The sequence below is a fragment of the Podarcis filfolensis genome, assembly GCF_964270895.1.
Source record: "Podarcis filfolensis genome assembly, chromosome: 3".
In the NCBI taxonomy this organism is placed as follows: Eukaryota; Metazoa; Chordata; class Lepidosauria; order Squamata; family Lacertidae; genus Podarcis; species Podarcis filfolensis.
Window position 1 is genome coordinate 93,170,360 of NC_139606.1, and position 102,459 is coordinate 93,272,818.

Here is a 102,459-nt window from a genome sequence, read left to right on the forward strand (position 1 = left end):
CATGCATGTGAAGTGCCAGGCATATAAACAGAAATCCATTGTTCAACCAATCACTGCAAGTAGTTTTTAAAAAACATAGCACTTAACGGAGTAGCTAAAGGTATGGGGGCATTTTTAGCTCTAGCATTCACTGGAACCGGGTGGGATGTGGGGTGGAGATCCTGAACAAAGGAGGTGCCAAACTTTAGGTAACATACTGAATCACATTACAACTTGACAGCTAAAGGTTGTTGGCTCTCTGTGTGACAGCCCTTCAGAAATGTGAAGTACTATCATCTCTCACCAAGGTCACCGGCACCTTAGTGTATTTTTCGGCTTGCTAATTATACCCTGCTGCTCCTTCACCCTTCCCTCATAGGACTGGTTTTCCATACTGCTAGTCATTTTGGTCTCCATCCTCTGACCCTGTTCCAAGTTGTCTATACAGTGGCACCTTGGGTTACAAACACTTTGGGTTACAGACTCCACTAACCCAGAAGTTGTACCTCGAGTTAAGAACTTTACCTCAGGATGAGAACAGAAATTGTGTGGTGGCGGCAGTGGGAAGCCCCATTAACTAAAGTACCTCAGGTTAAGAACAGTTTCAGGTTAAGAATGGACCTCTGGAACGAATTAAGTTCATAACCAGGGGTACCACTGTATCCTATTTTATGTAAAAATTGTCTATATCCTCTGAAGTGTTTGAAGTATTCCAGAAGAGGTCAAACCAGTGCAAGATAAAAGCGGGACTATAACTTCTCATGATTTGGGCTAGGAATGCAGCCCCAAACTGTATTCACTTTTCCCCCGCAGCTGCATCACTGTACTCACTCACATTCAGCTTGCGATTGACTGCAATCCTGAGCTTCTTTTCACATGTGCTGTCTTGGTTCCAAGCCAGCTCTTCCCCATCCTATGCCAAATCAAAGCCCCAGTCAGCAAACAATAATCTCCAGGGCCTTCAGCTGTGGCTGCTGGGAGAGTATGCAGACTTCTACTTTCAATACTTATTAGCTACCCTGAATTTATGGAAACCCAGAAAATAAATATTAATTAAAAAATAAAAACCTCAGCTAAATTGGAATCTGTTTTCCAACCCATTCAAGCACTGAATTGGTATTATTTAAAAATTAATAATAATTAAAGATTTTCTTAGTTCACAAAAGTACTTTTTTTCAGGTTGTAGAGTCTTTTCTGTAAATCAGTTACATTTGATATGAGACATTCATTTTGTATTCAGTATGGGGTGGGGGAAGAAGAGGGAGAAATGGGGAAACATATTCTTTTTATATAGTGTACATGTGGGGTGGTTTTTTTTGTCAGCATCAACTGGGCAGGTTCTCTTTCTACTTGCTTATTACCTTTCCTTGGTAGTGAGAGGGATTGGGGAGGGGCAAGGTGTGGTTGGTTATCTGTAGTTGGCTGCAGTGGGGTTTGTTTGCATTTGTGAGGGGGTGGGTGGATTGATTCATATGCTGTCAGTGGGTTCTTGTTGTTGACTTGTTAAGCTGTGTATGTGATAAAGGGGAGCCATACTGAGGTGAAGGTGTCCTATTTGTCCCCAGGTCAGTTTCAGTCTGTTGGCTAGCTTTTCCAGTAAGGCTGTTTCCCATACGATTTGGTACCAGTGGTCCATGTTCACACCTGACAGGTCTTTCCAGTGTCTGGCTATGGTGTTAAGCACTGAATTGTAGTGCCTCAAAAGTTCTGGTCTAACTCTGTTGACACTTGCAATACTATATTCACCATGAACAGAGCAGCAACAGGAAGAGATAAACCAAAACAAGAATAACAACAAGTGCTTTAAAGAAGGTGTTTCGCTCTCACAGACTAGCATGTAGTGCACTATGGATGCATGCAGTGTAGCCACTGATTCTGTAGCACATGGTAGAGCCCTAAGCAATTATAGGATTCCTTTGAAATGCAAAAATCACCACCACAGCAATATCCAAGTGTTAATTGTGGATGCAGTCAAATCCCTAACTCTTAAGGGCATCAATTAAATCAAACATTTCTAGGTGGAAGTTTTGCTTTTTGTAATTAACGTTTGCTCAGATGTTTCCTCCAGCAGGATATTGATCACTTTTGAAGCATCTTAACTTTTTAGCTTGAGAAGTCTCCTGCTGGAGAAGACAGGACAGTATTTCTTTTATGTTTCTAAGAATTTAAGAACCCTCCTGGACCAGGCCAAAGGCCCAACTAGTCCAGCATCCTTGTCTAAGATTCATGGAAGATAAGGCTATCAATGACTACTATATCAATGATGGCTGTATGTGTCTCTGAATACCAGTTCCTGGGGTTATAAACAGGTGAGTCCTGTTGTGCTCCTGTTTGTGGGCTTCTCATGGGCATCTGGTTGGCAACTGTGAATATTTGGTTCTGGGTCTCAGCCAGAGTCCAGTTAGCATAAAGGTGATTCTGCCAAGCTCAAAACCACAGGAGAGCAGAACAGAAAGATTCCTAATTGCCATATTTATTGGTGTAGGCATAGCAAATTCCTACCTTCTGCTTGCAGTATACAAGCCTTTTGGTTCATCTGCTGTTGACCTTCAGTTTGTCTTGGCTAAATGCCTTTTGAAATCTCAAAAAATAATAAAAAAAAAACCTTAAAAAGGAGTAGTACACAGCTAGAGTGCATTCCTTTTATTTGCCTGAGATACAAATCTATTGAAGCAATGAGTCTCTAGTTAAATCTCAGATTTAGAAATGTAATTCTTAAGAGTTCAACTTAATAATGCTCATGGTGAAAACCTTAACAGTTAACACACCACAAGATAAGATGGGGTTGGTGACAATTCTATGTTAATAATAGCCGTCCTTTTGACAGGGAGCTATATTTTTAGAAGGTTTTTGTTCTGTTTTGTTTGGGGGCCTGTGGCAGGAAATTAAAGAAAATAACAATGAACATAAACATATATTTTTTTCCCAAACAGGAGGGGGGTTGATGAAAACATCTACTCTACCATTTATAGCCTCCAGGGGGAAAGCTTGGTGAGTCATGCACTTTAAGTGATTGCAATGTAGCTAAAGGAGAGGACGGAATTATCCTAGCAAATAACTAGCCAATGATAGGCTTAAAAATAGAGGCATTCATAATAAATGCCTGAAAGAAAAGAGCTATTCTGCAAAGCAGCAAGATAATGGGTCTCGTCTGCAGTTGTCTCTCTCAGTAAGAAATCGCTTTCCAGGTACACCTATTTTCAAGAATGCATAATTAGTAGTACAAAAATTGCAGAGAGACCAATAAGCAGCACCTTTTACTGGCTGCATTTGCACTGAAGGAGAACCTATTCACATCAAGATCAACCTCTTTGTGACTGTGCCATGCGTCAAGTTCTAACCCAAGGTGTGGGATGGTGTCACTTCATTGTGTACTACCCTGCAAAGATGGTAGATCAGGATCTCCTGGTGAATTTCAGCAAAGATTCCTGACTCCCACTTGTTCAGAAATGGCAATGACAAAATAACTCCCCCATCACCATAAAAAATACATTGTGGAAATTTTAAAAAGTTATGTGGAAAGATTGTGCACTCAGTTCAGTTCTGATCCTCCAAGCAAATTATGGGGCTCCAATTTCTTTCATGTTAAATGTATGTCTTTTGCACCTGAATCATCAGGGATGGGGAACCTGTTCCCTCCAAATGTTGTCAGACTCCATTTCCCCTTCAGCCCCGGCCAGCATGGCCTGTGGTCAGGGATGATAGGAGTTGTAATCCAACAATGTTTGAAAAGCCATAGATTCCCCATTCCAGCTGCAGAATATGAGTTTACATTGTTCAGTCTTTAGAAGTCTAAACAACTGACCCAGAACATCCCTGAGAAATAAAGTCTAGAACTTGTTTACAATTATGTGTCTCACCCTGGCTTCCGTTTTCTTTTTAAAACAAGAAACCTGGTTCATTTTTTAAAAAAATGTTTATATCCTGCCTTTCTTCTGTCATGGAACGCCAAGTTGGTGCAAATGTACAGTTGTACCTTGGTTTTCAAACAGCTTAATTTTCAAACATTTTGGCTCCCGAACACCACAAACCCGGAAGTAACTGTTCTGGTTTGCGAACTATTTTTGGAAGTCGAACGTCCAACAGGGCTTCCACGATTTCCGATTGGCTGCAGGAGCTTCTACAATGTAGTTCCCAGGCCATCACCCATCCAAATCTTTCTTCTCTCACCTTCTCTTTCGGCATACCTGGTTACCGGCCAAACTCTACCCACTTAACCGTCTTGGAATTATGACAGAGCAATCTGCTGAGTCACATTATAAATGACTATGTACATTCCTGGAACATGGTGATAGAAGTTACTGTTTTGAAGCCAATGTTTAATACAGCTTTCTTTCTTTTGTGATCTATGCTTAGTCTCTGTCTCTGTATTTCTGCCTACAACCTTAAAATAAGATGTAATTTCTTTACATAACTCCTGTAATTTGTAGTGCTCCTGATGTTTAGCCTGGGAATCCCAAAGAGGCACTGCTACACCCTCTAAGGTTTAAAGTACCTTGGTTTTACATTACAAGTAGTGTAATCCAATTCATGTTTATGCAGAAGTATCCTACATTGTGTCTAACAGAGTCTAATCCTAGTACAGTAGATGTGTTTAAGGTTATAGCCTAAGTGGCTCAGTAAGTAATAAGGGTTGCAATCCGGAATATTACTTAATAGGGTAAACTTGCATAGAATTGCACTGTTGGACATGGTCTGAGGCTGAGCACACATCATAAAGCATAAGACTTCTCCCAGAGAATCCTGGAAATTGTAGTTTACCCCTCGCAGAGGTACATTTCCCACCAGCCTTAACAAACTACAGTTCCCATGATTCTTTGGGGGGAAGCCACCTGCTTTAAATGTATGGTGCCCATGCAGAAACTAGTCACTTCAATTTCTTGGTTTTGCTAGCATTCTAGCCCAGTTCCTGTGGACACAAATGTACTTTCCCACTGATCAGTGGAGCAATGATACTAATGTTTGAGCTTACATAATGGTTTGTCTGCTACCTTCTATCAGGTATAAAATCAGCAGCAGCAGTTCTTATGCTGTTCTTCATTATCAAAACTACATCAGGGTAGTGTACAAAACATATCAAACCAACAAGACACACTTGCAATTCTATGCAAGTTTACCCTAGTAAGTAATATCTAGGATTGCAACCCTTATTACTTACTGAGAGCCAGTGTGGTGTAGTGGTTAAGAGCGGTGGACTTGTAATCTGGTGAACCGGGTTCGCTTCCCTGCTCCTCCACGTGCAACTGCTGGGTGACCTTGGGCTAGTCACACTTCTCTGAAGTCTCTCAGCCTCACTCACCTCACAGAGTGTTTGTTGTGGGGGAGGAAGGGAAAGGAGATTGGTAGCCGCTTTGAGACTCCTTAGGGTAGTGATAAAGCAGGATATCAAATCCAAACTCCTCTTCTTCTACTACTAAAGTACAAAACAAATACATTAAAATGCAGACATAAAAGAAGTACAATAAACCTCAGTAAAAATTATCAGAACAAGGCTGGCAATAAAATCAGCAGAATGCTTAAATGAACAAAGCAGCCTTTAACAGATGCTGAAACAACGTCACAGGTGGTAACTGCCTTACACACATGTGTGCGTGTGTGTGTGTGTGTGTGACAGAGAGAAAGAGACAGAGAGATTTCAGAGGTTGGGTGCCACTGCAAAAAAGGTTCATCGCCTGGTTGCCTTGAGATCTAAAATGGGTTAGATGCACCAAGGCAAAATTAAACTTAATGGAGAGGACCATTAAATATGGGCTGGCCTGAGACATTTGGCTGCCTGAGCCAGAATAGCAAACGGCAAACACATCAAGTAAAGATGCATAGTACCTAAGGAGATTTTGGCACAAAAGGCAGAACAGCCTATAAGCACTCCCCCCCCCCCCGGTGGCAAAAGGACTGTACAACGATAATAAAGTCACTAACAGTTTGCTACCCTTTCACAATATCCCAACCAGCTCCTGATGCAGCTGCCTCACTCTGTCTCATGGTAGCTCCAAAGTGTGTGCTTCCTTTTTAATGCCTTGTTGAAAAACAACTTTTCCTTATTCTCAGGAGAATTTGAATTCTTCACAGTAGAGGGCACTAAAGAACAGTCTTACAACAGAGGAATCCTAGTTTTCATAGGAATGCCTGTGCCTCTGTGACCAAGCATGCAAGCTGGACACGGTTGTTATGTGTAACATATGTTTCCAGTTAGGTGGAATTATGAGTCCAAATAGCTCAGAGATTGCTTTCTAAGTGTTGCTTTTTAAATGTGCATTTTAGGTTCCTCAATTCTCCCATGCAGAAACTGGACTAACACAGCATGACTAAGGGAAGCCTTTCCAAATAGTGGGCTTGCTGCATGTTTCTTATGGGACAAGACTCTTCATTTTGTGTAAGGGAAACAGAATAAACATTGGGCAAACAAACAGAGAATTTCTTCACCCTTTACAATAGTGCAGTTGAATGCCTTAACCCACCATCTGTCCCACCTTCCTTTCGCTGAATTAAGGATGGCTTGCATGGGATTCCCAGGCAGTCTCTCTCTTTCCCATCCAGACACTGACCAAATCAAGACCTTCTTAACTTTAGCAAAGTTGCTGCATCTTGTGCCTTTGGACCCGAGCCTATAGATTTTATATAGCATGAAATTTGATGATGACGATGACGCAGAGAAACTTACAAGGCACTGGTGTTCTGCAAAATGTGATCTAACAGGTAAAGATTATGAAGGAATTTATATATTAAAGTATAAGTTATAAAGAACAAAAAAAATTGCTGTGTTCTCTTTGGTGTAAACACTGGTGTTGAAGCTCTTAATTTAGTGCAGCTGGATGGTGATCCTTAAAACCTTTCTCATTCTCAAAGCAGACTTTGGACTTTGACTAGCAAAGGATTAGTACTGGCTGATATGACTACACATTAGATCATGCCTTTTTTTGCAGGCACATTTTAAAGCAGGCACATCAAGGAAAGTATTCACTGCAATTATAGTTTTTTTTCTCACCAGGAAAGAACTCCAGGAAACCAAACTATTCCCACTATATCTACAAACTTTAAATACCGTATTTTTTGCTCTATAAGACTCACTTTTTCCCTCCTAAAAAATAATGGGAAATGTGTGTGCACCTTATGGAGCAAATGCAGGCAGCGCAGCTATCCCAGAAACCAGAACAGCAAGAGGGATTGCTGCTTTCACTGCGCAGCGATCCCTCTTGCTATTCTGGCTTCTGAGATTCAGAATATTTTTTTTCTTGTTTTCCTCCTCCAAAAACTAGGTGCGTCTTGTGGTCTGGTGCATCTTATAGAGCGAAAAATATGGTAAATAAATAAAAGCGTTATAGTGTCAACAGTTCCCCCCCCCCCTTAACACGTTACTTTAATCGATTCCCTATAGGATTTTTGACAGCCTGCCATTTATTCCTATCAACATATTTCAGTGTGACAGCTGCCCACTGGCTATAATGTAATGCTGGAGCCCCACATACAAACAGTAATGGGGGAACTTAGATGGACTACGAAGGTGCCAAGAGTTCTGATAAAAATGCCCTGGGATACTGTCCACCTTGCAGAAATCAGCAGGGGATAGAGAACACAATAACTATAAAATAAGCAGTGCCATGTCATTGGCGTATCTACATCCATAGGCTTAATAGCTAACTTTGGAAAATGCAGTTCTGTGAAGGGGTCTAGGGATCTACAACACAAGATTCTCAATACCCTTACCAAGCAAAAGCTGCTTGTCTCTTTGGGACTAAGCCATGATATTAAATGGTACAGATGTTCTGGATCATGGGTATACCATCTATTCATACATAGACACTTACAGCATGTTTTCTAATATATCCTTAGCATCATGCGGGGGGAGGATACATTCTTTAATTCTGACCCGCCATAAGTCGCTGGACTCCAATTCCCATGGAGTTCACAGAAGGTGATCGAGTTGTAGTCCAATAATACCTGGAGGGCCACAGGTTCGCCATCCCTGCTTTATTTAAAAACGATGGAAGACTAGATTTTTCTGGAGCAAAAATCAGGCAACTATGCAACCTTATCTGTGTAAAGGATCTCCTTCTTCCTCACTTTTGTCCAGTACCCAGGATTTTAGGTGCTTTATATAAATCATGAACTGCGTATACTAATTAGTCCAGAACTGTACTAATGGAAGTCACAGCTGGAGGCAGTAATGCTTCTTGATACCAGGGGGTGAAGGTGGGTGGGGATGCTCTTCCCCCTAGGCCCTGCTTGTGGGTTTCCTATAGCTGGCCACTGTGGGAACAGGATGCTGGACTAGATGGTCCATTGGCCTGACCCAGCGGTCTCTATTTACGTTCTTGACTGTCATCCAGCAACAGCAGAGAGGGAAGCAAAGTCTCTCCATCAACTCTACTAAGAGACTCCTTGCTTCCTCAGAACTGTTTCCATTCACCTGATCATTGTATGAATCTTGCTTGTAACTTCTAGAATTGGTATCTGAGTTTGCTTGCTTTCCTCTTCCTCCCCCATCCCCTTTTTTAGCTGGAGAACTGGGTGAAAATGCTCTAAATTAATGAACAAATAATTGTGATTCACAGAAGACAACCCACTTTATAGGAAGTTGTTACAGAGATCTTACCTTATGGGCTATTCGCACACCAGTTCTGAATTAATAGTACGTAAGGTAAAGGTAAAGGACCCCTGGAAGGTTAAGTCCAGGCTTGTCCACAAGACAAGATTAATAGTAGAGAATGTTTGGAAAATCAAAAGCAGATTACACACAAATTGCACTCTGGTTAAATCTATTTAATTTATCTTAGTACATCAGCTTACTTGTTAGTAGGTTCATTAATATTAAGTAAAACAAAATAACAACCAGCTTTAAAGCATATTTCTTTAAAAAAGCAAGTATTCTTGAATGAATTCTGTAAAGCTCAGAAGGTATATATAAAACGTATCAAAATTAACTATTATCAAGGTAGAAAGATATCATTTCAGGAATGCAAATACTTGATTCTTCTGTCAACACTGGACAAGATAATTCTTTAAATGGCAGCTTTCAGAGATTTCCATCCATAAGGTTAAACCCAGCAAGCCAGCTTAATGCTTTTTCCAGTGAGATATTCATCTGATCTCTTACTCTTGGTGCCTAGGGCATTCCAGGAAGATGAGTTTTATTAAACACCATGACAGATACTTCTGCCCTATACACACAGGCTGCTTGATTGTCTACAGCTGCTTTGACTGGAGCAGGATAATCAGAGAGCTGTGCCAAGGCAACATCTAGTACCCAACAAATGGGGCAAAATTTTGCGTGCCATACAGATGTCTTACACACCTCCCACCAGCTTTGTAATCCTAGGTGTAGCATTCTAGCTGCAAAGCAAGATTGCTGGGGCTACTTTCTATTCCTGCCCTGATTTCTCTGCCAAAAATGCCATTGAGTGCCACATGAACTGCCCTAGACTAGTGAGGCTGTAAAGTGGCCCTCTGCACCACCAATAGAACAGGAATTGTCATTTGCAATGCTGTCAGAAGCCACATGGTCCCAGGACAATCAGATCATAAGGAGCCACCTTATACTGAGATGGACCAATTGCTCATCCAGCTTGGTATTATTTATTTACACTGACTAGTGGTGGCTCTCCAAAGTTTCAGTCTTTCCCAGCCTCACCTGGAGATGCTGGAGAGTGAACCTAGGAGCTTCTGCAGACAGACAGGTGGGAGACACTCACTTATGAATCACCTGACATCATGGCACCAGATGGCCCATTTTTGCCTGCAGGGCTCTTCAGGAGCATTTTGCGAGGTGCTTTACAAGACCCAAGTAGGACTTTGCAAGCACCACCCATCCGTGGTACCTGTAAACCCCCTTTCAGCTGAGCCAGGTCTTCATCTGCCCCACAATTGATGACATATATGAAGTCAAGGGTAGGGGCAGGTGGGTGTGGCTTGGCCAAAATGGCCTTGGGGGCCATGAGAGGAGGCCTAACTAGGTCTAAGTAGGCATGTGGGCTGAAGATTCCTCACCCCTGACCTACAGTCACAGGTCAAGCAGGTGATACAGAAGAAGAATTAAAGTCTACTGAAGAGTAGTGGCGGGGAAATTACATAATAGAGCAGGTGTGGAGAACCTCTTTTATAATGCTAGAATTCATGGACATACAATGAAGCTGAATGTTGGAAAATTCAGGACATATTTTAAAAAACAAACACATAAACTATGGCACTCGCTCACAGTGATGGCCACCAATTTAGATGGGTTTGAAAGAGGATTAGATTCTTAATTCTGTGAAAGGGCTATAGATGCATACTAGCTATGGCAGCTGTGCTCTGCCTCCAGAGCTGAAGGCACTAATGCTTCCAAATATCAGTGCTGGAGACCACAGGAGACGAGAATACTCTTGGGCTCAGGTCTTGCTTGAGAGCTTCTCAGAAGCAGCTTGGCTGGGCACTGTGACAACCGGATGTCTTGATCCTGCAGGATCATCATATGGTCTCACATTCTAACCTGATGCTGCTGAACTACAGCTCCCATAAACTCTTAGCTATTGAGACATGCTTGCTGAGGCTGATGGGAGTCATAGTTCTGCCACATCTGAAGGGCCAAAGGTTTCCCACATCTTTAATAGAGGTTTATAAAAGCACGCATGGTGTGAAATTAGCACAGTGGTGGGGAACATTCTTCAGCCTGAGGACAGCAGTCTCTTCTGGGCAGCCTTCTAGGGGCTGCATGGTAGGCAGGGCCAGAGGCAAAAGCAGGCAGAGCAATGAATGCAAATGTTACCTTTGTACCATAGGCTAGTTTATACACACACCCCTGCCTTTATCCTCTATCCAAGCAAATGGAACTACGTAATTATTTGCCCTCAAAAACACATTTCAGCCACTGAAGGCGGGCATGAGGCAAGGCTGGTGAAAGTGGGCGTGGTTTGCATAAATGTTCCCTTCCCTTAAGAGAGATAAAAGCACTACCAGGGCCTGGCAACCCTACCCACAGGGGTCTCACAATTCTCCAGGTGAGAACCAGGACTCCCAAGGTATCTGGAACTGATCGCAAGATGCTTGGCTACGTGACGGAGCCCATGCAATAATGTCCTCAAGTTCTCATTTTGTCAAATAATTTCTCTTCCCAATTCCCCCTTTTCGTCCATCTTTTCTGGTCTTTGCCTGCTTCTGCTGTTGCTCCTGCTCCTGCGTGCTCTAACATGTAGACCAGGGATGGGTAACCTGTGGCTCTGCAGATGCTGTTGGACTCCAATTCCCATCCGCCCCAGCCAGCATGGCCAGTGGTCAGGGATGATGGGAGTTGTAGTCCAACAACATCCAGAAGTTCCCAATCTCGGATACAGACATTCCACAGATGCAGCTTTTCTTGCCTCTGTGGAACACCAGGCCACCATGCAGCATTACTAAGGCCTGACCAGAATTATGAAAACATCCTCTCTTTGTTTTCCTTTTATGTGTCTCATTTACCTGTCACTCTACCTCCATTTCCTCCTACATGCTGTCCTTTTCTTTGCCCACAGATTTTGCTTTTGTCAAGGCCAGCCCAACTAATAGGCAGTAGTACAGTCTGGTCCACTGGGTTGAATGGGGCACTACCGCACCAACTTCAGTTTACCCTCAGTCAACCTCCATCTCCCTGCCTTTTTTCAATTATAATTGGTCCAAAAGATGTAACTGGCTTTCAGCTTCCTCCTCCTTAGCTTCAGTGTTTCCTGTGCAGAACTCAGCAAGGAGGAGTTTAGGGACAAAATTAGAATTAATTGACTTTGCCTATCATTGACCGTGGTTGTGCCTGTCATTGGCTCTGGCTCCACCTACTGTTGGCCTCCTGCCTTACACGCCAGCAGTCCCAGTGGAGACCAGTCACCACTGTTAGGCAAAGGTGGCTGCCTCAAGGGGTGAGGAATGGAGGTGAGGTGCTGAAGGACAGAGTTGTGCATGTCGCACAGTCTACCCTATACCTCTCAGGCCTCATGTGTGGCGGGGGCCACTGTCCTGCCACCAGTGTTCATTCAGCTGACAATCCAGTAGGATTTTGCACATGGAATGGGAGGTGGGGAGCCATCCTTGCCTCAGGCGGCCAAATGTCTTGGACCAATCCTGCTGGTGAGTGGTTGACACACAGTTACTATATTTCTAAAGCTAGCCCAGCTAATCAACGTTTTGTTCTTTTGGCCTTACTCATTCTTTTGATCAAAGCACTTGTCAGAGAACTACTCAAGTCCAGAGCAGCAAATGAGCCATTCTGAATGTTCAATCTTTTCTATTTTTTCTTTCTTGGTGCTGAGTTGGGAGACATTTCTGAAGACGAAGTTTCGGCGAAAGGGAAATTTGGCCAGGTGCTTCAGCGACCGTTCCTTCCGTCTTCAACCCAAATGTGGCAGGCTGCAAGTCTTAACGAAACGCCGTAGCTATTGAAACAGCCACTCCAAGAGGAGATGAGTAGGCATTAGCTAATCCCTGCAGACCGAGTACCAGATAACGGCATCCTTTTTGCAGTGCTTTGCCCACATTCTAGAAGAAAAGAACAGAGAACACTACTGAAGAGCAGGACATACTCAAGAAAGTGACAACATATACCCCATGTTTCCTCAAGGTGGCATACATGGGTCTCCCAACCTCTCCATTTTAATCTCACAACAACCCTGTAAGGTAGTTTAGGCTGAGAGATTGTGACTGGCCCAAGGTCACCCAGTGAACTTCATATCTGAGTTGAAATTTGAACCCCTGTCTTCCAGGTCCTGGTCCAACACTAACCATTACACCACACATATTTTTACATTTATTTTCAGCTGCAAAAAAAATATTATTTGAGTGAGGCTCTGTTCTCACAATGCTTTCTGGTCACAAGGTATAGGAAAGCCAGTGCAGTGTACAGTGGTACCTCGGGTTACATATGCTTCAGGTTACATATGTTTCAGGTTACAGACGCCACTAACCCAGAAATAGTACCTCGGGTTAAGAACTTTGCTTCAGAATGAGAACAGAAATCGTGCTCCGGTGGCGTGGCAGCAGCAGGAGGCCCCATTAGCTAAAGTGGTGCTTCAGGTTAAGAACAGTTTCAGGTTAAGAATGGACCTCCGGAACGAATTAAGTACTTAACCCAAGGTACCACTGTACTAGAAAGAGTGGTGTACTCAGATCTGGGAGACCGGGGTTTGAATCCCTACTTAGCCATGAGGCTCACCGTGGAGCTGGCCACCATCTCTTAGCCTACACTACCACACAGAGTTACTGGTTAATGGTATGGGGTGCAGCCCCTTAGTTCCTTGGGGCGGGGAGCAGGATACATTTGTAACAAGGGCCAGCTCACGCGTGAGACAAGGTGAGGCGATCATCTCGGGTGCAGGGATCCACAGGAGCAGCAGGTTCTGATATAGATTTTTATCCCCCTCTCCCTTGTTTCCGATGCAGATCTCCATTCACCTATTCTACTCTGCTGGGGAGCGGGGCACTATTTTGTGGTTTGCCTCAGGTGTCAAAATGTCTTGGGCTGGTCCTGGATACCATGTTGATTTCACCTGAATGTGACTTTTGAAGGCGGTCAGAGTCAGCATTTATCACAATCATGCAAGGCTTTGTTTTCCATGGAATTCCTCTATATGATATCACTTTCGTTGACCAACCTACGTACATATATATGCACACATACGGACATTCCTTTCCTGCCTTATACCTCAAAGGGTTCTCAAGACAGCTTACAAATAATGTAAAGACAGAAAATATACAATGCAACCAACACCTACCCCCATTTCCTTCTCACCAAAACCACTTCCTTTACACTGCCTGCACCTCTTTAGGAAGGCACATCAAGTGCCTCAGAACTCCATTAAAATCTGAGAAGAGGAAGAACTGTGAGGGAAGAGCGAGGCCATGTTTGCCATCAGGGAATGAGTGTTTCCACCTGCCTTGCACCACTCTTCAGCAAGAGTGCTAGATTGGCTCCACTGGTGCGTTTGCACTATGCCATCATCCCTACCTTCCTCCCCTTCTCCTGACAACTCATGGGGTCAGGTGAGTACCACCACTCTACCATGGCATCTGCTACTGCCTACGGAAGCTGCTTCCAAAATAAATCAATGGGGACTTTCTGGTCTTTGGTTTGTTTGGTTTTGCTAGGAGCTGTCATCAGCTTTGCAATATTCAATATTTTTGAATATTGGTGACCTTTGTGTTCACTTAAATTTTGTTGATTTTTTATAGTAATTTGTTGTAATGGTGTTCTACTTTTTATTAGGTATCATTGTTGCACTGCTCTCTTTAGACTCTTTCTTTTTATGTGAATCTATGACTATCACCTTTTTGAAAAAGCCTTTATTTATTTATATAGGTAAGGTTGTTGCCTCTATTTTATAACATAATAAGAAACAAGCCTTAAGGAATAGAGGGTTGAAAAGACATTAAAAAGAACAAAAGGCAGTTCCCCCAGATTCATGCTGCGACAAATGAAACAAAACCTCACTGGAAGCTGCTATGCTGTTTTTGCAGCAAATACTTGGTGCTGGAGGAGTGTATGAGACTCCCTGGAATTCAAGCTATTTCCTTTAGACTGAGATTGCCTCAAGTACTAGATTACACAACACCAGCTATCTATCACCATGGGCTCATTCATCAGTTCATACTCAGGAAAAACTTAGTTGTGGATTGTTGACTGAGTCTGAATAAAGACTTGGTCATATCCACACTATACATTCAAAACACTAGGATACCACAATAATTATCAAAAGCTAATGCTATTCTAGGCTGCATAAACAGAACTATAGGGACGTAATAGTTCTGCTCCATTTCGCCTTGAGCATACCATTCCTGGGGAACTATGTCCAGTTCTGGGCACCACAATTTAAGAAGGATATTGACAAGCTGGAATGTGTGCAGAGGAGGGCTACCAAGATTATCAAGGTCACCTTATGAGGAATTGCAGTTGGATATGTTTAGCCTGGATAGGAGGAGACTGAGAGGAGATATAATAGCTATCTTCAAATATCTAAATGGCTGTCACATGCAAGATGGAGCAAGCTTGCTTTCTCTTTCTCTGGAGGGTTGGACCCAAACCAATGGCTTCAAGTTATAAACAATGAGATTCCAACTAAACGTTGGGAAGAACTTTCTGATGGTAAGAGCTGTTTGGCAGTGGAATGGACTCCCTTGGAAGGTGGTGGATTTTCCTTCATTGGAGGTTTTTAAGAAGAGGTTGGATGGCCATCTGTCATGGATGTTTTAGCTGAGATTCCTGTATTGCAGGCGATTGAAATAGTTGACCCTCAGGGTCCTTTCCAACTCTTCACTTCTATGAAGTGGCTAAATTTTGGCCCTTTGGTCCAAACTACAGTGGTACCTCGGGTTACATACGCTTCAGGTTACAGACTCCGCTAACCCAGAAATAGTGCTTCAGGTTAAGAACTTTGCTTCAGGATGAGAACAGAAATTGTACTCTGGTGGCGCGGCAGCAGCAGGAGGCCCCATTAGCTAAAGTGGTGCTTCAGGTTAAGAACAGTTTCAGGTTAAGTACGGACCTCTGGAACGAATTAAGTACTTAACCTGAGGTACCACTGTAATTCTAAAACTTGCTGCAGCAGCAAACTTAAGGCAGGGCAGTGATTGAACTTGTGACCCTCTAGTTGTTGGACTATAAATTCCATCATCCCTGACCACAGGCCATGTTGGCTGGGCTGATGGGAGTTGTAATCCAACATTATCTGGAAGGTTCAGAGTTCCCCATCTCTGTGATAGGGCCTACAAATAGTTGCACAATCACCTCTTTAAAATGCACTGGTGCAGCCAACTCCCTATCAAATGCTTAGAATTGTGTGAAGTCATTGGTGCAAGATCAGAATAAATTCCTGTTTGAGGAGGAGAAAGATGAAGCTGGAAAGCCACCAACAGAGGTGGTCACATAGAGGACATCATTGTCTCATCCTCTATCTAGCCTTGGCCAAATTACTTCACCTCTTTTGTTTCATTGGGCCTGGCAGAGATTGTGTCATAAAATGCTTGGACCTTGGCCAAAACAATGGAGCCCTGATTTCAACAGGGTTCAAGGTACTTTCCAACACAAACATACAGCATGACCTTTGTGTTCATTTCCTATACACGATGAAGCAATATTTAAGAGGCGGGATGTGAAAGTCTCACCGAAACCTGTAGCGAATGACACAGACAACAAATCATGGCCATCAAACTCCCTGTGTACACACATTATACCTTTAAATCACATTTGAAGCACATTTGCCCCCTCAAAGAATTATGGGCACTGCACTTTGTTAAGGGTTACTGGAATTGTAACTCTTTGAGGGGTAAACTACAATGCCCATAATTCTTTGAGGAAAAGAATGTGTTTCAAATGTGCTTTAAAGCTGACATGACTGCTGCATGTTGGATCTTATATACAAGACTATCAGCACCAACACGTGAGCTAATCATCCTTTCAGTTGACCCATACAATATATGAAATTTCCACAGACAACCTGATGCTTACTATTTTGTCCAGGGATAGGGAACCTATGGCCATTGTCCCTGACTGAATGACCTTGAACCAGTCACTTGGGCCAGAGTAACCTACTTCACAGGGTTGTTGTAAGGATAAAAGGGGGAAAGGGTCATTTATATCCCAATGACTTCAAGGTGGCATACATGGCTCTCCCCACCTCTCCATTTTCTCCTCACAACTACCCTGTGAGGTAAATTAGGCTGGGAGACAGTGACTGGCCAAAGGTCACTCAGTGAGCTTCCTGGCTGAGTGGGGATTTGAACCCTGGTTTCACAGGTCCTAGTCCAACATTCTAACCACTACACCACACTGGCCACCTTGACCTCCTTGCAGAAAAGGGTTGGTACGAGGGAAAGACTGGTAATTCCAATGGCAGAGCATGTAGAAGTTCGCAGGTTCAATCCCCAGGTAGTGCTGAAACCCTGGAGAGCCCCTGATAGTCATTGTAGACTGAGCAAGACGGACCAATGGTTTGATTCAGTATAAGGCAGCTTCCTATGTCCTTAAAAGGACAGGTATACGTATAATGAATAAATAAATAAATAAACAGCAAGAGTAGTATTTTCAGTGGTAAAACTCTTGCAGCAAACCAGCAGCAAAGTGTTAATGCTGATGCAGTCGGACACAGAACGGAAGGGAGGTCTATTATTTTATCTCTTTGTCTCTGTTGCAGAGGGTGGGAAACGAAGCTCACACTTCTTGCTAATTGGAACATTGTCAAAGTAAGGATGCCAAGCGGCACAAAGAGATGCAAAGCATCTGTCACGTGGATTAGCTTAGAGTATTTTACAGACTGAAATGGCAGGTTCTCTTTTGATCTACAGGAATGCTGGCTTCAGCTCAGATAGGACTGGTTTCTTCTTAAAAGGGAAAGGGGAAAAGGGGGGAGGTGAAATCCAACAGGCTCCTTCACTGGATTTAACTTGTTATTTGTTTTTTCAAAGACAATTCTGTTTGTGCTGCAAGAGCAGCCTTCAGCCACAAGAATTATCCAAAGAAGATTGCATGAACATAAAGTTGTTATTACATACTTATAAGTGGAGCCTGCAACAAAATGCTGCACTCTTTTTTTTCCAGGATTCCATCCACTCAATTTCCCCTTGTCCCCTCCCAATAGTCAACAGTCAACCAACCAGCATTCTGTAGCCACTGAGCAGCACTCTCAGTCCTCACTAGGTTCTTTGCAGGGAGGAGTGTCCTTCACCTTTTATCCAAGGATATATAGATATTTAATTCTCAAACCTGGTTATGAACTCCCTCAAACCTGCTAAGAGGGTAAGAGGCCTCTTCTGGATCAGGCCAGTGGCCCACGCCCACCTAGTGCAGCATCCTGCTCTCACAACCAGATGCCCATAGGAAGCCCAAAAGGAGCAGCTGGGCACAACAACACTATCCGTCTTCTGCTGTTTCCCTGCTGCCAGCATTCAGAAGTATGCTGCCTCCACCAGTGAAGGTTAATAGCACAGCCATCAGAGTTAGTAGCCAGTGCTGATACTCCTTGTTTTCTGTGTGTTGTTTTGCCTACAGAAACAACAGCATTCACATCCGGGGCACTGTAAACAGAGGAATGTATTACGCCTCACCTACCAGTCTACATGAAGTTCCATAAGGGGGGAAAAATCAGATCCCTTTTACCAAGTAATTTGCAATCTAAATAGGCAACAGGGGAGATAAAATGGGGTTTGAGAGAGAAGCAAATGTGTGAGCAAAAGCAGGTTAAGGCACTTAATACTTCGCTACAGGAAGATGGATTAAGAGGTTTTTAAGCCTTGTAGAAAGACTTGGATTTTGAGGAGGGTGTTGAAGGGGTGGGGCAGACAGACAGACAGACAGACAGACAAGAGAGAGAGAGAGAGAGAGAGAGAGAGAGAGAGAGAGAGATTGAGAGAGAGAGATTGAGAGAGAGAGAGAGAGAGAGAGAGAGAGAGAGAAGAGATGGTACCACGTACATGGTCAGGGAGCAAGGAGAAAATTTCACCCATACTGGGCAGCATAGGAGAATGTGCAGCAGGAGACTCACTTGAAGGTGGCAAAGCTGAAGCTGTGGTCATAACAAGCAAACCAGGACTGGTGTGCTCTAGGGCAGTTAAGATCCTCAGCACTATCCTAAACAAAGTAATCCATGCTCTGGTAACCTCCAGGCTAGATTACAGCAATGCACTCAATGTGTCTTTGAAGATGGTTTGGAGGCAGCAGCTGGTGCAAAATGCTTCAGTTGTTTGGAATCATGCAATGCCGCTTCTGAAGAGTATGCAGCGGCAACCCACATGCTACACAGCCCAAATCAAGGTTTTAATGCTTCCCTGAATGAGTTAGGACCCAGTTATCTAAAGAAGCACCTCCCTTGGCATTGTCCTGCCTGGGCATTTAAGATTTGTCAGGAAGGTCCTTCTTGTCACTCTATCACTAAGCAAAACCTTAGGTGCTTTAGCTTGAGACAGGGCCTCATCAATGATGGCACCTTGAATGTGACATCTTCTTCCCTTGAGGCATGATTGGCACCAGCATGGTTCAACTATTGGCACCAGCTGAACAAATACATCAGAAGGGTTTTGAGATATTGAGCCACCTGGTACAGATACAGAATGAGCTTACCTGATGGATCCCCTTACCCCATATATGCCCATTCAACCACTTTGAGAAACTAGCGCTTTTACAAGTACCACAAAATATTTGTCCTGCACTGGCAGGGAACTGAATTTTCAGCAGCACTTGCATTTTTGAACTCCTTACCCATTGATACTAGGCAGGTGCCTTCATTGTATTGTTTTTAGTGCCTGCTGAATTATTTGTTGCTTAGGCAAACCTACCCACATATGTAAGGTTGTCATGCATTTTAATAGGCTTTTTTTTTAAAGGTATGCTTCAAACCACTGATTATATGTATACTTCGATTGTTTAGGCCAGCTTGTCTTTAACTTCTGCTTTTATTGATAATTATAACGTAATTATCTAATCACGCCCTTCCTCCAAAAGGAAGTAAACCAATTAGAGGTTTTGACAATAGGCGTACATATTTTATAATTAAATAAATAAATATTACTATTCAGGCTTGAGATAGTTTTATTGACTAGTTTTGTATTTTTATCTGAATGTGACCCTACTTGAGTTTGCTTTTTAGTAAAGGAAGTGATACAAAATTTTCTAAATAACTAAAACAAAATGGAATTTAAAACAATAAACTTTCAGTGTACAAATTTAAACAACTGATTGCATTCAGGATAGCACAGTTACAAGGAAAATGAACATTCTTGTCTCCTACCACTTTGTCACCTGATACATATAGGATCCACCCTTTTATTTTTATTGTAATTTGTTTTAACGGATTTTAATATTGTGTTTTTATATTGTTGTGACCCACACTGGGACCATTTGATGAAGGGCAAGTAAGGAATCAAATTACTACTATTAATTTGATTATCATAAGAATTTTGGTTTCGGCATTTATTAGACCCTTTTCTTCTTTAAAGAGATTCCCCTCCCCCACGACTGTTTTAAACAGTGTTGCTGTCAACTATCTAAGACCAGCTGCTGCATTAATTATAACAAAATTAACTGTTATTAATTATGAGGACAAGAATTCAGCTTTATTAATCAGGCATCTGAAAACTAAGCAGCTAAGCTTTTAATGATCAAAACTTGAAATAAAATAAGCTAAATGATTTTTTATAAAAAATAATAAATCCATATTTTTAGAGAACATTGAAAATGGCTCATATGCAGGATGCCACCGTGTCATACATCCTGCCAGATTTTCACTGGAGCACCAACAAAGAGAAATTATGGCTATCTTTCATTGATACACAATTGCTACACCATTGCATTTTTTATTATCTCTTTTGTACATACAACCACCCAATTCAGATTTGTAACCAGGTCTCATCACAGTGACTTGCCAAAGGCAATTTTATATAGTTCACTTGATTCAATAATTTCCACAGCATGTACTTTGCAGGTTTTCTTTTTCATCCTGAAAGGAAGTGTGCAAAATAGAGCATTTATTTTATCTGCCAAGCCATTGAAAATCTACCATAGTGTTTTTGCCAGTTGAATAAGTTTCTGGTTTATTTCTTCATATGTTTTTATTTTTAGCCTCAGTTTTTATTGTTTGGTTTAATATTGAATGGCTATTTGTATTTTTGTATACAACACGATGAAATCTATATATGGATGAAGATTTGCCTCTTTCAATACTTTTAACCATTATGGGATTCTTAACCTAATCCTCATCCAACTCCAATGTGGAGTGCTGGTTTTAACTTACAAAGCCCTAAGAGATGGGTAGGGAACCAGTGGCTCTGCTGATATGGTTGGGTTACAACTGCTTTCATCCCTGACCACTGGCCACGCTGGGGCTGATGAGAATTGCAATCCAATAACAACTGGAGAGCAACGAAGTACCTCAAGAATCCCCTCTCGCTCATGACCTTGCTCTTAGATGAGCATCAGGGACCCTCCTCCATCCATGGAAGTATAACAGAAAAGACGGTCTTTTCCACTGAGGTACATAGTTCATGAAACACCCTCCCCTGACCACCCTCATTATTGTCTTTTTGACTTCAGGTCAAAATATTTTTTTATTTGCACAGGCTGGCTGTTGTGCTGGAACCTTAACATGACAAGGGAATAAATTTCACTTCACTTTATGATAGCGAATGTAGAGAGTGGCTGTTATTTTGCACAACTTAATCTGGGAAATCTTTTAGCCACAAACAAACACCTGGCCTCTCTGTGTGTGCATTTTAACACAAAAAGTCTCCGTATCTTCATGGTCCATTCTTTTATTTCCTATTATAAAACCAGTGTTCCACAGCTACTACAAGATTATCTTTCCTAATTAGAGCAATAGACAGCAAAACCGACCCAGATCCCTTTTTGTCTCTGGAAAGCCCCACTCTGACCATGTGGTTTCTTGAATGATTCTTCCCCAAAGCCATAGCTGTCAACCTTCCCTTTTTTTTGTGGGAAATTCCCTTATTCCAGCACCGTTTCCCGCTGCTATCCCGGATTGTTAGATATCCCGTAGACTGTCCCCGGGACAAGTGAAGCTGCTGCTCCCTTATTTTCAAATCTGAAAGTTGACAGCTATGCCCAAATCCCTGAACTGAGCAAACTAGATGACCTCCAAGATCACATCCATCTTCAACATCCTACAGTCCTTCAAAAGCAGGTGGCTTCAGACTTGCAATGAACATGCACACAAGCATGTCAACAACTGGGATTGTTGCTACGACCTCTGAAAGCGAGAAAGGGCAGTCTTGGGTCACTGTACAGAAGACCTTACGAATGCTGAGAGAACTGAACTGAGCACCATCCTGGACCCTCTACATGTTCTCTAGGAGTCATCTGAACAGAAAGGTTAAGCATATACCCTTGCGCACAAGGCCAGCCCAAGACATTTTGGCACCTGAGGAAAATGATACAATAATCTTTATTATCATTGTCCCATACAGAACAACGAAATTGAAAAAAAAATCTACATCAGACACTCAAAAACCCACAAGCCTGCTATCCCAGCCTGGTTAGCCCCTCAAAACACCCCGCTTTCACACCCAAGCCCACCAGGGAAGAAGGGGTGAGTGAAGATCTGCATCAGGAACGAAGGAGGAATAGAGATCTACATCCGGATCTGCTGCCCCCGTGGAGCCTGCCACCTGAGGCCAGGGGTACCAACTTGAATAAAATATTGGGAGAGACCAGGTAAGTCCGGCCCCATATAATTGATCGCATGACATGGCACATGAACACCATGTGAATGGCAATGCCCATCAACTTAGGGGACCCTGGCACCCTCAAATATATATATTTTTGGGGGGCGTAAGGGACCTCCACCCCCTAGGAGTTGGCTGCTGTGCCTGAGGCGGTTGCCTCACTTAGCCAGCCTCCTGGATGGGTCGGCTCTGCATGAACGCCACTCAGACCAAATATCCCACATTCCCGCAACATAACCAGGTGCTAGTGAAGTGTGGTGAAGGCATTTCAACAATCCGATGCGTCCAGAAATCCCCCAGCAATTTTTAAATATTTGTTTTATTATATAATATGACCGAAGTCTGCCCTCATCCTATCCGATAGCCGGGGCGCTGAGGCTGGGCAAGACACTCGCCTAGCGAGGCTGACCCCCGAATAACGGACCTGCGCGCCATGATCCGCCGAGCGCGCAGGGCCTCGGGGCGCCCGAAACGGCTGAGGCGCCCCTTGTCCCGCCGCCCTCGCCGCCTACCTTGCCGTATTTCTTGAGCTTCCTCCTGCGCTTCTTGCTCTTGCGCTCGGCTTTGGGCTGCTGCTCGTCCCCCGCGCCGCCGAGAGGCTCGTACCTGTCCGGGAGGACGGCGAAGGCGACTTTCTTGGAGGCGCAGCCGGACTCCCCCTCCTCAGCGTGGCCGCTTGGGGCTGTCTGCCTCCTCTCCTCCTCCTCCTCTTCTTCTTCCTCCTTTTCCAGGATAGAGATTTCGTCCTCCGCAGGCCCCCTGGCTCTCCAGGTCCCCCCGACGGTCATGGCGCCCGCAGGTGGCCCCGCGGAGAATGCGCAGGCGGCGCTGGGGAAGAGCCTGAGGCACCTTTGCTGCCTTCCCTCAGCCGAGCGCGCAGGAGGAGATCCGCGCGCCGGGCCGGCGGGAGAGAAGTAACAGGTGGCGCTCAAGGGACACTTTCGCATAGGCGGCGCCAGCGCCAAGGCCGCAGCCTGCCCTCCCTGTGTCCCCACAAAAGGGCAGCGGGCGGGGAGAGTCCGCTTCCCGAGGCTTGGCAGCTGATCCAAGAAGTCCAACATCCTGTGCCAAACGGCGCTGTTGACAACACACACACCCACCCATTTCCAGGGCTTCCTGTTGCACCAGGCACTTCACATACCGACGCACAATAGCCGTGATCGGTAGGGAAAACAATGGCGTTGTGTGCGACTGAACTCTTAAAACAAGAGAAAAAAGTGCTGCCTCAGGAGAAGGGCAATTTCCTCCCCGGGATATTTGATCCATTGGCATCTTCGGAAATTTATAAAGCTGATGGGACAGTTGATTTGGAAACGTTTTCCTTGTCATCTTCTGCTTTCCCTCTTCCGCTTCCAGACCCAATAAAGTGTGAGGCCTTGAGATGAAAAAGATGTTGAAATATACATTTTTTAAAAAAACCAGAAGCATTTTTATTTGGTATTATAGGTCAGGACATTAATAGGCAAGATGTTAAATTGTTTTTATATGCAACAACTGCAGCAAGAGTATTGTTAGCCCAGAAATGGAAACAAGAAGAAATTCAGACGAAAGAAGAACGGCAGACAAAATTAATGGACTATGCAGAATTGGACAAAATGACAGGAAGGATTCAAAACCTGTGGGACTAGAGATTTACAGAAGATTGGAAGAAGTATATGAATTACTTGAAGAGCAACTGCAATCAACAAATTACGCTAGTAGGACTACAAGAAGCTTTGTAAGGAGAAATATACAAAGTGTTACAAAGTAGAAAAAGATAGAGATATTGGTTATGAGTTTGAAATGTAATAGGGAAGATAAGGAATGCATACTGAAAGATTAGATTGGAAAATTTTCAGACAGGATTGATGGAAGTCAAAAAAATTGAATAAGATGTAAAAGTAAGTTTAATTACTGTTGAAAATTATATGTTAAAAAACTAATAAAATTTTATATATATATATATATATATATATATATATATATATATATATATATATATGTTTTTTAACATATCATTTTCAACAGTAATTATATATATATAGTTGTTATTTAGTCGTTTAGTTGTGTCCGACTCTTCGTGACCCCATGGACCAGAGCACACCAGGCACTCCTGTCTTCCACTGCCTCCCGCAGTTTAGTCAAACTCATGCTGGTAGCTTCGAGAACACTGTCCAACCATCTCGTCCTCTGTCGTCCCCTTCTCCTTGTGCCCTCCATCTTTCCCAACATCAGGGTCTTTTCCAGGGAGTCTTCTCTTCTCATGAGGTGGCCAAAGTATTGGAGCCTCAGCTTCACGATCTGTCCTTCCAGTGAGCACTCAGGGCTGATTTCCTTCAGAATGGAGAGGTTTGATCTTCTTCCAGTCCATGGGACTCTCAAGAGTCTCCTCCAGCACCATAATTCAAAAGCATCAATTCTTCGGCAATCAGCCTTCTTTATGGTCCAGCTCTCACTTCCATACATCACTACTGGGAAAACCATAGCTTTTACTATACGGACCTTTGTTGGCAAGGTGGTGTCTCTACTTTTTAAGATGCTGTCTAGGTTTGTCATTGCTTTTCTCCCAAGAAGCAGGCGTCTTTTAATTTTGTGGCTGCTCGCCGCAGCTCAGTGGGACAGGATCTGGTCCCAGGTTCAATCAGTGACCTCTCTAGGTAGGGCTGGAGTGTCCGTCCCCACCCCACCCCACCCTAAATCCTGGACAGCGGCTGCCAGTCAGTGTAGACAGACTGAATATGGTTGCTAGGAATCACAAGTGAGGCAAGTGATGTGGTGGTGAGGTCCTGCTTTCAGGCTGCCCATAAGCATGTTCTTGGCCACTGTGAGATGCTTGACTAGATGTGCTATTGGCCTGATCCAGGAGACTCTTCTTATGCTCATATGATTCATAAGCCGTATGCAAGCATTATTTGAAATCAAGTTGACATAATGCATGTGGTGGCCTGGCCCCCATGTCTCCATTGTTAGCCCTGATCTTGTTTCATTCACCAGGACAGCCAGAAGTAGGTTCTGAGCATATTCAGGTCCAGAAATTGATCAGAATTCTAAACTCCAAAGTGAGTCCAGGTTTGCAGGCATATTGCCTCTGCAAGAGAAGTGAGATCATTTTTTTTGTTTAATGATATAAACCCTCCAGTACTTAATCTTCGCTAAACACTTCACTACACATCCATAAACCAGTTATATGAAATGATCACTTCCTCCTCCTATTTTATGCTATTTCATCTTTAGTTCAGTAGCTCTTTGGTCGGAATTCATTAATAAGCTTATCTTGTTTTCATTTGATGTCGCTACTAAAGTAATTCCCCAAGTAATTAAGAATTTTACCATGCCTCACTGTCCGAGCTCTGTACTAGAAGTGTTCTTTTGATTACTAAGATATTGGGAATTATATACATTTTCCTCCAGCAGTAGCTGTCATAAAGAATCTAATCTTTCTCCCCCACCCCCAAAATCCCATTTTATTCTGCATTACTGGTTTCTAATACTCTATGTGAGAAAAAAAGTAGATTAATCCTGAGGCTGAATTTGGTTTAGCAACATGGGTTTTTGGGGGTGGGGGGTGGGAAGGGAATCTATCATTGTAAATATATTATAATTAAAGGGCACAGCTGGCCAGCAGAGTCCCTAGAGGAAAATCACCAAACCTGTGAATCAAATTCATAGATAGATCATCTAGCACTCAACAAATCTCTTCACAGCTGTACCACCTCATGGAAGAATGTAGCCAAGGCAGAATCAGATAGACCCTTTAGACCAGGCATGGCCAAACTTGGCCCTCCAGTTGTTTTGGGACTACAGTTCCCATCATCCCTGACCACTGGTCCTGTTAGCTAGGATGATGGGAGTTGTAGTCCCAAAACAGCTGGAGAGCCAAGTTTGGCCATGCCTGCTTTAGACTATAGGCTTCCTGTAAGGCACTGGGTTGAATCCCCACATTCCCATCTGCAGCTCATTACAACACTGGAAACTGCCTTATACTGAATCAGAATATGGGTTCATCGACCTCAGAAAAACAGTTGATACATTTAAAACAAAACACTACAGAATATACACTTGTAGCAAAGACCCATTTATTCAGCTAGGAAAGCCCATAAGAAAAATATTTTCATTTAGTCCCTGGAAAACACAGATAGTAGGTACCTGTCATATCTTGACAGGAATACTATTCCACAGAACGGGGCAGCGACAATGAAAGTCTTTTTCCGAGTTACTGTGGAGCGGGCTTGTGAGATCATCAGAATTTGCAGAAGAAAATCTCCCACAAACTGCAATGATCTACAGGGTATATAAGGGCTAAGGCGGTTTCTCAAGTAGCTAATTAACTTACACTTTAGTACAAACACCTTGGACTTGGCTGAGTAGCAGATTGTTAGCCACACACCAGGTGCAGCCTCTGAACCAAGCCCAAAGGTAGTCCTCACGATGCAGTAATCCAACCTTGAGCTCACCTATGCATGGGCGATTTGTGGTCAATCTATCACCATCCATGAATGACCACAACTTGCCTATGAACCAACTTTAGTGTGTAAGCTTTTATGTAAAAGCAGAGTATGCTTACAATTCTTGTTACTTCAGAGGAAAACGGAAAATGTAAATTGCACTGAATAAAAAACTTTTAGGGGAAAATTCTCAACCATTTATGGCAAAGTCCTTCTAAGCCACTGGGTGCTCTTAGTTCAGGGATGGGGAACCTCAGGCCTATGTGACCCTCTTGACACTCCACAGCCACACTCCTCAGCTGCCCTACTTGACACCTCAAGTGTTTTTTTGCCAGTCTGGAATGTGCCCTTGAACTCTGGGATGATGCTTCTTGTTTGCCTAGATTGATAGAGAGGGGTGCATGAGTGTGTGTAGAACCTGGCCTACAGTAACATTTGCTACTTTACCCACTATTGCCTCTTGTCTCACTCACCACTGCCATGTGGCCCCCAAATGGTTGCCCAGGAGGGAATGTGGCCCTCAAGCTTAAAATGCTTCCCAGTTCCTGCTCTAGACCCTTTGTTGTTGTTGTTTAGTTGTTTAGTCGTGTCCGACTCTTCGTGATCCCATGGACCAGAGCACGCCAGGCACTCCTGTCTTCCACGGCCTCCCGCAGTTTAGTCAAACTCATGCTGGAAGCTTCGAGAACACTGTCCAACCATCTCGTCCTCTGTCGTCCCCTTCTCCTTGTGCCCTCCATCTTTCCCAACATCAGGGTCCTTTCCAGGGAGCTCTAGACCCTAGCCCAGCCCTATTTCACAGTCACTGTGCTGATAAAATGGAATCATGTATGCTACCCTAAACCCTTTGGCGGAAGATGCACATAATAAAAATTCTTTGGCAAGGCTGACATTAAATGGTATGGCTAAACTGCTTGTGAGTGATTAAGATAATTTGTTTAGTGTTTTGAGAATTCATCAATTTTACTTGATTTTTAGATGATTAAAATGTTTACATTCTTAAGTTTCATAACCTATCCAGATCCTTAGGAATTGGGCACACTAAGGAAAATCTCAACAACAACAAAAACAGTCCCAAGTTCATATCTGGGATGAATTCACGCTAGGACCTGGGGTCCTCTAAAACTGAACCATGCCCCCTCAAAAAAAAAAGAAACAAGGCCAAGGTTGGGGAGGGGAGGCACTTGGGTTGGTTTTAAGAAACTATTTGGAAATAAAAGAAACACACAAATCTAAACGCTTTTATAAACCTGCAACCACCAACTCACCACCTCCCCCCCTTGCAACCCTTCCTCAATGGAGCCTCAAACCATCCAACCGGCACAATTAGCGACAAAGAGCAAAAGACAAGAGAAGGTAGTATGAGAACCGTTCAAGTAAGTTTTTAATAGAGTGCACCAGTGAATGTGAATTAGGATGACTTGCATCAAAAAAAATATTATTATTATTATTTTAAAAAGGAACACCAGATAAAAAGGGGTACAGTTCTTTCTTGCCAAAACACCATCCTTTTTTCTTCTTCTAAGGCAACAATACACGTTCATTTCAGAACAGAACTGTTACAGGAGAGCTACATCACAGTACAGTACAGCATGTCAAGTCCATCTGTCAGAAATCCATTCTCAAATGGCACATTTAGCTACACTTACAGCCTTCTAACTTCGGGTTACAGAGTTTACCACAGCTTCTTTTTTTCATTTTTGTTTTTTAAATAAAGTGACAATTTTGAATGACTTTTCTAATCTTTACAGGGGTGTGCGGATGGGGCCCGTATGTTGAAATTACAGTAATTACGACATTAAATAACATTGCACAACCAACCGCTATGATTAATTCAGTACAAAATAACAAATATTAAAATGTACCAAGTACTAGTGGTTTTACATAGTTTATATATCACCAATTATGAAGGAGTTTTCTTTACTTCCGTAGGCAAATGCCTACTCACAGCTGCACATTACAGGCATAATGATGTGGAATAAATACAAGAAAGTGGGCAAAATATTAGAAACACAAACAAGATATATGAGAACAAAATTTGTACAATCATGTAAGTAATAATCTATAGTTATAAACCATGTTTGCTCAGCTGTAAAGTATATGAAACTGCACGTACTGGAGCGTGGGGTGGGGTGGGGAATATTCCAAAAACCAGTTAATTCCTGAGGTGTCATTTATTAGCTCTTACAATTGGGCAACATTTCAGAATACCTTGTGCTATGAAACAATGTATTTTCATAAAGTGGGATTTGTGAAGGCAGAGAACAATAGTATTTCACTCCATGATGAATGAATATGAACTGTACTTCTATTCTGTTGCTACATTTGACCATATATCACAAGAGCAATTATTTCAGTCTTCCCAAAAACTTTTTTTAAAAAAATGTTATCAAGACATGATTTCTGTTCCCCAACAAGTTTCAAGGGGCCAGAGGCCAACATACTCAGAACCCCCTTTTCTTCACTGTAAGTGCCAACACTGTAAACATGGTTGCATTTTTTATTCTGCCAAATAAACACTGTTCTATAAAGGAGGCTAAGAGTGAAAGGGAAGCAGGAAAAATCTTGTATACAACAAAAGCCAATCTGTCCTTGACTAATTCAATTTTTATATGCAATTTGTTTTAAAGTAACTAAAATTGTTCATGCTACAGTTGTGAAAACATTATTTTTTTTGTGTGCATTTCTACTATGGACGTAGTTTTTAAAAAACGCATGGTAAGAGGTAAGAATTATAAAAACCACAAAAAATGTAAATAATGACCAGGAAGAACTTCTTAACTCAAAGCAAACACACTTCTGTGCTGATATCTAGACAACTATACAAGATCTGCATTTAAGCCTTCTTTTTTTATTATACAACTCTATGAACATAAAATGAACAAAATGCTCTATATACTTACCTGTACATGTGAACATAACTTCTTCAGCTACAGTTTTTTTTTCTTTTAATATAGGTCATACTGAATTTAATTTTACAATTCAGAATAACTATGTATAACCTTATTGCAATGGGGCAATTTCTACATGGGGAGTTTCACAAGCCAATCATGTTAGGCATAACCAGTACATTCAGAATGTAAGCTAGACTCTTCCCTGATCCCAGAAACGTTGTTGCTCTTTACAGCTTAAGCTCATTCGCTATTTTGGATGCAATGTTTTTAAAGGCAATAGAAGTCCCGGATATTCGCTTGAAGCGGACTCCATTGAGCGACAGGCGTGGCAATTTACAAACTTCCATCTCCCACTGGACGAGGCTGTCTTGTCGTGCATCGCCATGGACACAGAAGAGCAGGAACCTCTCTTTTTGTTCATAGTCACAATTGTTAGCGTCTAACACTTTTCGAATCTCTCTCATCATATCATTTGGGTCCATGGAGCTTGTGGTCTTCATGCTCCACGTGAACCTCAAAGACCGTGGCTTAGAATCTTTACCATCTTCTTTTTCTCTGTCTTTTGGTTCTCCAGAAGTGCTCCTGAAAAGGGAAACATCATTTATATACAAAAGACAAACTAGGGAATTACACTTAAGCACCAAACAATTTAAAAATGCTCTTGATCAAAATTACCCTCGCTTAGTAGAGCAACAAAAAGAGGTTTCTCAACTATCAACTTGGTTAGGCTCTCTTTAGGTCTCATCTTTAGAAGATCACCGAAACATTGAAAGGCCACACAAAACAGAAGGCAAGGAATGCTGACAAAAGCAGGGAAGAAAGGAAGTCACCTTTCATTCATTAGTACCGTATTTTTCGCTCTATAAGACGCACCAGACCACAAGACGCACCTAGTTTTTGGAGGAGGAAAACAAGAAAAAAAATATTCTGAACCTCAGAAGCCAGAACAGCAAGAGGGATCGCTGTGCAGTGAAAGCAGCAATCCCTCTTGCTGTTCTGGCTTCTGGGATAGCTGCGCAGCCTGCATTCGCTCCATAAGATGCACACACATTTCCCCTTACTTTTTAGGAGGGAAAAAGTGAGTCTTATAGAGCAAAAAATACGGTAATTAAAAAATGTTACCCTCCTTTACAATAACAGCTTATTTTGCAAATTTAAAGTTGGAAATTGAGAAAGTAAGGGAAATAATTTTGGGTGATTCTTGCCTAGAATGCCTCCTCCAAGCAATAATATCTCAGCCTACAGAATTAATAATATGAGCATCTCTTCAACAACTGGGTTGTTTCCTTCCACTGTCCAATTTTATAAATAATTATAACTGGTTTATCTTTAAAAGTTGGCACTCAAGGGACACAAATCCATAAAGAATGTTTCCTCTCCATTCAACCCCAAAGATGCACAATGATAGGATGACAGTGACAGAAATGCACTGTCATATGCAGCATGGCTCTCCATCATATCTGCCATTACCTTCTGTGCAATACAGAACATTTATGAACTCAAACCAATCATTGACAGGGAATACACTGCTTCCTATTATAAAGTATTTCATAATGTTTTGGCAGCATCTTCTGCAAATTGTTTTGTGATGTAATGGGGAAGAAAACAATTGGGTAGTTCTATCATATGCATGTTTACCAAGTACTAGCGTCAACTGAGTTCAACAGGACTTACTCCCAAATAAGAGTGCACAGAGTAATAGCCCTAGCAAAGTATGTTTATTATTATTATTATTATTATTATTATTATTATTTATTCTTTCAGCTAAAACTTCATCACACACTGTCTGCCTTCAAGGGTCCCATGCTTGCTGAGAATTATTCAATGTCTGTTTAGACATCATTTAGTATCTTAAAGTCCTATGATCATTCCAATATCATGTGAGGAAATAAGCTGTGGAGCAAGGAGCAGTGCCGTGGCTTCAGCCTATCAACTGGAATGTGACAGGAGAACGGAAATATTTTATCACTGCAAAATGTTTATGTGGTCCATAGTTAGTTACCCTCTGCAGAGCTTCTAAGTCCACTGGCCACCCTACATCTGAAAAGTCACTCCCTAACCAGAAGCATTTCAGGGAAGGATATTTGGCTAGGAGCTGCCCTAAGAAGAAAAATCAGAAACAAATTCCAATCCTTGTGTGCATTCCAGAAGCATTTTGTAGCCTGCAATGAATGACTAAAGGGCAGCAAAATGATCAACCATTGGAACTTAACTTTAGTTTTCTATCAAGTAGATTTTTCAGCATCTAAGAAGTTAGGAACTTTCTTGCCAGTGATAGTGGGTGGTGGTGGTGGTGCACACACATGAATGTGTGTGCTCACATACGCCCTGGGGACTAGGCAATGCTATTTTAATCTTTAACACCTGCAAAAGTTAAGCAGGATGACACACTCCTTTTCACCAGCAAGTGGAAAATGTGACTGCTAGCAAGCACTAACACCACAAGCAGCACTTTCAACAACGATACATACATGTGCATAATGAAAATGTAATGTGGTCTTCCAGTAACAACATCTTTTAGGGAAGCTTACTACACAAGTTGATAGGATGGTGGGATCAGTTACTAAAACTATAAAAATGAGGGTTCATGGTCTTTCCAGCATACAATACTGGGAAGAATATGGACCACAGCATTTCAAAGGAGTGGTCAGCAAAAGGAGATTTACGTATTCAATGTATAAAATGCCAATTGAATACTAGGCACAATAGCATTCATGTAGATCATCCCTTCCTGATATGTAAACCACTTTCAAGAGGAACCCCCCCCCACTAAGTTTGCTCAGATTGTTAAAGAGAAGCTTCACACACAAGCTCTGTGCTGAGGATCAAGCTTTGGGTTTGCATGCCAGGCAGCACATTGCCCATGGAATAAAAGCCAACACACACAACCATTCCTAGGAGACACCCCTTGTTGTGAAGCAGATGAATGGGGGCAACTTATTTATGACTCTCGGTGTGTGTTTGTGTGTGTAGTGTCCTTGGTTCAAACTAAGCAGCCTGCAAGCAGGATTCGAGTAAGGCATCAGTCCAAGGCTAACTCCCACATCTCCAGAGTGTGTTATATAGCAATCTTTAAAAATAACATCCGTCTGTTTTTGTTTTATATATACCATGACTGGGCAAGCTTTATCAGCCCAAAGGCTACATTCCCTTCTGAGCAACCTTCCAAGGGCCACACGACATTCAGGAGCAGGACCAGAGGCCAAAGTGGACAGCGATAGGAAAGTAAATTTCACTTTTTGTAAAGTAGGCTAAGTTCCTGACCCTCTATCCTCCATCTAGGGAAGCAAGAGGTGTCATCAGAGTTCAAGGAATTTGAGGACACACTGCAGCCAAGCAAACACACTCAAAAAGAGTGCGAAGCAGGGCCAGGAGGAGGTGTAGCCTGGGGAGAGTTTAGAGGGCCAAATAATTAGTTATTGAGGGCCGCATTCAGTCCCTGGGCCTGAGGTTCTCTGATGCATATACTCTTATTAACCCCAAAGGATTTGCCAACACATTTTTTATGGCAGAAGTGCATATTAGGCATTTGGCAAAGTTCTCAGAATGGCAATGTATGATTTTACTACGCAATGAAAGATAATGCTTGAATAGTCAAATATGCATAGTGCTGTTGTTTTTAAGCTGTGACCTTGCAAACACTTAGAAGGTAGCAGTTTCCCAAAGTGGACTGGCTGAAGTCTAAGAACTTGCAGAATCATAGCTTGTTTTTTTAAAGTTATTTAAACTTAATAGTATTTAAAAGAGAAATGGGGAATTTAACTCATACATAGTATTTTTTTAAAAGACAAGTTATTTAGAGACTCCTCCGTTTTACATATTAGTTTAAAGGCTTTCAGAATCATAAAGCTTTGAACACAAAGGGACCCAGCAGCGAAGTATTAATTGTGGCTCCTCACCTTGAGGTGTCAGTTCTGCCACTGGCTTCGCCTTCACTTGGATCCCTCAAAACAAAGTTAAGGTCAAGATTTTAATAAATGGTTAAAAAAAATGAGTCAAGAAAACCGGTTATCCAGAACAAAGTTAAAATTACTTTTGAGCAAATAGCACGAAACCATCATTTACTAGTATTTTTTTTAAATAGTGTTTTTCCAAAGCTGCAGTTTACTTTCTCCCTATGAAACTTCAGTTTATTTTTACCCTGGCTGGGTAACTTCAGATTGCCCCTCCCCTCCCCCCCTTACACCGTGAGCTTAAAATAGCCACGCTCAAAAGCCAGAAGCCATACGGCGAGTATGCTCCATTCTTTCATTTCCCCACCCGACTGTGTATGAATGGCGAGAGACCACCACTGCAGTCAGCAAGGAACTTATCCAGACAGGGGTTCTTACTCACGAAGATGCCTCAAACAGATTGCTATTAACATTTAGCCGTGCGCTTTGCCATGCCCTTAAGTCATAACACAGCAGCACATTTGCCAATTGTGTTAGTTATTTGCAAATTAAGGCCTATTAGATACCACCTAAAAAACATACTAAAAATTTATCTCCCAACTTTAACAGATCTTATTTAAGGGCTCAAAGACACCACTTCTTGCAACATCTGCAGAGTGTTGTATAGCCCGTCCCACACAATAGTCCATCGTAATATTTAAAATGACATTAAATATACAAGTATATCAGACCTGTGTAGCATGTGACCCACCTAACCAATATGCAGCCCATCTGCTATGTACTAGGCCACCAATAACAAGTGAGCTCTACCCTTTTCACAATGGATAAGCATGCTCATCTCTAAGCCAATTTGAATTTAGACTTTACAAAACCCCATGAGCTTTCACACCATTCTCCTCCCGACTGCAAAGTCAACAGACCTATGGGAAAACTGCACATCCCACAGGCTACTTGTGCTTGGCTCACTGTATACCAGCTTGCCAGGCTCCCTTCTGCTTGCTGCTGCTGACCAGCACAGGCAACAGCCAGTTTAAGTAGAGTGCAAGGAAGACGGTTCTTCTCCAGCACCGCTTAAAATCTAAGCTGGAGAAGAACTAGTATACGTGCATCATAATTCTCACCTTGAATTTGACAGGACCATTCTGAACCAGTAAACCCTGTATTTCTAAGTCAGAAAATAGAAGTCTTGGCACATCATTTTTGACAACTATCATCTTTTGCAATCCCAGGTAGGCACTAAAAAGAGGGTTTTATCATGCTTCTTGTGGGCTGCTTTCAGCTTGGTGGGTCACAAATTGTGCAGGGCTGATCTACACAGAACATTTCATAAACTCACCAGAACACTTTGAGAACAAGCAGCAAATAATTCTTTCTAAGGTATCAATCATATGCTAGATTGCACGTTTATAAAATATGCTTTATTACAGTATTTTTTTTTAAAAAGTACTTCTGATTCCAGCACATATTTGTACACTACTGAACACTTTAAGTTGTAAGTGAAATGTATTTCTAAATATATTCAATTAAAAAGGGACAATATTAATGCAAGCTGTGAACATAACTTAAAATTAGATGTAGCTGTTAAAGAACACAAAGATGACATGACTTTTTCCAAGTATCTGCACATGTGGCGCCACAATGTGTGAAATCTGATGAGCTGTCAAGTGAGTTCTCTATTTAACAGAACCATGGAAAGAATTTCAGAACTGGAAACTGCCTTATTGTCAAATGCCACTGATAAGGTTCACGGGGCAACAAAGTGACTAGCAAAACTCCTACTGATTTTAGTGAACCTCACCATTACCATACAAAATTTTAAAGCAAGTTACAGGGCTCTGGATTCAGAAAATGCCATTTCAAAATGACAATTAAATTTAAGATGCTAGCTAATTGTTTTAAGTTAACATTATGGGGCCCAATGTACCCCCAACAGGTTACATGTTAGGCTGTGTTTTTGGATTATAATAGCAATAAATATTTAAATGTTAAATTAGAGTCCTTTTGAAATCAGTAATATCTTTAGTTCTAACAGCAGATGGATACCGTCAAAACAAATGGTGTTGAATGGGTCAAGATGAATGGGGTAATTAGTTTTTTTAAAAAAAAATACTTGGGGCTGCTCCAGGCAATATGAATTTCCTACACCATTTCCTTGTAGGAAATTGTCCCATTAAAGAGAGAGCACATGTGTATTTTGCTACGTTTGTGCATAGTGAGAAATCCAGAATTGCAGCATGTTCTCAGAATTCAGTCACCGCATGTCATGAAGAATATTCATCCATTCATTCATGTTCAGGGAAGTTTTTAATGTATGACATATTAGTGTATTTTTGGTCTTTGTGGAAGCCGCCCAGAGTGGCTGGGGAAACCCAGCCAGATGGGCAGGGTACAAATAATAAATTTATTATTATTATTATTATTATTATTATTATTATTATTATTATTATTATATTGCAGAGTTGCAAAAGGTTCAGAAAAAGGCAATCAAATTTATGACGAGGCTGTAAAACATCCCAAGAGAAAGGTTGCAACTTTCTAGTTTAGAAAAGAAGTTGAGTGAGGCGGGACATGATAGATAGGGAAAGAGGTTTTTTTTCTCTCTCTCTCTTATAATACTGGAACCCAGAGTCAGTCAATGTAGTGGAATGTTGGAAGACCCAGGAGAGACAAAAGAAAGCACGTCCTCACATAGCACATAAGCAAACATAGGAGTTTGCAAGTTGAAGATGCAGTGAACGGCCATCAACTTGACAGCTTTTAAAGGGAATTAGACAGATTTGTGGAGGAAAAAGCTATCAATAGCCACTAGTCATGAGAGCAATAGAGGCGGTATGTTTCTAAATACTAGTTGTGAGGTAATCCAAATGGAGAGTGTGCAGCTTGTGTCCTGCTTGTGGGCTGTGAGACTAGGTGGGTCTTTGGTCTGGTCAAACAGGGCTCTTCTTATGTTAAAGTGTCCACATGCCAAAAATGATGCTCACTGCACATGATGGTGCACATACCATTTTTTCCACACAAGTGAAAACCCACGTATGAAATTAGTGACATTAGAACCAGCCTTTAAGCGCTAGGATGCTTATCAATGTTTTCAGGGACACTAGCCAAAGAACCAAGTTTTTCATACCTATTGGATTTGAACAGTATAATTTATTCAGGAAGTTTTTGATTTTTTAAAAAATGACATGAATACAGAAAGCTGTCATCATTACTGTATCCTATTAATTTGATTTTACACTGGCTTAAATGAGGGGGTTCCAAGCAGTTGCTCATCCAGGCGCTTACAAGGCTTGCTTCTGACAATGTAACGTCCCATTGCACCTTTCATGTTACCTGGAAATGGAAATGACGGAGGGTACTAACCTGCGGACAAATTTGGAAGTTATTTTGCTTATAATGCCAGTTGACGTCCCCCTTCTAGTTTGAGCAAACGTGCCTGTTTCGTGTGATGGTGAGGCAGGTGGCCCATTGTAAGTGGCGTTGCGTCGCTCCCGTAGCTGCTCCCCATGGAAAGTGCTTCGGCTCGAACTCCCTCGAGGAAAACGGGTTCGGTCTGGAGTGCTAGTACTAATACTGTGAGCGGATGGGGAAGCAGCAGGTGCCCTTTGAGTTGCACTGCTGGAAAGCCAGAAGTACGTTTGAAAAGCAAGGGAGATAGAAAGAGCCAAGTCATGAGAAACCTTCAATATGACTAGCACATCTCAACATGCACTATCTTGGGATAACATGAGCCGTATGTTTTTATGTACAAAAAGTCTCTAAAGAGATGAAGAACAGTAGAATATTTTAATTCAAAATAGTCTGTAGAAAGAGTAAAAGCTTGGGAAAGAGAAAATGCATCCTCTACAACAGATATACCAGGTCTTGCTGCTACTTCAGAGGTTACATGGGATTTCTCATTCCAGTGGGAAGAGCCCAAATGGAAGTAGAAGAAAAAGCAAGAAAGAGAAAAGGGTTTAGTGGTCTTTGATATTGGTGAGTAAAATTTTTGTCATGATAAAGTGGTGCACTTAAATACACACACACACACACACACACACACACACACACACACACACACGAGTGTTGGTTTTATATGCATGAGATAGATAGGATTTGGGGCTAAAACTAGAAAATACAATTCCTACCTCCATAGTCTTATTTAGTGGCTAGAGCAGGCTTCCTCAAACTTGCCCCTCCATATGTTTTTGGCCTACAACTCCCATGGTCCCTAACTAGCAGGACCAGTGGTCAGGGATGATGGGAATTGTAGTCTCAAAAAAATCTGGAGGGCTGAGTTTGAGGAAGCCTGGGTTAGAGCTTAGACAAAGACTTGGGAGACCCAAGTTCATGTTCCCACTCAGCCTTTAAGAGGATCTAGGACCGGTCACTATCTCACAGCTTGATCTATCTCAAGGGACCGTTGGAAGGGTAAAATGTGGAAAGAACTCAATGTATTGCTGTTGTCCTAAAACTGGGAGTGGGGGACTCCTGAGCTCCTTGCAGAAAGGATGAGACAAAATGCAACAACCACCTTTCTTTCGCCTACCCATTCCTTAGCTTCTTGTTTCTCAAGGGCTCCTTTGCATCCTTACTTCAGCTGCCTTGCCTTGCCTCTGACTTCCTGCTTCTTCACTTACCTGCCTCACAGGGCCATTTTTCAGTCTGATTTTAGAAAGTTACTCCTGTCTCTTAGGCAACTATGAACCATCAACCCCAGACAAACTGTCGATTTGCCCTTCGCCCACACCGACAGCCAGATGTTGTAGGCTACAACTCATATCGACCTAAGTCAGGCATGATCATTTGTCAAGGAACATGAGTAGCAGTCCACACGAGGTGGGGAGGGCACAATGCTGGCTTCTGGTGAGCTAGAACGATCATAGTTTCGTTCACCAAAGCAGTCAGAATGTTTGTGAATATTCCAACACCATCACGTAAGCTCAACTGATTGATGCTAAAGGCTTCAGTATCACAATACACAGTAGATTGGCAGAGCCTAACACTACTGATGTTGTGCCTAAACACCTATGTTATGCACATTTGTAGAACATCTGACCATGCAAAGTACCACACAAATGCTACATATTGAAAAATACCTTGGTCGATAAGCTTCAGTGCCATCTTTGATAGTTGGGAGTGTAACTTTTATAGGGTGGCCAGAGGCAGACATGGACTTCTGGTGTCGAGGTCGTGCTGATATTGCCGAAGAGACAGCGGATCCAGTAGAGGAGGTACTGCTTGCAGACATTTCTGTTAGGCTTTCATCATAAAAACGAAAGCAGGAAAAGGAATATCTTGAGATAAAATGGTCTAGTAAAGTAGTTGCATGTGGAACCTTTGAACTACTGTTGGATACTTAAGAAAAAACTGATTTAGCCAAGACATGGTCAACAACAGATTCTACTGAAAAATGTCTTAAGATTGCTTTTCCTTGGCTCCATTCAGGTAATGGACAGACACTTTTAGGATTCCTAACCCAAATTAAAACCTATGAAAGGAACTTGCTCACTGGTGCTACCCTTTCTGTACTTGCTGGGAACAAATGCAGAAGAAAATAGAAATTAATAGTATTTATCAATATTCAAGGGAAAATAGGTGGCAGCAAAAGAATTTTGAACTTTTGGCCACTCATCAAAATAGCACAGAATGCCTCAATAAAAAGTAATTAATCTCTCACCAAGTCCTATCAATTTGCATAAATAAAGAAAAGCAACTGCAACTGGTTTTCCTAATCAATCACAGTAAATGTTTTGTACTCATCTGCATAGCTAGTCTTGATGAATTATCTCTACCATTGTATCCGATTAAAAGGCTACTGGTAGCACTTTAAATGAATCCTCTAGTAATTTCAAAGTGCAGAGAGAAGAACAAGCCACAGCATGTATTTCAATACAAATATAATCAACTCGGGAAGAGCACAGAAAGCAACTATTTAACAAGAGGGACAATACGGTCAAATGGAATTATATAATTTCAGTATTCAATCATTTTTCTTGCTGCTGCTTCCCAGCATCTCCTTCATGATACCAATGTAGATTTTTAGGTATGTGCAAAATTAACAAGTCTAAAAACCTCAGAAACAGTTTTGCCTGAGTTCCGTGCAATTGCCATAAAACTTAGGGATCAAGCTGCGCCATCATAATGATTAAGGATTTAAATGATAATTTTAGGTTATATGTTAGTGACTAAGCTTTAATTTATATATTTTTTAACTGTTGCTATATCCGTATTGTCCCTGTTATACCTAATTGCAAATTCAAATGTATCCCTATCGTGCTTTATGACTTCCTTGATATTGTATGTGAGCTGGAACTGGTCTGTGACCGAAATAATAAAATTCATTCAGTTTTGCCTGAGGCAGGAGAAAGGGGCACAATGACAGCTGACACTCAGGGAAGAATGAAACAGGCTACAACTCTACTGAATTTCGCTTGACATCTTATCATTCTGGCCAATCCAGGTCAGGGACCAGAACACAGCAGCCTAAACAAGATAGATGCCTGCCCAAGTCTAAACATATCCAACTTTTCTGAAGGCATTTAATAGCAGAAGACTGTTATAGGTTGGTCAGCGATACCCTAAACTCTGGGGGCTTCCTTTTCCCTCTCTAGCTGCAAGGCCTGCTTAGGCTGAGTTTCTGTTTCCGAGGCTTGCAAAACTATGTTAAACGTGTACATGAAATGTTCCTTTAAGTACCAGAGCAACATGAAATCTTAATTTTCACATAAAACAGGTTCAGTACCTGTTGTCTTTCCCATTCTGAATGGCAGAATAGCGATCTGTAGAGCGTTCACAGACATAAGTATTTCTTCGTGTCATGCCAGTCCCAGAAAACACATTATTCTAGAAAAGACAGGGAAATACAATTATTATTAAAAATACATGACAGAGTAAGAATGCCTAAATATATAGCACATTAGCGTATGTATACATTCTTTGATGCATTTGGGCATCCCATGTTATTTAGTCATGCATTTTCTAATTTACGTTGACGGGTAAAAATGTTGCTTTCTTTTCTGTTCTAATAGGCTAAGAGACACAATATAAAAACACAGAATATTCTGATGTGCCACAATTTTAGCAAACAATAGGCTAGAGACACAATCCATTTTTCTGAAGAAGAAAACATAGCAGCTGTCACACACAGGTGAGCCCTGAAATTGCTATTCTACTGCCCCATTAATTCAAAAACAGTTTGAAGATTTGTTAAAACAGCATTTTAAATGAAAAGTAGTACTTTCCCCCACCTTTAACAGCTCTCTCGGGGTGGTGGGGGGGCAGGTGTGGAGACAAAACAAGAAAGTATAAGCAACCCAGATCTTCTCCTTTTAAAATGGTCTTGTGCAAAATCCTCAAAGTGCATTTTCAGTTCATGGGAATCTGGAGAGCATCTTGGTGCTTTTGAGCTGGTATTGCCTTCTGAAAATAATCAAGGTGCACTTTGAACTGTGACCTTAAGCCACAAAGCACAAACCTGGTCCATGAACTTAGATCAGGCATAGGCAAACTCGGCCCTCCAGATGTTTTGTGACTACAACTCCCATCACCCCTGACCACTGGTCCTGTTAGCTAGGGATCATGGGAGTTGTAGTCCCAAAACATCTCGAGGGCCGAGTTTGCCTATGCCTGACTTATATAAACAGATGGGCAAGTGTGAAAGAGGAAGCACTTCTACCATGCCTACAATGTAGTGTGCAATGTGACTTTTTGCACAGACAACTTGCACAATTCTCTCCCTCATTTAAAAAAAGGGGGTGGGAGGAAGCTGTGCATCATCTATGCATACAACTGTATCACACACAATGCACTGTAACTGTGGTGGTAGCAAGAACTATTCTTGTTTTCTCACCTCTACTACAAAGAGGCTGCTTAACAGAGTGTATGAACTATGAGATTGTTTCTGTTCTCATCCATCCTATTTCCCTGACCATAGAGAACTATGCACAAGAGCAATATCATCTAGTGATACTGAGTCAAGCGTATGTGAGCAAGGCCAAGAGAAGAGATCTCTGTTACAGACTCAAATGCTTAGGTATTATTTGAGAAGAACAGGTTTTCAAGCATTGGGAACTTTCAGAGCCGAACTAGCAGCTACAATGAATATAGTGTCCTGAAGGGAAATGCAAATTTGTATAGCCCCTGGCAAACAGCTTGTAGTATTATTTCCCAATTGCCTTGGATCAACTTTCCTCACAGGGAAGAACACCAATTTCGATAGTCAAACATTCACATATTAAACAGTTAAGCTGCTGTTTCTTTATATAAGTGGGTGTTTTTTTAAAAAATGAAGAAGCAGGCCTGCAGTGGTGACAATGAGTTCAGAGAGTGAAGCAACCAGGGCAGTGAGAGGCAATGAGCACAGTGAAGGAACAACCCACAGGGCACTCCAGCTGAAAAATGCCAGGATGCAACATTACCTGCAAGTTCCTTCCTTCAGCAACCCAGGAGCCAATTGTCACACTCAACTATTCACCCCCACTCCTGTTTTTTAAAAAAGTATTTAAATGCTGGACTGGATTTCTGAGCCCATTTCTATTAGTGTATGCCAGCATTTAATCCATTTGCAGAAGAGAATCATGTAGTTAATACAATAGCAACAACTGTTATCGTGGTACAGAAAACATTTGACCCCGTCAGTGAGCAAAGATCTTTCTTACACTTGGAATAGTAGTCGCTTTTTTCCTTTCAGGACCCACCAGTGGACTTGCGGCCATTTCACCTTTGGACCCCACTGTAGTGCTACTCAGTTTACGTGACACATCTTTGTCCCATTCCTCTTTGTGTTCACTCTCCACACTGTTTGCCTGAGCTCTTTTTGAATACGAGACAGCAGGAGGAATCGATGGGCCAACTGTCAAACAAAGGTAACATCAATGAGATGGTGCTCTCTGTATCACCTTCAATCAGTCTGCGCTGGTACTAAAAATAACATCCAAGGAACTAATTCAAATAAGATGCTGGTGCCACTTTACGAAACTGAGATATTGTGCAAAGAATATGCCTGAATACAAATGAGTCATCAGTGCCTTCATTGCATAACTTCACACACCTTTAAGCTTAATATTTACTATTTGTTCCCCGTTAATTTGCTAATATGCCATCCACATTGAAAACAACACAGAGGCATACTTTAAGGTTACTCAACTGGCTTCCGTTCAGAAGCCTTCAATGATACAGCGGGCTGCCACCTCATTTGTGGATCCATAATACAATAATTTGTCAATTACAACCAACCAATTTCCCAGCGAAAGTGGAATCATTACCATCAAATACAGTTGCAAAATCAAGGCAGATGGAGGCAGAGTTTTGCATAACCAGCTGGCAATGAATGACATCCCTTTCTAATCATATCTAACCCATTTTCAGAAATTGCTAAATTATTTGCCACACAGTTTTCCTTGTGGCAAAGAGTTCCATAGCTCAGCCTTTCCTTAAACAAAAGACACACATTTGCACCTTCACTCAGACTGCAAGGTGTTGCTGGTTCTGGCATTAGTGCAAACCAAAGGTTATGACATGGCTGGGAAGTCTCAGCTGCTAGATAAGAGTAAAGCAGAGGATGCCCGGATTCCATTCAAACATTTCTCCTTCCACTGGGCAGTTGATCGGTGTATGATACACTTCACTAAGGAATTCCTTTTAGCATCAGTCAGCTATGGAAGGTAAGTGAAGAGAGAAGGGGTTTCTGGCTGCTCCCAGTTCACCTGCTCCCAGTTCACCAGTTTCTGGCTTCCTACATCATTCATGGTTCTCTATACTGGGACACTGTCTCCATCGTTTAAAGCAAATCAGATTTATTTTTTTTGTCCAGTGTTGTTGAGACTGCAGTACATAAGTCACAACCCAGAATATCAGAAGCAAATAGTCATCTCCATTACCGAAAAGCAACGTTCGACAAGCACAAAGGATTAAGAGATTGTTTGCTTTCCATACAAAAAGCAGGAAAGCCTCAAGTTGCCCACAGGGAACCAATCTTCTGGGCTGTAGACAATGGTTTGCAATTTTATTCAGGCATATGGCTGTTCTCTCTATGGAAATAAACCCATCCATATCTTCTAATTAACCTTTCTTGAAAAAATTACTGCACTGCAGATATCCAAGCTCACGTTTTAGATTCAAAGCAATGATGACAAATACAGAGCAGTTTCCATTATGCAAACAGTTAAAATAGCTACAGACACCAGAATAAATGCAAATGATAATTAACACATCTGTCAACTAACCCAAACTATATTTACCATGGAAGGATCACATGATAAAAGCACCATGGTGTGATATGAAGCAGCGCACAACTAATGCATGAAGAGGTGGCACTGCTAAGCCCAGAAAACATGGCACACAGCTTAAAATTGTATTTTGCTACTTTACTTGGTTGAATGCCATCCCCACCATGTTCACTGAAGCGACGTTGCTTCTGATTGGCTGATATGCTCCGCTGGACCTTCAGGTGAGCAGGAGATTGCATAGAACTGTTGTTGAGGTCACTGCTGGGTCGAGATCTTTGACTCAGGTTACTGCTGGACAGGGACTCGCTCCCCTCAAACTACAAGGATAAGTGACAATTTAGAAAGCAAAGCCATTTGCATCTCGATTTTTGAGACAAGAGTTATTTCCAATGTCACAAAACTCAATACAACATTTGCTATCACAGGGATGCAGACTGGGCACTCTCTGCAGTCACTTTGGCACCAATCCTTTTTTCCGTTTTCCTTTTTTACACTGTAAAGCAAACCCAGAGCTTGCCATTAGCAGCAGGAATGCAGTTGGCAGAGAGGAAGAAGACACTTTCCTCATTATGGACAGAAGAATTTTAAGTGGGTAAATGCCAGAGAGGCAGCCTCTCCTTCCACTTTTTATGGCATCCTCCTCCAAGGCTACTTTTTCGTAACAGAAGGAGGGGAAAAAGCATCAAGGGAAAGAAAGATGCAGCTACATTTCCTCAAACTACATGCTAACAGATGTAAGGATACACAATCACTTATCATGATTTTATGTCGTGAACCCCCCTGAAATCTACAGGTATAGGGTGGTATACAATTATTATTATTATTATTAAAATAAAAATCCTTATTTATGCATCATACAGATATAACCAGTCCCAGAATTAACTGACATTTGTGAAAGATTTGACCCAGTTGACAATTGTTGCTGTAATTCACAGGTTGTCAATCTATGCCACCATGGCAGGCCACACCCAAGTGTTTGGTGGAACCTCAAGCTCACTGGCAGAGATGGAGTGTAGGGGTGGGTGGGGAGAAAGCACAGATTGGAACAGGAAGACAAGCGACAAAACCAGCACCGCAAACAAATGCTGTCACTACCATCTTAATCATGCTCCCCACCTCAATTATTATTACTAACGTTTAGTAGGATTTATGAACCACTTAATCAAAGAATTCCAAAGCAAAACAATTATTTGTTTTTGGATGGAATGGCTTTGCTGGTTTATTTGGTTTTATAATTAACTGTTTGGCTCATTTTTATAGGCATACAGAATTGCTGCAAACATATAGATTAACTCAGCAAAATATACAAATGGATATACACAACTTGTTCATGTGTCTGGGTAGGCTTGTCAAAATGGAAATGTATTTAGCTGGAGTGCTCGCTTCGGCAGCACATATACTAAAATTGAAATGTATTTAGCTGGCATCTGTAACAGCACAAGGGTGATGCCAGCCCAGAGCACAGGGGCTTCCACACTGGCCCTATGTTGGCATGCATACAGTGGGAGAGGCACCAGCATAAGTAACACAGTGGAGTCATGTTTGTCTGTGTGCCCAATGTCTTGGATCAACCTTGCTCTCCCCAGTCCCTGCTGACCACTGCCACAGGCATGCAAGAACCAGTGGTGGGCCCTGCCTGGGCCCCCCCACTTTTCTTAGTTCAGGTGACTTTCAATGTATGCAGGGATTACGTTCCAGGGACCCCACACATACGTGAAATGCATGCTTATGAGTCCATGCTAGCAAAAATGATTGATGCATAAACTCCATAAACTCAGCAACCCAAAGAGTACATATGCTTGTCAATAAGCATGTCTCAGCATTGTGTTCAATTCCAATCCAACTTCAAAACTAGCAGATAAATAAAAAAAGCAACTATAAATTACCTCAGGTGGTTTTCTGCCTAGGAGCAGATAAGTAGCCATGACTTCGTCATATTTTTGGTTTACTAAAGAGTCGTGAATTTCATCTCTTGCAAAACCCATAGTGACCATTATATCTATCAAAAACAAGACAGCTCAATTTTATTATTGACAAGACATATTTAAAATGTGTCATTAGACAACTTCTGATATTTTTTTTCATCCACAAAACTTCTACTTAAGTAATCACAGTAGAATAAAGTAGGAACCTAGAATACTGTTCACAAATTTTCTCTAAAATATAAAAAATTCACCCGACAGACCAGTTTCACAATGCTTGCCATGTTCCATTACCCTCTACTAGTTAACATTTATGTAATGGCAACAGAGTCTGTACCCTAAACATATACAGTCAAACCTTGGTTCTCGAACTGCTTAGTTGCCGAACAAATCAGCTCCCAAACACCGCAAACCCAGAAGTAAGTGTTCCAGTTTGTCAACATTTTTCGGAAGCTGAACATCCAACATGGCTTCCGCTGGAGTGCAGGAAGCTCCTGCAGGCAACTGGAAGCCACGCCTTGGTTTTCGAACGGTTTCGGGAGTCGAATGGAGTCCCGGAATGGATTAAGTACGAGAACCAAGGTACCACTGTATAGAATTGAGATCAACATAAGATAGGAAATAAGAGATTGGATTACATAAACATTCCAATCCTCCAAGAATGGTCCAGATAATTAGGAATGTGACATGGGCTAGCAGATTCAGGTTCAATTCATTTTCTTTTTAGCACCAAACATAGTTTCTCATTACCAATGGATTAAATAACCCACCAAACCATGACTGAAAATTATTATAAAGTGTGTTTTATCCCCAATTCTGGTTAGGAGGGCAAATGCAAACCATTGTTTCCTACTGGAAGTGAGAGGAAGAGGAGGATAAGACTATGAGCTTCCTGGATGTTGTTGATCCTCCATACCATAGCATGTGAACTGGAACTAATGACGTGGCAGTGAGAAAAACAGGTAAACTGAGACTAGGCTAATTCAGGAAGATATATCGGAACTGTTCAACATTCACTATATAAAAAAACCTTGGGTACATGGCAAACTAATCCACAGAATTAGCAAAACATTGACAAGCATTTTTCCCTACTGTTAACCATGAATCTGCAGTGCACAGCGAAAGAGATGAAGAACTGGACTAGGGGACTAGGGAGAATACAATACAGCTATAGATTGGAACAATTGGGGTAACCTATTCTTACCTATTCTTTTGGTGTCATTAAAATCTGGTTCAGGCTCAGTGTATGGCTTTAATTCTTCCTCTTCATGACCAACATTCATCCATCGGTCCTTCATTATTTGCTAGAAAACAGAGCAAAACTGAATCATTGGATTTTTTTTTTTTATCGTCCCCCAAATCAATACCCAGTTAGTGGGGAAATCAGCATGTTTATTTATTTAAAATATAAAAACTGCTTTGAAGCATAAGTGAAAAATAATCAGTGGGGACCAATCAGTGTGCAAAAGACATCTTCAACTGCTGGTTAAATAAAAATGGGTGCTGGACAAATGGACAGGGAGTTACATAAAGGAGGCCCTATTAACAAGAAGGCTCTATACTTTGATGCTTCCCATCTCACCCATCTTACTCTTGAGCAGCAACCCTGCAGAAGATTTTAATAGTTGGACAGGATAATACAGGACCGAGTTACTTGTTGAAGCACATTCTCCCATACCAACCACCCTATCTGTACCCTGTGATCAGCTGGTGAGAGGAAGGAACTTCTCACTTCCCTGCTGGTATGCACAGTTGGTGGAAGCTCCGCAGCGTTTGTGCTGTCAAGTGAACACTTTCTTATTTTCCCAGGCATTTTGGGTAAATCAGCGATTTCCACTTGTTGAGTTTTTTATTTTCTTGCACTGCTGTATTTTACTGTTCATTTTTTTTAACGATTATTTTTAATGAACGTATATTCCCATGGTTGTCTGTATATTTTGTTAACATGTTGGAAACTGCTTTTGGATCAGTATGATGTGATGAAGGGTGATCTTTAAATTTTGCAAATAAAACAAAACATGGGGAAAGTTCTCCTGACCCTAAGTGGTTTAGGATTTTATAGGTTAAAGCACTTGAAAATGTGCCTAGAAATAAAATGGTAGCCAGGTTAAGATCTTGGAATACTGAAAAAACATTTTCCCTACTATCAGTACAAATCTGTCCCTGGGTTCTGAAGTAACGAAGTTTCCAAACAGTCTTTAGAAAGGCCCTCTTAAAAACGCATTATAGTACTTCAATCTGGATGTTGGGAGAGCACAGATAACCATGGCCAAATCTTGTTTTCCAAGAATAGCCACAGTTGGAGTACCATCCAAATTTGGTTGAAGGCATATGACTTCTACTGCCAAAATTAAATTGGACCCTTCAACCCCAATGCACAAAGCAAAGAACAACTCAGGTCCAAGGTTACAGATAGGTAGCCGTGTTGGTCTGCCATAGTCAAAACAAAAAAAAAAAATTTTTTCTCCTTCCAGTAGCACCTTAAAGACCAACTAAGTTAGTTCTTGGTATGAGCTTTCGTGTGCATGCACACTTCTTCAGATACACCGAAACAGAAGTTGCCAGATCCTTCTATATAGTGAGAAGGTGGGGAGGGGTATTACTCAGAAGGGTGGTGGAAATGGGTGGTTGGCAGATAGCTGAGATGAGCCTGTTGACGGCTCTTAACGACTGCAATAGGTCTTACAGGAAAAAGCAAGGGGTGAGAAGGTGAAAAATGGCTTTGTCATGTATAATGAGATAAGAATCCAATGTCTTTGTTCAGACCAGGTCTCTCCAGGTCCAAGGGTTAGTGTTAGCCATGTATTATGAACAGAAATAAATTTGGGGAAGACCAGTAGTTCAGTGATAGTGTGGATGCTTTGCAAGCAGAAGATCCCCAGTTCATTCTCCAGCATCTTTACACAGAAAGTAGCCAGTTCTGAATGAGATGGACCCAGTTTGACTTGGAACAAAACAGCTTTCTATACTCATGATTAATTCACCACAAACAAGTCAATAGTACCATTTTTGCAGCCTACAGACTATTTTAGGTTGTCCATTCTCTCAACTGAAAATATATTTTAAAATTATCCATAAAAATATTAACAATATGGAAGACAAACTACCATCTAAAGTACGTTGAACTACTTTATTAGCTTCTATCTGTATCTACAAATGTTGACTTAATAATAAACATATGTTTTTGGGCTTTCATGCTGAATCCATAAAAGGACCAAACATATATAACAGCTTAATTTTCCTTAAAGGAGAATTGTCCCCTGCAATTTACCTTTCCTTCACATTCAAATGAATGAGCGAAAGCTGCTGATATTTCGGCTACAGGAAAGAAAGACTTATTTTGGGAACTGCTTCACTTCTCAGGAGACAGCTCCTATTTTGAAAGGATTTTTACAACAAGCCATTGTTCTTTCATGCCCAAGCAAAAAGCAGAAGTGCTGCGACACCTTACGGATGAGCTGTTCAGAGGTTTTGCAGACTGTGACCTTTGAGTGCACACACCCGCTCCCCCATGACCAATTTCCCTTTGAAGCACTGAAGCACTTTTTGTTCTCCTGCTTTTGGCTAATGTCTATGCTTCAGGATTTTGTTTTAGTGGGTCGCACAGAAGCCATCAGCTTGCAATGCTTGAGTACATTAAAACATATGCTTTCCTTGCTCAAGTTTCTGAGGAAGCATTATTGAAAATTCTATGTCCATAATAGATTCTCTACAACAGCAAAAAAAGGTGTCCTTATCAAACTTCATGTTCAAGATTATGGGTGAAATTCAATGCTTATCTTATTCTTTGAATGCTGCTGTTCTATTTCTGGAATGGCTTTTAATCCACTGGCGGTTAAACAAGACAGCATAAGAAGGGCCTGCTGGAACATGCCAATGGTACAGCACCCTGTTCTCACAGTGGCAAAATGGGATTCCTCTGAGTAGCCCGCTACCAAGGCCTGATTGTAAGAACGCTCTTCCCAGCAACCAGTATTCAAAGGCATGCTGCCTCTCAGATTGGAGGGACAAGATAGCCACAAATTTGTCAGATCCTATTTTAAAGCTATCAAAGTTTTTGGCCATCACTACTGTATTTTCCACGCCATAAGACACACCTGACCATAAGACGCTCCTAGTTTTTTAGAGGAGGAAAGCACACACAAAAATATTCTGAATCAAATGTTGTGCTAAACTATTTAAAGCAGCAAAGCAGGTGGCTCCTGTCCGCTTTGCTGCTTTAAAACGAGCGATGGAGGAGGGAAGGAAGGGGAGCCATGGCTCCCGTCCATCCCCCCTCCTCAGCTTGCTTTAAAGCAGCAAATTTAAAGCAGCAAAGCTGGTGGCCCCTGTCTGCCTTGTTGCTTTAAAGTGAGCCAAGGAGGGGGGAAGGACGGAGAGCCGCCTGCTTTAAAGTGAGCTGCAAAGGAGGGACGGACAGGAGCCACGGCTCCCCTTCCTTCCCTCCTCTGTGGCTTGCTTTAAGGCAGCAAAGCGGACAGGAGCCGCTTACTCGTCCCTCCTCCATGCAGCATTCGCTTCAGAAGACACAGACATTTCCCCTTACTATTTAGGAGGAAAAAGTGCGTCTTATGGAGCGAAAAATATGGAACTTCATTTGGGAGCGAGTTTCATAGCTTAAGAAAAGGAATTGATCTTCTCCAGTTTCCCCTTCCCTCTGGGGTCCCCTGTTCAAGAGGGTTGAGAGACCCTCCAAAACAGCATGGACACTACTAGTGAAGGAGGAACCAGAGAAAGTAACTTCTCTTCTTACATTGGACGACAAATCAGACAGATCAAAAGGATTTCACCCTGTGCTATTAGAATACAGTTTTGAGTTTTGGAACACAAGGAAGCCAGACATATTTTTTGCCTTTTTAAAGAAGAATGACATCTGGACAATTTAAATATAATGAACCCATGTTCTGTCTGACCACATATGTAGCAGTATTCCAAACTCCATCTGAAAAAGTGCACAGCTGAAGAATTCAGACCTAACTGAAAGCAAAGTGTGAAATCTTTTCAAATATTATGCTCTCAAAAATCGCTCAGGAGTATTTTAATTCTCCTCTTAAATGTATAAAGTAAAATGCATATGAAGTGCATGGTAACTTAATGCTCCTTAGGCAACGTATGAATTAAGCATACAGTGCTGTCTCTTCAACTTTAGTTTGGCAAAGGTTGCTAGTGAAAGACATACTGCAGAAACTGTATATTGCTACAAAATGGTCCTAAATAGTTTCACTGTGCAAACATCAAAACACTGATAAAGCCTATAACTAAATGTATTAAATTTCATTAGGACATGAAACTTAACATTCTAGTGCTATTTTAGATGAGCAGATGCCAGTCAAAATCACATCTTAAGAAGATCAGACAAAGGCTCAGATAGAATCATTTATCTGACACAATACCCATATATAACACAGCACTTCACACAATTACTGAACAGTGGTTCTGCAATGGCCTTTTACCCCCTGAGACAATTGCCCTGTGTTTCACAGGAAGACAGAGACAGTTCCTCTCTTCTATAGCATTCATGCACTCTGCTTTGAACACAATGTCCTGGCAAGAACCCATTTTTGAACCAGCAACATAAAATTCTTCTAAGGCTGTTAATAGTGAGACAGTATTAACCCGGGCAGGAGGGAACTAACACAGCATTACTGGGCATAACAGGGCCAAGTTCCCAAAACTGTATCTAGGAGGATTATCAGTAGAAAACACTATTTAAAAATGAAAATGAACACAACCTATTTATAAATACTGGTGAAAAGTCAGCACAGTGCACTGAGATCTCACCACACACTGGCCATACAATTTAAACCTATAAAAGTAAGAAACTTGTTGAAATCTGCACACCCTTAAATCTGGCATTCTCAGATTCTGTGCACTGTTCTTCTGCCAAGTTTTGTGCCTGTGCTAGGCTGTTACAAAATACAGCAAAACTACAGAGACCTGAACATTAGTATTACATTTTTAGTCAGCAGTATCCTTTGGACTCAACCATTTTGAAGTTTGTTAAGTGAATATTAACATCCTTGAGCTGACCTCCTGTGATCCTAATTACACCATCCTATATAGACAGGAGCCTAACAATGACTGCTACACATCAGTGAAGCAGAAATTACTCATACCCACATTCCACTGGCAAGCTACCAGACACAGAATTATTCAGTACAGAGTCACAGCTGATCAGGGGTATATCTCCCAGCTTGTGCTCAAGTGATCTATGTCAGAAAGTGATTATATGAGATTAATTTGGTGGAACACCATCTTCAGCTGCAAACGCAAACCTATGAAGATGAAAGAAAGGTCAACCGATGACTAATACACATTGTACTTCTCAAGCCATTTTATCATCTGCTGTACTTTTATTGGGCATTAACAAGCAGTAAATCTTCCATGGATGCAAAGCCCAGAGGCCTAGGTGACTGGCTGCTTCAACTTGCTGGAATTAATACATAACCAAAATATTTTTTTTTCCAAATGCAGCTCATCAACTATCATAGCAAATGGGAAACAGGTACTCATATGGAAACTGCTTCTTTTAAAACTCAGCTGTCTTTACTATAAAAACAAGATTACTTATGAATCATTGGTTTTTGAAGAACAATTAATCTTTCTTACACTAAATGCACTAGCTTTATCTGTTAAATTAGTACAACGGACAAGGACACTGTTTTCAGCAGAAGCACAATTAACTTAGCATTCATTTCATTTTTTGTGGAAAGGAGTGATACAACTACATGGCTACAAACACCAGCATTTCATAGTTTGAGACAATAAACAGGATATTGTATCTTTGTGTGCATAACAATAAATATCTGAGAATATTTTATAATTCACATTTCAGACAGTTTAACATGATCTTTGTTATTTGTGCTTTGCTCCAATCCCAAATTTAGCTGTTTAATCATATGCTGTTCATTTTGTCGGACCATTATTATGTCAAGTTACTGAAATTCTAAGACTTTTATAAGAGCTTTCACCAGATCAAAGAAATCTTAGTCAAACAATTACACAAATTTGTAGTTAATTGCAACCTCCCAAATTTGCATGTATAAAAAGGATTACTACAGAAAACAGCTCTTTTTTTAAAGATAATGCACACACTTTTCTAGCAGGCTCCATATTGGAAGAGGCATTCTCTTCTACGAAAGGGAGAAGGGGAAATTGATATTCTAAGAAGGTGCATGCTACCTATAGCTTTCCTAAGTTCTTGCATTAAAATGAGTTAATTAAAAAAAAAAATCTGCCCAATCAGAAGCATCAGTTTTGGTTGATCAAAAAGCTTCTTTTTTCACACGTTGACTACAGCCATACTGCTGACCAAAGGACTGGAGCAACTCTCTTGTGTGGAAAAGTTTTCACATTTGGGGCTCCTTAGTTTTCAAAAAGGCAGGCAAGAGGGGACATGACAGAGGTATCTAGAAACAGAAACAGTGGATAGACAGAAGTTTCTCTCTCTCTCCTACTCTCCGACACATATCACTAGAATCCAGGGTCATCCAATGATGAATTTCATGAACCTCACCTGACAAGTCTACTGCACATGTTATAACATTCCCACACAGAAGACTGTTAATTGGTAGAACTAACTAACCAACCAACCTGCATTTAGACTGGTATTATTTGCAAAAACTGGCTACTATGTCCCATAAGCTCAGGATGAAACCTTACATGTTTAATCATCACACATGATATACACCAACTTGTATTTATTTCCTCCAGAAAAACAGCTTTCATTGGGAAGTTTTTTTAAAAGAAATAAAAGCTTTAATTTAACAACGTACTAGGATCCATAAAAAGCCATTTTACCAAGAAAAACGATATTAAAAAAACCAAAACAGTGAAGCAGCCTGTGGTAGCATATTTGGAGAAATGTAGGAGTAGTCTATTCCTTATAGGTTTTGAGTTATTCCAATGAAATACAAAAGAGAGGGGAATGGGGGAAGATCACAATACTTACTTCCAAGCTCCCTCTCTTGATTGGATTCAATACAAGTAGTTTTTTCAGTAGATTTTCACAGTCTGTGGACATATAGAATGGTATCCGGTACTTCCCCCGTAATACTCGTTCTCTCAGTTCCTTTAGAAAAACCAAACAAAGAAGAACATCTACTATTGAGACAGAAAAATTGAAGACTAGACTTAGCCATTTCAAATCTCAACTGTACCTTTAAATTCTGACCATCAAATGGCAACGATCCACTGACTAGAGTGTAAAGAATGACTCCGAGACTCCAGACATCCACTTCTGGCCCATCATATTTCTTTCCTTGGAAAAGTTCAGGGGCAGCATATGGAGGGCTTCCACAAAAAGTGTCCAGTTTGTTGCCTATAGTAAATTCATTGCTAAAACCAAAATCTGCAATTTTAATGTTCATATCTCCATCGAGAAGAAGGTTTTCTGCCTGAAAAAATGAGAATAGAATTTTAAAGGTAAGTATCAACATAACAGTATGCCATAACTTCATTACGAGAAGAACTAGTCATTCTACAGAGCTTTGTGTTTTGCTATACGTTACAGCATAACAGGCAATCACCAGTACTGAGAATGCAGAATGTTCTGGAACGGCAATTTTATATAAGATGGGATCTAATATATATCCTTTCATGATGAGAAGAGGGCAGGAATTTTTAAAATCCTGTATAGATTTTGTACGATTTAGCCGACAGTACACCTGCTGCCATCAATGGGACATATGTACACATATCAGACACAGTGCAATCCTATGCATGTCTGCTCAAAATAAGTTTCCTTGAGCTTAATGAGCCTCACTCCCAAATACGTGTGTATAGGATTGTAACCTAAACAGCTACAGAGATAATGTTGCCCTGGATCTTTGGAGAATGGAAAAATCTAAAAGAGAAATTAAAATAATGACTGGACTGTTTAGGAATTAAAAAGACACAGGCAAAACAAATGAAAACTCATACAGTGATTCCTATATGAAACAGAACCAGGTTTTTCTTTTGTCTTTCCCTCTTTCCTGCCCCTTAGCCAGCTGACTCCATAAAATGAATCAGGTCTAATGCCGTCTTCTTTAACAATTATACCTTAAGATTGCTGTTGGCTCCAAAGGTTTGCTTCTTCAATGTTAAGAATGTGCACTCCTCTAGATTCAGATTGTCTCACTTAACGCTCTTTCAGCGAATCTCACTGTTCCTTAATCATTAAAAGCATTTGCGCTCAGGATAACTCACAGTGACTTCTATCTCTAAAGGATCACATAGATGGGCCCATAGTCAAAGGCAGATTGATGAGCAGCTTTCAAAGCACTGAGAGCTTGAAGCAGAAGCTGAGCATGACACAGAGCCTGTGCTTAAGGTTCACTTTGAGGGAAGAGTAAAATGAATTTGGCAGTGACTTTCTGGGATAAACTGAAGAAGGGAAGATACAGCAGAACAGAGGGCCAAGAAGCCAGATGCTCTATGATGGTACAATGAGAGATGAAAACAGCCAAGACAGTGGTTTTCGAATTGGAAATAAAGATTGTGGAGAGTTAAAAAGCAGAAGACGCTTCATTGCTGAACTTTTTACAAAGAAACACATACAGATGTGCCTTCACATGCACGCACGCTTGGTCATCAAGATAGGGCTCTCAATGGAGCTTCTATTTTATAGCTGCAAACCATTATCCACAATCATGAGTAGAATCAGATTTGCTGACATGGTTAGCAAAAACGTGTGCAAATGTAATACTAGTGAAAATTAGCTCTAAAATTTAAAGGGGGGGGGGACTTATATCCAGAGGGAAGGACTGCATGGTAATTCTAAAGCAGGCATGGCCAAACTTGGCCCTCCATCTGTTTTGGCACTACAACTCCCATCATCCCTAGCTAACAGGACCAGTGGTCAGGGATGAAGGGAACTGTAGTCCCAAAACAGCTGAAGGGCCAGGTTTGGCCAGGCCTGCTCTAAAGGAATTGTTATGGCTTAGAATAAGAGAAAGGAACAGCATAAAGCTGCAAGGCAGCATTCCCAATCTCCTAGGCAGTCAGGAGAAGAGGCAGTATGATGACTGCACTGAATCATAACAGGGTGGGATTAAAGTTTCCCTGGACTGGAGACTAGGAAGATTTGGGCAGTGAGTCCCACTTTTCTTCAGGGGAAGAAAGGACTCATGACTTACATGCCTGACAAACATGGGGAGAGACTAAGCAGCAATTTATTATATATTTTACAAACTTACAAAGTGGGCAGAAAGAGCACATAAATTGTTCTGCTTCCATGCAGTTTGAGTTCTTAAAGGATGGGAAAAGGCGCATACCTTGAGATCACGATGAACGATGCACTTTTGATGACAGTACTGCACAGCAGACACAATCTGAAATAAGAAATCTGGTTAATAAGCGAACATTTAAGAACGACTCCAAGAAGAATGCTTAACATTTATATAGTGAAGCAGATCAAACCCTACACTTCTATTATCTTCTTGTAACCTCTGCAGGAATCTTATGAGGTTGCTACACTATTGTCCCTTATTGCAAGTGGAACACTGACAGGGAGAAAGAATGGCTTGCCTAAAGCCACCAAATGAGTTATATGCAAAGGAAAGATTCCAGCCAGCGAATCCCTGCTTCATAGTGGTTCAGCCTGTTCATCGCTACACCACAATAGCCCCCACCAGCTCCAGAAAATGTATTGGAAACATGGCATCAGGTCAGAATACATGCAACGTTTATTCCTTTGTCAGCCCTTGAGTGCAAGCTTACTTTCCACACAGTGGTAACTACGCAAAAAATCAAAACCCAGAAAGCCATTATTAGTTAATTCGGGGGCGGGCGGGGGGGGGGCGTAACTGCCTTGTGCTAGAACAGTTCTGCAAGTACTCCCCTAAATTTTGCAAGCAAGTGGACTGGGGTGAATATGTCAATCAAAATGAAGGAGTCTTTTGTTTACGACAAAAAAGTCCAACTTAATCACATTTTTAAGATTCCTATTTACTGTAAGCGATATTAACAAAATATGCTGAGTTGCTGCAAACTCATTATGTGCTTCTGAATGCTCTCCTTGGTGCTGAACAAGTTGCCCAGGTTCCCCAAGAGTAAATTATGGCACACACACAAGCATTAAAAGGCATTTTGTTTTCAAAGATCTGAAAAAAACTTGCAATACAATCAAACTTGCCTGAAAGTCAAAAGAATGACCTTTGGATCCAACCCACTGAGAATATTCCTAAAGCATGCTCTAATACTTAAAATACTTAGGAACTAAAGCAACGGGCCTTTCCGCACTAGAGCTCTTTAATCCCGCTGAAGTGCTGCTGTTGCACAATAAAGTGGACTTTTCCATACAGCACATAAAACAGTATTATTTCCCCATTTAAACCATCCACATGGCAAAGGGAGGACTGTAGAAGGTAGAGAAAAGAGAAGAGACTAATTTCTGAAGGATTTAATTTTTATTTTTAAATGCACCCGCAGGTATGCACCCGCACAAAATAATTAAAATGAATAATTAAAATGAATAAATTAAAATGAATAATTAAAATAATTAAAATGAATAAAGCAGGTGGAGGAAGGCAGAATAAGGCACCAGTGATAGGTAAAAGGTAAGGTAAAGGGCCCCTGGACAATTAAGTCCAGATGACTATGGGGTGCAGCACTCATCTCGCTTCAGGCAGAGGGAGCTGGCGTTTGTCCACATGACTAAACCACTACTGGCGCACGAATGCCAGTACGCACGGAAACACCATTTACCTTCCCGCCGCAGCGGTACCTATTTATCTACTTGTACTGGTATGCTTTCAAACTGCTAGGTTGGTGGAAGTTGTGACAACACAGCAGGAGCTCACCCCGTTGCGTGGATTCGAACTGCTGACCTTCTGATTGGCAAGCCCAAGAGGCTTAGGGGTTCAGACCACAGCACCAACTGCATCCTGCACCAGATACAGATCTTCCTTGTTCTACTTCTTGGAGGCTAAATTCTTTCCTGCCAGTGGCTGAATATCCTTCCTTGTCATTTTTCTCCATTGAAAATTGTGCTGCCTCTGTTTCTGTCTTTTTCCTCTCTCCTCCCAGCCAAACTGTCCTTTGCTCCAGGAAGAGCAGAGGACTTGGTGCTAGTCAGTCTCTCTTGATCAGGGGTCAGCAAACATTTTCAGCAGGGGGCCAGTCCACTGTCCCTCAGACCTTGTGGGGGGCCGGACTACACTTTTTTTGGGGGGTGGGAATGAACGAATTACTATGCCCCACAAATAACCCTGAGATGCATTTTAAATAAAAAGGCACCTTCTACTCATGTAAAAACATGCTGGTTCCTGGACCGTCTACGGGCTGGATTTAGAAGGCGATTGGGCTGGATCCGGCCCCCGGGCCTTAGTTTGTCTACCCATGCTCTTGATAATCAGTGGTGTGCTAGTAGAAGTATCTCCATCAGTGACCCGGTCTAATTTTCAGTAGCATTCCCCTTCCTATCCCCATATAGCCTTTATACTGTAACTTTCTCTGTGCCTCATGGTTGGCTATACAGTGCTACCTTGGGTTAAGAACTTAATTCGTTCTGGAGGTCCGTTCTTAATCTGAAACTGTTCTTAACCTGAAGCACCACTTTAGCTTATGGGGCCTCCCGCTGCCGCCGCGTGATTTCTGTTCTTATCCTGAAGCAAAGTTCTTAATCCGAGGTACTATTTCTGGACCTGAAGTGTCTGTAACCTGAGGTACCACTGTATCTCTAATGGCCAGTGTTGTGACTGACTTGGTCTGCCCCCCTTCTCCTTCAAGACATTTTTATTGCTCAGTCCTACTGCATATTTGCTCAGGGTCGTCTTACTCCCACATAACTGTGTGCTGAGGAGAGTGACCAAGCTGATAATGGATCTGGAAAACAAGCCTTATGAGGAACGGTTGAGGGAGTTGGGTCTAGCTGTTAACCAAAAGGTTGATAGTTTGAGCCCACCCAGGGATGTCTGTGGGCAGGATGCCTGCATTATAAAGGGTTGGACTAGATTCCCTTCCAACTCTACAATTCTATGACTGCAACCTTCCTTAAAGCAATTTCAACCTGTCCTAGCCTTCCTACCATCAAGCTCTTTTTTATGACTTAATGTTTTTGAAGATTTGGTAAAGAAGAATTATGGGGAGAGGAGACCCAAATCATTCATGGCTGTAAGTTCCCTAAGCAAAATTCCACAGAAAAGTACAGAAGTTGGGAGGGCTGATGCAGGACTGCAGCATCCCTGTACATGTCAAAGAGCAGGCATCTGCAAAAAGATAAAAGAGCTGTACTAAAGAGATCTACATCTGTAGGCACTGTGTTCCTGTTCTGTTCCTTTGTAAAAAAAATAAAATATTTTTTTGATGTCCCCAAATAGATGAAAGAAGCACAGGGAAAATACTAGAGGGCCACTGCTGGATAATAAGAGATTATGTCGAGAAAAAATATGAGCGAACCAAGTCAGCCATTTCACACTTAATACCTAGTGTGAACAGGATCTACATTTCCTGCGCTTAGTTCACAACACTAAAACGTATTTTTTATTGAAGCCAGTATTTCAGGTTCACTTTATAAGACCTTTTTTCTTACCTGTCTAAATTTTGCACGTGCCTCTTTCTCTTTCATTCTTCCATGTGCCACCAAGTAGTCAAACACTTCTCCTAAAGCAGAATGGAACAGAATTATATTGCACAGGTTTCCCTGGTGACAAATCAAAGGGCTTGTCAGTCAACTAACTCGTTCCTTTAGCAGATGCCAGCACAAGGACTCTAATGCAAGAGGGCTTTCCCCCTTCAGCTTCCCCGCACCCTCCCAAGCTGCTTTCTGACTTATACTACCACCCAACCTATAACTGAAGCTTTAGGCTTCCCAACAACACCAAATTTATGGACATGGATCTGTTTCCTGAGATGTGTTCAAGAAATATCTTAAGCAACTCATAAAAATAGTATTTGGATTATTCCTTGTTGGAAGGAAAGGCCGGGCACATAGGTCTTATCAATAAGCAGTACAATAACCGAAGAAAATTAAACTGGTCAAATCTTAACACAAACTGGATTTATTTTAATCAGATTCATAGTTTTATTATAAAAGAACATGTAAAAACACAAGCTCTGACACTTTAACACAATTTGAAAATTTATTAAGCACAATGGATAAAGGAGAAAAATGATTAGTTTCTAAATTGTACTCTATATTGCTTAATGTAACTTACAGCTCTATGGAACTGGTTAAAAAGATATGGGAACTAATAGAAATTTCCCCAACCATATAATCAGGAAATCACTAATGAGAGTATGGGAGAGATACAAAGACTTATTGGAACAAAAGACCCCGTGGTGGCTTTCACCACATGAAGCATTATTGCTCAAACCACTTGGAAAGAAAGGAAAATGGCTCACATATGTTGATTTATTAAAGGACCATGATGGAAAATGGAAATTAAGAGATTATGATGAGATCAAAGACCACTTTAAGAGTTGGTTGCATTATCGACAACTATATGAAACACAGAAAGAAGACAGAAAGAAAGGATTCAGTTATACAAGATCTAGGTTTCAAACGGAAGTGATCGAAGGGAAAGTGAAATTACTGAAGGCCGCATACAGCATACTATTAGAATGGGAGACGAAAGATGAAGAGGTAAAATCAGTTATGATTAAATGGGTTCAAGATAGGTCACAACATTATGATGGAAGTTTGGGAAAAGTAATGGAAAACCTATTTTGGGTTTGGGAAAAATAATGGAAAACCTATTTTGAAATTTGGGAAAAATAATGGAAAACCTATTTAAAATTTACAGATTGTTCCCTACTGAAGGAGAATTACATGAAGATGATGTACAGATGGTACACGACATCAGTGCAGTTAGGGAAAATGTACAAAACTAGTTCAAATATATATTGGAAGTGTAAGGAAAAGGAGGGGACATTTTATCATATGTGATGGGATTGTAATGTAATTTAAAAAATTTGGGAAATGATATACAACGAATTGAAGAAAATGTTCCATTTAACATTTGTTAAAAAACCTGAAGCATTTTTGTTAGGGATTGTAGGGAAAGATCTGCCAAAAAAGCTGAAAAACATCTTCATGTATGCGACAACAGCCGTGAGAGTTCTAATAGCACAAGGATGGAAGACTGAAGAAACCCCAACTAGAGAATCATGGCAAGAAAAATTGATGGACTATGCAGAACTGGCAAAACTGGCATATAAGCTACATGACAAGGATAACTGTGACTTTAAAGATGAATGGGAACTATTTTAACTAGACTGACCACCCACAAATAAATAAACAAAGTGCTCCTCATCCAACCCTTTGATTATTGGAGAAACACAATCCAAACTGTGTGCAGATTAATAACTCAGTTTCTCATCCAGTGTAGGACATCAGCCTTGTCTTTCCTGAGCATGAAGAATTCATTCTTAGCAGAACTTCTACCACTTGAACTTCAAAATATGGGCTCCCAGGAAGAGTTTCTTTTCTATCAGCACCAAACTTCGACACCAAACCTATTATGCTTAACTGCTTTATTTAAACTTAACTCATGTGCTGCTGTGCATGCTGACTTCTCACACAACAGAAAATTAGGCAGTAAACCTGTGTGGACTATACTACTTCACACTGCAGAAAATAAGTCACATGCTGAAATATTCCTCCATGAAAAACATTCCCATACATAGAAATCCAGCATGTCAGGGAGTAGGTTAGGCTAGAACTCTTCTTCATTACATGCTAGGAATACTTTCTGGTTGTTGTTGTGTGTGTGTTTTTTTGGGGGGGGGGGTCGTGTAAGTCTCCAGATGCACTCTGAAGTATTTTTGTCCAGTCAAAGACCTACCAACTCATCTGCTGTAGGTGAGAACTAGGCTGTCCTTTTCAAGGACACAGACTATAAAGCAGCCTACATCAACGAAAGAGATAACTATGTCCTATGGAAACTATGGCTCTTATGCAGCTGAGTGTCATGCAATAGATACCAAAAGTATATCACAGCTCTGAGGTGTTATGCCAGCCCCACTTCCATCTTCAAATTCCTACATTTCAAATCGGCCCATAAAAGTAGAATGGAATGTTTGCTTACCTCCACTGGCATATTCCATAACTAAGTATAATGTTTTCTCTGTTTCAATAACTTCAAATAATTTAACTGCAAGATAAAAAGTTGATAACAAATTGCCTTAGCACAAACAGTAAAGAACATTTTAAAACAGGTAAAATGTTATTTCTTATCTACGTCAAAATTTAATGGATATCCAAGTCAAAGTTTGGCTCTAGAGATGAAATTTGTAGAAGTAAAACCACCCACTTCTCTAGAATCAGTTAGAAAATGGCCATATTTTGTTTTTGCTGAAGTTAAATGCTAGATGCGAAAGTAGAACAACTAAGAACCAGGACACTGCCTATAAAATATATTAACAAAATTATTGTTGTTCAATAGTTTAAGAATAAGTGAACAAAAGCTAAGCATATTGGAAAGGCCGCACACTCAGCTGGAAGGAGTAAAAAAGGGCATACCCTGTATGCAGCAATGTGTATACCTTGTATGCAACAAGCCCTCTGGCCGATTCAGCAACAATAACTGTCTCTGGAACAAAACTGTTCTGCCTTCCTCAGCCAGAAGAATTGTCATCACAAAGTGGGGCTCTAAAGGTGGGGAAAACTAAAGCAGAAAGGGAAAGTTACACACTTTGCAAACCTGCTCTTATTCACAGGCCTCAATTTTTCTTATCAAAGTGGTATCGATTTAACAAAGAGCAATGTTAAAAATCCATATTGATAAAAATCAGTGCTCCATTTTCACAAAACACTACAACCAAATTAAGTCAGACCATAGCTTGAAAACACAGGATAAACAATCACTTAAGGGCATCCCTAAGAGTGTGTTAACAGGACTTCTTGAAAGGCTAAAGAACTAATCTGATGAGTCACTGGCCCTGCAGAAAGTTATCAGAGAATGATGCAAGCCACAGGCCCTACTTGGTGAGAATTTACATAGTTCCAATAAACTAGCTTATTTCCTAGAAGTAAAACATTGTGAGTCAACAGTGTGATGCAGCAGCAAAAAAAAGGTAATGCTATTCTAGGCTGCATCAACAGAAGTATATTGTCCCAGTTAAGGGAAGAAATAGTCCCACTTGATTCTGCCTTGAGCAGACCACACTGGGAGACCGTGTCCAGTTCTGGGCACCACAATTTAAGGAGGATACTGATAAGCTGGAATGGGTGCAGAGGAGGGTGACCAAGATACTCAAGGGTCTGGAAAGCAAGCCTTATGAGGAACACTTGAGGGAGTTGGATATGTTTAGCCTGGAAAAGAGGAGTCTGAGAGGAGATAGGACGAGGTTTTTTTAAGCAGAGGCTGGAAAGTTCTATGCAGTTTTGTGACAAGTCCACTTGACTACAGACAATCTGCTTTGTTTTGGAGAATGTCTGAATACCTCTGAAGCAGCCCACTTCATTTCAGTACTGATGTGTCATCTGAAGTGGGGGCACATAGGGTCCTGAAAGCAAGTGATCCCAAAACCTCTGAAGCGGCCTGCTTTGTATTTAGGCTTCCTCTAATGTGGATGTGGATGTCTTTTTAATATGCATTAGGGCCTTGATCACAAATCTAAAAGTCACCTAGTGAGATTCTTCAAAGTTAGAAGTAAAGGCAAACACAGGAAAAAATTAATATGATTCAGCAAAACAAATGTCAAATCCCTACCAATATTAGGGTGGTTCAAAATCTTCATTATTCGTACTTCTCGGAACAACTGTAAAAAATAGAGAACTATTTTACTTAGGGTGTTTTTTACACATTCTAAGGATAACTGCAGAATGCAAAATTCAAAAATGTTTAAGATGTAGTTTCACACTTAGATAAGTGTCTATGAAATACCAGTGGTAAGTTGCTTGTATAGAGATACTGGATTAGAACCAGACTAGGTTAATTGCACTAAGATCCCATTGGAATAAAGGGGGTCTGCTTCAGGTGATGACTAACGTTTCACTGAAAACTAATTTAGTCAGGATCTAGCCTGTTGTAAGTAATCTTTAGACTCTCTGGGCTTTAACTAATTTGAACCTGCCCAAACTTAAAAAAAAAAAAAACTACACCCAAAACCTTACTGCAAATTCTACCACTATTTGAAGTCTGGCAGGGAATTGTTCTTAACCAGTTTCTCAAACCAGTGACAATGTTCAAAATTGCAGTAAGGAGATCCAGAGAAAGAGATCTGAAGAACTGCTTTATTTCTCAGGAAAGGTTAAAACGAACATACTTCACAAAATGCTTAAACATATAACATACTTTTCTTCAACCTACAGGACACTTTTCTTCAAGAAAGTGACATCACTCCAAATCTACAGAAGTATAACTACCAATATTTTAGAGTTCTAGATCTCAGTGGGACTTAATTCTCCTTTTCAACATACAATACTGCCCAAATCCATTATGAGATCTTGGTTGGCTAAAGAAGTAAGAAATGTAACTTATTTATTTCAGGAATTTCAGTTCACTTATGCCAAGAAAATATGTACCAGCATCACCTCAGGCAGTTCCTACATGGGCCTAGAGGTGAGTGACTTGATTAAAGCTGAATATGGGAGCTACTTTGGAGGCTGCTTAAAATTGTATGTGTTTTATGGCTGCTCCACACAGAAAGCTTTTGGGTGCACCAACTGAACATATGGATCAGCTCCACTACATAGGACATCCTTCAAATATTTCAGAAGGAAGATCATGTTAGTATGGCCCCCTCCTCACATCTGGAACGGAAAGCATCTCTCTATCTCAATGTAAACTGACCAAGGATTCAGGGCATAAAAACTTCAGAGCAATTCAATTGTCCTGTAAAGGCAAAAACAGTAGTATTTCTTTATGAGGAAGAATAAAAATATTTTTATTTTTAAATCACATGGGCCAATTTATTGAAGTGACAACATATTTAACCTTTTCAAAGAAGCATCTTACCTTTTGTAGGCTGGTAGGATTTAGTTGGGTTTTGTCTATTATTTTCACAGCAACCTAGGGATATAAAGAAATCACTCTTTTGAAGGTACCAACAGGTGAGTATTTTTAGGCAGACATTGGCTTTCTTTGGACACAGCACTAAACTATAGTTTAGTGACACATTTACTTTCTGTTCCGATCTTGTGCTGTTTCAAGGAGATGAGAAACTTTAGCTTGTTTTTAGCTAACTGCAGCTTAGTGTTACTTCTGAACCAAGACAAACTGTGATTAATCTTAACTATGGTTTACTGAAATAAGCCAGTGGCCTGGTTTGCAGGTTATAAGTAGGCAAACTACTGGGACTGCATGAATGCATTGGCTACCAGAGAGGAGTTTACATCCACTTTGATCCTGCCTGGTCCTTCAGCAGGTGGGAACTTAATCCACAAGTTCTGCGTTCAAGGAACACACTAAGCTAAATTCTAAAAGGACCAAGAAGGATAAAGAGTGGCTGCAACCTCTTCCCTGAGAGTTCAGCTGTTTTCACTAAGTTATAGTTTGGCTTAGTGTTACATGCAAACGCAGCAAACCTCAAACTGTGGCTTAGAAAGCTGGCTTGTTTAAAGAAACCAGTTAAATACAATTTAGGGTTCAGATGCTGCTCTAAACTGTGGTTAACTAATCACATGCAACTGTGGATAATTGCAAATGAAAGCAAAAGCAATTGAAACAGAGGAGGGGTGAGCGTAAGCGTGAATCTTGTTCACATAACTCTAAATCACAACTTAGCATTACAAACAAATGAAGTCAATGTAGAGGTTTACAGTTTTAAAAGTTTAAAATATAAGCAGTATTTTACATAGAACACTAGCAAATAGTCAGACAAAAACAATGAAATTAAGCTCCTTGAAACACTGACAATTCCAAGAAAATAGTGGGCCTATGAACATGTTTAGGGGGCTTCACGGTGTCAGGCGATGTTTGGTATTTCTGTATTTTTCGCTCCATAAGACACACTTTTTTCTTCCTAAAACGTAAGGGGAAATGTCTGTGCATCTTATGGAGCGAATATGTGGTCCCTGGCAGTGGCAGAGCTGGGGACTTTGGTTCCCAGAGCGGCAGGGGCGTGGCACGTTGCCCGTGCAAGCGTCCTAATGGCGGCGCCCGCACGAAGGGGTGGGGAGAGGCGAGGTGGGGGAAGAGAGCTTTAGAACACTTATCCGAGGGGCTCTGTGACTTGAATGAGAGCAGCCAGGAGCCAGCACGGAGGGGGATCTTTCTCCCTCGCACGCTCTGTCTTTTTTTTCTTCTTCTTCTTATGGAGCGAAAAATACAGTATTTGGAAGAAGTCAGCCTGATTATACTGCATACACAGGCCCATCCACATTAAATGTTCTCAGAGCAATTTGTTCTATCCACTCTGTCTAATACAATCTATTTACAGAGGTTTCTTGTGCTGGCAATGTCAGTAATCTGCAATCAGTGTTGTATTCCAGCCAGCAGCAGAGGAGTGGGGCAGGGAAGCATCGCTTCCTATGGCCACAGGTGGTGATTTCCCTTTTTCTATTATTAGCGTTTGGAAGCAGGGAAATTAAGAGATTTCAGAATATTTTGAATTTCAACGTGTTCATTTCTATAAGTAAAGTTAGAGCTTTCAGAGAAGATCTCCACTCCAAACCCTTGTCCACTCTTGTCTCCACACAAATATGGTTTACCTTTTGATCAGGGCACAACTAGATGGTATAGGAACAGTATCCAACCCTAGGACCTTCTGATCTCCTATAAAATAGGGGGGTTCAAGGCAGCATGGATGGGGAAGAGAAGTTTTTTTTAAAAGCATTTATAAAACTTTTTCCTTTTTGTGGGGTTTACTTCCGATCTTACCACCCCACCGCAAGAAAGACAGCTGTTTCGGGGGAATCCTACTCTTCAAATGCTCTTGTTGTATCTTAAAATATCTCAATTCCAAGCCTGCCTCTTCAAAGAGATTTAGTAGTACACGTAATTCTGCCCACTCGTCTGCTGCCCTGATGTCTCATTTGGCTCTAAAAAAAGCCTGTTACATATTCAATCACAGAACTAGAGAATAAGCATATTCATTGCAGAAAGACAAGTGTGAATAAGGCAACACAGGCTACTGTTACCATGCAAAAAAAGACAAACAGCTTACCTCTCTACCAGTAAGAACATGTCTAGCCAGCTTCACTTTAGCAAAATTTCCTTTTCCTATTGTTTTTAGTAAGCGGTAATTCCCAATGTGAGGATGGTCTTCATTTGTAGACGTGATTGAGTTTCTGCAACGGGGTATGTTTTGTCTGCTACTTGATTTTGTGGGCTGGACATGGGGCTCAGTATATCCGTCAACAGATGTGTGCTATAAGAGTAAACAACAGAGCAATGTTAATCTATTTAGGATTAATGAATTATAAAACAAATGTTAAATGGGAATAGGAAGACCCACCTCACAATATAGTTGTGAGTGTTAACAATCAATCAAAAATGCTCTATAGATGATTTCAATCACAAAAATTTCAAACTTAGAGTGGTGTGCAATGCTAGTTCTACGCTGACTAGACTCACTGAAGTAAGTGGAAATGACTAACATAGGTTAATTAAGTTCAATGGTTCTGTTCTAAGTAGTTCTTAGTTGACTACAACCCTAAGTTTTCTATCTGCTTTCATACTTGGCCTATATTTGAAATGTACAAAACTGAACAGTGCAATCAATTCAAGTAAATTCTTTCTTTTTAAATAACAATTTATTAATTTTCCAAAGATAACAAAAAATAAAAATAACAACAACAATACAAAAACAAAACAAATTGACTTCCCTCTAGTCCCTTCCTTGGTTCCATTATATATCAATGTACTGCATGTCCATTGATAATTCAAGTAAATAATTTTACTCATTAACTTTTGCTTTATTTAAAATTTGACCTTTGTTCTTTCAATTGCAGCTGGGAAGTGAGGCACTTTCTTCATTTCAATGTAATACTCCTTGAACCCTTTTTGCAAACTCAGGAAGTCACAGACTGGCCCAATGACGGGGAAAACAAGCAAGCAAGCAAGCAAACAAACAGCAAAACAGCTGAACATTAGCAAGCATTTTTCACAAGCCCCTACCTATAAATATATTAGGGCTTTTAAATATTTTAGCAATCCTTAAAAGTTATAAAATCAGTTGTATTTTCCCCTAATCTTTTTTCCAACAAAATAGACATAAATACAACTATCAGTGGTAACCATACAGTATAACAAATGCACTGGAAAAGGACACGTAATTTAAGGTACCAGATGTCCCCTGTTTCCCGGGGGCAGTCCCCGGATTTACAAATCAGTCCCCATACAAAATCCTATCATTCCTACTGAAGTTGAAAAGTGTCCCTGGATTCATTGAAAAAAATCTGGTAACCTTAAAGTAATTGCAAAGTACATGCAGGAGCTACATCAGTTACAAGGTATTTTCCAAGGCCATGCTGTGGTTAACAACAGCCTGCCTACAGCCCCAAGTGAGTAAAAATAAATTTCCTAAAGCTTCATCGCTTAAGAAAAAAAAGTAATGCAACTTTTTTTTAGTATAAGAATTTTATATCACTAATCATATTCCCAGAGTGATTTAGAAAAATAATGTAAATACAAAAAAATAAAAATGCCACCAACTTAAGAAGATAGGTGGTCTTTTTAAGTACTTTGGAACTAGTGATATCAGGACAGGATGATTTGTGAATGTGTGCACCAGCTTTCAAGAGAATCATAGACTGGGAAGATTTCCTAAAGGATGGGAGGGAAATTGTTCTCATTTCCCATTTACGCAACTCTCCCCGCCCCCCCAGGGAGAGTTGCCTGGTATCCACTTTGGTATCATTTTGGTGGTAGACAAAGACCTTTCAGTTCTCACAGACTTAACAACGGTGGTAGTCTAATCAGCTTTTTCATTCTGCAATGTTCTTGTAGGTTTTATTTGTTCTGTTTTACTGACACAAACTACCCTGAAAATGTTTATAATGAAGGATAGCATGCAAATTTGTTAAATAAATGAATAAACAAGTGACAGAATTCTGTACAATTATACACGGTGAATTATTATCCACCACCGCCTTGGCATGGCCAATGTTCCTCCCTCAGTTATATGAGGGAGTTATATATCCCTCAGTTATATATCCCTCAGTTATATATCCAGAGCGTGATGGAGGTTTCACCTGGGGGTATATTGTGAGTGAAATTGCCACTCCTCCCGAGTCCCTCTGTCACCAGCGCCTAGCTGCAGCTTGTTTCTCCTTCAGCGCACTGGGCTCTGGTGGCAGAGTGACGCTTTGGCCCCGATACCGGTCCTCGGTGATGTATCGACACATTGCCCAGGCCTACAGTACAGGATGCTGTTGTAAACCATTGTGAAATAATTTTATGATACAGCGGTATATACATATTTTTATAAATAAATAAAATAAATATAAGAACTTGAGGGTAGCCAGTTCTCTCTCGTAAGGCTTTCTTATATTCTGAGCTGCAGAAATGTGCACTCAGCATCTGAAGTACTTGTCCACAGAGATAGAAGCAGGAAAGCAGAAGAACTGAAGTAGCTAAACAGACCTCTTTTGCATATTATGGCTTTCTGAAGTCCGGTTCACTTAACATAACTTTCTGGATTGATTTCCCTCCCACCCATCACCGCCCCCATTTGATTTCCCTCCCACCTCCCAAAATACATGCATCATTGCCTAAACCATACCGGAATGCCATATCCTCTACTTCACCCTAGTAGAGGAAAACAGCTGCTCAAAAGAAAGGCACGGGGAAGAGAGACAAGCTTTGTTTCAAGCGATGGGATACAAATTTCACAAATGTGGCTTATTTGTCATTATATCTCTAGCTCTCACTGTCATGCCTTCAGGAAATATTTTACAGCTTTTATCTGCAATGCCATTGGCCATATGAAACGGGGGTTCAAATATTTTGTATTTATGGGCAAAGGTAAATGGAGGATGTTATCCATACCTGTTACGTTACCAACTAGATAAATGTATGAGGCACATTCCCCCCCCCAATATCTTACAACCCTTTAGTGCTGTGTGACTGTTCTTTCAGGAAATGGACAGTTTATACTGAGCTTGGCTTTGACAGCAACGAAAATTTAAGTCCAGCATAAAAAGGGTTGCCCTGAGCTCTTGGTCATTTTATTTTATACTTAATCTTTTGGAGGCATTCAAGTATTGTGTTAACTCTAGAAAAGATTTAATTTGCTTTAGCCTACAGAAGAGGTGTTGCTGATGTTGTAATTCATTCATCAGTTTTATGTTCGTGTGTGTGTGTGTGTGTGTGTGTGTGTGTGTGTATGTGTGTGTTTTAATTCTTGGATTGTGAAAGGCACACAATAATTATCTAAGCTTGCATTTGAACAAGAAATGTTAGATAAAGAAAAGTCAAAGGGGGTCAGATTACAATCTCCAGTTGTAGCCCTATGGAGAAATTAGTAATTTACTGTTATGTATTGAGATAGATACTCAAATAAGTTTTAAAATGTACCAGTAAAAAGAATTATGACTGGTAATGTTTGAGGATGGGAAACCTAATCTTTGCAAGCACTTACATCTCTGGGCTTAATGTACTGATTCACCTTGAGGTTCATCTTGAAGGACAGCAAGAGCTTGAAACATTATAGGGTATCAAATCCATTACTTTGTACCAGTAACTAACAGCCACTTATTTTGTTGGACTTCTGTTGGTCGTTTCTCCTACCCAGGGATGTGAATTCCACATTTATCCTTCACAATCAAAACCTGAGAAAGAAAACTGTACTTACCAACCCAGTCCAATAATTCAGGTTTTGCAAACGGAATACTATGAGGACACGTATATTTTACAAAACATATTTCATGTTTAAAAGCTTGTACTCTGGCCAGAGGTGGATTTAGGGAAATGCAAGGCGCAGAATTTTGGCTTTGCACAGGGTACCAGTGAAAATTGAAAGACCAAAGTCTGCCCCTCCTCTGGCCTTCAACTCACATCTTTCCTGTGTGGATATTGAAACAGAGGACCTGCCATTACATGGATTATGAGAGCATAAAATGCCCATTATAGAAGAACCAATTCCTTCAGCATTTTTTTGAGGTTATGTGTTACTATCTTCACATCAGTAACTAAAAGTATACTACAATGCTCCAGTATTTCCTTTTTAGCAAGTACCGTATTTTTCGCTCTACAGCACTCACCCGGCCATAACACGCACGTAGTTTTTAGAGGAGGAAAATCCGTAGGCATGCCACCTGTAGGCATTTCCTCCATAACACGCACAGACATTTCCCCTTAATTTCTAGGAGGAAAAAGGTGAGTGTTATGGTGCAAAACATACGGTACTGCATAGTTTTGAGCATTATAAGTTAAACCCCCCCCCCCAAAAAAAGGTGTAGAAACAAGAAGTTGGTTAAGATGGGTATCTGGAAGACCTGCTCAACCACTACTTTGCCCCTAGGGTAGAACCCAAATGTGAGATTAGGAACAAGCTCAGGCTCGTTGTCTTTCTCCCCAGGATAATTGAATGATTGACCTGGAAGCTTAAGTGCAGATGGGGTCAGGTGCAATGTTTATCAGCCGCATCTAACAGGCCAGCTGCATCTGGAAATCTAAGACCTTGGCAATGTTTAATAATTCCTTAGAAAGCATGCAGATCAATCACGGTCATTTCTTGTCTGGGTGTTGTCCTTCAAGACTGTCTGGAAGCAACAGCTGTGCAAAATGGTATGGCCAGTGTTACATGTTCTCTAGGCTGCCAGTTTGTTTCTAGGTTCAATTCAACAGGCTCGTTCCATCCTTTAAATCTTCCAAATGGCGTGAACCTAGCATACCCAGCCTGCAAAGAACCTGCTCCCTTGACACTCCCTGGGCTTTGAGATCTTCTGGACCAAGTCCAAGCTTTACTTCACTAGACTTTTCTTTTTTTTTGCTTCTTCTGCCTTAACCTTTACAGCATCCTACTTCTTAGCTCCAAACTATTGGCTGTGCGGGCTTTCTGTTGCATCTTTGCCTCTATGTACACACTGCTCCTCTCATGGTTTTTTTCTTTAAAATTTTTTTATTATTGCTTTAATTAGTTTCTGAATTGCCTTGGGAGAATTGTTTTGGAAAGGTGGTATAGAAAGTTTAATACAGAAATATATCTGGCTAATTCACCACATAAAATAAATTTCTGAAACAGCAAAGAAACCTCTATTTGCACAAGAAAGCATGCTCCCTGCTAGACTTATTCAGTTGTCTGTCTTTTCTGATGCTGCCTTTGTATGCCATAGTCCACTTACTGAGGCCACTTCTTAATGCTTCCCATGGCAGCATTCCATATGGTATTTGCTCTGTGCTTATGCAAATCAACCATTTGCATGGTACTTCCTTCACACCTTTGGCAGGGCTAGCGCACACACTTTCTATGCATTTGAGCTTACCATACAACCAAATGTAACATGTTGCACCTTGTCACATGGACAAATATATATTATCAATCTCCTGTTGGAAGAGGCAATCTATGAAGCTTTCGTCAGGTAGGAAGGCTTCAATAGCGACAACTAATCCTACGGCGTACAATATATAGTTTGTGTATTGATCTTTCACATTAATCTTATTCTTTTCTTTTAGCAGAGACACTGGAGAAGGGGGGGGGAGGTCAAAAGACCTTTTATACAGTCATTTTAATATCCAGTGGAGCTCATTCCCAAAAACAGGGAAAGATGCAAGGCTAATCAAAGGAGCTGGGGCCTGAGCTTTACTTCTGTGTAGGTGTGGCTTTTAAGCAAACTGCTCTAAATTTACTCAGAACAGATGTATCGGCTCCTGGGTCTAACAGAAAAGTATACTTGCTAATGTGGCTGGACTGGCAATGTGACAACAGTAAGGAGGTGAAACCTGTGCAACCAGGGATAAGAGTCAGCAGCTCCATTAATATACAGATTTACTATCACACTGTTTTTCTACCAGGAGACAGGTGGGACCTCCTGTTGACAGCAATACTTCTGGATTGAAATTGGCTGAGTGCTGCAGAAAACTGATTGGCCAGTTGAAAGAAATGTCTCCCTGAGTCTGTCTAAATTAAAATGGATTTTGGAAGGATTGTAGGACAAGGGAAGAGTATGGTTTTGAGATTTTTAATTGTTTGACATTTCACTTGGTAGGATTTAAGTCCAGATTGCCCTAAGGGACCAGACTTCACTGACTTTAATTGGGGAGTAGGAGAAATGAAGACTGGAAACAATGCAACCAACTGAAACACTAGAATTCAACAGTAGCAATTCATTGTTGGTAGTCATGTTTCAAAGGTTGTTGTTGTTTTTGTTTAGTCGTGTCCGACTCTTCGTGACCCCATGGATCAGAGCTCGCCAGGCACTCCTGTCTTCCACTGCCTCCTGCAGTTTGGTCAAACTCATGCTGGTAGCTTCGAGAACACTGTCCCACCATCTCATCCTCTGTCGTCCCCTTCTCCTTGTGCCCTCAATCTTTCCCAACATCAGGGTCTTTTCCAGGGAGTCTTCTCTTCTCATGAGGTGGCCAAAGTATTGGAGTCTCAGCTTCAGGATCTGTCCTTCCAGTGAGCACTCAGGGCTGATTTCCTTAAGAATGGATAGGTTTGATCTTCTTGCAGTCCATGGGACTCTCAAGAGGTTTCAAAGGTATCCTCTCAGTTAACAATGTACACTACTAACTTGGGGGACCCTCAGCAGCACATTGGCCCTAATTCTGCACATTGGCCCTAAATCTGCCTCTGGATAACAATACAACCCTGTAAAAGATTGAAGAGTCTTGAACATAAAGTGTAAATGAATTTCTCATATATTTCAAAATGTATGAATATATATTTCATTCTGTCTTTTTGTTTGACAGAATGATGTCCCTAAGGGTAATCCTGCCAGAAAGTATGGAAACTGAAACAGCTGGCAACTCAGTTATTGCAAAGGTTGAGAAATTGTTAGCCAATTTCTCAATCTTTTGGGGGGAGAATAATTGGAGTGTTGCTATAGCCAAGTGTAAATTCCTGTTGGCATTACAACTTCACATATGGACTTGGTGCTGATCTGTAATTTGTGAATGCAGAGTAAAGTGCAATATGCACAGGGTCTTGTTTTGGAGGTAGTTATTTGCGAGTGCCTGTTAATGAATTTTCATGTTACGTTGGTCACAATTAATTTGCCAGAAAACCCAGCTTACTCACAGTTTTGACACTCATCTATGAAACATTAGATGTGTGTATATATTGCTGCAGACAGAAAAAATATTCATGGTTTCAGAGGATAGAATTGTCTAAGTTTCAGATAAATACTTGAGGTTGCAAAACTTTTGTGTGTGTCATGTCTGTTAAAACAATAAAAAGAAAGTTCTTTAAACTCTCAGTGGCATACTTCTTGAATATTTTTGCAGGAAAGATCAACCCAGTTAACAAAAAAAAAGGTAAATGGAAATCAAATAATATTCGCTAACAGAAAAATATTATGTAAAAAAGCTTGTAAAGGTTATGTTGGTCACTATGGAATTATCCTACCACCATATAAATATATGGTTTAAAAAAATAAGAAATGGATCCTCAAATACATGTTTAGGTTAAAGGTGAGCCCTGGATTTTTACTAAATTGAAGACCACTGATCTAAATTATGTGTTCTAGCATTCCATATCAAAACCAAACACTCCCCCCCCCCAATTACTAATGCTATTCATTAGTACAGCTGCTATACTAATGTTTTGGCAGCTAAGATCCCAGTAAAATGAAAGAAATACCAGAGTTTTGATTCTGCTGCCAGATTTGTCCTAGTGAACCCCATGTCCTCATTTGCAAGACATTCAAGATTAGATTTGTTTTGGAGAGAGTACATATGCAAAAGCAGTCATGTAGAACCATGCTTTTTGCTTGCTGAGTACAAAGCCAGAGATTATTCAAGTAACAGTTTCCTGGAAGAATATAAATAAAACTTGTCAAAGTGAAAGCCTTCTGCTTTATGTAAAACACAATAATTAAAAAGACCATGCTTTTTTGTTTTTGACTTCTCAGACAGACAGAATAACACTGACCAAAGAAATATACGCATCATACAGTGGTACATGGGGAATCCTATTTTGATTGCCTGGGGCTAAAAAAATGAGATTGAGGAAACTCAGCACCAGGTCCTCTGCTACCCATGATTTAAAATTAGACTAAACAAAGCCTAGTTACAAGGTTAACTTTAACCACATATAATTTCATTACAGTCGTACCTTTTGGAACGGATTCCGTTCAACTTCCAAAATGTTCGGGCACCAAAGCATGGCTTCTGATTGGCTGCAGGAAGCTCCTGCAGCCAATTGGAAGTTGCAGAAGCCCCGTCGGATGTTTGGCTTCCAAAAATAGTTCGCAAACCAGAACTGTCACTTCCAGGTTTGCGGCATTCAGGAGCCAAAACGTTTGCGAACTAAGCTGCTCAAAAACCAAGGGACAACTGTACTGTTGCAATGCTTAAACAGTGGTTAAGATCTATGGGGGGAATTCGCACTCAAGAGGGGAGAGGTTGGGGAAAGAGGACATTACCACAATCTACTCCTGGTGTGATATCCACCATCTTGAAAGTGGACTTCCGATTGCACAATGTTACTTCTTCTTTCTCTGCTCCTCCTGCAGTCCTCAGGGAGGACTGTAAAGAGGAGGAATGGGAGTCCTATTGCATGCACAAGCAGAAGTTTGCTCCATTTGTAGATGGACACAACTGAATACCAACCACTATGTGTGTACTGCCCAGTAAGTCAGACAATCTTCATTTATCATTTACTAAAAGGTGAAGATACTTTGATCACAATGTAAAAGATATTTCGACGGTTAATACTCAAAAAATAGTACACTCCATGTCTTCGAAGTCCTGTTTTTCTGGCTGTTCTTATCAGTTACAAGTATAAGATTAATATACCGTATTTTTTGCTCCATAAGACGCACCAGACCATAAGACGCACCTAGTTTTTGGAGGAGGAAAACAAGAAAAAAAATATTCTGAATCCCAGCAAGAGGGATCGCTGCGCAATGAAAGCAGTGATCCCTCTTGCTGTTCTGGCTTCTGAGATAGCTGCACAGCATGCATTCGCTCCATAAGACGCACACACATTTCCCCTTACTTTTTAGGAGGGAAAAAGTGAGTCTTATAGAGCAAAAAATACAGTAAAACCTGTATTATATCCAGTGTCATACAAGTAGATTTTGCAGGTGAGGATTTCAACCATAATGGGCAACAATCATTTCAATTGTGCCCATCTATGTGTGGAATAGAGTTTGATCATGCAATGAGGTTCTCCCTTCCTTGATCCCATACTGTGGCCCTTTTGCTCACACCCCAAACTGTTTCAGAGGGTTGGGACACATGGAGAAATACAGTTGACTGTTGTCTGTTATGGTCAAAATCACCACCTGCATAATAGCAGCTCTCTCAGTGGCATCCCATTCTTATGTTACACTTTCATTCACAAAGCTAATGTTAACTTAAGCAAGTCAATTTTGCCACTTAAAAGTTCAATTACAAAATAGATTTCTATCCTCTGCATCTGGTATGTGAAAACACAGACATTGTGACTACAATCCAATTTCAAGTTTCCTGGTAGTAAGTCCACTGAAATAAGTTGACTTACTTTTGAGTAGACGTGTATAGGATTGTGCTCTAAGGCAACTGCAGCTGAGGTAATTTCATATTCAACCTAAGTCATCAGACAGTTTATAGCACAGAATAAACGACCTAATAAAGTGATGTCTGACAAGTTTCACCCAAGCAAGAAGGGAATTCAGGAAGTTCATCAGATAAAAGGTACTCAGTCCAAATATACATTTGGTATGATGCAATGGAAAGAGTTTGATTTTTTTTAATTTTATTTTTTTGAAGACCTGAATAACTCCTGCTAAATTAAAGGTGTCAGACTGGGATCGTGATTAGGAATGCCACTAGAAGAGAATTAAATTTGGTTTAAAACACCGTGTGTGTGTGTGTGTGTGTGTGTGTGTGAGAGAGAGAGAGAGAGAGAGAGAGAGAGAGAGAGAGAGAGAGTCAGTCTGTTTTAATTCCAAAAACACCACCACAACCCACCCCCCCAAAGGATTGTCTTCCTCTTTAAATAAAGGGGAGAACTATTTTGTCCCTTATTTGTCTGCAAGGATGTAGGAACTGGGAACAGCGATTGCCGCTTATACAGTGAAAGTGTGTGAGTCATGAAATTTCCTAATTTGGAAAAACTTAAGCTTGTTTTATTGTGTAGGAGGACAGGAGAATAAAATGAGGATGTCTTTGGCAGGCTGCTCAACGCTAGTACAGCACAAACTGGAAGTCTCCTTATTCATACCCTTAAAGTTACTCAAAAGGCAAAATAAATGTACTGATATGAAATTCAAATATTCTATGTGAAGACAGGCTTTAAGTAACTGGCAGTAAAATACAGGAACACTGTCATTCTGATATCCTGGTGATATTAAGTATCAAAAGCATGGTCTTTCCCACGGAGAAGTGAGCTTTCACCTCACTGAAAACTTCAGATAATAACCCAAAAACAACTTTTCATAGTTGGATATGGTAATGTAGTTTAGAGGTGTTGCACTGAGGAACCCACCTGAAAACCTCCACTGCTAAAAGCCAGAAAGATCACAAAGTGAAAGCCTTCACACTGAATACCAGTCACGTCTGTTCTAGCAGTTATAGATGATAAACTCATGTTTACTTAATGGTACTACAAAAGCCTCCAAATAATTTGTGAATATATTCTTAAAAAGATGAAGTTTGATCTACACAGAAGCAATCCACCAAAACCAGTGTTGGGAACCGTTGGGAGGTTCTGGATATTTTTAGGGAGTTAGGACTAAGGCAAGACATTACTGTGTAACTTGCTAAATACCAATCATTATGATAACCATAAAGCAGGCATGTCCAAAGTCCGTTTCGGGGGTCTAATCCAGCCCGCTGGTTGGTTTAATCCGGCCCCCTCAACAACTTCAAAAAAAAAGGTTAGCTTTGGTTGGCCCTTTGGTTCGCCCTCATGGCCCTTCACTTCATCAAATCTGGCCCTCTTTGAAAAAAGTTTGGACACCACTGCTACAGGTATGCTCTCCACCACACCACACACATCTATAAGCAGGACAACAGTGTCCCTCTGTGCACCACTGCAAAGCCCTTGTCAGTGGAACCTGAGCCATCTAGCAGCAAATAGGGTAGGACAGGCTTCTTCTTCACCACTATATACTATGGTACCCCATACTGCAATGCTTCATTATTCCCAAAGGGCTGAATATCATCAAATCATGTATATGCAAGAAAGTGCCACACATGGGAACACCATTTGCATGCAGCTTAAAACTTGCCACTGACAACTGTGGTCGCAACTGTGGTTTCTTCAGCAGGAAATAGATTCTTCCCTCCAGACTGGAGTCCATTTATTTTGTATATGTCAATGAAAGCTGTTCACGTATGAAAAAAAATGAGGCTGAAACAAAGGACACAGATGAAAGAACAAAGCTTCCTAGCTGGACAAAGGTGCTGTGACCCCAGTGTATTGGGCCTGTTATGTCCTCCTCAGCTATTTCCCAGAGCACAACACATTTACTTGGCTACATACCCTGCAACCTGATTTCTCAGCTAATATCATGACGATCTGAACTTTCCTTGATATTCACAGCTTCCCCCGCCCCCCACCCAAGTATCAAATTTGCAGGAATTGACTACTAAGGATATAATGAGATGGGAGTGGCGGTTTGCTTTATTTTTAAGGGAGATTGCATAGTCCCATATGTAAAATAGATACAAAAGCAAATACTACACCACTAAGCAAACAAATATTAAGGGAAAAAAGCTACAGCAACATAAATATTGGAATGAAGCCCATTTATAAACAGCAAATCAGGACAGATGGAGTAAAACTAGACTAAGGTAATTACTGCACGCAGAGGGTGAAAAACCATTTACATGAGATTCCCCCAACTTAGTACAGGAATTATACCATTTGAATATTCTCTCATGTGGCCTCTAATCACTACCTGCAGGTATTTTCTAGTGCCACTATGGCACTGCATTCAAAGCATGCTGCGTATGTCTCTAAAAATGGCAAAAGTTACAATTACTGTACTGAACTTGACAAAGATGGTGCTCACCCCCACACAATGCAGCCTTCCCCACCAAAGCTAAACATGTGAAACTACTACCACACTGGTTTTTAATAACCAGATAAGATTATATATACATTTTTAATGAAATTTGTTAGCACATCAATTCTAAGGGTTGGAAAAATTCCAGGAGCCCAATCACCTTAGCTACTAAATTCTGGCGCAAATGCTTTGGAACTGGAAATATGTATGGTTGTGATTCTTTTATTTATTTGATAATGTGATGGAGGGCAGACAAGAAATATATATTTTAAAAATTGCTCTAGCCTAGCAACAAGAGACCAAATTAAGGTTGTTACAAACAGCTATGACAACTGAGGAATTCTCAACTAATGTGAGGACCAATATATATACCAGCAGGACACGTTTGGCCTTTAATGTTCTGTACGAACCTGGAAAAATGCAATTAAATGTAGGTTGTTACATAAACACCACTGTTGTATGCTTTAAAAAGCTAATGATCTAATTACGTATATTATTGTTGTATATGGTAGACCCAGCTGGCTAGCTCCTGCACAGACCCTGACAGAACCAAAGCCAGCAGGATTCCAAAACTCTGGAGGATTTGCTGACTCAATATAATACAGAATCAAGGCATTGTTTACAGCACAGTGGCATAAGTAGATGGTCCTAGACAATTGTCAGGATACTCATTAGGCTCTGGTTGAATTGGCTTCCCTTGCACAGATAGGGATGAAGTCGACTGAACTGGAAACATGCCACCAGCACTCAACCCAGGCCTGACCCGTAGGTTACCGGCAGTTTTATGTCAACTGCTGTTTTACAGCTGCTCCCACCCTGCTCAGCTATATTTGAAGGAAATAACCGTATGGATAAGTAACCATGATGCCAATACAGTTTTGCTCAAGCGGTAAGCTCATTCAAACACGTTCGCTTGGGTATCGGAGAACCCACACCACAGTGACTCGCTTGCTTCTCCTGGTACCATGAACATACTGATGACGGAAACACCTTGATGAGTAGGGCAAAGACGATATGCTAGCTTACTGTCAGTCTCCTCCCCATGCCACCCCTCCCTCCTAGTAATCAACATTGATGCACCATCAGGAAAGCTGGCATAGTGGCTCTGCCCTGCCTGGCGTGCAACTTCTGGCTCTTTCATACTCAGCAGCAACAGCAGCCATGAATACTGCTGTCTTGTCACTTTCGCTCCTCTACTTTGGTGGAAGGAAAGAAACTTGGAATGCAATTGTCATGATTCTTTCATATGACTCTGCTGATAGCTTGGAACCCTCTCTCATAACCAGGGAAGAAGCGGGAGCTTGTGCACCTGCAACCCAATGAATCAGACTGTGATGCCCTCATCTCATTGTCCTCTCCCACAAGCCAATGATACAATGGACCAGCCTGACGATTACTATATAGAAACATATACAATAGGCTTTCCCATCAGAAGAGAGGACAATATCTTCTTCCGGATTTTAATGGACTTAAATAATTGATGAACACTTCTACAATAACTGCAACTACTTCAGAACATTTTAGCTTTATGTGGATCATGTTGCATGTTTTATGGTGCAATTAAAATAGGAGAAACCAGAAAAGCACATGTGCGTTTGAACTTGTGCTATGACAAGATAACCTTGCTGCACAATTAAGATTTATAACACAATACTAAAATCTTGCATTTGAGTTCACATCCTAACTTTGACCCTGGTTTTAATCTGATGCACTTCAGTTTTGTCACAATATAACAGATTTCCATCCTTGTAAACAAATATCAAGAGTGCAACTTGTACAACATGTTGTTTCCATATAACGTTTTTTTAGGATGCAAGTCAAAACAGACCATGCATGCTTGTTCTTCACAATGAAAGGATAAAAAAGCAGCTGAAATTACACTACCTACTGTAATGGAAGGGGGACTTTTACTTTGTTCCTTCCATAACTGCCAGTCTAGGTAGTTCAACCATGCAAGGGAACCTCTGATGGACTGCCACCATATTCCCTCTACTCCAAATGGAAGTGAGACCAGCAGGTACAAGGCAAACACTTTTGAGGGTTAACAGAGGGAGCATTCAGCTTATTTGGACTTCGCAGTAGCCAATGATAGCTTGCTTTTCTCGATCAAACCCCACTTATACTGCAAGTAGAATGGACTAAATGGTCTATGCATGTAGTCATACCCCATATCGTGTTCCGCTCTATAACGAACTTTCAACTTACGAACGTGGCAAACCCGGAAGTGTTTACTTCTGGGTTCTACGCCTGTGGAGAAGCGATCTACGGGCATCGCGCACATGCAGAAGCACTTGATCACGCCACTCACATGTGCAGAAGAGGCGATCTAGTTGCAGACTTTTTGGGGTGCAAACTAGAGGTGCCACTGTAAAGGGAAAATCTCTTTCAGTCTGGCAGAAATGCAAACAAGTCCCAAACAGCCAGTTTTAATGAAGTTTATTAAGAATAAAAAGCAAGAGGACAAATGGAAGAGGCAGAATGTGTTTCGGTAAAGAGTTCAAGAAAGTAAAGGGTTTAGTTCAAGTCTAACTTATAGCAGCTACTTACAAACAGGCTTTGAGTCATCTCATGTGTAGTGGATAAACATCGACAGTCAGCTGGAAGAAGAGGGAAACTGAATAATAGGCAACAGTTAGTTTTCAACCATTGACCCATGTGGGCCTCGATTTATGAGTAGTTCTTAGTTAGGGACAGGGCTTGACACGTTTTGGAAAGCGGAAGATGGGCTATGTGGATTTGTCATCTCTCTGTCACAACTTAACCCATTCTGCAGTTTGTGTATTAAACAGAGGCTGAAGGGAGTCATGACTTGCCCACTTGCAGATGATGGAGGTCTAGATAGAGACTGGGTGATTTTAAAGTGACAGGCTGCCACAAGGAAAGGTTTGTGTTAGACCTACAACTGCAGGTGGTCAGCCTAAGAGCAGGGATCTAGTTATTTACTGATCCTTCCTATAATTTTATGCACCATAAAACAAAGAATCTATTCAACCTGAAGGGTAGAATTTCAATTCAAAACAATGGCACAAGGAAAAAATATGACAACTCAAGCTTACCTGATAAGCATAAATCTTTCTAAAAAGGAACAGGAGACTTGAATGTCATAAAGTTAATGGCGCAATTCACTCTTAAAAACAAAACCTGCTGTTATTCTCTCTCCTAGACAAAGGAGAGGATGGCAATGCATCCCATATCAATGTATAAATATGGACTTCATGCAGCGGGGAGAGGGTGACTATGTTTGCCATCAGAGGATAGTTGCTTCCTCCTGGTCCAGGAGTCTTCATAAGGAAGCTGCTTACAGAAGAACTGTGACTTTTCAGTCTAGATGCAAAAGGGAGGGGGGATTACTAGTTACTACTTACTGCAATTAGTTCTAGGAGTATTTGTAGCTATAAAGTAGCCTTTTGGAAGCTTTGTGCATACTTAATTTTATTTGATATATTTTAAACAAATTGTTAATTATTAAACTTTTAGTGTTGTAGAATCATAGAATCATAGAGTTGGAAGAGACCACAAGGGCCACCGAGTCCAACCCCCTGCCAAGCAGGAAACACCATCAGAGCACTCCTGACATATGGTTGTCAAGCCTCTGCTTAAAGACCTCCAAAGAAGGAGACTCCACCACACTCCTTGGCAGCAAATTCCACTGTCGAACAGCTCTTACTGTCAGGAAGTTTAGGTGGAATCTTCTCTCCTGCAGTTTGGATCCATTGCTCCGTGTCCGCTTCTCTGGAGCAGCAGAAAACAACCTTTCTCCCTCCTCTATGTGACATCCTTTTATATATTTGAACATGGCTATCATATCACCCCTTAACCTCCTCTTCTCCAGGCTAAACATGCCCAGCTCCCTTAGCCGTTCCTCATAAGGCATCGTTTCCAGGCCTTTGACCATTTTGGTTGCCCTCCTCTGGACACGTTCCAGTTTGTCAGTGTCCTTCTTGAACTGTGGTGCCCAGAACTGGACACAGTGCTCCAGGTGAGGTCTGACCAGAGCAGAATACAGTGGTCAGAGCAGAATATTGTAGTGATATTATAATTTTAATTATGTATTCTGGATACTGTATCATTGTCAGCTTTTTTTTGTAAATCACTTTTGAGCACAAATCGGGGGAAATGTGGTATGTAAGTAAACTCTGACTACGCTAAAAACAATTAGGCATGATCAAGAAAATGCTAGTACTAAATAGGCAGTCTTCACATTTGATCATAGAAATCCAATCCTGAAAGATCCATAGCTTACATTTCACTTAATTAGAAACAGTGGGGGATATTTCTTACCAGTAGGACAGAGTATCCTTCTCCCAAACAAATGTGAAAATAGCTGCTAGTATAACTTAACACTGTCAGTATAAAACATAACTGATTCTATAATACAGCTTTGGCATAATAGTGGAAAGGACCAATATTTACCCCAATTCTCTGTTTGCAAGTACCGTGCAATCAACCAGCCCACGATAGGCCAGCCTATTCAATCCAGGCTATAATGTATCACAAAACCACAAAAAAGTAGGTGCAGTACAGAAAGGTGCTTGTATGAGTAACTATTTCCAAACGGCTATATCAAGCAAGATAGTTAGAGGGGAAGGTAAAACTATTCACTTCTGTAATAAGATATTTATTAAGGAAATCAGACGCTTATTTGTTTTCAGTTTTGTTTTCAGTCAATTCCACTGAATTAACCAAACAACTGAATTAACCAAAGTTTACAAAACAAAAAATAAAACCCAAAGTGCAGTTGGGGAGAATGCTTGTCTAAATGAGTGTGTCTTCAGGAGCCACTAGAAGGCCAACATTGATGGGGCATCTTGTATTTCAGCAAGGACCACAGCACTCCACAACACTGGTGCCACCAGTGAAAAAGCCTGACTCCATGGAGATAACCATCAGACCACGGCAAAACTGACTTGGGCTCCATTAGCTGATTATAGTGGCCTTACACAGTTTGTCGAGTGGTCTGTAGCTACTTAGGGCTTTGTATGTAAAGTAGCAGAATGTAAGTATGGTGATCAGCTGTATCACTACTATAATCCTACATATATGTAGGATTGTGTCAAAGTAAGTACTTGGGATTCTATGGCCCCCCAAAACGCCTTTAATGAAACATGCAAATTTCTCCACCAGCATCTGTGCCATAGTACATCTTTGGTAGGTGACCACAGTGTCTTTCATGCCTGGTAAAAACATTTATGTTTAGGGAAGCCTATCCAAGCTTTCATATGTTTTATTCTGTTAAGCTTCGTTTTGATTATAGATTTTTTTAAAAAAAAAATGTTTTCAATACTGATTTTTAAAGTGTTTTTAACTGATAATTTCAGAGCTGGTCTTTGACCGTAATAAATTATCTTATCTATCTTACTGATAATTTCATTGTTTGCTCTTTTTGTAAACCACTTTGAGGTATATAAATATTGTGAAATAAATAAGTAAAAATGACTGCTGTTGACACAGCACTAATGACCCAAAATGCTGCATAGGTAGGTACAAGATGGGAAAAGTTATTTTAGCAGTCAAGTGGTTCATCACAGAGATAACTGCTGCTGTAGCAACAACTCAGATTATCATGATGGCAATGTCTTTAGAACAGGCATATTTGTGCATGACTCTCTGTCCAGAAAATACAGCTGTCTACAGTACTTTGTTAGATACAGTCCTGTGAATGATAATTAGGGCCAGTCCTACTACCATCAGGAAGAGTCATGAAAATTGCCGTCTATTGTATTTATTAGATCATTTTACTACCACAGAGGAGAAACAGCACTTGTGTAGTTTTCTCTCTCAGGTGCCAAATAAAGTTGACTTTGGGTACTATGTACCTTGACATCGGTTGAGGAATGTCATTTGCTGCTCCACCCCAAGCAGAAAAACTTATTAGGCCAACTCTGATTATACTGGAAACTTGCAAGAAAAACCAAAACCAAAAACAGATAGGTAGCCGTGTTGGTCTGCCATAGTCAAAACAAAAAAAAATTTTTTCCTTCCAGTAGCACCTTAAAGACCAACTAAGTTAGTTCTTGGTATGAGCTTTCGTGTGGTATCTGAAGAAGTGTGCATGCACACGAAAGCTCATACCAAGAACTAACTTAGTTGGTCTTTAAGGTGCTACTGGAAGGAAAAAAAATTTTTTTGTTCAAAACCAAAAAGAAGCTGAAATATGTCTCAGGCTCTCAATAAGCCAGAGCAACAACATTTCATCTTGGAGAAGCCATTCTGAAAACACATATTCAACAGAAACATACATTTTGAAGGGCAAGGGGTTCTACTGTAGTTCTTGATGAGTAGTTGCTTATTACCGTAAGTTATAAAGAGTTGAATTAGATAGAGTAGACTAGTGAAGTTGGCTCTTTGCTCCTTCACTATCAAATCAAGAGCACATTCACGTGCATTAACTCCTCTACCTCTTAGGTACAGAACAGATTTTTAAAACGTTCACTCCATAGGTAACTGTCCATATGCATTAATTAGTTGAGTCTGTTGCACTTAATATACCATCAATAGTATCCAGTAGTCTAGAGCTAAGCTCTTATTAATCTATTCACCAGAAATTGCAATCTATACAATACAAAACTTTAAATATATAGTAGAAAATATGTAGAAATGATTTTGTAGAAACAACCTTAAAAATATCAATCATGGGGTTCATGTTATGATCTAACTAAAAATGGCCCCAAGATTAACAACAACTTAATGGCACATGGCCTAAGAAAAGAAAAAAGTCTTAGATTCAACAACTGTCTACAAGTAATTGGAGCCAGGGCTATTTTTAGTCACTGGCAGACAGACATACAGAGGAAACCAAGAAATAGGTTATCAGCAATATTCTAACTGGTAAATGATACCAATAAGTTAGATAATACAAGCAAACAACTCTGCCAGAAAGATAATAAATAATAATAATAATAATTATTATTATTATTATTATTATTATTATTATTATTATTATTATTATTATTTAAAAATCTGTCAAAGTGTGGCAAGTCCATAAAGATAGACAGACTAGTTTGTTCAGCTGGGTACCTTTTCAGATTCACCAAATCCCAAGGATACCACTGATTTGTATTGCAAAATAGCAAAAGCCTGTTAGCTCTGGGGTTTTTATTTTCATTTGTTTTATTTCAAGCATTATAAGCTACCTTTCTAGATATTATCCTCCCAAGAAAGCAAACACTATTACAGCACAACATCCAATACAATGGGGGGGGGAATAAAACTCCCAAAACTAAAAGAGGTATGGACACAGTACATTAGGTTGTAAAAAAGTATAAAACTTGTAGGTGGTCCTGGGTTACACTACACTTCTTCATAGCCATAAGGTCTAAGAACTTACAGCAGTCTTTGTTAATTAAGATCCAGCCACACACTTGGATTACACAAGCTTCTTCCCATGAAAAAATCAAGTGAAGCTGCTTGTCAAAGGCCTCTACCACTCCCACCATCACAGGCATCCCTTGCTCAGTTGCCTTAGGATCTTCTTAGATCAATAAATTTTCAAAGGGTATGTTCCTAGCAGAGATACATGCCAGGGATCGTTGATGCACTGGCCCATGTGAGGGAAGAAAACGTTAAGTCAAATAATCTGCAGAGATCTTAGTGATAGTTTCTATTACATATTTCCCATGGTGGTTACAGCAGGCAGCTCAACTGACAATAAGAGAAGGTGGGTGTTCACGTTCAGGAAACTTTAAGAGGCAATTTTTCCAGGTCTTTTCTTCTTTCTTTTCCCTCTGGGCCCTTGACTTCCACACCCAGCAAGCCCTCCAAGAGACAATGGATACCACACTACTGGGTGCTAAGTGGATGAGCTTCCTGCATCAGCATTGCTCGGAGAACTTGTAGCCCTCTGGATGTTGTTGGATTACAACTGCCATCATCTCTGACCACTGGCTGTTCTGGCTGGGGTTGATGGGAATCAAGAGTCCAACATCATGTGGACTCCCTCCTCCATAGGTGGGTTTCTGCTGCTCTAATTGCTAACTGGTTTTCCCAGTAGTGATGTATGGAAGTGAGAGCTGGACCATAAAGAAGGCTGATCGCCGAAGAATTGATGCTTTTGAATTATGGTGCTGGAGGAGACTCTTGAGAGTCCCATGGACTGCAAGAAGATCAAACCTATTCATTCTGAAGGAAATCAGCCCTGAGTGCTCACTGGAAGGACAGATCGTGAAGCTGAGGCGCCAATACTTTGGCCACCTCATGAGAAGAGAAGACTCCCTGGAAAAGACCCCGATGTTGGGAAAGATTGAGGGCACAAGGAGAAGGCGACGACAGAGGACGAGATGGTTGGACAGTGTTCTCGAAGCTACCAGCATGAGTTTGACCAAACTGCGGGAGGCAGTGGAAGACAGGAATGCCTGGCGTGCTCTGGTCCATGGGGTCACAAAGAGTCAGAAACGACTAAACGACTGAACAACAACAATTGTGCCAATCTCTGTATCATTCCACTTCAGCACATGTGCTGCCAGATCAAGCACTCTTTTGCTCTACTTGTCTTCCCCGTGTACTTTTTTCAACTTTATGTCTGAGGGTGGCTGATATGTGGTTTTCCCGGTTTTTGCTAACCAGTTCTTATTAGCAGTTTTGAGCCAACACCAATGCCATGAGTGTAGTAGTAGATATTCTTAGCTGCAATCCAGGAGCAAGGGAAGTTTGTAGGTAGGATAGCAACCCTATACTCCAGCCAGAATTCTCTGCAACCTGGTTCACCTCCTCTTTCCAGTCTTTCATAAAGAGACATCAGTCCAGGACTAGTTAAATTTAAGAAAAAGAAAGCCCAATAAATCATAGCATCTGGGTAAAAACACAGTTTTATAGAAGCTGCGGAACGATAACACTTGAAAGGAGGGAGGAAAGTTATTTGATTCATTAGCAATGTGAACTTGTTTTACAGTCACCTACTGCTTCTCTACACCACACATCAAAGGAACAGAGATACTTTTCTTCATAATAAAAAATGCATTCCAAAGCAATAGTTATCATTGTAGGTTTATGAAGATACATACAGAAAATTCTCACACATGCGATTTTCATATAATTATGCCCAGCCAATACAACTCTCCCGTGCCCTTACAAAGCATGTTTGTGAGAACGGCAGGACTGAGAGAAGGGCCTCTCCTGAATCACAGAACCGAAGCTGGTTTATATGAGGGAATATGGTCTTTCAGATAGCTTGGACCTAAGCCACAGACAAGTATGACCAATGTCTGCCTTACAGACTAATTCCAGTTAACAGAACATCCTTCTGTGGTTCCCGGCCAATCAATAAAATAATAAATAATTGATAATTGATAATTAATAATATATTATTTCTACCCTGGCTTGGTTTCCCCAGCCACTCTGTTTGGCTTTCAACAGAACATTAAAAACAGAATAAAACTTCCCTAAACAGGGCTGCCTTCAGATGCCAAGAGAAGAAGTGGGAGAAAGTAGCAAACCCAAACTCCCCACTGCATCTGGGAAACACAGCATGGTGCTCTGGTGGCTGTTAACTGAGAAGGACCACTGCCATCTCAGGCCACATGCCAAGTTTCCCAAGTTCCTTCTGCCTTATAGAGCGAGTCATCCTTGAGGCAGAAAAAGTCAGATAAGAAGACAGCCTGGTACAGCAACAACCCAGCTTTCTTCTAGTTAAGGTTGCTTGCAACTCCAGCATTCATCAGTATGCAACTTCAAAGTAGTTGTGGTTGTGTACTCATCATGTACCAAAACTAACAAAACAAAGCAATTTATTTCCTACTCTCCCACTGAGCATATTTCCAGGCATATTTCTAACTCCCAATATTCCTAACCAACTTCCTATGCAGATGATAACAATATAGCCTGCCTCATACCTACAGAATAGTAGCAATCGTTCAAACATATTCTAATGCACAGTGCAAAACCAATTTGTTTCACTTCCAACACTTCAATACTGCTTTGTTCATAAAGCATGAAAAAAGCCAATTTTATAAAATGATTTCTTAATTTTCCAGCCTTATCAGAAATGACCTTCAGGTAGTTATTGTGCCTGGAAAGATTGTAAATTCTGAAATTACATTCACCCCTCCTACATATAAACAATAAAAAGACATTGCAGGAGGGCAATACGAAGGAAGCAGTCTTATCTCCCAATGGACGAAAAAATGCTGCTCTGCAGCTACACACTCATGTTACAGCAATCTATGCATTTCATTATCAGAAATATCTCACTACAGAAGGCTCTATCTGCTCTTAATGAAGTAGATTTAACGTGAGAAAAGGATACCCAAATACCCTAGTAATATCTGTTGAATTACAAAAGATTTAATCCAGCTTCACAATTCAACCATTACCTGCTACTTCCAACCAGAAAGCATGAAGATAACAAGAGACAACCCTGTTTCACTGCAGATTTCGGAGGGGAGGGGTGATTTCAGGATTCTCCTGGTTTGGTGCTTGTACATAAATGTCTTAAAGAGAACGGATTCATGTCTCCCCCATAATGTGCAGATGGAAAAAGTGTGAGATGACATCACATTCATGTTTTCCCTGCCCCTACAAGTGGCAGCCAATTAAGGAGACCTGTAAAACACTAACATGATGTCACTGTCATTTTTCTACAAACACAAACACACCCTGTACTATACATTGAGAGAGGAGGGATGTTGTTTGGTAGTTCCCATACACCCCCACAGCATGTAGCTCAGGACTGAGAGTTCTTTACAACATATTTCTCTAAGACAAGCCAGCAATATTATTCCTACATATTGCAGATAGGAAGCCGATACAAAGACTTGTTAAAACTCATTTAGCAAGATTTCATCTCAAACTCTTAGACACAAAGTTACATCAATTCTTGATGGAGAGGTAAGTTGCTTAGATGCAGCTAAAAACAAACAGCATACACTAGTTTATTTTATTTAACAAAATGTATAATCAATATTGATACCCCAAGGAATGAAATCAGGAAATCAATACGATTATGCTAAGCATAAGACACGTATCAAAGTGCTGTCTATCTGTTTTGTGTGTGTGTGCTGTATAAAGAGTTGCTCTCATGTTGTACCAAGGAAATTCAAGATCCAACAAGAAAAAGGACATTCTGAACTAAATGAAATGATTTTTTCATTTAATGTTCCATTTGAATTATTTATTCTGAGCTCTTATTTAAAGCTTTTCAGAATTTGAACTCCCCACCCATCGGAGTTTTATAAAAGCAAAAGGAGAAATATGAATACATTTGTAGGACCTGTATAGCATACAATATGGGGATCCACGAAGAGCACAGAAACTTCACCACTGAATATAGCAGAGGCTGGATGCCCAGAAATATAGCACAACAGAGAAGAGTTATGTCAGTGCAACACAGATGAGGAAACTGGAAGTGCACAAAAATCAAGGGGAGAAGGCCAGCAATTATAGGCTCTGACTTGACTACTGGATTCTGTATTAATTGATTTATACAAAACCCTCTGCAAGGCCACAAGCAAGAGGGAGGTATGAGTTATAGGCAAAGAACCAACAGCACTATTTCTCCTGGTCCCTCCTTTCCATGAGCCACAGAAAATATTGGCTTTACACAAGCATGTATCTTGAGCAGGCTGTTCCATTCTTCTTCTCTTCCACCTTGAGCACTTAGGACTATTTCTGCCACAACCTGGAATCAAAGGAATGCCTATCACTACCTTTACCTGCTCATTTACTGAGACCAGCTGCCAAAGCTGTCCTCTGGGTATGCTGCTATCTGAGCTGAGGCATGTGGCAATTTGGGATGAATTTTTGGCTATGACACTCCATTTTTGGAACTAGAAGCTTGCCTGGCACCCATGATACTATCTACCCATTGCCAGGCAAAGACCTTTTTATCCTCCTAAGATTTTATATTTTGCTTTATGATGGTGTTCCTTCCCGTTTCTTGTATTTTGTTTCTTTCTAAAATTTTGTAAGCCACCATGAAAGCTATTTTTAAAGGCCAGCATGGTTTTTTATGATAAATATTTTCCGCAACACATAAACTCTTCCATGTGCCTTTGAGGATATCAGTGTCCAGTATGTCTTGACAGCCTAATTCAGCATCACTCAGATAACGAAATGCATATATGTTTAGATAAATGGCACACTCAAGTAAGTAGAGAGCTGAAACCATTAGCAGTTTAAATTATATGTAATTTGTCGGATAAATACAGGATTGGCATATACCTTCCCAAACCTCAGTTATGTCAGGAGACAAATTAAAGAAGGAATGCTTACTTCCAGAAGGTATGTTTATTGCATTTTAAAGCATTTTAATTTATTTCCAGCAAAATAGCAGCTAATCTCATGAGGGGGGAAATGAGTTCAAACAAAAATGAGAAACCTCATTACACACTAATATTTTTAACTTAACATATCCCGAAGCCATCCATCACTGTAGAAGTGTTAACAAAAATGCCACAATATCTCCCATTCTCAAGTGAACTTTTTCACATTCAAAGGATCCAATGTAGTCACACAAAATATGTGTGAGAATGGGCTACAACTCTACGGTTAAAGTTCAGTCTTCAAATGAAACCTGCCCCCCCCATCTCATCTGCAATGGACTATATATGTATTTCTCAATGATGCTCCAAAAGGGTATGGGAGAATGTGATGCTAACATCCAGTATCAAGAAGGTGGTCTACCAGGCTTGCATGCTGAGTACACTATCTCTGGAAGTGAGTTGTGGGCAATGTACAACTGCCAGAAGCACGCCTCAACGCCTTCCACATGTGCTGCCTCAGGAAGATTTTGGGCATCACATGGCAGAACAGTCTCAAACAAAGGTGTGCTCTCCCAAGCCCACATTCCCAGCATGTCTGCACTCCTGTCTCAGTGACATCTATGCTGGCTTGGTCATGGCCACAGAATGAAAGCTGGCAGAATTCCCAAAGATGTGCTTTAGAGGGAGCTGGCTTCAGGAACTAAGCCCGCTGGCAGACCAACTCTCTGTGTTACAAAGATACCTGCAATCGTGACATGAAGGCTGGCAATGCCAACCCCACCATGTGGGAATCTCTTGAAGACAATTGTGGTGCCTGGAGACAGCCAGTCAGGTCATGCATCCATAGCAGTGGCCAGAGGAGGAATGACTGCTGGGAGGAACACAGAGAGAAGAAATGCCATGGTGCATCTGTCCCAGCTGCAACTAAACATGTATCTCTGTGGTCTCTACAGCCACAATAGGTGTTGTAACCTTCCAACGGTTTGACTTCACCTACAAAGGCATACTCATCTATTGTCTCCAGAGACAGACAGATGCCAACACCAAATGTTGTATCCATCACAAAGTGACCTCAATACCCAACACAGATGTCCAGTTGTGTAGATTGCCTCACACAACTGAACTTACTGTCAGATATTTCTTCAGATCTGAAGTTCCCTGAATTAAATGAGGAATAAAAGGTAGCACAGAAATGATATGAGATTACTCTTAGTCTTCACTCAAACTCAAAATTTCAAGACAAAATCTTACCAGATGAGGTTTCCCAACAATCATAAGCTTTATTCAGATGAGCTTTTATCACAAGTATTTTATTGTGTAAAAACAAGTTATTCACTGCAGAAAAGAGAAGGATTCCTGGCCCCAAGCCATCTAGCACTTGTTTCAGAGCAATTTAGTCTGGATCAATTCATTTGGATATCCATGAAAAAAACATGCTATCTCCCATCACCAAGCCACTCTATATCTATTGGCAAACAGCAATTCTAATTTGAACCTGGAATGCTTAAAAACTAGGCCATATGTTCCTCAAGGCAGTGAAAGAAAATATTTAGCAAGAATTGTCTCCCACAACTCCTCTCTTCATATCTGATCCATTCTTTCTTACACAGGAGCAAAGCTAGATATTAACTTTATAAATATAGCCATCCAACTTTTATTCTACATTTTAACCATACCCATTACTGTATTAAACATTTGTCCTTTCCTCAAAAAAGAGATTTGTTTACTATCCCTACCTGTTTTGACAGCTAACTCCTTTACCATCATATATGATATCATTCTTGAGACACGCAGATTTGTTTTTCAGTCTAAACTGTTCCCACATACATCATGTCTGTAGCAGACAAATTATGAGTTTTTTTAAAGCTACCATGAAATAATATCCTAGTATAGAGACAAACAACTTTAAGTTAAATTGAAGATCCAAAGGCTTAATATGCTCTTGCTCTTGCTTAAGTAGCAATATGTCAATGTCCTGGCTCACCCCAGCTAAGGAAAGTATGTGTCTGATTGTCAAGTCTTTATTTACAAAAGAAGCATTTACAGCAACTCCTGCAGTGCTCCAGGTGCACACGCACACACATGCCTCTAGCCCAGGTAAATTAACTACACTTGATCTTAGCCAAAAGGCCGAGAAGCGATAGCCCAGGTAAATTAAGCCCTCCAGATGTTTTGGGACTACAACTCCCATTATCCCTGACCACTGGTCTTGTTAACTAGGGGTGATGGGAGTTGTAGTCCCAAAACATCTGAAGGGCTGAATTTGCCTATGCCTGCTCTAGCCACTAGACAATTTCCCCCCGCAGCAAAAGCAAGGCCCCCTCCGCCTGGCCTGGTTATGCACCAACAATCTGAGACTTCTCCTGCACAGAAGTTGTAGCTGTTCTTCCTGCTTCAAGTTCCTCTTGGTTTTAGGAGGCAGAGGGGTTTTAGGAGACCTATCTGTTATCTGAGCAGCCTCTTTTTCTTCTTCTACCATATCCTGTGTGCCTTCCTGTGTCTTGGACTACCCTGACTCTTCCTCCTCCCCCTGCTCTGGCTCCTGCCTTGCAGGCAGTGTCAAACCCCATAAATCGCTGGTCCCCTCTCCTGAGTCACTCCCTTGGTCCTCTGCCTCTGCCCCACACTCTTCAGAGCCCTGCTAGTCCCTGACAGTTAACCTTGCTTACGGTAAGACTTTAAATCAAAATTTACATGCTATATATAAATTACATGTACAGTCTCCTGGCCATGAAACAATTTAACAAAATATGACGAAGGAGTTTCTAGAGGAGTAATGTTCTATTCCACATTTTGGAGAAATTCAGAAAATTTGGCATAAAACTGTGTATAACAGGTTTGAAAGGAAAAAAGGGTCCACTTCTGCTTTAATACTTCCCTGCCCATCGTTTATGACATTTCTGATCTTTACAGCTGTCTTGGAACAAACTCCTTTCTGCACTAGCAGGGGCAAAGCAACTCCTTTTGTATAGTGATTCCACTGCCCTAATGTAGCACTCTGGAGAATCACAGAATTGGAAGGGACCACAAGGGTCATCTAGTCCAACCCCCTGCAATGTAGGAATCTTTTTGCCCAACATGGGGATCAAAGCCATGACCCTAAGAGTAAGTCTCATGCTCTACTGACTGAGCTATCCCACTTAAAACACTTCAGTGGTTCGTTCCACTGGGACACAAACTCAGTACAATGTGACCAGGAATTGTGGCACTGCCTTCCTCCAGCCCTTTCTGAAGCTGCCTTTCTCTGTGTGCATCTCATGCATGACACATCTCAGTGCTTATGCCCCATCATACCTGTACCTCCAATGAGAGAACCCAGAACACATTCAAACCTATTTAGCCCCAACCATGTCATCTGACATAGGTAATTATTTTAATCACTGGCATAAACAGCCACTATTTCTAGTGGTTATTATTCCTTGCCCAAATCTCCAGTTCATTAAACATCTTCAACCACTTTGCCTTGCCAGTACTTGCCACTTTGGTTATCATGGAGCGACAGTTGGGTAAACTAGCACAGTTATCCTGAGTTAATTAGAGAAGAAGAAGAATCAATTAAATCAAGATTGCAAACATCACCAGAGAAGATATTCACCATCAAATGCCACTGTCTGTTCTATAACGTATCAGAATGCCAACTTTTGCCCATAAGGGTGCCCTTGATAATAATTCATACATCTAGCTGTCAATGTCTTGGTTGCTCTGAAGCCCGGAAAAAACTTATTTAAAAAAAAATCCAGACGTGTATCTGCTAGGGCTCATTCTAACATTACCAAAACAGTGAGGCAGCTGCTTCCCTGTGGCTCCATCTGTACTGCTCCAGTCATGTCTGTATACAGGAAATTACATGAGATGGATTGCAAAGTGATTGTTCCCTATACCACTATTGCTTTACCTGGAGGTAGGCAGCACTGCTGCAAGAAACACATTAATAGTTCATCCAATGTGATTTCCTGCCACATAGCTCCAGTAGCTTAAGAGCAGGCCCGGTCTGTGGAAGTAGTTTTATAATAACAGCTGTAGAACATTCATTTGGCACAAAACCCAGACCTTAGCTTTAGGTCACTAATCAAATACTACTTCAATGCCTACAAATTGCTACTTCTGGTACTGCTGGCACATATATGTTGTGAGAACTTTTCCCAAATCATATCCTTATTTGTGATCCTCAAATACTATTTTGCTTCCTCAATATTCTTTCCCTAAGGCAACCTAGGATACCAACTAAGGTACGGTACTTTCTCCCTCTTTTCAATATCCTCTCCACAAGGCCTGGTTCTTTATTTGTAGTTCCTACAGGTTACCATAATGTAGTTAACTATAACTACTCAAGAAACCCATTTTAAATTGGCTATAGGACTCCAAAGAAAGCTCACTTGAACAAGCCTAAACATCTCTGTGCTTTTATTTGCTTTACCAAAACAAACAAACAAAACCTGATGTTACTGTAAAGCACTGTTATGCATGTAAACTATCAGCTCAAACTTTGAAGCAATAAAATTCAATTTCTCAAGTACCGTACATTATGTCAAAACATGCTGTGTCAAAGCAAAAAAACCTATTCCAATTACAGGCTTGATTGAATATCCAAAATATTATGTTCAGCCTAAATACAAACAGCACCTCTTTAGAACTTACAGAGATTTTTGCCTCTGGAAGGGGTTGCATTTAAGAGCATTGTGGCTAGAGAAACAATGGTCCTTCATTCTTCCTTACAGAAGAAACTGTAGTGAGTACAGGCATATGGAAATATTCTCTTCCAGCACACAATTTGGTTTGCTCTTATATATCCCAAAACCCATCAGGAAAAAGATCTAGCACAAACGAAAAGTAATACTCAAAAAGAATGCCAAGTTGAAAGAGACAAAAAGTAAAAATGAAGAGAAAATGTACTTTAGGAACAACTGCTTGGCCTATTCAATAATTCTACCACCTGCTGACTCACTCTGTGAATATAAGAAAAGGTGGGTGCAGTGGGTAAGACAATCACACTCTTTCTCACTATAGACCTATAATCCGCTCTATATCCAATGTGATAAGGGAATCGCATAAATTGAGTGACACTATGCCTGCATATTTATCTACTGTAAAAATGAATAGCCGGAGTAGCAAAATAATAAAACAAAACAAATTCAACTCACCCAAGGATTGTCAAGTCACAACCAACTGATTATGCCTGTTTCCTTAACAGATCCGACTGCTGTGGAGCAATTTCAGACCCATTTGTTCCAAAAGGCATAATGGGAGGGAGGACAATATTTCCTGGTTGCAACTTGGCAACTACAGCACATTTTTACTCCCTTAAAAATTCATCCAAGGCCTAAATCCCAATGCATCATTGCAGAGTTTAGAAAAGAATTTTAAAAGATGGGGGGGGGTATCTTCCCAATGAACTTTTCCCTAAAAACAATCCTACACATTATACATTCCAATAAAGTTTCACTTCACGGGAGTGTTAGGCAAAGGTTTTTTTTAAAGAAGCGATGAAAAGATCATTAATTAGAGAGCCTCTTAACACTCTTCAAACAAATTGATAGCATTTCTAAACATTCTGGCGCCATTAAAGAAGATATTTCAAAAAGCCCATTTAAGGTCACATTTTACTGGGGTGAATGTCTCTCCTGCACCAATAACTTTCCCACACTAATTACAAGGGGGAAATAAAGACATATTGTTAGCTCTGTATCCTATAAAAATCTTTCAAACATCTCTTCTATAAGAACTCAATAGGGAGAGAATTATTGGAGGTGTGTGATGTATATACACTATACTAAAATGTACACTTTTTAGCTTACATTTAAAAACACCATGAATTGATACAATAATCATTTATAATATGTTTCAATGCAGTTTCTTTGGACAGCATTTCTTATTATAGCACCATGGAACTCTGAAATTGCACAATCCACAGAAGCCACAATTTTCATAATCTGCCTTTTGTCTCCTTCCTCACATTGTCACACACTTTCACCTTAAATTCAACTCTCCAAACCAGAGTATGTGAATAGTGCCTAGGACACTGACACAGTGTCCCCAGGAAAGGATAAACACTGCTTGCTTAGAAAAGTGAACATTGTCAACAGCGCCAGTGAATTCAATGGGCCTGTTCACACTGTATCCCATTTCACATTAACATAGTAAAGTCTGCTTCAATTCAGGCCGTTAGATTACTTCACTACAAATATGTCTTTTCCCTCCCACACCCAGTTCACTTCCCATTAATCATGCCTACCAGAAATAGCACGTGCAGACATAAAGCCAGATTTTACAGAGTCTAAACCTTCTGTCTCCCTTTGCTACTAACCATGTGAAATAGGCATTCCAGACATGTTTTCGCTACCCCAAAGCCCCAACATCTTTCATCCTGGGTTATGCTTGTATTTACAAAATAGAGAGCAATTGAAGGCACTTGCATGCACTGAACCCTGGTCATTACAAAGCTTTCCGTTCTCATTTTCCTGTTCTGTACTGTTCCTATAACAACCTTCCCTTGGAGGAGAATCACCCTGCTTTATAACTTCTCTGGCTGCTATCTTAATCCTCAATCACCCCACCGGGAGGGAAGTCCACTAGGACAACACCACCAAAAATAAAATAAAAAAAGAAGGATCTAAGGGAGAAAAACCAGAGCTTTCCCCAAGAACAAAAGGAGCAAAGTTCAGAAGAAGCTTTCGTGCACAGACATCACCAGCAGGGGCGAGGGGCAGGCGGAAGTGAAGGCAGATCCTGCGCTTGCCCCGAGTGATGGATTGACAGAGCAGCCTGGCTTTTGGAGGTCACCGGCCCGGCCCAGGGAAGGATGCAAGCCCGGCAATAGGCAGGGCAGGAAGAAGAAGAGAGTACAGTCAGGGAGGGGAGGCCAGCCCTATGGAGAGGGAAGCCATGTGGAAAGTTTACCTGAAAAGCACAGATAGAGCTCTGTGTGAAAACAAGAGACAGGCTGGCTGCAAACTAGGCATGCAAAGAAGACACTTTGCCTCGGCTGGCTTGCATAAAGGAAGGAAGGGGAAAGCAGGAGAAGGAGAAGAAGAAAGCAACCCCCGGGTGTGGCATGGGGAGGAGAGAGCGCATCCCACTGAGGCGTGGCTGCAGTGCAGGCAAAGGCGCGCAAGGGGCCACCCGGCGGAGGCCTGGCTGGGCAAGGGAGGCGAGAGGAAAGGGGCTGCCCCCAGTCTCTGCCTGGTTCCTAAAGTGCCCCCAGGAGTGCGGGGAAGGAAAAAGAGCTCAAGGTGGTCCCTCACCCACGCGAGACGGGGAAGCCGTGGCCGCCAAGCCCCCTCCTGCTCTCCCTCTCAACCCCCCCCCAAAAAAACCCCGCCCGGCCGAGGCCAAGAAGGGCGACTCCGGCCTGAGCGAGCCCCGCGCCGGCTGGCAGAGTGGAAGGGCTCTCAAGGCACTGGCGGCGGCGGCGGCGGCGGCACTCACGTTCTCGGTGTCCCGCTCGTTGACGGTGGGCAGCGGCGTGCGGGTGGACATCTTGCGCGGGAGAGGCGCTGCTGCAGAGCCGGCCCGGGCCAAGCTGGGAATGGCCGAGCCCGCCGCCGCCCGCCCTGGACTCGCAGGCCTCTGCGGCGCGGCTCCTCGGAGCGAGGCTGAGGCGGCCCGCCTCTAGGCTCCTGGAGCCCTTGCCATGGCTTCTGGGTCGCCCGCCGCCGCCCCCTGGGCCGGGATTACCGCGGCGGCAGCGGCAGCAGCCTGGCCGGCTCCTCCTCCTCCTCCTCCCGCCGCGGCGCGCTCAGGTGAGTGGCCGGCAGCGCTGCGTAGGGGAGCCGGAGCTCTTTCCTCGCCGCATCCGGCGGCGGCTGCTGCTCCTCCTCCTGCTCCCTGTTTTTCTCCTCCTCCTCCCTGAGCTGGGCCCGGCTCGGTCACAGGCCGGAGAAGAGGAGGGGACGCGGCTTGGATTGCGGAGGGGACGGAGCAGCCGGAGCCGGCCGCTTGCAGCGCCGAGGAAACACTAGGGGCGCCTCATCCCGCCTTGCGGAGACGCTCTCGCCTTCATTCATTGACGCCGACGGCACCCAAGTCCACCCTCCCGCCTTGCCGGGGGTTGTGGTTGCTCCTCCTCCTCACGCATCCAGGGCAGCTTCACACGCTACGAAATTCCTCCGGGGAAAGAGTTTCCGTCTAAGGAAAAGAAAAGAAAAGGATCAGCGCGAGACTCGCGCGTGTGTTGAGGGACGCCCTCCTCCAGCTCCTCACGGGTGTAAATGGGGACGCTCTTGTGCGCTTGTAAGATCCGTATCTGCACCCCAAGAACCCCTGCCTGAGTCCCTTTCCAGTCGCTCTGTTTTGCGTTTGGCCAGGTGTTTTACACGAGTGGTGCTCTGATAGATTGCTGTTTACTCTGCACAACCTGCCCAGCATTGATTTGCAAGCAAAGAGAACGTGTCTGGTTTTTGCGTGTTTGTTTTGCTTTTGGCTACTAGCAAAATATACAAAGTTCAGACTGAAATCTCCTCAGCTGCCTGCAGCATTTGAAAGGGCAGGATGTGGCTACTTAATAGCTTAGTGTTTATGTATGTGCATTTAACATGTATGTGCACTCGAGGCAAAATTCTACTACCCAGTCATAATATTTATCTGGGAGTAAATTCCACAGAATTCCCCGTTAATGTCCAAATACTTGGGGCATTCATACAGACAGAATGGCAAATCTAGTAGCAAACATTTTTAAAAAGACATCCCCTACAGAACAGAATACTTTGAGTGTATGCTGGTGCTGATCAGACACACAAACTCTGGAAACCAAAGTGAATCCCAATGTGAGCAATTGACACTGTCTATGAAGTGTGTTAATTCCCACATGGAAATGTTTTTAAGTGTAAGAATTACAAGCACATTGATAATTAGCTGGTACACTTATTGTTTCTGTGTAGGAAATTGTGTGCATAAAAATAGAGCCACACCATACCATGTGAGAACATGCTGCCAGCCAGGACTTCCTTTGAAATACAGTATGCAGGAACCTAGATAGGAAAATACATGCGCAATGCACACAATTCTCTGCATAGGAAATTTTCTGTGCATGTGGGATAGAAGGGGTTTCTGTGTAAACTTGGTACCAGAAGGTTTTAAATTTATTATTTGAGTTAGGTCTGATCTATTTGTCCAGCCTTTCACATCTGTGAACCAAGAGTTTCTTTGGCACTGAGATCCACATACTGCATTTTAAGGCAGGGCTCAACTTGCTACAGAGGGAATCCCATCAGTGCCACCACACGGTGAGCACTAGGAAAGGATGAGGGCTGCTGAGCCCAGAGAGGGTAACAAGCAGTTATCACAAATTCAGCACCCTATTTTGTATCCCATATGCTTTCCAAGGGGAGAGGGGGCAGGATGAAGCAGGATTGCCTGCTGGTAGAGGTAGGAGTAGAGAAAACAACCACTGTGTCCTTCATCTGGGAACTGTAAGTCACAATTATAGGAAAATAATAAAAGTATCAAACTTTTATTGTTGGTGTTGCCTAGAAGCACTCTAGGTGACCTAAAGTAAGGCAACTTGTCCTCAGCTGCATTCTTCCTTATCAAGATAATGAGCTACCTTACATTGTTTTCATAGTAAGTTGTGGGGCAGCTTGGAAGAACACTTTTGCAGTGCTATATAAGCAAGAAGTAGTATTACTATGCCCAGTTCTAATGACGTACCTTTGAAAGTCTTGTTAGCATCCCGAGAATCCCATTTCCAGTCCTCAGGACTGTAGAGAGAAACTTGTGAAATTATTGGGAAAGTGCCAAAGGATCAGAAATTGTGAAGCATGTGAAATAAGACTAGATCATTTCAAGAGTTAAGGTAGCTCTGTTAGTCTCTAAGAAAAATTCCAAAGTCCTTTAAAGGTCTTGCCCTAATAAGGACTTGCTTCCATATTGATTGCTTCCAAATGTGGTATCTAAGACTATTAGTAGGATGATAGCTACCAAGCTGAAGATGCACACCTGGTGCAGGGATCTTAGGTTTCTGTGGCTATTTAGAACCATGCAGACTAGTAGTGACTGGAATGGGGATTTCCTCCATTCACCAGCTTGTGTTCTGTGGTTGACTGGTGGTCCAATGTAATCTGCATATTACTGTGGTGTAACCAGCCTGATATAACCAACCTGCTTAAGTGTAATTAATGCATGAAATGGTTAAGACCATAGAGTAAGCTGTCCTGCTAAGCTTAGGTCACCTTGGGAGGGACTAGGCAGTCAAGTCTTTGTTCCCCCTCAGTCTACTTGATGAACTCAGCATGTGAAGAGGCTAAACTGGTTGCTCCATCCTCACCACATGACTCTCACAAGCCACTATTGAGTTTGTATACCAATAATTTAGGAACTTTCATTACAGTAACTAAGCCAAGTGTTACTGCCTGTGCAGCATTTTCTGAATGCTGTATGGAAAAGCACATGAATCTGACCTTTGGGGAGTTTGTAAGTAAACCACTTTTAACTTACCATGCTTTACTTTGCTGCATACTTTTTGATTTTATATCTCTGCTGAGATTCTCTCACCAAAGAGTACTTGGATCTTCGGTTCCAGAAATTCTCCTTTTTATACCTATCTTTTTCCCTTGAAACAACAATTACATGGCCAGAAAGCATTTTAATGAAGTATTTTTTCTTTAAGGAACAGTTCTCTCTCACTAAGTTAGTTGACCTAATCAACAGCCAATATATAAATTATGGAGTCTGGACTCTTACAGTTCAGAAGAATAGCTGTAGATTTGGGGAGCAGTTTCATAATACTATACTGACTCATGAAAATGGTACATTAAAGAACACATGGGAGTGGTTCAATTCAAGACTCCCAAGGCTTTTAAGAATAAAATCTGCAGGTTTCTAAAAGTTTTAAAACTTCGAAGTTAATGGTTCTCGGAGTTTAGACCAGGTTTTCTTTCCCTGCTTTTCAAATTTCAGGTATGCCGATTTTCATTCAAATCCGAACTGCAAAAAGGAGTACTCCTATTATTTTGCATCAGAACACCAACAAAATTGCTTGCAGTTGTTTTCAATGCTTGCTTGGTATCTAAAATTTTTTGCATTATTCCAGATCAGAATTGCTCAGAGTGAGCCAAATGAATGTTTTTCAGAAATACCAATATTGATTCCTTCCTGGATTTGTGGTTGCAGGAGAAAGCAGCTTAAACTAAAACCCATATAAATGTATTCAGTGTCACCACCGAGTCGGGAAAGACTTGCTGACTTCCTGTAATAGCATTTGAGCATGAGCTGACTAGCAATACTATGGTCCCCCTAGGGTCACGATCATGCATAATGCTACTTTATACCTTTTACAGCCTAGAGATATTATTTTCCAATACTCTCATTTTTTGTCAATGTTATTGCTTGCTACTTTAGTGCCAGTTGTGTTTTCAGAGTTCAAATACATTCTTCTTCATAACAGAGCAGCAGAGAGGGCTGTGTCTGCTGTAACTGATAGAGAAAGGTCTAACTAGGATGTGATAACTCAGGAGGAGAAATGACTAAAGTAATAATTTTCCATTTACTGGAGTCCCCCTTTAAGAACAGAAGAGCCTGGCAAGCCAAAGACCCATCTAGTTTGTTCTCACATTGGCCAACCATAGCAAAACCTGAGCACAACAGATTCTCTTTGCATAAATAAAAATGCTTTGTCACAAGGTGTGTTTTTGGCCATCATAGGGGCTGATTTTCAAGAAGTAGCTCAGGACAAACCAACAAAAATCTCATTGTTATGGATTTGCCTGGAACTTTTAAGACTGAAATTACCACCAACTGTAGGCAATATTCTGTTTGGAGGGTAAAAATTTAAGCTGGAGTTGCTCTTTAATCAGGATTTACCACAACCCTTTCTATAAAAA

General features: G+C 41.2%; 2 protein-coding genes and 1 long non-coding RNA gene across 13 annotated transcripts; 1 reads left to right on the forward strand and 2 right to left on the reverse strand.

Moving 5' to 3' along the window:
* Positions 1–8,718: 8,718 nt before the first annotated feature.
* On the reverse strand, positions 8,719–23,663 carry LOC310758714 (required for drug-induced death protein 1). 2 transcript variants are annotated; one of them, XM_083605608.1, is made up of 2 exons: positions 22,653–23,537; positions 8,719–12,456 (listed from the first exon to the last, which is right to left on the reverse strand). In XM_083605608.1, the coding sequence occupies exons 1-2, from the start codon at positions 23,199–23,201 to the stop codon at positions 12,337–12,339; spliced, it is 669 nt and encodes a 222-aa protein (XP_083461734.1). In that variant the 5' UTR covers positions 23,202–23,537; the 3' UTR covers positions 8,719–12,336. The 2 variants fall into 2 exon arrangements, with proteins under 2 accessions (XP_083461734.1, XP_083461735.1); XM_083605609.1 differs by lacking the exon at positions 8,719–12,456 and adding an exon at positions 20,098–20,399 and having other exon boundaries at positions 22,653–23,663.
* A 4,258-nt stretch (positions 23,664–27,921) lies between these two features.
* On the reverse strand, positions 27,922–98,723 carry MARK1 (microtubule affinity regulating kinase 1). Of its 10 annotated transcripts, none has more exons than XR_014545825.1 (19): positions 98,069–98,723; positions 66,512–66,715; positions 64,363–64,416; positions 63,115–63,163; positions 61,946–62,067; positions 61,489–61,554; positions 58,992–59,062; positions 55,735–55,791; positions 53,638–53,874; positions 53,430–53,549; positions 46,683–46,782; positions 45,443–45,555; positions 43,720–43,873; positions 41,988–42,181; positions 40,073–40,173; positions 38,427–38,588; positions 36,712–36,966; positions 33,358–33,402; positions 27,922–30,040 (listed from the first exon to the last, which is right to left on the reverse strand). XR_014545825.1 is itself a non-coding variant. In XM_083605087.1 (18 exons), exons 1-18 carry the CDS (start codon positions 98,117–98,119, stop codon positions 29,686–29,688), a joined length of 2,409 nt encoding a protein of 802 aa, XP_083461213.1. In that variant the 5' UTR covers positions 98,120–98,662; the 3' UTR covers positions 27,922–29,685. The 10 variants fall into 10 exon arrangements, 7 of the variants coding, with proteins under 7 accessions (XP_083461213.1, XP_083461214.1, XP_083461215.1 ...); XR_014545826.1 differs by having other exon boundaries at positions 43,699–43,873; XR_014545824.1 differs by lacking the exon at positions 33,358–33,402.
* On the forward strand, positions 71,391–75,853 carry LOC310758938. Its single transcript, XR_014546114.1, has 3 exons — positions 71,391–72,632; positions 72,984–75,250; positions 75,496–75,853. It is a non-coding gene; the product is annotated as an uncharacterized lncRNA (long non-coding RNA).
* Positions 98,724–102,459: the final 3,736 nt, after the last annotated feature.

Excerpts from the sequence above, each read along its gene's own strand:
- MARK1 (XM_083605087.1), bottom strand. The coding sequence starts at position 98,119 with ATGTCCACCCGCACGCCGCTGCCCACCGTCAACGAGCGGGACACCGAG. Across the intron at positions 59,063-61,488 it reads TATGGAATATGCCAGTGGAG|GAGAAGTGTTTGACTACTTG; the intron begins GTAAGCAAACAT and ends ATTCTGCTTTAG. Across the intron at positions 33,403-36,711 it reads ACTTCCAAATTTGTCCGCAG|GGATCCAAGTGAAGGCGAAG; the intron begins GTTAGTACCCTC and ends CTTTGTTTTGAG.
- LOC310758714 (XM_083605608.1), bottom strand. The coding sequence starts at position 23,201 with ATGTTGGACTTCTTGGATCAGCTGCCAAGCCTCGGGAAGCGGACTCTC. Across the intron at positions 12,457-22,652 it reads AGCTCAAGAAATACGGCAAG|AATGTGGGCAAAGCACTGCA; the intron begins GTAGGCGGCGAG and ends CTTTTCTTCTAG.